At 45.1% G+C, this 139,542-nt stretch overlaps 11 protein-coding genes across 15 annotated transcripts in view; 7 read left to right on the top strand and 4 right to left on the bottom strand.

The window, feature by feature from the left end:
• Window positions 1–2,079, top strand: part of pigq (phosphatidylinositol glycan anchor biosynthesis, class Q) — a 14,456-nt gene extending 12,377 nt beyond the window's left edge. Inside the window, exon 14 of the mRNA XM_041956787.1 lies at window positions 1–2,079. This exon is cut by the window's left edge and continues 130 nt beyond it. Within this exon, the coding sequence (XP_041812721.1) occupies window positions 1–23 (23 nt within the window). The 3' untranslated portion in view covers window positions 24–2,079.
• A 1,618-nt stretch (window positions 2,080–3,697) lies between these two features.
• On the top strand, window positions 3,698–24,135 carry LOC121621115 (ras-related protein Rab-40C). Of its 2 annotated transcripts, XR_006007603.1 has the most exons (7): window positions 5,008–5,161; window positions 13,065–13,125; window positions 15,975–16,035; window positions 16,124–16,201; window positions 18,645–18,867; window positions 19,833–21,214; window positions 21,686–24,135. XR_006007603.1 is itself a non-coding variant. In XM_041957439.1 (6 exons), the coding sequence occupies exons 1-6, from the start codon at window positions 5,020–5,022 to the stop codon at window positions 20,105–20,107; spliced, it is 840 nt and encodes a 279-aa protein (XP_041813373.1). In that variant the 5' UTR covers window positions 3,698–5,019; the 3' UTR covers window positions 20,108–24,135. The 2 variants fall into 2 exon arrangements, 1 of the variants encoding a protein (XP_041813373.1); XM_041957439.1 differs by having other exon boundaries at window positions 3,698–5,161; window positions 19,833–24,135.
• Window positions 24,136–25,675: 1,540 nt separating this feature from the next.
• On the top strand, window positions 25,676–30,728 carry LOC121620964 (gastrula zinc finger protein XlCGF57.1-like). The gene is made up of 2 exons (XM_041957225.1): window positions 25,676–25,994; window positions 27,317–30,728. The coding sequence occupies exons 1-2, from the start codon at window positions 25,799–25,801 to the stop codon at window positions 28,798–28,800; spliced, it is 1,680 nt and encodes a 559-aa protein (XP_041813159.1). The 5' UTR covers window positions 25,676–25,798; the 3' UTR covers window positions 28,801–30,728.
• Window positions 30,729–37,062: 6,334 nt separating this feature from the next.
• LOC121620638 (xylosyltransferase 1-like) lies at window positions 37,063–64,161 on the top strand. Its single transcript, XM_041956767.1, has 11 exons — window positions 37,063–37,424; window positions 45,485–46,028; window positions 47,975–48,147; window positions 48,388–48,590; window positions 52,560–52,640; window positions 53,299–53,515; window positions 53,911–54,087; window positions 57,532–57,800; window positions 58,969–59,164; window positions 59,422–59,758; window positions 60,875–64,161. Exons 1-11 carry the CDS (start codon window positions 37,143–37,145, stop codon window positions 61,195–61,197), a joined length of 2,802 nt encoding a protein of 933 aa, XP_041812701.1. The 5' UTR covers window positions 37,063–37,142; the 3' UTR covers window positions 61,198–64,161.
• Window positions 64,162–67,996: 3,835 nt separating this feature from the next.
• On the bottom strand, window positions 67,997–73,299 carry kat8 (K(lysine) acetyltransferase 8). The gene is made up of 11 exons (XM_041957485.1): window positions 72,917–73,299; window positions 72,299–72,373; window positions 71,800–71,978; window positions 71,651–71,704; window positions 71,356–71,520; window positions 70,969–71,058; window positions 70,699–70,839; window positions 70,320–70,413; window positions 69,881–70,031; window positions 69,590–69,744; window positions 67,997–68,197 (listed from the first exon to the last, which is right to left on the bottom strand). The coding sequence occupies exons 1-11, from the start codon at window positions 73,233–73,235 to the stop codon at window positions 68,133–68,135; spliced, it is 1,488 nt and encodes a 495-aa protein (XP_041813419.1). The 5' UTR covers window positions 73,236–73,299; the 3' UTR covers window positions 67,997–68,132.
• Window positions 73,300–73,879: 580 nt separating this feature from the next.
• Window positions 73,880–79,120, bottom strand: rnf25 (ring finger protein 25). The gene is made up of 10 exons (XM_041957252.1): window positions 78,859–79,120; window positions 78,501–78,572; window positions 76,980–77,076; window positions 76,468–76,535; window positions 76,296–76,365; window positions 76,120–76,191; window positions 75,681–75,827; window positions 75,512–75,601; window positions 75,292–75,429; window positions 73,880–75,136 (listed from the first exon to the last, which is right to left on the bottom strand). Exons 1-10 carry the CDS (start codon window positions 78,873–78,875, stop codon window positions 74,462–74,464), a joined length of 1,446 nt encoding a protein of 481 aa, XP_041813186.1. The 5' UTR covers window positions 78,876–79,120; the 3' UTR covers window positions 73,880–74,461.
• Window positions 79,121–81,025: 1,905 nt separating this feature from the next.
• anapc2 (anaphase promoting complex subunit 2) lies at window positions 81,026–87,860 on the top strand. The gene is made up of 14 exons (XM_041957407.1): window positions 81,026–81,358; window positions 82,017–82,266; window positions 82,376–82,697; window positions 82,865–82,997; window positions 83,155–83,386; window positions 83,607–83,726; window positions 83,812–83,929; window positions 84,098–84,276; window positions 84,359–84,500; window positions 84,872–84,947; window positions 85,371–85,574; window positions 86,040–86,172; window positions 86,519–86,760; window positions 86,849–87,860. Exons 1-14 carry the CDS (start codon window positions 81,260–81,262, stop codon window positions 87,056–87,058), a joined length of 2,460 nt encoding a protein of 819 aa, XP_041813341.1. The 5' UTR covers window positions 81,026–81,259; the 3' UTR covers window positions 87,059–87,860.
• Window positions 87,861–88,290: 430 nt separating this feature from the next.
• On the bottom strand, window positions 88,291–95,870 carry si:dkey-16l2.16 (ras-related protein Rab-35). The gene is made up of 7 exons (XM_041957819.1): window positions 95,703–95,870; window positions 93,468–94,336; window positions 91,489–91,539; window positions 90,425–90,548; window positions 90,222–90,346; window positions 89,871–89,995; window positions 88,291–89,468 (listed from the first exon to the last, which is right to left on the bottom strand). Exons 2-7 carry the CDS (start codon window positions 93,520–93,522, stop codon window positions 89,319–89,321), a joined length of 630 nt encoding a protein of 209 aa, XP_041813753.1. The 5' UTR covers window positions 93,523–94,336; window positions 95,703–95,870; the 3' UTR covers window positions 88,291–89,318.
• Window positions 95,871–96,866: 996 nt separating this feature from the next.
• On the bottom strand, window positions 96,867–107,419 carry srrm2 (serine/arginine repetitive matrix 2). Of its 3 annotated transcripts, none has more exons than XM_041957428.1 (14): window positions 107,246–107,419; window positions 105,885–106,139; window positions 105,174–105,269; window positions 104,615–104,800; window positions 104,362–104,445; window positions 104,215–104,283; window positions 104,104–104,136; window positions 103,644–103,760; window positions 102,832–102,967; window positions 100,477–102,683; window positions 99,064–99,714; window positions 98,836–98,910; window positions 98,375–98,482; window positions 96,867–97,341 (listed from the first exon to the last, which is right to left on the bottom strand). In XM_041957428.1, the coding sequence occupies exons 2-14, from the start codon at window positions 106,130–106,132 to the stop codon at window positions 97,287–97,289; spliced, it is 4,065 nt and encodes a 1,354-aa protein (XP_041813362.1). In that variant the 5' UTR covers window positions 106,133–106,139; window positions 107,246–107,419; the 3' UTR covers window positions 96,867–97,286. The 3 variants fall into 3 exon arrangements, with proteins under 3 accessions (XP_041813362.1, XP_041813364.1, XP_041813363.1); XM_041957430.1 differs by having other exon boundaries at window positions 104,215–104,280; XM_041957429.1 differs by having other exon boundaries at window positions 105,885–106,136.
• A 1,299-nt stretch (window positions 107,420–108,718) lies between these two features.
• arl6ip1 (ADP-ribosylation factor-like 6 interacting protein 1) lies at window positions 108,719–115,997 on the top strand. The gene is made up of 6 exons (XM_041956978.1): window positions 108,719–108,859; window positions 109,861–109,994; window positions 110,618–110,737; window positions 112,700–112,817; window positions 113,290–113,374; window positions 114,966–115,997. Exons 1-6 carry the CDS (start codon window positions 108,824–108,826, stop codon window positions 115,082–115,084), a joined length of 612 nt encoding a protein of 203 aa, XP_041812912.1. The 5' UTR covers window positions 108,719–108,823; the 3' UTR covers window positions 115,085–115,997.
• Window positions 115,998–120,944: 4,947 nt separating this feature from the next.
• fus (FUS RNA binding protein) lies at window positions 120,945–137,466 on the top strand. 2 transcript variants are annotated; one of them, XM_041957436.1, is made up of 15 exons: window positions 120,945–121,082; window positions 122,164–122,188; window positions 122,557–122,732; window positions 122,835–123,024; window positions 123,637–123,860; window positions 124,218–124,410; window positions 128,931–128,965; window positions 131,961–131,996; window positions 132,320–132,429; window positions 132,947–133,076; window positions 133,412–133,510; window positions 133,625–133,757; window positions 133,970–134,067; window positions 134,421–134,553; window positions 135,727–137,466. In XM_041957436.1, the coding sequence occupies exons 1-15, from the start codon at window positions 121,070–121,072 to the stop codon at window positions 135,764–135,766; spliced, it is 1,635 nt and encodes a 544-aa protein (XP_041813370.1). In that variant the 5' UTR covers window positions 120,945–121,069; the 3' UTR covers window positions 135,767–137,466. The 2 variants fall into 2 exon arrangements, with proteins under 2 accessions (XP_041813370.1, XP_041813371.1); XM_041957437.1 differs by lacking the exon at window positions 134,421–134,553.
• Window positions 137,467–139,542: the final 2,076 nt, after the last annotated feature.

Raw genomic sequence — 139,542 nt, 5'->3', positions numbered from 1 at the left:
ACAAAACCACCAAAACTGACTGAGAGGCATCAGAAATGTGAGAGAGATGAGGGGACGGAGGAAAAGGAAGTGACTGAATAAATAATGAGATGGAAACACACAGATGGAGGGAAAGAGGGGGAACTCAGTACGAAGACCTTTGAGTTAAGCTTCTTTCATGTCGGATGAACGAAGAACGCCACACAGCTGCAGAGTCATCGCACTTTTTATCTGATTGGTTGTTTTCTGATCAGCCAGAAGACGAACAAAAATGAGTCGACGTTTTAGAGCACAATGAACACGGCAACGCCAGCCACAAGCCTAAAAACCAGCAAGTAGTCATGTCCCACTGTTGTTATAAGACCTGTGATCATAAAATGTACAGAACATGAACCTGATGAAAATCCTTCATTCTCAGTCATTTTATTCAGGAAAATCCTGCCAGTGTGTCGACATCAGGTGTTTTCTTTAGTTGTGGAGGAAATTAAATATAAGAACTGGAAGGTGGAGTGAACAGTACTTTACTTCTCCACGTCATGAAGGACCAAAGCCGTGTGTTTGAATGATCTCGTGAATCCAGCTGTTGTTAGCAGAAGGTGTTATATGACAGTGCAGCATGAGTGACATAAGCACTGTGAGCCAATAGAAAGGCAGCAGCATAACACAAACAAACAGTGACAAACCGGCAGCAGCTTTTCATTCTGCTTCGCTGAGCTCATTCATGTTCCCCACAGAGTAAACCCTTCCTCCTTCTACAACACACAACAACACAACTCCATGAGCTTTCCTGTAGCACCACCTGTAGGACTTCACGACAGACACCTCATAATCTGAAAGGTGTGCTGTCATGAGAAATGATGAGCACATTTATGTAAACGTATTGGTTTCAGTAACTCCACCTTCGCTCCAGCCCCACCCATCAAGACAAACTTGACATAACAAATGTTGCAGCTGTACGAATCACTACGTCACCAGTATGTCACTGGTTCCCTCCAACGCGTTGAACACTGGAGCTCCTAGAGACGTTTTAGAAGTCGTCTTAAAGCGAGACAATAACTTTTGCTGGACAGCAGCCACTGTGACCACATGGGAAAAATTATGGGATGATGCTCAATGCTAAAATATAGCATAACAGTAGCAGAAGTAGAAAAGAGACTCAGTTTTTAGTGTGGAAATTGAATTTGACCTTGAAAACAGCAGTTGGAGAAAAATCTTAAGGCCCGCTGTGTAGCCTTTAAAGCCTGCATGGGTCCACTAACACGGGGCAGAATTCCACATAGACATCAGGTATTTATGTATTAACTGCACTGACCATGTAGATTTATTAGATTTTATATTATTAGAATTAAAGCAAGAGTCTACTTCAAATGATACTAACTGGACAAACCATTTTTTATTGCTTTTAAATGCAAAGTTTTTTAATCTTAAGAGTTTAAGTTGAATGATTTAGTGTTTTACTTTAGTTTCATTGATTGTCGTATTCCCTTCATACGCTGACAGAGGGACACGAGGGTCATGCTGTACTATTATGGTACAAAGCAAATCCTTATAAGTAAGACTGATTCTGCTCAGGGTCAGTTTGTCAGCGTTGTCTTTTTTGTTTTGTTAATGTGCCTATTCATCTCATTTTTTATGAAGAAGAGTCGACCTGAACCAGCTCTCATTAACAGAAACGGTCGATACATCAGACGGCTTTGTGGCTGAAGCAGTCCACCTGCTTTCAGTCTTTGTGCTAAGCTAAGCTAAACACATTGTGGCCGGTCTGATGTTCATTCTGTCATTTGACTCTTTTTTTTTTGGTTCGGCAGCAAGCAACACATCAGCCTGTTCAGACTATTTCTTTAATGTGAATTATTTCTGTTTTATTTTACCTCATGCTTTGCACCCCTCCCCACTTTAGCATCCTCAGCACCGATTTGTCATTTCTTACAGTGAATCTGTTAAATTTGTTGACTTATTTTTAATTAACCTTTTATTTTATCATCCCCTATTTAGCTGTTGTGAATCTTCCATTGCCATTTGATAAAATTAATGCATATTTAATTTGCTGATGTCTCTTCTTTTCAGATGATCCCTTCTTATCTGTTCATAAATAGCTAATAAAAGAATTTGAATAGAAATCCTGCCAGTCTTACATGATTTAATCTAATCTAAAATGTCAGTAAGAGACAAACGCAGAGCTGCTCCATTAATAATTAATTCCAAACAGAATTTATGTGCTTAGATTTAATGAGCTTTATTTAAGCATAAACTACAATGAAAATCCTCCAGAGTGCAGCTGCAGCATGCACATATCCAGTCTTACAGTAATCCTGCGGTCGGGCTTTTATATACACAATATAATTATAAATCCACACAGATCTGTAGATCATTGGAAAAATATCTTTGTTCTTTCAAACAATCACACAAACTGAAGAAAGAAGTTCTGCAAAACTGTGATCATGAAAACACAGCACTGTCATGTTAAAGGTGGAGACATTTTGTACAGAAGCTGATATAGACCTAACAATAATTCCTCCTTCTTTAGTTATTTATGTAGCAGTAATTCCATGGACCGGCGTATTGGCTTGCAATGACTTTTAATGACTTTTTGCATTTAATTTTTAATGCTTGTGGGTTTGTGCCGCTGCTTGCTTAGAGTGTACACATATCAAATAATTCTTAATTTTTAAAGGCTTTACTGTTCTTAAAGCTTAAAGGCAGATCTGTTACTGAGGGATACTAACACTCATTCACTTTTTTTCTTATTCTGCACAGTGAGCTCTGAAGGGATTAAAGGATCTTGCACAAATAATAATAATAATGATGTAACCTGCAGCCACTCTAAATGTGCTTTACTCATCATATTATTTTTAATGATCTCATTTAAGGTGTTGCTGCCAATATGCGTCTGTATGCTTCAGTCATTATGTGTGTGCAGGTGGTCATCTTTTGTTGGAGATTGTTTCAGCAAATCTGAAGAGAGTTGACTCATGATGTTACACAAACAGATTTGACACAGATAGCATCAAACACAGATTCAACCTACTTCTGTAGCTGCATCGCATTTCATAATACCATCCAGGTTCCCTGCTGCATTAAACTACAGGGAGAAATGGCAAATAAAAGCTCATTCAAAACTGTTTCATTACAGTATTTTAAGAGAAAAGAAATCACACTAAATCTAATATTTTCAACTCCTTTCATTTCCATTAGTCATATTAGAGAGCAAATATTTGTGCCAAAACAAAATCTGAATTTGAAGGAACTGTCCAACATTTTGGTGAGTCACATGAAAGGGTTCATATAATTTCCGTCTCTTTTAGAGCTCATTGAACCCCTCATACATGATGTTTTCATTGATTTTCAGAAGGCAAACAAGATTTCTCAAGATTGTGTCTTAATTTAACTCGAGTGTCAGAATTTGACTTTGAGATAAAAAGACAGTTCAGAGCTTTGATTGAATCGAGTTCCGTCCACACGATGGGATGTCTCTGCCATTGTTCTGTTGTATTCAGTGAGAAATGAATCATCTTTGTTGTCCACATCTACGCTCCCTCGCCATCTGCGTGTTGTTGACAGCAAACTTTGATAGACGCTTCGCTTAGCCAATGTATGCCACCGCGTATGTCACAGTCGAATCAGCGTCCAATCAATGATGGCGAAGGCGGGGCTTGGTGAGAGAGGGCGGGAACAGAGAGGAGACGGCAGCGCACTGTGGCGAGCAGCCGATCTGTCAGCGGCAGATTCAGTGTTGTTGTGCGGTCCTGAGAAGCTACAGCTGTGATTATGATTGAATATAATGGAGAAAATGGAAGGATCACGGACTGCGATTACTGAGTACTTCTACAGAGATTTGGACTGGACGTAAAAATGCCACAGCGTTTTGATTTCGCTGCAGATGTCGATTTTTTCTGGATATAACGCAGTGAAGTTACAGGAATCTTTGTCATCCCGGACTGAAGAAAGACAAGGGGGCCTGAAATTACACGGACGTCCGTTGAAGTTGAGCTACGGGGTGCGCTAGCTGAGTTAGCTTTTAGCTTGCTGTGGAATACCAACATTCCTCTTTTATCCACTGCGAAGCAGGGTTATAACGAGTAATGCAGTGTTATATGTGGCAGTGTGTAGCGTGGCATAACGCATAACCAGTGACAGCGTCTTTAAATTACTAACATCTCTGATAACTGTTTTGGTAACGTTAGCAACAGTGGTAATAGCTAAGCTAGCTAGCTCTCTGGCAGGACTAGCTTGTTGTTCCCCTGCTAACTTAGCCAGCAAGCTTCTCTTGATTGGGAGCAAAAAGACAGAGTTACACCTTCCATTTTTTAATTTGTTAGCTTCGTAGAAAATACGTCCCATCAGAAATATTTGCTCCTAATATTTGCAAAGTGGTACTAGCCACCTATCTTATTATAATTACCACTCCAGACAATAAGCATGTTTTTCCTCCCTACACCCAGCCTCCAAGAGTCATCCCGTCCAGATTCAGCTTTGGTTACTCTTTAAACGTCTGGGCTCCTTCTCTTTAAAAGATGCTAATCTGTCACTAAGATAAAGAGTTGTTAGCTCAAGCAGGAATTTAAGTCTCAGATTGTGGTTTCATCTATTTATAAGCTGTCAGTCCAGAGTTTGAAAGCCAATTGTTTATGGGTAGGTAAAGTTTTCTCCTCCACTGAGCAACACTTGTGTCCAGACTATTTTTCTTATCTGTAATTTTAGCAATAAGGATGTTTTGTTTTCAGAATCACATTTTTGGCATCCAGCTATTTTTTCAAGGAAGACATTCCCCTGAGACTGTGTTGTTGGCCCAAATTTAGTCTGAAAATTTCCAACCCGACACACAGTTTGGGAGGCTGTTAAAGTTACCAGGCAAACAAGGACTTCATGCTGGTGGACCCCCATTCATCAAGTTCATGGGACAACAAACATTGCTTTTGTTTTGGCGAGTAGAATAACACACAAGGGGATTGGTTGGTCACCCATCCTTTTGTCAACGGGGGAAGTTTACAGTCACTCATCTTCAGCATCCGCTGCCCCCGGGCTCAGATGTGAGACGCGATGGGCAGCCAGGGCAGCCCAGTGAAAAGCTACGACTACCTGCTCAAGTTCCTGCTGGTCGGAGACAGCGATGTGGGCAAAGGAGAGATCCTGGACAGCCTGCAGGATGGATCGGCCGAGTCCCCGTACGCTTACAGTAGTGGTGAGTCACTCCACTCTCAGCTGATTGGGATCTGTTGGCTCAGTTTTTCCCTCTTGTGATGATGATCTTCTTGTGTTGTGTCATGCTTGCTCATCACAAAAGTCCTGAACATGCTAGCTGCTCATTTTGCTGTGTGGACTGTGGAGGATACACAATGAGCCCACTGACGCTTATAACACAGAGCATTCACATGGAAGCAAGTCAGACAGTCATGACTGTACATGCATTGTTGTTGACTTAGTGGATAATTTCACTTGCTAAACAATAGTTGTCCCGACCTCACAGTCATAATAACAAGACAATAGGTTGTAGATACTGAACACTGAATATTTTCCAGTATGATGGTGGTTCCTCCTTTTCCCTTAACAGCTCCAGTGCTTACCAATAATAATAATAATAATAATAATGAAGAAAGCTTCTAACCAGAATGGTAGCTTTATGTGCATGTATTTGAGCTGATTGGAGGCTGTGTAGGCATCTCTGCATGTGTGCTGCCCAGAGCCGTAAGAACTCTCATGTAGGTTTGATTTGAACATTACTGAGGCTAATTGGATTATAGTTTCTAAGTCTTCTGTTTTTGAAACTCAAGACTAGCTACACCCACAAACGCCAGCTCTTTTAGCCACCATACTGTGAAGGGGAAGGCTGATGGAGCCGTGCCCGGTCAGATGATCCCTCCCTGGGTGTCGGAGCTCAGATCACCTGGCTCTCTCGCTGCTGTAGCTCCGGGGCTGACAGCCACTATCTGATCGCTGCCTGCTGCTGCAGCAAGCTGGTGGCCTGTGGCTGCTGTACATGCGTACTCACACAGACTCCCACTCCCACCAGAGGGAAGCTGATGGAACAGACTAGAGCGGTACAAAAATGAAAGAAAGCTCTTAAAAGACCATACCAGTGCTTTTGTGTGCTTTGGCCATTTTTTTTTTTAGCAAATCATACTCACATTACTGTTAACCATTTTCCATGATGTTCCGTAGTGTTTAAGATCTCTTTATACTGTTTCTTCCGGTTATCTGGTGCCTCCCACAGGTTGAGAGTCCCTTTGGCTCATTGCATAGCATTGCATTCATAAACTAACTAATGATATGGTGTAGTGTCTTTTGTAAACGTTTTTTAATTAAAAGCCTCTCTTGGTTCATGGTTGTGTCTCTATAAATATCACATTGCTCCTGCTTTTTCCTTGCTTCTTCAAGTAACGCAGCATTTCCCCAGAGGAAAGAAAGGAATAGTACATAAATATACAAATAAAGCCTTGTAAGTGGGAATAAATCCAACTGAGTGGGTCGCCCAAATTAATATTACATGTGGAAAACACTTTACCACAATAAACATCCTGTTATTGTTGTTGGTTATGGGATGCTGCATTACAATGGCAACAATACGAGCAGGCATGATGTTCACTGTAATGGATTACCTCGACTCTGGTAACTCTCAGATACCTGAGATTAAACAACTGGCTGTATGGAAGGCTGGAGAAAACAATTTTCAAGGACTAAACTGTGATAGTATGCTTCGTAAGATCATAGCCTGTAATTTATGTAATGTGCAAGTTCTGTAAATTGGTTTAAACATGCTGGCTCTTGTATCACTGGAATCACTCTGATGATGCTAAAAGAGGTTGTACGAGTTTGCCAAGGAACAGTAATGAGGTGCACAGCAGAACAGAGAGGAAGAAGGTACATTCATTAAATGCATGCAGCCGAGGTAGGCTCTGCACTGTAAGCCACTGATCTGGGAATATAAGATGCTCGGTTACTAATTTCCTGAAACGTGCATGTAAACTGCATTTGTTAAGATATTTGCTCCAGCACACAGTCCTCACCGGAGATGCTGTCACCGAGGGTTCCTTTAGTATCCATTTTATTTTTCAGATGAAAAAGATTTCTCATCCCCTTAGGATGAAAGCAACTGTTCATGAAAAATACATCAGTCAGCAGAATGACCCCTTTTCACCAACGCTTATCTAATGAATTCTGCCAGAGGGTTGCTGCCTGTTGGCATTTGGCAGCAGTGTGACGACCTTCCCAGGTCATGAGTGTTTTCAGACACCCACATTCACCAAAGGCCAAACTGTTTGATTGCAGCAGGTGATGGTTATTTCCAGATGGAGGTCGTCATTACAAACAAGAGTCTTGAGCAGAAGATTTGATAAGAGTCTCTGAACCGTGGTTGAAGTATGACTCTGTTTCTATAGATCAGTGGCTCTATTTGCATGTGATGCTACAAGGATTTATACAGTTAAATTATAATGTTTTCAAATATCAGCAGGAACTTAATTAGGAAGTACTAATGAATTAAAGGTTTAACTTATTTTTCTAAATAAAAATGCCAACAATTCTCTGGTAGTAGCTTCACAAATGTGAGGATTTGCTGCTTGTAACACGTTGTTAAATGAACAGCTTTGGGTTTTTGGACTGTTGGCCGTTCAAGCAAGACATTTAAAGATGTTTACTTGGACATTGTGATGGGCATTTTCACTATTTTACACATTTTATAAACAAAATATTGAATGTATTAGTCAGTCAATGTGCTGATTAATCAATATGGAAAATAATTATTTGCAGCACTAGACTATAATTACTGGCCAGATGGGACACGATTGGACATGAAAACAACATTTACAGATGTGTCTGCATTAGTACGTTGTGACTCAAACGTGAGCTCATGGACAACCTGCCTTCCTTCTGAAGACAAACCCTTTGCCAGTATATGAGCCTGGGCAGCTTCTGACGAGTCTCTGAAAGAGGAAGACGTCCTAATTGATGTGCACGAGATCAAAAGCCTTCAGATGGCTTCATTAAATATGGAGGGCAGAGGGAACACGCTTCAGCTGGGATGTTTGTGCAGACAGAAGCTCTGCTATTGATTTCCATCCCTGTGGCAAAGAGGGGTTAGCATGGAGGGATGGGAATGATTGTGAAGAAACTAAATATTTTAAGAGGAGAAAATCAGCACAGAAGAGCAGGTTTTAATTGGATGACATTGTCCTCAGGCTGTGATTGGTACCCTTCCTGATTTGGGCCATCAGGATCGACCCTTCTGTCACATTTCCTCCCCAGTGATCAGTGATTGTGTGCTTTATTGATCAGAAATTTGGTGGCTAGAAATCAGAATAGTGACCAGTCAGTGACAAATGTTTCATACATTGTTCCCATGAAGACCTCTGTGTTGGTGAAGGATGGTTTTTTGTGACTTTGTCAAGTTGTTTTTGGCCCTCAGGTGTTCAACACCATTTGCTTCCAGATGGTTTTAAAGAGGTTTTGCAGCACTGACATGAAAGCTGAAACTGTTTGTTCATTTGTTCATCAACAGAAAATTAATTATTAACTTTTTTGATAATTAGTTAATCACTGTGGTAATTTTTTAGTCAAACAATGTCTAGTTCCAGTTTTTCAATTATGAGGATGTTCTGATTTATTTTGTCATATATGACTGAATATTGAATATGTTTGGATTTTGGACCTTTGCTTGGCAAAAAAATCAATTTGAAGACGTCACATTTGGCTTTGATTAATTAATTAATCCACGACTGTATTTACAGTTGTTTCAATACATTTTCACGCAAATCTGTTTTCAGGTTTCAGATGTTAGGTGTTGGTGCTCTTGGTCAGACTGAATGTCTTTGAGTTTTGAACTGGAAAAACGAGATGTGATCTTGGCTTCTGGCAAATTGTGAACGGCATTGCCAGAGCACAAGTTGACATGTTTAATGCATTTTTTTCTGTAAATTCCATGACTAAGATGTTGATAAAATAAGCATATGCAGCAGTATTTTGCTCAATCCAAAGAATTAAATACCGGACAAATCAAGGCTTCATCTCAAACCTCTAAATCCCAAGTTACCATGAAGCATTTCTGCGCATTAATTTCCAGTGTTTCTACAGTGGCCTGCTACATCTAGAGATACTGAAGGGATGGCTTTCTTAGTAATGATGGTCTAACAGAGTCTCTGCTGGTTGGCAAATATCTATTATCTCTATTTCTTTGTCGTCCCTCCTGTTTGAAATAACTGACACGCTGACAAGTGCTTGCTCGTGGCGGAAATGGTCAGGTCTCTGCAAATAACAGCGAGTGCGGTCCAGACCTGCTCTGTGAGAAAAGTGCCCTGAGATAACGTCTGTGATGATCTGGTGTATGAATAAAGCTGACTTGAATTGACATTTCAAGCAAATTGTTGGCTGCTGCCACACACGATGGACACCATAAACTGATGCCTGAGAAAGGCGGGGGAGGGGCCATTGGTGTGTTGGGGTTCCACATCATTTCTGACGGGATCGTAAGATTAATATTTCACATCACGATAAGGTTTTGAATTTCACAGTGGGTTGATGTTTGCCATCAGATAACACCAGCCTTGGAGGAGCGAAGCCAATTAAAATGCAAAATCAGGTTGAAAAGACACATAAACCTTTTCTTCATTCAGCACCCACCAACAATGAAATATTCCCCAGGGTTCACGCAGGCACAGCGGTCCTTTGTTCCTCTGTAGCAGTGGACGGCCTGTTTTGACAGTTCATCTCCATAGACAACAGTTATCGCTGGCTGCAGGCCAGCTCAGAGATAACCCCCTGCGCTGCCCTCCTGAAGGAGAGGGTTTAGAGTGTCGGTAGGTGAATGAAAAGCTGAACCTGGTCTAATCCTCTTGAAAGATGCACAGACTGACACACCGATTGTTCAGTATTACCACAGAGCTTAGCTGTGACTGCAGTCTCGCTGCTGTCCAATCACATTTTCCACGCTTTGCTTACTTTTCCTGCCGAATTTCATTTCTTCCTTCACAGCCTCTGCACTTTATTTACAGATGTATTGTATTTCAGATTGGCTGGTATTCCATGGTTACAGCTCACATTTGCTTTGGTCTTTGCTGTTTTGGGTTCAGTTTCAGGTTTTATATGGTCCCACATGATAGAGCTGCACGGTGCACAGTAAGGCTGCACCCTGTGTGACAGACCAGCTGTGGTAGAAAAGCCCGTCCACCTGTTCTATTAAACTCAAACAGATGTTGGTCGTTGATGTTTTTCCCAGCTACAGAATGCCTCTCAAGGTGACTTGATTGATTTCAGGATTTCTACTGTTTTTATGTGAATGTAGAGTTTTTGTTTCTGCTGCTCTGTTTGTGCCCCTTAAATTAATTCATTTTTTCATGTCTTCTTTTGGAGCCTGAACATGCATTTTGACATTTTGAGGCAGATATTTGCCTTAAAGCCATGATATCTACCCAGTGGAAGATGTGCATTTGTCACTCCTCTTTTGGTAGCAAACAATGTAAAGATATATCTTTGACAGTCCTGTACTGACATTGCTTGTTACTTATCAGTTGTCATATACACTGATGCCAATATATCTACAATAAGCCAGTACTGGCTCATATACATCCATGATCTTGAAATAATATACCATATAGTGGTACATGCATGTTTTATCCAACCAAAAACATAAAAAATTTGGTTGAATATTAATTATTAAGGTGGAAGCCTGAGGAATGAAATGTGGTCTATTTAATTACCAAGAGTCCAGTAGTTAAAGTAAGTACATGATAAATGGTGACATATGTGACATGATCTTATAAAAATTACAATACTTACATCACATTACAGTCATACTACATGTGGTCTGTATGTGTATATGTTCCCTAATTCAGGGCAATATGTGTATGTGCATAAAGTTTATGGGTGTATTTGTAATACAGTTCATACTGTTGTAGCTATCTGTTTAATATCTGTGGCTGTTAGGAAAAAACAAAGTGTTCATTCACCAGATTAACCAGCTGCAGACATAGCTGTCTGCTCAGCGTCTGCTTGAACAGCTTCTCGTTTGATTTTCTGTAAAACTTACTAATAATAGATAATTACATCTACTGTGAATGAGGATTTGATCCACCCCCCCGCTCACTATCGCGTTCTGTGCACTCACAAAAACATCATCTCAAACGTTACCATAGAGTTAAATCTGTCAGACAGTCGCAGGCGGAGCTGAGCGTTCTCAGCTTCACACAGACTCGAGTACATCAAGAGAACAAACAAACTCCACTCTGAGAATAGAAGCAGCAGCGTTCAGCTAAGACATCAGAGACATCAGAGACGCTATTGATTATCTGGGATATCTAAGTGAGCCCTGGCAGCGAGAGGAGAGGAAGCACTTGGTACGAAGCCCTGCACTCACTCCAATTCAATTAAACCAGCCTGAGCTCAGCACTTTAGCTCAGCAGCAGCTTTGTGCTGCCTGGAAAATTGGAAGATATTGGTAATGTTGTTAGCCAGCAGCTGCTACCTGCCAGAGGCTGATGCAGTCATGTGTGAGAGTCTGGGAACTGGGAGGGTTTGGTCTGCTTTTTTAAACAGCGCTGCTATGTTAATGTCTTTTCTCCCAAGAGTCTTAATGTTTAATCTTAAAGCTGATGGTTTCAAGGTAAAAGTCTTTGGAATGATGTGTGTCTTCGTTTTACAGTACATTGTGGTTTTAATACAGGGGGGTTTGGGCTATGGGCATCTGTCTTTATTTCAAAATAATTATTATTTATATTATTGTTATACATTAATGTACATTAATACATTAATTACATTAATTAATGTGTTAGTTCTTAACGTTACTCACGCAGGAGGAAATAGTGCACTTGTTGTGGACTATTTTCCACGGCGGATTAATACACAACATTATGGCTCATTGGAGTGTTTTTAGTAGTTTTTGGAGCTGGATGGTTCTTTTCATGGAATTTATTGACAGTAAGGAAAATATAGAAAATGACCAACCTTATTCTTAAAGCAACCAGTAACCACGAGGGTTTGAACAAGGATTTGCTGTTCCCTAACCAGTACAAACCTCTCTCAGTGGAAATGTTATTTACACAGCTTTTAGCTGATGAGCATGTCAGGGCAGGCACATTTTATACCACACAGTCACATAAAACTGATGAGTACAAAAGATAAACACCTTACAGGATGTGGAGACACAGATTATCCAGCGGTTCACCTGTTTGGCCTCAGGTGGTACCAGACTCAGTGAAAGCCACAGCAACCTGGCGGGCAGGCTCAGGTGAACGTGTCGGGACACGGAGCAGCAGGACGACAGGTGCAGCAGTCAGACGAACACAGAGATCTGTTAGCTGCCGGGGGGGGGTGACGGTTAAACCGGAAACCTGCTGGTCTCAAGCAAGCTTCGAAGGAGCAGTTCAGAAGCTATTTTTAGATTTGTGTCATGTTTTTAATTGGAATAATTAAAATATTAAATACTTGCCATGGACACTTGAGTGTTTTTAGCAGCGGTGTGACTCAGGGGATCACAGTGTTGATCTGTTAACGGTTTGACTGAACTACATGGATGAAATTAGCTTCAAACAGTCGAGCTCCCCTCAGGATGAATTGTAATAACTCTGGTGATTATCTGACTTTTCATCTAGCGCCATCATCAGGCCAACATTTATTTTGTCTAGTAGTTAGTTTTATGACTAAATATCTGCAGCACTAACGACAGTGTCCACGCATGGTCGCTGAGAGCATGTTAGCATGCTGATGTTAGCATTTAGCTCAAAGTACCACTGCGCCGACAGCCTGACAGAGTCGCTGATGATGCCGCGATGTTCATGTTTCTTCACAGGTTTTCCCACGATTGACTCAGTCAGTCACTTATTCTCCAGTGTATGGTTATGAAAAGCAGGAAAGGAATCTCCATTGTGATATCTTTTGTGTTGTCACCCTAAAGTACAAGGTTGTCATATCGTACAAAGCTAATGACAGTTATCTGCAGTGTGTTGTGGGTAAATTTACACTTTGATTCAGTTTAAGTGACTCAAATAGATGATGAGTCAGCTTGTCTTTGACCGCCGTACTGTAATCTTGATTGATGCTGGCCTTCCTGATGCATCCGTTTGCCTAATGCCTGCCTCTGTCTGCCCCCCTCTGTCCAGGTATTGACTATAAAACCACCACCATTCTTCTGGACGGGAGGAGAGTGAAGCTGGAGCTTTGGTAAGCACGCATCACCGCTGAACCAATAACCTGTTGTTGTCTGTACAATGGAGAGGGTGACTGCTGCTCTTTTTCTGCCATGTGCTCTTAAATCCCTCAATGCTGTACTGTTCTAGACCTCCTAGACCTTTATGTGTTTGTTCAGCCAAATTATAATCAAATATTTTCTCAAACCACGAAGAGAGTTTTGGTTTTATCTGCTCAGGTTTTGAATGTCTGTCTCTGTGATTTCTTTCTTAATCCTGATACAACGAAGGTGAATGATTTCATTTGTGGAGTCAACACAGCAGCATGTCTTTCCAGGAGCAGTGTCCTGGTTACCGTGGATACCAGCTGTTTCCACTGACCAATGATCACAGCTCTGTGGGTTATCCACAGTAACTGGAGTGTTTCTCGTGTCATTTTTTAATCTTTTTAGCACAGAGAGGAGAAATCATAGAGATTCACCCCGAACAGCCGGTGTAGCTATTGTTCAGATGTTAGCTGTAAGCTAACCTCCCGTGATGTTGTGTGTATGGGAGGCTGTGCTGTGTTTGTGACTGGAACCTTCCAGTCTCTGTTCTTTTTTGTCTCTGGACGTTCATGAAATAGATTCATTAGAGCTGCACCAGCTACAAGCTCATTGTTTCCACAAGTTGAAGCATTTTCGTCTCACACAGACGTGACTTTATAAATTGGGTGAACCGACACTTTAACCTCTTAAATCTCACTGGCCCGCTGGCGGCCGGCTGTTACAAAGTCATGCCATGTAACCAAAAATTGTTGAGACCCATAAAACTTAACTTTAAATTCTAGTGGGGAAGCGAATGTTGAATGCTGAATTTAGGAGAAATGTGTACGAAATGATGCACAATCCGTCTTGAATATTTCAGTTTGATGGAACGTTGCAGCCATAAAAATGTGAAGTCTCTCTGAGTGTTTGGCTCAGTATAAACATCACAGAGCTTCACTGAAGAAGTGGAACAGCATGATACAGAATACATCTGGTACTGCCAGACAGTGAACGCTGCATAAGGAAAAACAGGACTAGCATTTGTCGAGGGGTTGCATTTAAATAATACACATCACGAAACACATCCTGCTAACAGTGCACTGCGTCGATGTTTTTAAATCACTGCACTGAAACCCAGCTGTGGTGTGTGCTTATTGTTCCATACCTCACAAGTAATCTTGAATCAGTAGAAGTGCGTGTAATTGCCAGTTAAGACACGCTGCAGTGCTAGGCGAGGCCTGTTTGGTGGAAGTAGGCCAAGGAATGCAACAACTCAAGGGAGAAGCAACGCCTCGTCTTCCCAGTGGAGAGAAAAGCTTAAAGGCAGCCCTGTGACGCAGAGTCTTCTTGATTTCGCTGCATCAGTCTTTCCCCCTCGCTGTCTCACGGCTGTTTGACCGTCTAAATGTTGTCCCTCTTCTCGCCTCCTCCTCTGCTTCCTCTCCATCTCTGCTGCCATCTGTGTCATGTTTTTACGTCTTCAGTAGGAAGCAGTGGGCTCGGAGCTGAGAGCCGCAGGCACTTTGTGACCTCTCCGCCCTGATACGTTGTTGTTTTTATCTTCGAACTGTGGGTACAATCATCATCATTAAATACTAAGCAGCTGTGCTTCTCAGAGGGTTGACAGTGAGATAAAGGATGTGAGAGAGAGGTCGGTGATGAAATGCAACAAAGCTCGACTCAAACTGGGGACATTGTGATTGATGGTCGGTGCATTCATTCCTAGGCCGCCTGGACGACCCCTCTTACTACTCTCACTACACTGTGCCTGCTCACCTTTGACCTTTGACGGCATAGAAATGATTGCTATCAATTCATTGAACCATCATCAGGCTCAAAGGAGAATGTATGGGTTATTACTGGCTGCAGATTGGTTTGCTGATTTATGCCGTTTTAAAATATCACCTTTAAAAAGCCGAGATCAGTTTTATTCAACATTAATACGACAGGTGAGCATGATTCGACTCTAACTGTCATTCATAAAGCCTGTGCTGCACCTGAAGAAGAGTCAACATGTCATTAGAAGGCCGTCATCCCATCTGACTGGATGAACATGCAGCTGGCTGAGCTGTAGTTAGTCTTAGCGGCTGGTCTGAAGTCAGATTTCTTCAAACTCTCCATTAAAAAAACTGTCTAAACCTGAGATGCAAAACAAGCTGCAAGAGGTTGTAAAATGACGCTTTCTTTTGTATTTGTAATACCTGTTCACAAGGTTTGGGAGTGTAAACAGGCACCGGATCACAACGTTATCACCTGAACGCCCCCCCCCCCCTTCAATCGCTGATTTGTCGGCTCAGTTAATCCTCACTTATTCTCTTTGTAAGAACTGAAATCAGAAGATGTTGGCTGCCTCTTCAAGGCTGCGAGTGTGTGCAAGCTTAACTGAATACTAAATGAATAAATTAGGATTTTAGAAGTAGGCCACAAAACCACGTGAGAGAGATTAAATTTGTGGGGGGGGGGGGGGATGTCAACTTGCTGTTACATTAAGAGAACATAACTACAAACACTGCATGTTTTGACTGCTGTCTCACCGTGTCCAGAGCTCAAAAATCAACCCTCATAGTTTTGTTTATGAGACTTTCCCATAGGAATGTATATATATAGTATATAGGTGATGAATGTGAATTTATTCCAGGGGGGGCAGCTGATCCTCTGAGCCAACATGTGAAGGTTTGATCGCTGCTGCGTCGTCTCAAACTGAAGATAAAAGCTTTAAACCAGAGTTTTGTCCTCAGTGCCAAAGCTTTTTTAAACTCTTGAGTCCTAAAAAAAGGTTTTACCTCTGACGTCTGTCAGCTGAACAGATCTGAGCTGACGGTGAATCTCTGTGTCCACCTTCTCTGTTTGTCCTCAGGGACACATCCGGACAGGGCAGGTTCTGCACCATCTTCCGCTCTTACTCCCGCGGGGCTCAGGTGAGGAACCACCCACCTGATTAAAAACACAGGTGAAACCAGCTCCACTCTGCACGAGATCAACCTGTGTGTGTGTGTGTGTCCTCAGGGGATCCTGCTGGTGTATGACATCACTAACCGGTGGTCCTTTGATGGGATCGACAGGTGGATCAGAGAGATTGACGAGGTGAGTGATGAAGATGATGGATAGATGAATTGATGATGAGCTGAGGAAGAAGGTGAGAACATGCGACTTTACTGAAGTCCTCTTAGAAAACCGTAGCCTTTAACAGTGAATAGATGTTACATTTGAAAATGTTCGCGAGAGGGCAGGACTGGCGGCGGCGGACAGATCTCACCAGATGTGAGAGTGCGACAGTCCAGCAGGATCTTCTAATGGCGCTGCATCGTGGGCGTCAGCAATCTGCAAAACGTTCCAGTTTATAAGACGGGACAAAGGGTCAATAGACAGAGTGAAGTGAATCACTTAAGACAGCCTCTGTGTGTGTGTGTGTGTGTGTGTGTGTGTGTGTGTGTGTGTGTGTGTGTGTGTGTGTGTGTGTGCGCGCGCGCGCGCGCGCATGCGTGTGGCTGTGGGTGTGTGGGCTACTCTCATCATGTCCTTCCTGCTGACTGAAACAAAAAGGATGTCCGTCTGTGTGTGTGTGTGTGTGTGTGTGTGTGTCTGTGTGTCTGTGTCTGTGTCTGTGTGTCTGTGTGTGTCTGTGTGTGTGTGTGTGTCTCTGTGTGTGTCTGTGTGTCTGTGTGTCTGTGTGTCTGTGTGTGTGTGTCTGTGTGTCTGTGTGTGTGTGTGTGTGTGTGTGCGTGTCTGTGTGTCTGTGTCTGTGTGTCTGTGTGTGTGTGTGTGTCTGTGTCTGTGTGTGTGTCTGTGTGTGTGTCTGTGTGTGTGTGTGTGTCTCTGTGTGTGTCTGTGTGTCTGTGTGTCTGTGTGTGTGTGTGTGTGTGTCTGTGTGTCTGTGTGTGTGTGTGTGTGTGTGTGCGTGTCTGTGTGTGTGTGTCTGTGTCTGTGTGTGTGTGTGTGTGTGGATATTTTTGGCCTGTGGAATGTATGTTTCAGTTTGGCCTTTCCTGCTCCACCTCCACAGATGTGGTGTGTTCGGCCACTTGTAAGGACAGACGTGACGTAGAGGTGAAAATGTCCAACAGTGTGTAGAGAAGATGAAGACAGCCCAAAGTCCAAACCATTTAGGATCAGTCACTGCGGATGTGCTGTATTTTTATTTCCTTATTATTTTCAGGGTTTTTTTAGATTAATGAATTCTAATCTATGTTTGATTTTTTTGATCAGTTCATTTAGAACTCAGTGTTTGAAATATCTGAAAACAGTAAAATGCCCCTCTCCTTTTTCACAGCCTCAAGGTGACTTTTGTTTGTTTTTACCCAAAGATCTTCAATATACAATAATATCAAACAGAGAAAAGACAGAAAAACTCATTTCTGAAAATCTGGGAACAAAATATTTGCCATGTTTGCTCTAAAAGATGAATGAAATGACGATTGATTATCAAAATAGTTGATGATTAATTTTGTGTCAATCATTTCAGCGTTATCTCAGTGATGTGGGATCAACAGAGTACAGCTATATAGTATTTCCAGAGCATTTAGTTGTACAGTCGATGTGATAGCGTTACATAACGTATGTAATCAACAGTAAATTTAGAAAATCTTAGTCTAATTTTTGTCAGTCGCCTCATTCTGCAGGATGATTGCAGCTTAAAGAAGAAGCTGGTTTGTGTTGCATTCGTGGCTCTGAAGTCTGAGAAAACAGAGTTGATCGCTGTGTTGCTGTGTGACTCGTGCTGTAGAGACAGAGAACGTGTCAGCCTGGTAGACCTTCAGTCGTCGTCCACACAGAGACATGAGACGTCTCTCTGGAGTCTTTCACGTTTCTCTGTTGTGGAAAATGTGAGGCAGGTCGGGCAGTTTAACGCTGCTCTGTGGAAAAGTAAAAATCCTGACGCCTGTAGGAACCTCCAGTATTTGCACCACCACCATCACCACCACCGCCGCTGCTGCAGCTGTTACTGTTCCCTCTGTGACGGTCGCTGCTGCCGGCACAGACCGACCTCCGTGGAGAGACTCGGAGCATGAAAAGGCAGCAGGGAGGACGCTGCTGAGAGCCTGAGGAGCGGTGACAGTCAGGAGGAGAGAGGTCGGCCTCTCGCCGCCGTCATGTTTCACTCGGTTTGTCAGAACAGATGGAGACGAATTAGAGAGACCTGAGCCTGAGTGGCAGGACAAGATACAGGCTGCTTCCTCGAGCCTGTTGAATTAATAACAAGCGTCCGCTGGTCACTTCCTGTGAATGTAACGTCTGAAGCGTTTGATCAGCTGGAGACAGTGTGCACAGCTGAGAGGTCATGAACGTGTGACAGCTTTAAATCATTTGAGGGTGTAAAAAACAAAGAGAAGCTGGAACACCTCCAGATCTTTGTAGACTGGGACCTCTTCTGTGTTTCTCTCATATATTGAGCTGATGTTGTCCTTGAAGTCGTGGCTCAGCACTGAGGAGGTGTTTGTTTGATGTATTTATTGAAGCATGGATGCAGCGTGGACCAGGCATGTAGCAGCCTTAATTCTGTCCTCTGTGTGATTTTTTCCCTTCCCAGCATGCTCCAGGCGTGCCCCGAATCCTCGTCGGTAACCGTCTGCATCTGGCCTTCAAACGGCAAGTTCCCACCGAGCAGGCGAGGGCGTACGCCGAGAAGAACGGCATGACCTTCTTCGAGGTGAGCCCGCTGTGCAACTTCAACGTCATCGAGTCCTTCACAGAGCTGTCGCGCATCGTCCTGATGAGGCACGGCATGGAGAAGTTCTGGAGGCCCAACAGAGGTGAGTGGACGAGGGAGTCGAAGCGGGCGAGCCGAAGAATTCCATTTTTTATTTCACCAGAAAGCGTCCGTTACATACAACATCTCCTCTGCGGGGGAGTCCTGGTCGAGATGACATCCAGCTGATGATAATAAGACACAACAACAACAGCCTTCCAATGAAGGAAGGCTTTTATTGTGTAAGATCATCTTGAGGGAGGGATGGGAGACTTTTAATGTGACAAATATGCAGGAAGTGTTGAGTTTAATTAACGCAAGCTTAACAACAATAAAGAAAAATGGCAGAGTGGAATGATGGGACTGATGTTGTGAATGAAAACAGTATTTGTGTTGAAAAGAAAAACTGTGCATTACTCTGAATGTATCAATAGTCAGATATTGATCAGGGATCAGGGCAGATTAGGAATAAAACCCAGACTCTAATAGAAACCTGTTCCAAATCATGGCCATTGAAGAAAGTACAGGCCCTGACCATTACTGCAGAGCTCGCTGCTGTTTGCCACATTAATGACACGTACAGTATTTATGGATTTGAATGAAAAACGTCTGTTTGGATTAGTTTCAGTTGGATAAACTGTAATTCGTTGGGTTTTCAGTCGTCCAGAGAACACAGCAACGAGTCTGTGCTGCAGGCAGCATTCAGTATGTTCTGTGCTAACGACTAACGCAGTCATCAGATGCATGACACACGCCCTCATAGACCAACCGATGAATTCTTCCTCATTCCTGTCAGCCTTTGTCTGCCTCATCAGTAATTACAGAGGAAAGCAGGTGCAGTGACGTCCTGCAAACCCTCAGAGAATTAACGATGCAGTGACTCAGGCGCTGTGTGTCTGAACGTTATCTGTGTCTTCAGGGCTCGTCCTGTTCACGCTGAGGTCGTTGAACGCATCAGATTGATAATCAGAAAGTTCCTGCAGTTCAGACTCTGTGCTGAATGTCGTCCTCTGTCCTCCCTCTCTGCAGTGTTCAGCCTGCAGGACCTGTGCTGCAGAGCCATCGTGTCGTGCACGCCGGTCCACCTCATCGACAAGCTCCCGCTGCCCGTCGCCATCAAGTCCCACCTCAAGTCCTTCTCCATGGCTAACGGCATGAACGCCGTCATGATGCACGGACGCTCGTACTCGCTGGCCAACCCGGCCGGCGGCTCCAAGGGCAACAGCTTGAAGCGCTCCAAGTCCATCCGTCCGCCGCAGAGTCCGCCGCAGAACTGCACCCGCAACAACTGTAAAATCTCCTAATTAACGGCCTCCTCGGGGGGGTCCGTAAGAGACGGAGGACGAGCGGCAGCGTGGATCAGGAGACAGATGTACAGGATGTTGTTAGCTGGAGGAGAGCAGCTCATCCCTGAACCTGAAGAGCTGAAGAGCAGGAATGATGGATAAAGGGATGAATGAGTGCTCCCTCTCACCTGCATGAGATCATGTCAAAGAGCATGAAGTACTTTCCAGGTGAGGGGGGGGGCTCGAGCGGGGCCTCCAGCTACCGCAGGAGAACGACTACAAACATTTCGGTCCCACAGACCTGATTGTCACTACGACCAACGGCTGAAGGAGAGAAAGAGACTCCAGCCTCCCTCCTGTCTGCTGGAGTGTTAATGACATGTACAGGAATCTCTCACCACCTCCACCATATTTAGTTCCTCTACGTGATGCACGCCACTCATCGTGACTGTTCGTCACAGAAATCACCTCAAGATCAATTCTTCACTTTTATGTCTCACGTTTCTTTCTTTCCTCGGTCTGTCCGGTTATGATTCCACCTCTTTCTGTGCACACGTCGGTTTATTTGCTGTTTTAATGACCAATAAGCTAATGATCGAGACACTAGAAACCAGTCAGTCCTCCACTGGCCATCGTTTATCAGCCGTCTGAACACTCACAGGTTAGATGGCTGATCTACACATGCTGAGGGGAAATCTTTTGATGACATGAGTGAAGGTTCCCTTCCATTGACCCCCCCCCCCCGAAATCCTGAAAGCCCAACCTGAAGCAGATCTCAGGTCCAGACTTGCTAGTGTGCCTTGAGTCTGATATAAACGAAGTGTGAGCATCGACAAACACACGCTGCGTTTTTAATGAGCCGCTTCACCTGCACAAAACACGACCACGAGTATTAAGTCCAACCCCCCAGTAACCACACATCACAGCTTTAGGTTTTATTTATAGGGATCCTGTGATGATTGTTGCCATGGATACCACCCAAAGCTGTAAAAAGTAAAGAATGTGAGGTCTCTCCTCACTTCATTTTTAACTTGATGCCAGTTGATGAAGTTTATTCAACAAGGTGAAACCAAGCTGGAACAAAACGAGAGCAGTGAAGTGGAGCAGAGCAACTGGACGAGGCTGGTGAGAGTCTGTCGCTTTCATACAGACTATCAAAGCTTCTGGGAGTTGTAGTCTTGGGATGCCGCCTTTTAATTTTCCCGACACTTCCTCCAAAAAACAAACAGAATATTTGAGGTTTCCGATTGTTGTTTGGAAAAAAACAAGTTATTTGAAGACGTCTGCTTGAGCTCTGGGACAGTTTTCACTCTTTTCTGACAGTTTATAGACAAAACGTTCAGTTGTAAAAATAATTGAGATGCTGCTTGATAGTTAATTAATAATGCAGCCTGATCCTGGAGTTTCAGTGGATATATGAGTTTAACACTGAAAGGATTTTGGCTGGAATATCACTTTAACTGTCCTGTGTCAAATATGAAAACCAGTAAGTGTGATACACACGTTAGCTCACCCAGTTCCTGTTTCTCAGTGGTATGTGGCCCATCCCTCCCGGTCATAGTGTGCACTAATGTGTTTTCCATACATTCGTTTCAGTGTTAGACGTGGAGGGAGCCTGCAGGAGGAGGAGGAGGCTCAGGTTTCTGTAGCTCCTGGTGTTTGGCCGTCCTTAGACGATGAGATGATGATGGCGAGGGCGCCGGTGAGAGACCCGCTCAGTGTAAACAGAAACCGGTCAGAGTAGCTGTGCTGTGTTGTTGTGTTGACAGTAAACAGCAGTTTCCTCTGAATCGCACTCACTCACATTATGAGCAGCTGCTGTTTTCCCTCAGTTTTACCTGAAAGGACCAAACCGGTGGATCGATAGAACTGTTCAAACTTTCAATCAGTTCATTTATCAGGCAAAAATACTCAACATCTGCTGTTTTCAACATTAATAACTGTGATCATTTGCAGTTTAATGGAATATCTTGGGTTTTTGGACTGTTCAGGCATCAGTCTGATGGGTACAGTATCGGGCCGTGGATGGTTGTGTTTGTTAGTTTTGGGCTTTTCGTTGCATTTGTTGACAGTCGGAACATTTTGGAGTCTCACCTGCCTTTTCTTTGACGTATGAGCACGATTTGACACGTGTAAATAACAATATAATGAAGTCGTGGTTATGAGAGAACAGTTAACGGCTTTAAGATATCAGCAGAAACGCGTTTCCCTTGTTGTTCTCACTCCGTGCTGCATTTGAGTCCAGTGGGAAGAACAGCAGCTTCGGCCGGACGAGCTGTAAATAAACGTGTTGCTGTCTAACGAACGTGTGCGTCGGCCTCCTGCTTCACGCGTGAGGAGGCGATCGGGCCGAATCGACAGTCGTGTCCCAGCATGTGAACTCTTCTGCTTTTTAAACGCCAAACCTCTCCGACTGGATGTCCCGCAGGAGTGAATGCAGCATGTCTTCTTCTCTCTCTCCCTCTGATCTGCACCGCCGCCTCCGCATGCCGTCCCATGATTCATAGCTGCTGAATAATAGATGCTCTCTTCATAGATCTCTGGAGGGCTTCGTCAGAACGCCCCGGCTCCGTCTCTCCTCGCTGCTCTTTCATCCTTCGCTCCTCCATAGGAAGCTCAGCGTGGTTTGCTTCTTCATCTTCACCCGTCGTCCTCGTCAGCTCCCGCGTCTTTTCCCGCTCCCTTTCTCTGTAATATAAAGACGTAGCTGCTGCTTGTTTTTGCACCAGCTGTTCTCCTCAGGTGGTTGGTGGGTTTTTCCTCGTGACCCCGTGCAGTCCCGCGTTAACTGGGTGTGTGGTTTAATGTGAGCGCTGGTGGACTCCCCCCGTCTCTCGGGGCTGATCTCAGGGAGCTGTCTTTGCCTACAGACTTTAACTTCCACTTAAAGGAAGTGAAATCTCACTGATTATGTTTTCTCTCCCTCTCCCCTCACTGCTGTCCTGTCAAAGTCAGCAGGTGGAGCTCAAGCTGACAAACATCCTGGTGGATCTTCACGTCAGCCTGTAGATGCCCTCAGATCTGTTTCACTGGGCAGCTCATTGGGAATGAGGTTTTTCAGATTTTGAGGACGTTCCCCTCAGGATGAATCGAACATCGAACAGAGCTGTTATACAAGCTGGAGTTAAATAACTGGAGACGAGCAGCTGTGAGAGACAGAACGAACACATTTGCAGATGAAGAACGATGTGATTGGTTGTAAATCTGTAGAAACACCGGTTTGGTCCTTTACGGTGCAGCTGACTGACCTGAAGACCGTTTATTCATCTGAACAGTTGATCGAAACATGAATGAATTATGATCGTGACATCTGTCAGAATTATATTTATTTTTTAATGCATCCTGGTCTCCATGTGTCCCGGGTTTAAGGGTTAGACAGAGATTTAGAAACAGCTGACGCACATAAGACAGCTTTTATCGTGCGTCAGCGTCTGTTTTGTCATCATCAGTGTTTTAAGGAAGACGGGAGCCGAAAAGGAATTTGACTCGAGCTTGTTGCCAGCAGGTTTCCTCTCTGTGATGAACAGGAAAAGGCTTTTACTGCTGCTGCTGCTGCTGCTGCTGGCCCACAGAGCAGAATAACCCTCACCGGGTCCAATTGTGATAACACAACTGTTTTCTTCCACGTCTGTGTGTGTCTGGATGGTCTTCCTCAGTGTTCCTTAAAATTATGTTTCTCCTGAACTGAGTTTCCATTTTGGATTTTCATGGACTTTTTTTTTTAAATATAGAAATGTTTGGAGGACGGTGGGAGATTCAGGGATGCCCTCTGATGTTGCCTGTTGTGGAGGTCTTGTATAAAGGAGCAGGCTGTTGTGATGATGATGATGATGATGAAGACTTAGACAAAAGAAAAAAACATCTGTAAAACACTATTCTGGTTTTTGGCTAAAGCTGCTGAGTGATCTGAAGAGAGTGTGTGAGTGTGTGTGAGAATGTTCTTCAAACACAAAGCTGAACATTTTTCTTTTTTTAAATTATTGATTGTACAGTTTGGAGGCAAGGTTATGAAGAGAAAGAATTTTTCACAATAAAACTCTTGAATGTTGGAGTCAAGATGTCGCAGTCGATGGTTTTGACTTGATTTCTGTTGCATCGCTGTTTGGTGGAAGGCCGCCATCTACTGGAAACAAACCCCCACATCACGTCCCCTACAGACAGAAACACACCAGAGAACTGTCCACACCCTGTTTGTCCACATTACAGCCGACAACTGGTTTGTCCAGGTGTCAGACGTGTTTGTTAATGAGTCAGAAATATCAAGAACAGTCTCAGTACCGTTTTGACATATGTACAGTTTTTAAGACCAGCTTTATTGTAATTTTACAATAAATTAGAATAGAAACGGTAGTTTTAGAAAAAAAATGGTAATAGCAGCACTGAAGGTAGAAAGAAAAACTAATTACAGAGAAAAATAGACAGGTACATACACATGTGTGTATAGTATATATACAATATGTACAATATCACAGTAAATCAGTGCGAATATCAAGGTGATATTTACTAGAACTTTCCACATAAAACACTGGAAAGTTTCAAAAAAGGTCGACAAATACACAAAAAAAAATGAACATACAAACAAATTATAACGAGCAAACAAGAATATCCACAGCAAGGACAGTCAATACATCAAAATAACAGAAGGAAAGTTAATATATAGCTGCATTTAAATATATATATATGTAGCCGGTCTGGCCTACCACTCTTGTCTCACTGGGATAAATCTCTGCATTGTGTTGTGCAAATGGATGAGACAGGGACCATAACTGTTTTACCACTGGACCAGGATTTATTTCAGGCCAGCTGTGCAAAATGAAATCAAATCAGTACAGCAACTCTTCTGGGTTTCTACATACACACCTCTCTCCTCAGCGGAATCTCACGCCGTCTGAGCTAATGCATGTTTTTATAAATTCATATAATTCATTCAACCTAACATTTGGAAACACAAATACATTTTTACACTCAACAGTGGCAATTTTTGTGTTTTATCATGAACATTATATCATCAATGACAAACCATGAGCTCACATACCTGTGCAAAATGAAATAAAAATCAGTACAGCAACTCTTCTGGGTTTCAACATGCACACCTCTAAAAGAAAGAGGCGAAACACGGCAGACTGCATGAGAGATATAATATAGAGATATTGATGCATGTGAGCCCAACAACACAATTTTGAACAACTTCTCAGTGTTTTTAACCGTGCTTGAGCTCTGAGAACAAGAGCGACTGTAAGAACTAACCTCTCCTCAGCGGAATCTCACGCCGTCTGAGAGTACCGCGAAATTACAGGAAGTGCCGTCCTTACAGGAAGTCACCAAAATAAAATAAATTTCAAAATAAAATACCAATATACGTAAAATAAATAATCCAACATGAAAACGATATGACAAAATGAAAATAAATACTAAGGATGGACTTACATACATATATACATATATATTTACATTTAATAAATTCGAGGTGACAGCTCTATATTTTTTTCTTGTCTAAAATCTTCATAATCTCATTTTGGTTTTATGCAAAAGGGGCATTATTTTGAAAAGGAAACGGAAACATGTCATGCCAGCCGAACACGCGCGGTAGCTTGACAGCGGTGAAACGTTACATGTGGAGCTGCAGTTTTCACAACACAAACAGCGTGTTTTACCTGTGAAGGTGTGTCAGCCTCGGCCCGGGAGCACAGCCGACAGTCCGCCCGCATCATGTCCCGCGTCGAGCTGCTCAGAGTGCTCGTCAACGAGCGGCTGTCCGCGGCCGCGGAGGAGATCTTCGAGGCGGTCAAAAAAACCATCGCGGGCTACGAGGAGGAGATCCTGCTGTCCAAACGGGAGATCCACCGGCAGCGCAGGGTGCTGCAGACCGTTTTAAAGCCTGACATAAAGACAAACAAACACTCAGGTTTGTGAATTAACGGTTTGAATTCATTGTTTGACCGCGACTGGTCACGTGGTCTGACTGTGCCGCCTCGGGGGAGGGGGGTCAGGTTAGCTAGCCTGGCTGTGTCTGCTTTCCTCTAATGAGACGAATCATTAATGAATTAGTGGATAAATGTGATGAATGCAGCAGCAGATTCATTAGCAGGCTGACATGTCTCCCATCACCGGCTTCTTCCGGGTAAGACGACGGAACGAGCGTCAACGCACCAAACCTCATTGAACAAACCTGAAACGCAAAATTTGCTTGAGTATCTGCACATGAACGTAACTGATACACCTCTATTTAAGATTTGCTGTTGATTTCAGAGGTATAGTCCTACATTCGGCACACAAACGACCCACCAAGCAGCTCTAGTTTTAGATAAAAATAAACTTTTATTGTACCTGATCAATGAAAGTCTAATTTAGGTGGAAGGCTGTATTGGTGTGTGTTGACTGGCTCGTTGTAGCTGTGCCGAATGATAGACTTCATCCAAAAGAAAATGTTCATGACTCAGCCTGATGGTGTTCTGCTCTGTTAAATCATCAGTTTGTCTCACTGAACAGCGTCACTTCATAGTCGCTCCTGCAGAATCCAGTGTTCCTGCAGGCAGAGCTGCTGTCAGACACAAAACATCCAGTTTTCTTTGAGCCTGTCAGAAAACATGAGACATTCCCCTGATCCACTTTTATAGTTTATTTTCAGAGTTTTTGTCATAAGTCTGTTTAAGCTTTGTTTAGTGCGAAGTGATGGAGGCCAGGATTGATTTTTCACATGAAATCGTAGCAAACATGTGACTCTTACCTGACACGACTGAGAGGTGGTTAATTTGAGGTGGAAACGTGTTGCGATCGGATCTGTCTGACCACATCTGGAGGTGGTCTGGCTCACGCTGCGTTCAGGTCTGAGGCATAAACACAACCTGTACACCATGCTGCCATCAGCGCACATAACACTGATTCGGATATTTGTTTTTACCACACATAAAAGAGAGGTTGTTCAAATTTAGTGAGCGAGTGAGAAGAGTGAAAGAGACAGGCCTCTATTTACTGATACACCATCAGTGTGAGCAGTTAAAGGTTTTCTGACATCTTGTACACAAATTGGTTGATTAATTGACAAAGTAATAGATGAGTCAATAATGATAACAACTGATAGTTCTGGCCCTGGATGGAGGGGATCAATAATTCCTCCTCACTGTAATTAGTTTATATGTTACATCTCTTAAAAACACCCTGTTTGTTATATTCTGGTTGATATTCTGCTTTCTAAAAGTTTCTTCTTCTGGGTTTTTTTTCCTGCAGACCAAGACCAACCACAGCTGACTCTCTCAGTCTGGGATGAGGACTTCCCCTCAGACCAGCAGCAGGAACACTGCAATCAGGAGTGGAGCTCCGGTCAGGACCAGGAGCCTCCACAGCCTGAGAAGAACCTCCCCGGCTGCCAGGAGGAGGAGCAGCTTCGGGAGCTGGAGCAGGATAACGCCATCATCATCTTCACTCCTCCGTATGTGAAGAACGAGCTGGACCAGCTTCAGCCCGGCGATCGGAGCACCAGAGGAGAAGGGGATCCTCTGCCGGGCACCTCGGCCGAGCGGGACCAGACGAAGGCGGAGGGGGACAGCGGGGCCTCCTCCAGCTGCTCTGCGGACGAACGCGACGACAGCGATGAGGAGTGGAGGGCAAGCGCGGGGTCCCAGAGCGACGACAGCGACGACAACCTCAAGTGGAAGCAGCCGAAGGGCCCTCGTCTACCGAAAGCCCCGACGCTGCACCCGAGCAAAAAAAACAAATCGCGAATCTGCTGTAAAATCTGCGGGAAAGCCTTTCACGCTAACGTCTCTTTGGTGAATCACATGGAAGTTCACCCAAAGGACGTCTGCGGCGTGTGCGGCGAACGCTTCGAGAGCGAGGAGGGCTTCCGGGTTCACCTGAAAACGCACGTGAAAGCGGAAATCTGCAGCGTGTGCGGGAAATGCTTCGGCGCCTCGAGCTCTCTGGAGACGCACATGAGGATCCACACGGGGGAGAAGCCGTTCAACTGCAGCCAGTGCGGGAAGTCCTTCAACTGCCGCCACAACATGATGCGACACATCAGGATACACACGGGCGAAAAGCCGTACCCCTGCACGGTGTGTGGCAGATGCTTCAACGACTACTCCACGCTGAAACGCCACCTGCTGGTTCACGCGCACAAGCAGAACCTCAACGCAAATAATACGTCTGCCAAAGAAAATGAAAATGGCAACGACGCCGAGACGAAGATGAAGACGCCGTCGCCAAAGAAGCAGCAGCCTCGAACCATATGTGAGGTGTGCGGGAAGATGTTCCACTCCATGGTTTCTCTGGTCAATCACGCCAAAAGTCACGCCACGGACCTCTGCGGCGTCTGCGGGACGCGCTTCGACTCCGAGGAAAACTTAAAACGTCACCTGAAAACTCACAAAAACGGGAAAATTTGCGAAGTGTGCGGGAAGTGTTTCGACAGTCAGGGAAGTCTGGAGATGCACATGAGGATCCACACGGGGGAGAAGCCGTTCCTCTGCAGCGAGTGCGGGAAGTCCTTCAACTGCCGCCACAACATGATGCGACACATCAGGACCCACACAGGTGAGAAGCCCTACCTGTGCAACATCTGCGGCCGGAGTTTCAGCGACCACTCCACCCTGAAGCAGCACAGCAACATGCACACCGGAGCGAAGCCGCACCGCTGCGAGATCTGCGGGAAAGGCTTCCAGCGGAAGACGTACGTGAGGCTTCACATGAAGAGCCACGCGACCGAGAAGTGAGCGCCGTTACGTACGGCGGCTGTGAATAAACACTGAAGTTTAAAGTCTAAAGTCTTCATGCATCATTGGCCCCCGTGAGGTTGTGATCATACAGGATCTGTGTTTCAAACAGATCTGAGTCACGTATGAGCAGAAAAATGTGATTTGGTGCCTGCAGTCTGATCTCACATATCTTTTCTCAGCCACACTCGCTGTAAACACTGTGTGTGTGGAGCGAGAGCGCCCCCCGTGGCCACAGCAGGAATAGACTGCATTGTGTTTATTAGACACAAATTGCTGTTTGTGAATAAACACACACATTGACGAGTGCTTTATTTTTGCCTGTAAAACTCAAACCGTGACCTGGAGAAGCTGCAGAGTTTCTGCTGGTTTGTCTCTGCGAGCGTCCTCGTTTACAGATAGAATTTGATCCGTGTTTAAGATGAAAGCGTTGATTAGCGCAGCTTGAAATGGCTTCGACTCTTCGTCGCGTCCTCGGCGGTTTGGTTGTTGCAGGTTAGCTCACAGTGCAGAGCAGCGTTTTGAAGGTGAGGCATTTTGCCGCTCTCTCTGTAATTTGGATTTACAGGCAGCTTTTCGGTCGTCGCCGTCCCTGCAGCTCGCTTGCCTCTGCTGTGACCGACAGGAATCAACCGGCAACTCCTTGTTCTGCAGGTCAGTTGCTCACTTGGCTGGCTTCGCCTCACAAATACACGGTTTCACGTTAAAAAAGCTTCAGTCATTTCCTCAAACAGCTGCTCGTTGTAGTTTCTATCAAACACACATGAGGAAATAGTGCATTTGTCAGGGACTAGTTTCAGCGGCGGATTAATCCACAGTTGTTGCCATAGTGAGGAACAGTACCGAACAGCAGCCTCCGCTACGATCGCAGCCTCATACGATGCCTCGTTGCATTTTCTACAAAGTTTTGTCGTTCAGTCGTCTCAGTAGCTGCGTTTCCATTACAGTTGTTCGCAAAATAAAAGCGATATTTCTGAAATTCAAGTTCAAATGCTACTTGTAGCTGTTTCCATTGAACGGTGTTTTTCAAACCAGCCAAAATTCTCGTAAATTCTCAGACGTCCTGCGAGATTTAATTTTGAGGAAGACGGCTGAAAGTGTTATGCGTCCGCCGACCTCGGTGACGTGTAAATGCGTGTTCCCATTACACTTTCGCAATACACTTTTATATCGACACGTCTAAAAAACCACCTCATGAGAGCATAAAAATGTTTTCGCTATATTTGTGAGGATTTTTTGAAATATAGGTGTTTCCATTACCAGTTTTTTTATTGCGATATTTAGGATTTGCGCATTTCTAGGGGCAAAGAAAACACAGCTAGTGACATTCATAAAATCACTCACAAACAACAAGGTTTCATTTGCCCTCATGGCTGAACGGTCCAAGATCTGATCTGGAGACAGTTCAGAGCTCACAATCACCTTCTTCTGATCAGAGATGCAGCAAAGTTTTCTAATCTGCAGGTTTTTCTGTTTCCATGACCTCAGATGTTTTACTGCATACTGTCATCTCATAAATATTTTACTTTCTACTTTCTTTTGCTTTCATGGTGACATAATTTAGTTTCCAGACACGTAGTATTAAAAACGTGGGTTTTATAATGTTTAATGTGTTCTTGATCACTACAGAATGTAACACTGCACGGCTCACAGAGGCACCAGACATCCTTCTGTTTGTAGTTTTCTGTATTCTGAACGCAGCGTAGTCACAATGTGCCTGTGACCGACGCGAAGGATTGAAGCGTAAACAGACTGTTGATGGCAGTTTGATCTCACGACACCGGATATCGAAGCCACGCCTTTAAAACAGCCGCTCTGCTCATGTGGAGTTTATCTGAGGTCACGTATTCAACCAAAGACGTCTGCGGAGCTGCGAGACTGAAACTCAGTGATTTGTTCCAGGTTGTTTGAATAAAACTTCCACTTTATGACTGAGTCTTAAGTCCACTTTGGGTTTTTCCCACAGAGAGAAGAAAAGACCCAAAAGCTGCAGAGCGGCGAGTCAGAGGGGAATTCACACAGAAGTAAATTTAGAGGAGAAAATGGTGGAAAAAACAGTTTTGTTTCACTTCAAAATCATAGGATCAGACAGAGGTGTCAGGAGAGTGTGTGTGTGTGTGTGTGTGTGTGTGTAGGCAGGGCAGTCTTACAGGTGAGATGTTTTTGGGCGGGCCTTGCTCACCTGCCCTGGTTCAGCCACACATGTGATTTGTCTTATTTCTGCTGATCAGACCGACAGACTTCCCTCTCGCTGCAGGTAGCTTAGTGACACAAATGAAAGCTTTACTGAAGGAATCATGTGACCTCATTAATCCAGGTGTAATCAGCTGAAAACACCTGTGGTGATGTGCAGCCACACTAGCAGCCCTGTGAGCTAGATGCTAACATCAGCATGCTAACATGCTCAGAAGGACTGATGTTCGGCAGGTGTTATGTTTTTCATGTTCATCTTAATTTAATGTGTTAGCATGCTAACGTTTGCTAAAGGCTGCTGAACACCTGGAGCAGCTGGGGCTGATGGGAATGTCTTTAGTTTTGCAGGTTTACGATCACAAACCAACATATTGGAGTCAGGCGATCATCAAAGTGATCGCAGTTCATCGTATCGATCCATCCAATAGTTGTGGAGACGTTTCAGTCTGGATCAAAGTGAAGGGACGACAGATATTAGCTCACACGACATCCACAGAGCTAACGGTGCTAATGTCAGCATGGCCACGTTACAGAGTAACTGAGGTCACACACGGGCTTTTCTAAAAGCTTCAAAGCACCTGTGTATTTAGCCCTGTTAGCATCATCAGGTGTTATTCCCCTACTTTGAATATTCATGACCAAAACGGTCAAAATCAAAGCGACAGTTTGGTGAAAATCAGTTCCTTCATCAGGACCGTGTGGGCGAAATAACCCAAACATGAGCAGAAAATGTTGCGTTCAGGAGCCCTTAACTCACTGTAAAAAGCTGAGAGAGGAAATATGATTTCAGGAGGAAAGAAGATGACGTTTGCTGTTTGATGTAATAAAGACTTCAGCTACAGTCCAGTCTGAGGAAGGAGCGATGCAACATTAAGCAGTAACAAGAAAGCAGCGGTGACAGAAAACAGTCATGAACTATCGACCTGAAGGAAGCGAGAAAGGAGGGAAGAGAAACGGTGTCGCTGGTGACTCATGATGGGCCACATTTTACCGTTTTTCCAGCAGAGAAACTGAGCAGAAACTGGTTTATCATCAGTTAATGCCCTGGAGTCCACAGAGAGAAAACCGTGTGCGATCAGCCGTTTCTGCTTACGATTCTGTTTCCACTGACGTCAGTTTCACGTGTTCATTCATCCTTGAATTAAAAGTGTAAGTGTGTGTGTGTGTGTGTGGGGGGGGGGTACCTTAACGAGTAGCTCACAGGTGTGACTGACGACACTGTCTGTGTGGCTGCTGGAATTAATGTGACATCATGAACTTCCTTCACTGAGCCAATCACATCAGAGAACCAACATCACTGTCACCACAGACAAACAAATCAAGAGCTCTGATTGGGGGTCGGAGCAAACACGCTTTCTGATGACTGTGAATGAATCAGTTCGACTTTCATGTGCATTCAAAAAGTTCAGATATCGTGAAGACGCTTTCACACAGAGAGACGTGATGACCCACATGAAGCACGAGCAGAGCTGAAAATGTGATGAGGAGGCTGTAACCTTCCTCGCATTAACACATGAAACACACGAGCGTCTGGAATTAATGTTTTTTGGGGGTTTTTTGCATGCAGAGGAAAAAGCAGACATCTGTGCTGGGTGGGGGAACCCTGAAAAGTCCCATAACTCCCATAATTCCCATTACTCCATTCTCACATCTTCCTGCGCGGGTCGGTGATCGCGGTGGGTCAGGTTCTGGCCGGCTGGACACCACCACCACTGCTGGGCTGACACACCCAAACAAATAAATCCCGTCTGACTGTAAATGAAAGTCATAAAACGGCGCAACAAGTGAAACGAAAGTGAAAGACGAAGGCACTTTATGGAACCGCCTCCTGAAGTTTCATATAAAAAGCGGAGCGGCCTCACAGCCCTCAATGCTGGGGGAACCTTCACAGGTACGTGAACACACACTTTGTTTTACGAGGAGGACGTGTTAGTCAGGTGGAAGCTGTGCCTTCAGTGAATGCTTCTGACTGGACTGATAAAAGATGTTTTCCTAACTAACGTCTGAACTGTGTTTAATCCCAGTGAGAAGTGTCATTTCCTCACAACACATCGTGGACCAGCAGAAACCCGGCTCAGGTTTTCCAGCCAGACGCGTGAACGGACACGCTCCAGGTAGAAAACTTTATACTGTTCAGCTATTGTCTCGACAAAAACTCGAAACCTCTGTTTGATCTCTGTTTTACTTGTAATGATCTTTAGTTTCTTTGAATGGGACCTTAATACCTCTGAACCTCATTCCTGCAGTGACCCCGAAACCAACATGTACCAGTGCAAGTGGGCTGAAGATGACTTCGACGTGCCCGACGGCGTCAGCCGGCTGGGCCTCTCTGCACCCGTTAATGGTAGAAAGTACGTCATGTACCATGGCACCACCAGGCAGAGTGCTCAGACCATACTGGCCACAGGTTTCCAGCAGTCTGAAGACGGGATGCTCGGCCGTGGCGTCTACCTCAGCAGAGACCTGGCCAAAGCCAGCCGCTATCCCATCAATCACCCTGAGCATGACAGGGTCGTCATTAAGGTCGTGGTCAACGTGGGAAGAGTGATCGCCATCAATTATCAACACCACCCTCGCCAGAAGACCTGGCATGACCCCAGGTACGGCGAGGTGTACGACACCGCCTGGGTGCCGCCCGGGTGTGGAATGGTGAAGAGCGGTTTGGAGGAGGACTGCGTCTGGGATCCCAACCGCATCAAGATCACCAAAATCATCAACCCACAGCCAGTCCAATCCTACGGCAGCGCATGGGGCTACATGTGAGCTCTGACAGTCTTTACCAAATTTATTTTGTCTGTTCAAATGTATTTTTTTATATTTGGATAAAAAGTAAATGACATTATATTTTGCTACTCTGTCAGTGCAACCTGGAAAATAAAAGACTCGAGTCTGATGTGAGTCCGGAGTATCTTTATTCTGACGTGTCTGAAACATCACATTGAGGCATAACATAGAAAAAGAGCGCAGTGATCTTCATCAGCTGCTGCTGGGACAGCTAGTGGTTAGCATAGCATGAGATTTGGATTGGTGTTTATTTAGTTTCTGTAGTTTTGTCATATTTATGAACCTCATCCTGTTTTTTTTTAAGCCTGTTGTTGACTCAAAGTTTGGTCATTTTAATCTCATCATCAAAGAAACCTGAAACCTTTTTAGTCCAGATTGAGTCAATGAAAACTGTTGACATTTTAGTCTTTCTGTAGTCGTCAGATTATATTGAATATTTCAGTCAATGCAGTCGAGCAAAAGCGAATAATAAGACGTTATTTCATTTCTCCTCATCGGATGGGAGACGCAGGCTGGATGATTAAGATTGCAGCTCTGCAGGAAGTTTCTGGTCTGGTGGTCTGAGTTAAGAACAACAACAGGAAGACAGAAGCAGGACAGGACACGAAAGCGCTGCACTGAAGAACGAGTCTGTGTTCGAGTCTCAGCAATCATGTTGCACGTTGATAAAAGTCGCAGTTAGAGTTTAATGGCGTCGCCGCAGCGGCTCCATGGTTAACACATGGTTAGTTCATGGTCCTCATTATATAAATGTCTTCTTTTACCTGTTAAACGTCCAAAGCATGAAGATATGTACGTTTTCTGATTATTCTTCTCTTGACCCTTTTGTCTTTATTAGCTAGGACAGCTGAAGATAGACGGGGGGGGGGCAACACACAGCAAAAGGGTCCCGGGTCAGAATCATCACATTCCAGAAGCTGAAACCATCAAGTGTTTGCATTGTTACTGGAAAAATGACTAAATGATATCAAAACAGTTGCCGATTACTGTGCTAAAACACATGCGTGTCCTCAGAAGGTGACACATTCATCTACAGTATATAGATGTGGTTTTAGTAGGAGAGAGCCAAAACTGATCTGACTTCCTTTCTGATGACTCATAATGTAGCTACGACACATGCACTGTTTCCTGCAGACACTGAGGGTGGCACGAAGGATGCGATTGACTGAGAACACAGAAAACAATACAAGCGAATGAATGACGGATCCGTTAACTGGCTGGATCCTCTCAGTGTGGGCACAACCTTTGTTTCACTCTTCACTTAATTAAACATGTGACTTGAGGCGAACGCTATCTGACTTAACCTAAAACTTCAGTATCCACACATCTGTAGCTGAGTGTCACATATAAGTCTTAAACTGATTTGATGCCAGTTCGTGGAAACCAGTGACTGTCTGGAAAGACTCAAACACGTCTGCAGTAACCTAAGCTTTAAAGTGAGTGAGCTCAAACATGCACAATTTGGAAAAGGAGTTTGAATTTGAATTTATAAGATGACCTACTGTTCCTTTTCTTTTTGGCACAACCTCGCTGGGTCAAAGTTCAAGTTTCTGGTGAGAAGACGTGACTTTACAGCGAGTTCAAGGCCTTTCAAACCCTGAGAAATGCAGAAGAAGTCACAAATCATAACTTTGCAACTACGTGGTCTCTTCGCCGTGGAGACCAGGAAGAGGCCGGACTACACCTTCACACAAGAGGCAGAACACGAAGGAAGAGTCTCTCCAAAGATCCAGATCCCGGACTTCTGGAAGAAGATGGAGACAGAAGAAAAAGAGAAATAAAGAGAGGGTGAAGAGAGGGAGGGGAAGAAATCGTGTCTATTTTTAGATGTTCATTCAATTAGATTTCTGGCACTTCTCTGCAGTATGCATGAAATCAGACTAATCTGGTGGAAAGTGTGTTAGGAGGCGAGCAGAGATGGCGCAGAGCAAGATCATAGAACTGCTGGAGCATGCTGTGTGTGTGTGTGTGTGTGTGTGTTTGTGTGTGATCACTGTGCATGCTTAATGCGTGTTTACATCGCTGAAGACATATAATGTGTGAAGATGTAATCATTTAATTAGATCATATAAAAGAGGCTTCGTTTATATATGCACACATAATCTGTGTGTGTGTGTGTGTGTGTGTGTGTGTATGAGGAGGAAAGGTGGAAAGTGAGTTTATCATTCTAACAACCACAATTCCTGAACAGCTGTGAAAAAAATGAATCAAACAGGATGTGATCACCTGCTGATCCTCTCTGACATAAACTCACCTGAAAAAAGTCAATATATTTACTGTTTGACCTCATCACCTTCATTGATTTCTGTAAATATCTGCTGATCCTGAATCTGATGCAGCAACACGTTTTAAACCAGTCGGGACAGGAGCAACTAAAGACTGGGAAAGATGTGGAACGCTCCAAAAACACCTGTTTGGATCATTCCACAGGTAAACAGGTTGATTGGTAACAGGTGAGAGTATCATGATTGAAAGGCTCAGTGGTTCACAGCGAGGATCGAGCGAGGGTTAACACTTTGTGAACACGTGATTGGATAAAGGAGATTAATACCTGGACTCATTCAGGAAACACAGTTTGATTATTGATGATTGATTCTGGTTTGATTCATGTGAAGACTGGACTTAATTATTCATGAGACAATTATCAATTGATTTGATTTATTTGATGTTCCAGAAAAAAATTCAGTTACCTACATCAAAACAAAACACTCATTTTTCCTAAGGGACAAAATCTGATATTTTAAACAAGATAAGATATACTTTTATTATTATTATTATTACTTTTAATATATCTTATATTTTAAATGTTATTATTATTATTATTATTATTATTATTATTATTGTTATTATTATTATTATTATTATTATTATATGATTCTATGTAAAGTGAGATGAAGCTTAATTAAGACAGATGCTACTCAATTTACATGATTATGCTAATGATGATGATGATGATTACTACCACTAATAATAATAATAGTATGATTTTAGGTAAGGTAATGACGTGCCGCCCGCGGCCGTAGAAGTACTGGTTCCGGTCCTGGCAGGGACCCTGATGCGTTTCTTCTTCTGTGGTTCACAAACTGCAGCGACGTCATTTGCTCTAAATGAAAAAATAAATGTTTTCGCTGAACTGTTGACTCGTTCGTGTCCACATGGGGGCCTCTGTGTCCTCCCCCCCTCCAAACCTCCAAACCTCTCTCCTCATTTCAAGCCTTTGCCAAGTTCCCTCCTCCCTCCTCCTCCTCCTCCTCTCTGCCTGCCAGTAGCCCCTCTCAGGCCGTGTAGGGGAGCATTCATACCCCGCTGTCGGCGTTTAGCGGATGGGGCTCTCAGGCTGAGCCGGAGGGAGGAGGAGGAGAGAGATGAACGGTAACCCGTGTGCCCGCAGGCTGGCCCGGCGCTCCAAGTCCGCCCTGCTGGTCGCCGCTCTGGCGGTCCTGCTGGTCCAGACTCTCATCGCGTGGAACTTCAGCAGCCTGGACTCTGCCGGCGGGGACGGAGGCGCCAGGAGCCGGGAGAAGAGAGAGGACCGAGCCGGGGGTCTCAACAAAGCCGACGGGGAGCACCCGCGGAGGGGGCTGCAGAAGAAGGGCGACCCGCCGCTGTCGCTCGGAAAGGCGGCCGTTCGGCACAAGCTCCAGGCGGTAGGTTTGAATGATCTGTGCTCAGTGTTCGCGGTGAACATGGCTGTGTGACTGTAAAGACGTTTTTCCACCTGTGTTTCCTCCACCGCCTGAAGCCGAGCGTTTGTCCCTGAGGGGAACCGCATGGCAGCGGCAGAGGATGCTGCCGAGCGGCCGCAGCTGCTCGCCTGTTGTTCTGGCGTTTGCATCAACACAGTTGGCCGCTTTCGTCCCTTGTGTGGAAAACTGGGTCGGTGGGCCAAACTTCATATTAAAAGTGGCCAATTTAAGGTGTCGATTAACGGCCAGTATACGAAACTCGCTCGCCTTTTCGGGTAATTGTAGCTACTGTTCAGCTGACTGTTCACCCAGCTATACAAGCAGCATGTGATCAATTTTACAACTTAAAGTGTTGTTTGTTTCACAATTTTCCTAAATGCTCCGTAGTGATAGCTACCAAACAGCTGAACAACAGTTTGCGGAAGTAAGCACCGATTTATTGTCAATATATATGCCGAATTATAGAATGACGAAGATAATGTCCTAAAATATCTTCATTCTTGTTCTTGCCTATATGTCGCCGTGGTAAAAATGAAGATCATGTATAATTGCGTGTTTTGCAAACGTAGTTTGGTGAGACGTTTCTCCACTCAGTTGGCAACAGAGCTTCTCGCTTGCAGAACGTCATTTTCGTAACTTTGAATATAAAAGCTCGACATATTGTTATGAATCCCTTAATTCTAAACCTTAACAGCAGTTTCAGCTTTTCTTATTAAGCTGCATAAATTAGTGTAAGGGATAAGACTCTGTTCCTAGATTTGTGATTTAAGAGTTTAATTAAAACCCCTCTCTTGATGAGATCAAGGGATCCTACGAACACATCAGGAAACTGGGAAAGGATTGTGGGTTTTTTATGGAAATTGTTCCCCTCTGATCTTAGCTTGTAAAAAGACAGTGCTAGTTAATATTTACAGGGAAAGCCATCATGTCGCTTGCCGAGTCAAAGCTGAAGCTCCTCTTCTCCTCCTGTCCCACTTCAGCCCTCGCTGAGCAGCCTCACCTGTCACCTGTCCGGCTTCCACAGTCGGTCTGTGTTTGTGTTCAGATCAGTGGAATCGCTGAACAGCACGTGTGTGTGTGTGTGTGTGTGTGTGTGTGTGTGTGTGATCTGGAGGAGATTCCCCAGTGTTGTTTTGCTCCTTTACCTGGTGGGATCCAGGTGTTCTCTCATGTTGTAAAGAACGTACTGTATGTGCTACTCTGTATGTGTGTGTGTGTGTGAGAGAGAGACGTGGTCTGTATTGCAGGCATCCATTTTTACGTCCTTTCATTACAGTTAACCGGATACTCTGTGATCTTCCCTCTGTCTGTGTGTGTGTGTGTGTGTGTGTGTGTGTGTGTGTGTGTGTGTGTGTGTGTGTGTGTCAGAGCGGTGATACGTCCTAACAGTTATTGGCTTTTAAAACAGTGCAGATACATGCCAGCACTTTTTATAGAGATGGGAGTTTGGGAGGTGAAGGGAGACAAAAGGAGGGAGATAAAAAAAGGAAAGAGGATCAAACTGAACAAAGGCAGCGGTGCAGAAGGTCGATGTGAGAGACAAATGAGTAATCAGAGAGATCTGAGGACGCGGCCGAGTCTCGGAACGACTACAGTGTGTTAATTAGTCAGTGAGGGTGTGTGAGGATTGTCGAAGACCAGATCTGAACCAGTATTTAGCAGCTGAGTTCACCAGGAGCTCCGTCGTGTTTTCCTCCACTTTCTCTCCTTTTTCCTGTCCACCTCGTTCAGGATAATAACATTTGAATCCCAGAGCGTGGACTCATGAAGATGGTTTAGCGGTTCTTCGTACCAGTGATAAAGCTGAGCATGCAGGGCTGCAACTGACAGTTATTTTCATTCTAAAATATCCTGCTGATCGTTTTCTCAATGAAACATCACATAATGAAGACAATCAGAGTCCAAGAAGTCACCCTGCTGCAACCCGAATCCCCAAAATATTCAATATATATTGATGATAGACAATAAAAGAAAACAGTAGATCAGCACCGTTAAACTAGAACTAGCTGATTTTCTTAGTTTTTGCTTCAAATTGTTTGTTGTTGGATCATTTTCAGCTCTTTGCTTCATTCAGTGTTACAGCCGATGGTTTGCTCAGTGATGAAGTGCTGAAACAGGACCAGAACCGACAGACGCTTTCATTATGGTTCAGCTGTAAATACAAATAAACTACGTTTATTAGAACATTAAGAAAAAAAGCTTGAAATATGACTGAAACCATTGATTGATTATCAGAACCATCACATTAATTTTCTATTGATCGTCTTATCCAGATGTGCTGGTTATTTAACAGTTCGTAAAGCTTTGCCAGTGGTGGAGCTAAAAATGTAACCTTCGTCCTGTGGGTGGCGCTAGACGAAGGGCGGCTGGATCAGTAGTTGTGATCGATCAGTCACACTCACCTGTCATCAACAGGTGAGGCGCCTCGAGAGTTCAGCTGATTGAAATGATTCGTTAATGAATCGGCTGCAAAGATCTGAGGATTCGCTGCTTCTCTGTGTTCATCTGATCACGTGATTAATCCAAAAAAACTGGTGAAAATAATCTCGAGGTGCAGCCTGTTGCATGTCAGTGAAGTTTGAACATGTGTCGAGGTGATAAACTCAGTGTGTGTGTGTGAGTGTGTGTGTGTGTGAGAGTGTAGGGGGCGGGGTGTTTATAGACAGGAAGAAGCATCCTATTGCCAATAAAAGAGTGGACGTCATTGGAAGGAGGCTCGGTAAAACTGCAACAGCTTTACAACAACACAGTTAGCAAGAAAGCTGTGTGTGTAAGTGTGTGTGTGTGTGTGTGTGTGTGCGCATGAGTGCACGTGTGTGTTTAACTTTCACTGCAGCAGCTTCCACAGTGCTCACATTCACATTACAGATACATTAGAATACCAGTAGTGTTCATGTTTCCAGCGTCCAAACTGCAGGAAGGGAGTGTTTACAGGTGTGTGTGTGTGTGTGTGTGTGTGCGTGTGTGTGTGTGTGTGTGCGTGTGTGTGTGTGCGTGTGTGTGTGTGCGTGCGTGTGTGTGCGTGCGTGTGTGTGCGTGTGTGTGTGATGCTGTAGCAGCATATGTACTGTACAGTTGTGGATGGCGCCACGGTTCTCTCATGCTCACATTCATCACACCTTTGAAGGGATGAACACACACACACACACACACACACACACACACACACACACACACACAGAGTGCTGACCACATGTGTATCAGCTCTGATTCACATCCTAACAGCCAGGTCAGATCAGATTAGGGGATTGGTTTGGATCAGGTTTCTCTGATGGGATTTATGCTTTCTAATCTAGTTTAGATTGTTCAATAATCCCTAAATGCTGTGTGTGCGTGTGTGTGTGTGCTTCTGTATCAGGACTCATGTCAGACTGATGGTGAGAATATTTTTGGGAAGTGAGAGTACGGGTTGGAGGATGGTTGTAAAGGTTTTAGAGCTCAAAGCAAGAAAAAATAACTTCTGATCAATTTTAAGATTATCACAAGTTACATGACACAGGTGAAGACCCTGCAACGTGGCAGCTGCTGCTTTTACTAATTTAACAACAACAGTTATTATTATTGTTGTTAGATTATTGTTTGTAGAAAAGTTTTGTAGGAAAAATATGTTTCTGCACCTCACCGCAGTCGTGATTCTTGTCCTCGTTTAGTGAAAAATACTTATAAGAACAAATGTGATTAATGATGATATTCATAATGAGTTGTTCTTCTGCCTGCGGTCAATAAATGCAGCATCAAAGTGCCTTCAGTCCGAGCGCAGGGCATAATGTCTCCTGATTCGCTGCCATGTTGCTGTTTCTATTGGCGATTAAGCACAACACACTTATGTTAAAACCAGAAAGCTGCTTTATGTTTTTTTTCTCTATTTTCTTTGAGATAATTCTCACTAAATCTGGCACAGAGAGACTTAAATCCCTGCTGTAATCCCGGGTCGCCCCGCGGGTCCCGGGTCCCGCTACGACCAGGTTTCACAGCAGCATCCCGTCCCTCTTATAGTCCTTTTAGCTTACTTTCTGTCCATCTGGCTGGTTTTTCTTTGTCTCACCAGCTCTATTTTCAGCATGTTGTTTGGACGTATAACTTCCATTCATGTCCTCTGGGAGACGACTGTTTGTTCTCAGGTTTGGTTTTCTCTCTTCAGCTCTGGATGAAGACAGATAAAGCTGATGATGATGATGATGATGATGATGATGATCACATACATTTATGGGTTTGATGGTGTGAAGAAAAATTGCTCAAAAGAAATCTCACAGCTGTTCACTCATGTTTGTTTGCAGCATCATTTATCTGAACCTGCTGTATGAGTGACGGGTAACAGACAGCCTGAGGTGATGAAGTCATGATGAAGAGTTGGAGGAAACACATGGTGGTCTTCTTCACGTCGGCCTTTTGTCTCTTATTTTTGCTTGCAGGACACCTTGTTGTGTGTCTGGTGGACAGTTTTCCATGAGTATAAACTGAGCATATTCACAGTCCAGAGAGGATGAACCCTTTATATTTCAACCTGTAGCGCCACCTTCAGGACAAGTGAAGGAATATGATGATGGAGCGCCAATTTTAACCAGATATCCAGAGAATCAGCAGAAAACCCAGATGCATGCTTGTTTCCATCCACTGAATATTTTCATCCTGGATTCTTTAAAGCCTGTCAGAGGTGAACGGAGGAGGCGCCACAGTGACAGCGACTGTGTAGTTACTCTCACTGCCACAAGGGGGAGATAAACGTTCCGCACTGCAGGTTTACTGTATTAATGGATAGATAGAAGTAGTTTTAAGAGACCTGTGAACATCATCAAGGCCAAAGCTTAATGAAATAAGATAAATGCAAAGAAATATGTTTAATCGCATCACTTCATGCCCACAAATAGAAATGTGTGTGTTTTCTCCGTACTTTCTGACTACTGAAGGTGTAAATCTTTAAAAACACCTCACACATCTGTGGTAACATTTTTAAAAAAGCTCACTTATTTCCTCAAACAACTGGACACTGTAGTTTTTATCAAACGTTACTTAAACAGGAGGAAAGGGTGCATTCGTCTGGGACTACTTTCAGCGGCGGATTAAGCCACAGTTGATACTGTCAGGACGGCACGTTTACTGTCACCTGTATTTTGTGGGAAATGTTGCCGTTGTCCGAGATGACGCTCATTCATTCCGGTAAAAGCTTAAACACAGTTTTATATATTATGTGTTATATGTTATCTAATATAACAGTACAAAACCTCCGTATTTTATCATTCACAACTAAACTTCCCTGGCATTGGATCGAAGTCATCAGACATACACCTAATATGATGAATGGATGACATCACTGTGCTAGCTACTACGACCCACAAGCTAATGGTCAGCTGTGGTTTGATATGATCGGCAGGGTTAGCTTTTGGCCGCAGGTCCCACTTGATTTGATGAATTTATGTATTACGGTAGACGGTGTCACCAATCAGTGAGCAGCACTGGTTTTACTGGAGTTTTGCAGGATTGTGGCATCAATATGATGAAAACCTTAATTTGTCAGGTATTCACTGATCATAATCAGACGTTTGCCTCTTACTGCTGTATAAATAAGCTGTCCTCAGAGATCTCAGTGCATCACAAAGTGAAATCACGTATACTGTGATGGGTTTTATCCACATCACACCCTCCTAACCAGCATTTTCAGATTCTCCTCATCAGTGTGAACGTGGCCTCTAATCAACAGATGTCAGAACAACAGGTCTCCTTCCTCCACCCTCCCTCTCCCTCTCTCTCCCCCCACTCTTTTAATGTCTCTCGCCCCGGGCGGCGAGGAGAACAGGCTCTCTTGTCTCTTTTCTGTCGCCTTCATCATGAAGCAGGAGGAGGCAAACACGACTTCAATAAAGAAGCTGCCGAGGAGGAGAGAGGCTGAACCGACTCACACAACAACACCGTTAGCAAGAGAGCAGTGTGTGTGTGTGTGTGTGTGGGAAGAATGATGTCTTTGTAGGTGAGCGGTGGTATTTCAGCTGTGGCCGGTCTCCATGGAATGCACAGGCTTCTGGGAAAAAACGCAGCAGAGGAGACAGAAACATCAGTTTGGAAATCGCTGATTTCAGCCTCTAGAATCTCGAGATTCGTTGGTTTTATTCGTGTTCGATGACAGTAAAATGCATCTTGGCTTTGGATAAATGTTCTCACTCTTTTCCGACATCTTATAGACTAAATGATTTATTGATTAATGGAGAAAATAGGCTGCAGGTTTTTAAACTTTGGTCAAGAGCAGTAAATCACTGCAGCTGTTTCCTCCAGAAAAGAGTGTGTGTGTGTGTGTGTGTGTGTGTGTGTGTGTGTGTGTGTGTGTGTGTGTGTGTGTGTGTGTGTGTGTGTGTGTGCAAGACAGAACGTTTGTAACTCTCACAATGACAGCAGGAGAGCTGGAAATATTCACTTTGACTCCACACGCGCACACACACACACACACACACATTCCTCTAAGCTGATATTACAGATGAGATAATGAAAGGTTGTCGGAGGAGCAGGTGGCAAGAGCTGATATTACTGCCTTCCCACAGGCTCTCTGATAACGTGTGTGTGTGTGCGCGCGCGTGCATGTGTGTGGGTGTGTACAAACACACACACACACACAGAAACACACTCTTTATCCCTGGAAAAGACAGATATAGTCTCATCTGTGAGATTAAAATATCCATTGTGGTCGTGTGGCTTGGCGACTGAAACACACACACACACACACACACACACACACACACACACACACACACACACATATGTCACCACCTGATGCAGAGAGGTCATGGCCAAGGCCACAGCTGCCTGAGTCTCAGGGGTTAAAGGTCACCTGAGCTCTGGAAATCATTCCCTTTCACAGCTCTTGACTTTTTTTCCCTCTCGTTTGTCTTCACCTGTTTTTTTTTTTTTTCCTGGAAAGACAAAGTGAGTTTGAAACTTACCTGCATGAGGACGTCCAGGACTGTCTGTCATCTTGCAGATGGGGTGCTTTCAGGACTCGAGTAAATATACTGTAGATTAGAAATCTGCAGAAGATTTTTTTTATTGGAGATGTGACTGTAAGTCCTGGTGGAAGAGATTCTTCATGCTGGTGCTTTTTGAGGTCTAGCTGCACGTCCTGTTTTGTGGTCTTCATTTCCTGCCTTCAGGGGAAAGAACGACATAAAATGAAAAATGTTCGTTTCATCGTAACGAGCAAACATTTTGTCGCTGTTTAAACCTGCATGTACTGGTTTTCAAAACCAGAACAGTCCTGCAGAGGAGATAATTCTCAGCAGAGTCGTCACGATGAACGATCCCCATCCGTTGTTAATGTCAAAGTGCTGATTCGATTCTGGTCCGGTCCGGAGCTTCATTCCAGCCCTGAGCTGCTGTTGTGAAGGGGAGGGACAGAACCATCACTCAGTCCTGAAGAACGTAGAAGAGCTCACATTCATGCACGGACATCATGCATGTACTCGCATGTTGGACGGTTTTTCTTTTTCACTTTCTCTGAGAAAAGCATCAACATGAAAACGTGTCTGTGTAATGCTAACACCAACAATGCTAAAATTCTGATTTTTAGTGCGTTCAACATTTGTCATGTTCACCACCTTGTTTAGGGTGTCAGCATGCTAACATTTGATAATTAGCATTAAAACCAAAGAGCAGCTAAGGCTGATGGGAAAATCATTAGTTTTTACGTAAACCAAAGTAAAGGACAAATTTAAATTTTGACCTCATGATGGCGACGTAGGACGAAGTCAGGATCATCAAAGTCAGTAGGATGCATCCTCTGGGGAACACGAATGTTTCATGTCGATTCATCCAGTCGTTGTTATGATAGTTCAGTCTGGACCAAAGTGGTGGAACGACCGACTGGCCAAGAATTGGGATCATGCTAAATCATAATTTTGAAAATAGCATTGTTTTAATTTTGGCACTTTCTGGAGGTCTAATATGTGACCACGTGTTTGGCAGATTTGTGTGTGTGTTCGTCTTCTCTGTCCAGGATTACAGGATGTCATGGTCTAACTGTGTCTCCTCCCCCACAGGACGTCTACCATTCCCACCGTCCGAAAGAGAAACTTCGTCTGGACAGCAACAACAACGAGAACTCGGTCCCTAAAGACTTTGACACCATCGACAGCAACAGCAACCTGGGAGCTCGATCTCAACGCCAACGAGTGCCGGTCGCAAACGCCAAGCGCAAGCTGGATAAGGCCCAAGCGCAGAGCATGCTGGGAAAATCTGCCAACGACGTCCTCAAGTACCCTCCCGTCCCACCCAGGGGGGTGGGCCTCAGTCACAACCGCACATACGTCCGAAAACCCCACCCGCCGGTTCCGACCGTCTCTGCACCGGTCCAGGGGTCCAATCCGCCGTTCTACCAGGCGAAGAAGTCGGCCACGCGGCCGCCGCCCGGTCTGGAGGCGAGGAAGGAGCAGCCGCAGTGCGAGGTCAGCGGGAAGGAAGCCATTTCTGCTCTGTCCAGAGCCAAGAGCCGCGAGTGTCGGCAGCAGATAGTGGAGGTTTACTGCAAACACAAGGAGAGGGCGCTGATGCCCGAGAGGGTTCCTCGATACTGTCCTGTGGAAGGTGAGTCCAGCACAGGCAGGGAACCGCTCATTGATTAACAATCAGCTGCTCATCATGAGGGATTCTGTATCGTGAGATACTAAAATATGAGTTTACGATGTGTCTCCAAGTGCAAGTATTGATCGTTTTATACTTTATGTAACTACAGACAAAACCAATGTTCTTCATGTCCAACGTGCATTTAGTGATGGTTTACCGATTAACACGTTTAGATTAAGATGAAACCGAAAGATTAAACCCTTTTCCACCCTTGTCAGCTTGTGCTTTAGGAATTTTTTTTTTGTTGTTCAGACGAAATGAATAATTGATTAATCAGGAAAATATCAGTTTAATCAACGATAAAAATGATCTGTTAGTTGAGGCCCTAAAAACACAAACGTTTAAACGTAGATCAGACTTTAGCTTTATTCAAGTTAAGCGTCCCATTTTGTAGCCGCCTGATGCTAACTTGCTAATTGAACAGCCGTAGATTTCTTCCAGGAAAATGAAGTCTACAATCTGCTTTATCTTGCGTGGCCTCAGCTGCTGTGGTGGTGCGATCCAGCACTGTTAGCCTGCAGCGCACCGTTAGCATTCATGCGCTCTGTCTAACGAGGAAGATGAAAGATGTACGTTAGGTCAGACGAGGATTGATGTCGTATATTTCCAAGTTAAAGTAACCTGCATTTATGGGTGCAATCCAGAGCTCGAGCGCAGAATTATTGCACGTAGTTAGCTTCGATGTATTAACCTATGATTTAAAGGCTGATTTATCCCTTCATGTTAACACAGGCTGTGATTGAGCCCGTCAACAAATGAAAGGGTGACGGGCTGAACGGCAGAAAGCGAAGGGATCGTACGAACAAGCGGCGGCTTTGAAGTGGCAGTTTGAAAAAAGTCAAATTCACCCTTTCAGAGACATTTTTAACCCGGCACGTGCCAGAGCCACGAACAGGCATCCAGTGCCGTGCCAGGTCTATTTTCAGGGCCTTGAAGCATGAATGGACACGGCGAGGCTGCTCGCCACCAGGATGATACTCATCCAGCGTAATTACACCCTAATTAAACAAGCAGTTTGTAGTCTTATTTTTGGAACGGCTGACTAATGATTTACTTGTAGTCGTGCTCTCGGAACCACCCCGGGCCGTTTGAGGTTTCATTTATATGATTATAGGTTGCTTTTTTATGACACACCAGTCATTATATCTGCAGGCTGAAGCCGGGCTGCAGCAGCAGTGACGGATGATTCGGTCGGAGTTGACGTCCGTGTTTGACTGACATGTGCTCGGTCTTCTGAAGAGGCTTGTGGAAACAGTTTGGTGTTTCTGGGCTCACGAGGGCAAAAGCGTACGTCCCTGAATGTGCACGACATCACTCCCCCTGCCTCCTCCTGTCTGCGCAGCAGTGCGCGACCGAGCCGCCTGATTACAGTCATTTCTGCTCAAACTCCAATCCCAGCATGCTCCACAGCCCAGGAGGTCACTAATTAGGCCAAGCAGGCCTCAACCCGCGCCATCTTTAGAGTGAGTGTGATGATGGGGAAGCTTTAGGCTGTCAGAGGGTTTGTATACAGAGGAGGCAGATTTAGCTCAGCCAGCCGCAGACCGAGTATTTCCAGGAAAGATGGACGTGATGCTGGGGGGCCGGAGTGGAGAGCCGGGTTCACAGTGACAGTGACGTGGTCTTACAGCTCGCTCTTTAGACCAGGAAACATGAATCCAGCATGTGGGGGCTGTCTTGCCGTTCTCTTCTCAGATAAGTGATCACACAGGGACGAACAATGGTTATTGTCTCGATTAATCAATTAAACGTTTGTTTTTTTTAAATGCATTTTGTTGAAAAGCTTTTAAACGGTTGCCAATGACCAGTATTTCCAACTGGACTTGAAAGCATCTTTAAAGTTAAGCTATGTTCGCTGGCCTTTGAAAATTCTGTGTGTTTCATGAGCTGAAGTTTCCTCTGTGCAGGTAAGGCTGCTGTGAACGTACAGTGGGATGAGGACCCTTCGGACGGCGCCCAGCTCGTGCCCGTACGGATCGCCTTCGTCCTGGTCGTCCACGGCCGAGCCTCGCGTCAGTTCCAGCGTCTCTTCAAAGCCATCTACCACACCTCGCACTACTACTACATCCACGTGGACCAGGTGAGACCGTCTTTTCAGAAAAATGGCGACAAACGTGAATGAGATCGTGCTCGTCACTTACAGACATAACTCTTTAGCCGACGTATTCCTTCAGCTGATATGACGATTGTTGAGTTTGCTCGTAGAGGTGTTGATACCCGACCCGAGCCTGTCGGACCAGGTCCAGATCAGGTCGGTCGGCTGGGCTAGGAGGCATTTCAGTTGAAAATGAACTTCCTTCTTGTTGTCTTTGCTTCTCAGAGGTCCAACTACCTCCACAGAGAGGTCCTGTCTCTGGCCAGCCAGTATCCCAACGTCCGGGTGACTCCCTGGCGGATGTCCACCATCTGGGGCGGGGCCAGCCTGCTGACTATGTACCTACGCAGCATGGAGGACCTTCTCAAAATGACCGACTGGTCCTGGGACTTCTTCATCAACCTCAGCGCTGCAGACTACCCCATCAGGTCTGTTTCAGTGTTGTTACACCAGGCCCAGAAATGATCTCTTCTTCTTATCAGGGTTTCCATTTTTATTTAAACCAAAAAGCCAAAAGACAGGAAGCAAACAGATTCTTGATTCATAAATGTTTGGAAATCCCTCCACAGCTCACCGTCCTGTTTCTCCGTAGAAGACAGGAGGAGATTTACTCATCATGTGAAGTTCCTGCCAAACACACAGCTCATTGATTTATTAAAGCACCGTGTCAGCTAACCGCTAACCAGCGGCCTCGCAGCCCTGCGGGCCTTGTTTGGTTTGTGTAAGGTCTTATGGATCAGGTTACGTGGCCAGTAGACCTCAGCTGCATCGACTCTGAACGGACTGGGAGTCTTTAGGTTTGAGGCAGAGCCCTGTAATGGCGGCCTTGCTGCTTGGGGATTTGGGGGATCTGTGATCTCTGAAGATACTGTGTGGAGATTTACTCTCTGTCGCTGCAGCAGTGAAGGAAAACGGTACCGTGAGGAGATTTCTGGAGACCGTAGTGGCTCTTTGTTTGGCTCATCGCTGTGTTTGAAGGTGGTGGAGACTGCATCTGTGTGATTTGTGCTGTTTGGTTTGGGCCCATGAAACTGAAACTGATGCAGTTCCATTGGCTCATTTATAGCCTGCTTGTGCCAATTCACCGGTCTGATCAGCCAGCACTCCTGGATTTTCACCATTGTTGAGCCAAAATCATATCGGCTAGCTGGGTTGGTATTTCAAGGAAAAGCCTTTTTTGTTTGGATTGTGAGTCATTTGATCTGCAGATTATTATAAATTTACTGTGATTTTAGGAGAAAAGCAGCAAATCGTCACATTGGAGAAACTAAAACCGTTGATTTTTTCTTAAAGAATAAGTTAAACAGCATCAGTTTCTGTCTTTATGTTAATTGACTCATCGTTAACATCGGTCGTAATGAAATTCCTTAAAGCAAATTATTTGGAAGTCAAAGTAAGCTTCAACCAAACCCTCCATTAAATTTTGCAGAGCGTCTTCATGCTTGAACTTTGACCTTTCAGACTTGATGTTTGTACTTACTGTATGTAAAGCGTGCAGGTTAATTATGGACATCGTAGCTTTGGTTTTGCTTCCAGTTAAGCAGATCAGATAAAGTAACTGGGTTAAACTGGGGTTTGTTATTATGATCCTCTGGCAGCTCCACTCTTGACCCCCCTGCTCAAATTCAGCTCCTAAAGGACCTCTTTTCCCAAAGTACAATAAGACACACACACACACACTCTGTCACAGAGGCAAACACACATTGTTCCATTGACTCACTCTCCATGTGCCTAAATGACGTCCAGGCTATCGACGGCTGTGCTGATACCGCGGCTGTGCTATGGATTTTAGCTGGAAGGGTGTTCAAACCGTCACTTTGATGGGAGGACAGATTAGAATGGATCTGTGTGTGTGTGTGTGTGTGTGTGTGTGTGTGTAGCTGTCAACAGAAGGTCACATAAACTTTTTAAATGTTAAACAGAACATCTGGCAAAATTCATTCTTTGACCTGAAAGCAAACGCAGTCGTGTCTGTAGATCTGGAGCTACAGGCAGGAACTGGTTAGCTTAGCGTAGCTTAGCTTAGCTTAGCACAAAGCCTAGCCTGCCTCTGTCTAAATGTGACAAAGTGCACCTTCTATTACCTCCAAAGGTCACCGATGAACACGCTGTGTCTTGTTTTTGTCGCCGTGTTGAGGTTGTCCAGGGTTTCTGTAGCTGGACACAGTCACTATGACGACAGGACTCCAGGAAGTTATGCCAGAAAGAAATGATCCAGCACATAACATCGCACTTCAGTTTATGCACAGATTACACGAGTGAGATGTTTTAGTGTGTTAATTAGAGAGCGTTAGAGGTGGTAGGTGGATTTTTACTCTTCGCACAGAGCCAGGCTGGTAGTTTCCTCCTGGTTCAGGTCTAGGCCAAGCTAACCGGCTGCCAGCTGTAGCTTCAGAGACACGAGAGTCGCGTCGATCCTCTCATCTAACGCCCAGCGAGGAAGAAGTATTCCTTCAAGAATCCAATGTCTAAATGCAGCTGTGACGACCTGAAAGTCTGCAAAAACAAAGTGTAGATGAGAAGCTTCTGTTGTGATCTGCGAGCAGCCTGAAAGCAGCGCAGCCTCAGTCAGTGAACACAAACATGCCCACAAACACACACGTGCACGTCTGCGGCTCGTCTGAACGACTGTAATCAAACGTAATCAAGGCGGCGTGTCTGCCCGCTGTCCCGCCGACTCGTCAGGACGACACCGGGGAGCGGCGGCGTGGGCGTGCTGCCTCCTCGCTGCAGGAGGAAGCTGCATGAAACGCTCCAGCTGCCCCAGACGCAGCCCCGTGCAGCCGCTTTAGCCGCCGTAAATGGAAGATTGTTTGGCATCATTCAAGTATTTAATTGTATCCTGCTTACACGTGAATCCATTACACGCTGTTTAAAGACAACACAGCTACGGGGAATGTGCATCGCGTGAGTCAGTTTCACGGGCTGTTTCTTCCTCTCGTGATTCTTCCAGAGGAATTTAAAAGCTCAAAATTTTTCAAACTATGAGAGGAAACGAGGACAAAATGTCAAGTTCTTAAACTTCTCAATGTGGGAACATTAACATTAACAGCTGCCCAGATGTTTCACTACAAATCGTAGCGGCAGCAGAGAGAAACAAAAGGCTGGGGGGGTCATTAAAGGATAACTTTCGTTTTTTTACAACCTGGACCTTATTTGTAGCATTAAATACGCCCATTTACTCACCCAGACAACTCTGGTGGCATTTGGAGTCGTTTTGAAGAAATTAGCCCCAGAGGAGCGGCGCGTATATCCGTATAATGCGAGTACTCGGGGCATCCATGCGCAGCCTCTATATAACGCATAATCTGCAGAAACTCGTTCATATTCCAATATTTAGTTATGATATGCTGGTGCTATTCCCCTCTGAGCCGGCGGTCGGTTTAGCTGTAGTTTGGCACAGCTGTGGTTCGTTATTGCGTATTTCCAAATTGTCCGAACAACATGACATTTTATTTTGAAAGAGAGTTGATTAGAATAAAGTAAATTCAGAGGAGGGAGAAAAGTTTGCACTCATGAAGTCAGGCTTACGCATAAAGCAAACAAAACCAAAGCAAATAAACAATCTATACATGTGTGTAAGCTACTTACTCAATCGAAAGTTGCCCATTTGGTCCTGCAGGCTTTGGCTGGGTCTTCCAGTTCACTTTAGGGACACGAAAAAACGTCTCCACCACAGCCCGGTTTATCATTGCGCGGAAATCCTCCAGTGATACAGACATTTATTGACACATCCAGACGCGTATCTCCTGGCCGCAAGTCCCACTCTGAGCAACAGAGGCATTCCTCCTCTGTTGTCATCGATGAACATTGTCCACAAGAACACCACCAGTTACCGTCTACTCGTGGACGCGCAGCTGTTTGTTGTTGTTTGGTCAGCTGTTCCTCTCTCTGCCTCCGCGTCCTCCTTTCAACGAGCTCCTCGTCCGTGCACTCTGACCCAAAACGGTGAGGACGTCCATCGTAAACAAAGTCATCGTCCACCACCTCAGAGTCGGAAAAATATTCACCCATTTTGTGTAAAATAACAGTCGCAAACTACAGCTAAACTAGCCGACCGCCGCAGAGTTAGCCGTGTTGTGGCTGGCTGCTCGCAGCGCGCGGCGTTCAGTAATGACATCATCCGTGTCACTCGCATACTCGCATTATACGGATATACGCGCTGCTCCTCTGGGGCTAATTTCTTCAAAACGGCTCCAAATGCCACCAGAGTTGTCTGGGTGAGTAAATGGTCGTATTTAATGCTACAAATAAGGTCCAGGTTGTAAAAAACTAAAGTTATCCTTTGAAGTCGTCATCCTCTGGGAACCCTGAACCATTCAGCAGGTGTGATGCTGGAGGTGTGTCTGTGATTGACTGACTGTCTCAGATGATTGACAGCTGACGTCTCCCCTCAGGACCAACGAGCAGCTGGTGGCTTTCCTGTCCAAGTACCGCAACATGAACTTCATCAAGTCTCACGGCCGAGACAACGCACGGTAAGAGAGCGAGTCCTCACTGTCGCTCATCAGATTTACCTGCAGTTCTCAGGTGTTGCAGTAAACTGAGCCTCTGAATGTCAGATGGACGTTGAGTTTTTCAGAAAATAAAATTATACTAACGGCTTTTTTTGCTTGCTTTTGTTTTTCAGTGTAGCAATTAGAAAAGGATTACTTGATTAATTAATCAGTGGATATCTCTTATGATAAGAGAAATGGTAAACGTAGATTACAGATTAGATCGTTGAGGTTAGTCTAGTTTAAACTTCTGTTTCGTCATTTTTTGGTTTGTCCTCCACTTTTAAACGCAGGTTTATTCTCATGTTAAAACTTTTTTCTCACAGCTTTAAAAATGTGTGATATGTTTTATTTATACTGTTTTCATTCTGATTTATTTGGTCTTATCTTACTTTCGTCTTTACTTCCTTGTGTTCATGTCTTTGAGCTGTTCATCATTTTATCTGCCTCATCTGACTTTATTTTTCTTCTATTTTGCAAAACATTTTCTAACATTGTTCAGAAAAGTGCCATTTATTCAGTTTATTGTCATTATTATTATTATTATAGTCAGTGAAGTCTGCAGGGTCAGCCGGTTCAATATCTGATCTGTGGCCGAGCTCAGTCACAACTAAACCCTGGATGCTGCGTGTCCTCTCAGATTTATCCGGAAGCAGGGTCTGGACCGCCTCTTCTACGAGTGCGACACCCACATGTGGCGCCTCGGGGACCGCAAGATCCCGGAGGGCATCGCGGTGGACGGAGGCTCCGATTGGTTCCTGGTGAACCGGCCCTTTGTGGACTACGTGGTGAACTCCAGAGACGAGCTGGTCGGCAGCATGAAGCGCTTCTACGCCTACACGCTGCTGCCTGCCGAGGTAACCCTGCAGACGGCGTGCAGAGACAGAGGACGTGTCTGCTGGGGACACACAGAGGGGGACATGAGAGCGTGTTTCAGGATAATCCGCCTCTGTTCTCTGACATTAAACATCTCTTTAAATCAGAATTAGATAGAAATGTGAGTTTAAAATCATGAATAAAATCTCTAAAAACACGATAGAAACAACTTTAAAACAATCCAGGAAGTGCCGAAAACTATAAGAATTTCAAAACAAAAGCATAAGGAAACATCAGGATCCTTCATCAGTCAAACAAATAAATCATTATTAGATTCATCAGCTTTGAAAACAATCAGAATTTGCAGCTTTAACGTTTTTTGAGGTATTTTATGAGATTTCATGTGAGTGACCTCGTCCGTCTGTCTGCCCGGCAGTCGTTCTTCCACACTGTGCTGGAGAACAGCGCGTTCTGTGAGACCATGGTGGACAACAACCTGAGGCTCACCAACTGGAACCGCAAACTGGGATGCAAATGCCAGTACAAGCATATCGTGGACTGGTGTGGCTGCTCGCCCAACGACTTCAAGCCCTCAGATCTGCCGCGCTTCCAGGTGAGTCGTCTCTCTTCTTGGCCTGATTGACAGCTTTGTGCATCAGCAGACAGCAGCCATCACGTCGGTAGCTGTGAGCTTTCGCTCTCTCCGTTCCGTCCACCCGTCCTCCTCGGGGCCTCGGCGGCCGGGGACCAGAATAGCTTCGCATTCACAAATTAGCAGTGCTGCTTTTACTCACAACGGGCCGTCCTTGGCTCCGTGTAACGACAGACCTGAACACAGCGCCTGTGGTTGAGCTGCTGATGGTTTCTATAAGAAGAGCTGATCCTGGAAACAGCTGTACAGTTGAGGCGGTTGGTATTTCTGGAGCTTTGTAGCTCGTCGCCGCTGGTTTCTAAGGTTGTCATTATTATAATGCCGGGGTTTGCCAGCTTTAAAGGCTGCTGCAGTCTCCAATGGAGGGGTCAGGAACACAGATGTACAGCATGTACAGTACAGCGCACACATCTGGCTGCTGTGCACCAGCAGTACACAAACTACTGCTGTATCAGTACACAGACTACTGCTGTAGTACACAAAATACTGCTGTGACAGTACACAGACTACTGCAGTGACAGTACACAGACTACTGCTGTATCAGTACACAAACTACTGCTGTGACAGTACACAGACTACTGCAGTGACAGTACACAGACTACTGCTGTATCAGTACACAAACTACTGCTGTGACAATACACAAACTACTGCTGTATCAGTACACAAACTACTGCTGTGACAATACACAAACTACTGCTGTATCAGTACACAAACTACTGCTGTGACAGTACACAGACTACTGCTGTATCAGTACACAAACTACTGCAGTGACAGTACACAGACTACTGCTGTATCAGTACACAAACTACTGCTGTGACAGTACACAGACTACTGCTGTATCAGTACACAAACTACTGCTGTATCAGTACACAAACTACTGCTGTATCAGTACACAGACTACTGCTGTGACAGTACACAGACTACTGCAGTGACAGTACACAGACTACTGCTGTATCAGTACACAAACTACTGCTGTATCAGTACACAAACTACTGCTGTATCAGTACACAAACTACTGCTGTGACAGTACACAGACTACTGCTGTATCAGTACACAAACTACTGCAGTGACAGTACACAGACTACTGCTGTGACAGTACACAGTATACTGCTGTATCAGTACACAGACTACTGCTGTGACAGTACACAAACTACTGCTGTATCAGTACACAAACTACTGCTCTAACAGTACACAGACTACTGCTGTGACAGTACACAGACTACTGCTGTGACAGTACACAGACTACTGCAGTGACAGTACACAGACTACTGCAGTGACAGTACACAGTATACTGTGGGGCTCACAAAGCTGGTAGACTCTAATGTTCTAATGTTGGTTAGCAAACATAAAGAGTTAAAATAAATAACTTTCTGATGAAGAACTCCTGATTTCCAGCAGTTTGCCATCGTGGTCATCGTTCTGTGTTTGTGCCTAATATCCCTTTAACGGGGGCCACGTTGTAGTCGATGGGTTCACGACTCATTGTCGCTGTAGATGAAGGTTGTGGTGTTATCACCTAATCACAGAGCTTTGTCCGACTTTATGCACATTTGATTTGATCAACGTTAGCTGTTTATAGCCGTTAGCCTGCTTGCTGTCATGTAGCAAAATGTTCACAGACGATTGGACAGCAGAGACAACGTGGTAATAAAACAGCTTTCAGATTGGTGCTCTTCACTGAACAGGAAGTGAAAACGTCACAGAGCTTCACTGTCAAGCTAGCGAGTTTCAGCGGCTCGTTCGTACCTGCAGCTGCTCCAGATGTGGGAGAGCGTGATGCATCGGACATTTTTTAGACCAAATGTAAAATCTTTTAATCAAAATCATAAGAGATGAATCATGATGAAAATAAGTTAAAACTTGAATGTAAAGCAAACTTAAAGTAAAACAACCTGAAAGAGAAGTTTTTAAAAAGCAGCACGTTCTCAAGATTAAAGTGCGAGTTCGTTCTGGACTAAATGGAGAAGATGAAGATCACATGTAGCTGCCCACCGTCAGGCCGAGCGGGGAGAACACACAGCAGCTTACCTCGATGTGACGATGAAGGAAACATGTAACTAGCGGTCTGCGCTGTTGTCTTTAGCTGTGAGGACACAGACTGTCGGGTAACAGACCCAGAATAACCACACAGATGCAGCTGGGCCAGGCCCCGCGGTTCTCATCATGTCGGGGTTTCTCGGTCCGCCGGTGCTGCCGGAGCCCACCGAGAGCTCGAGGTCACACCCGCCCGATGACATCATAAACCACACCCATCTGAGGCGTGTGTGTGTGTGTGTGTGTGTGTGTGTGTGTGTGTGTGATTTGACTAATCCTTTCCACAGGAAGCAGGACTGAAGGTTCTCAGATATATTTTGTCCTTTTGGAGAGTTTTGTGATGTACGTGATGTGTGATATAGAGACAAAGAGTATTGACGATGCAGAGTTTGACAAAAACATGCAACACTTTCAAGATTCTTTGGTTCGAGCTCCTCAAAGATGAAATTTGGGCTGTTTTTCATCGTTTTTCGAAGGCGTTTGACCCCAGACTGCAGCAGTGGACCGGCCCGGGGGCCACAGGAGCAGACTGGCTCTGAATCTCTGATGCATCAGGCTGCTGTATTTAGTGTTTCCTTCAGTACAGACTGACACAGGTGGTCCTGCAGGTATGTTGCCGGTAAACAGAGGCGAGTGAACGGGCCTGTCCTGATTCATAAACTCTGTGGGAGTTAAGATTCAGCGAGCACAGTGACTCTCAGCGTCGGCCATGTTTATGCAGGAGGTCTGATTCTCACTCTGAGGACTGATTTTAACCCGTTAATCTGGTTTTTCTGCAGCGTTTTCTTGTCATTTTTGCCAGTTAAACATTAGAAGAGGACCAGTAAACCACTGGTCAGTTCTACATTAACATAGACATCAAATGCACCACAGTAAGAGAAGAGATGATGGTGCTGTGGTTGCACTAATACACGTCCTCCTGTCGAGATGCTGTGCGTCTTGTGGTGATTTTGGTCATTATTCTCAGTCACAGTTGGGATTTTGTCGTCCTGCTACAAAACAAACTAACTAAATGAAGCTTTTAAACTGGCGTAACTGGAAGCTGCAGATTTATTTGTTTGCTGTGCGTAAACTCGAGGTCGGTGGTTTCACGTGGACAAACAGAAGTGAGCGCTGCTGCAGCCTGGATCAGTGCTGCTACTGTTCCGCTCATGTTAATGTGCTGCAGAGCCGATTTTCCCTCTTCAGACTTCAACAAACTTTAACAAACGTGGACGATTTGAACCTGTTAATCTTATTTTCTGACTTTTCCTCTTATTAATCCTTGTCTTAAATGTTGTCTTCTCTGTGTCTTACTGAGTTTTTCTTGAAGGTCACAGTTGGTCTCATGGTGTCATCGCTCCACGTCTCCTCTGTCTTTTCTGACCACAGCAAGCGTCCAGACCCACCTTCTTCGCCAGGAAGTTTGAGGCCAGCGTCAGTCAGGAGATCATCAACCAGCTGGACTCCTACCTGTTCGGAGCGTACGCCGCGGGCACCCCGAGCCTGCAGGCCTACTGGGAAAACATCTACGAGCAGGAGACGGACGGCCCCGCCGGCCTGTCAGACTCGGCGCTCAGCCACTACCACGCCTTCGCTCGGATGGGGCTGTCCCGCGCCGCCAGCTCGCTGCAGGGCCATCCCAGTGACAACAGCTGCAGGTACGGACGTGCGGGTTTGTGACCAAGAGGTTTGTGAAGTCGAAAAGGTTCCTGAGGAGCTCTGGAAGATCTTGAAGGAGCCTTAAAGGTCTGAGATCAGTTCCTGGGTCGAGTGGTTTACTTTAACGCTGAACCTGTTTGGTTCACGTCAGACGAACATTAGCGTCTTTGCTCGTTTACTTTTGATTGTTTTGGTTGGTTTAAAAGCTGTCAATCAAACTCGATGTGGACCAAAACGGGCTGTGAGAACACAAGTCTGTGCAGGAAATGTCGTTGGCCTCATATCCGGGTATCGGCCCTCACCCGTCGTGAGAGTTTGGGCCTCGTGCTGAGACAGAAACTGCTCAGTCGCTGTGGGGGGGGGGGACTGGCAGATGAAATGCGTCTTTCCACTAAACTCACCACCACCGCTGTTTGTGAGTCCAAATTAAATATAAAGATAACGTTAGCTTGTCCTGGAGCACAATCGGGCTACAGTGTCTGCACAGGCGGGATTTTTCCAGCTGTGTGTGTGTGTGTGTGTGTGTGTGTGTGTGTGTGTGTGTGTGGGGTGGAGACCCACAGTAGGTACAAGGAGGTACTTGTTGGAGTTCGGGTGGGGATTGGTGGCTAGAATGGGTGGGAGCAGCATTATGGGAAGAGTGTGTGTGTGTGTGTGTGTGTGTGTGTGTGTGTTAAGGGGGGGTGAGGGGGGAGTTAAAACAGGACTAGTCTGTTCCCTTCAACCTGTGATTTGAGTAACATCTCAGACTCCTGTGGATGAAAACGCCCACATGTCAGACGTTAGTGCCAGCAGCTCTGCGAGGCTGCACAGAACAGCGTTGAGCTAAATGCTAACATCAGCACGCTAACATGCTCATAATAACAACGCTAACATGCTGATGTTAATCAGGTGTGTTTACCCTGTTAGCAGTAATTAGCAGCTGAGGCTGTCAGAGGATCACCATGACAATCCATCCCACTGTTGTTGGGACATTTCACTCAAAAGCACAGATGTCAACCTCATGGTGGCGCTAGAGGAAAAGTCAGTGGGATTCTTCCTCTGTGCACCATGAACGTGTCATTTAACAGTCAGCAGCGGGGCGTGCTGTCAGAGCTGAATAGCTGAACTGTTCCTGCTTACAGGCTGACGCAGACACGTCCTCACTTCAGTGTTTGTGTCTCTCAGGTACGTGGCTATGAGCCACCCAGTGTCCGTCCACCTCTACTTCCTGTCAGACCAGTTCCAGGGCTACCTGGTGCGTCACGTGGCCACTAACCGAGCCTCCACCCAGCTGGAGAACCTGGAGACCTGGGTGACGCCCAGAGACCACTTCGCCCCGGCCAGCCCCCCACACCCCACCAACAGACTGCAGCACATCCAGGTCAGACACTAAATGATCAGAAATGTCTATTAAAGTTTTTAGTAGAAACTGAAATGAAGTTCAGTCAGAGTGAGGTCTGAGGTCTGGTCCACAGTTTGGAGCCTTTAGTTTTAGGTCCAGACCAGGACTGCTGAGTTTAGTTTGCAGGATCTGAAGGGGAGTGCAGGTCTGTCGTGTCTGACGTCAGCTGACCGATGGACTGTGCACCCCTGAGTCTCAGAGTCTGAACGGCGCGATCCTCTCTCCCTGCTCTTCAGGTCGGGACGGACTGGGATCCAAAGGAGCGTCTCTTCAGGAACTGGGGGGGTCTCGTGGGGCCGGAGGACGAGCCGGTGGCCGTGCAGCGCTGGAGCCGAGGCCAGACCAACCTGACGGCCACCGTGGTGTGGATCGACCCCACCAACGTCATCGCCGCCACCTACGACATTCTGGTGGACGCCTCCGCCGAGGTCACCCACTACCGGCCGCCGCTCACCCCGCCGCTGAGGCCCGGCGTGTGGACGCTGAGGGTCCTGCACCACTGGAACCCTCTGGGTCAAACCAGCTTCATCGTGGCCCCGCTGGACTTCCACCACCAGCAGCCGTTACAGCGAGGTGAGCGGTCAGAGAGTCAGAGAGGGGAAGTAGCTCTGATGGAAACACCTGTTGCTGTAGAGGGGTCACTGTAGTTTGTATGTCAATAGCATATCTAATACTTAAATTACACACACACACACACACACACACACACACACACAGAGCAGAGCCCCCCCGTCACAGCTGTCGGCACCATGCATACATATATTTATAGTCTTGGTATCCAGGCCCTCACTCACGCACACACAGGGTCACCTCTGTCTGAATTAGCCCCCCCGGATCACTGTTTGATTTGTTTGACCTCCCCGGACCTGTGTGTGTGTGTGTGTGTGTGTGCGTGCGTGCGTGCGTGCGTGCGTGCGTGTCCAGGGGATAACTGCAGGACTCTAAGTAAAGCCTGGTGCACGAATAGATGGGGAGGTTTTATTGGCTGGTGTGACGTGGTGGGATGTGTTGCTGTCATGGCGACAGACCTGCCTCCTCCTGGCCGTTTAAGACAACAACTTAAAACTCATATTTGTATTTTATTTTTTCATCAGATGGACAAAAGATTATTTGAGGATTTTCAGATCAGCACTAAGTTTAAGTTAAGATTAAGGATTAATTGTAGGATCTGTAGTTTCCCTCAGCGCTGCGTTTCTCCTCGACTCGTCACTTTTCTCACCCCAAACCTTAAATACAAACACTTTTTCACCTGTTATCCAGCAGCTTTTTGCATCTTCCAAACCTTATTTGACATCTTTAAAGTTCCAGTCCAGCATTTCCTCAGACGGGCTGACAGACATGGCCCCGCCGCTCTCCTCCTCCTCTTCTTCACTGGAAATGCTGGATTTGAACTGTTTTCGCTCCAGGTGAACTTGTTCCCCACCTGGTCGGACAGCAAACACCTGTGAGATCAGGACAATCAAACAACTGGCAGATGATTGGCTGAGAAAGTACGATTTGTATTTCCCTGTAAGGTTTGTGCCGTGACGTTCTGGAGCAGCGTCGGCGTGCTGAGGTCACAAATGAGGCTTTGATGCTGAACATGAAACCTGATTTTTTTTAGACTCAGTCTGGTGTGTCCATCTTTAAATCTGACCTTCTCCCTTTCTCTCCCCCCCCGCCCCCTCCTCACCCTGGTCCTGGATCCAGAGGACGCCCTGCGGTTGCACGGCGGCCCGGCCAGAAACTCCTACATGGAGCAGAGTTTCCACGGCCTGAACCCGGTGCTGCGGCTGCCGGTGAGCCTTGGCGCCGTGGAGGAGGCCGAGGCCAACGCCGGCCTGACGGGGGCGCCGCTGCGTCGCTGGCTGGACCGGCTGCTGGAGGGCCACTGGTCGGCCGCGGACGTCTGCTCGATGGGGCCCAGCGCCTGTCCCGTCATGCAGCGCTGTCGTCTCACGGTCTGGAGCGCCGCCGGCCCCGACCCCAAGTCTGAACTGAACCCGCCCAGAGAGGACGGACGGATCAGGTAGCGGACGGACGGACCGCGGGAGGACGGGAACCAATGAAGGAAGACACGGGGCGGATGTCCCGCTGCTGTCTGATATTTATTTATTTTAATTTGTGCGAAGAAGAGAAACAGACTCAAACACTGAGGACAAACCTTCAGACCTCCGTCTGCTGCCCCCGCTGTGAGCTGGGAACAAAGCTGTGTGTGTGTGTGTGTGTGTGTGTGTGTGTGTGTGTGTGTGCGTGTGTGTGCGTGCGTGCGTGTGCGTGTGTGTGTGAACTCTATACCTCTTGTTTCCTGGTTACGTGTTCAGGCGCTGAAGACGGACGCGGTTGCTCTTTTCATATTTGGTGATCAAAGACGAGTTCGGACTCAGTTTCTTGAGATAAATTATGTTTTTTAAATTAAATTTAGGTTTGAAATTATCATATTTATTTTATTTCAGATTGTTATTCCAAGATTACAGATGAATTGGAGGCTCTCGGTGATCCGGTGACTGAATGAAACTTTTCTTTTTTAGTTTCCTGGGAGACGTTTTTAAAGAAGAGTCGAGTTTTTATTCTTAAAATTCAGACGAGAAGTCAAAGCTTTGTCTTATTTGCAGGGTTTTTTCATCCAGAAGCGCCGCTTCTTTTACTTTTACTGAAGTAAATGTGGTCACAACAGTAAAAATAAAAATACAAAAACTCATTGAGTAGAACCCCCGCTTTAATGTGTTTTTGATATTAAAGATGTCGTGAGAGGTGCTGTGAAGTGAGTCACACTTCAGGAGAGTACTCAAGTAAAAGTACTCAGTAACTTTCCAGCTCTGCTGATTGGACCTCGTTGAGCCCCCCCCAGACGACCCGGCTCTGCGTCCCGATGTGTGTTTTCTCTCTGTGCCATGTCTGAACCCTTCAGACCACCTGAGACTTGAAGCTCGCCTCGTCTGTTCTTCATCGGTTTTTGTCCGAGCTCTGCTGTCGACGCTGATGCGACTGCGTCAAAACGTGCAGCCGCTGCGCGAGTAATTTATTCTGAAGTTTAGAGAAACGTGTTTTTTAGTCAGTGACTAATATTTGATTTGCTGATATTTGACAGAAACGTCCGCCTTTGTTTCTAAAGGCCTTCGAGTGTTTGTCGGACGGATGCTGGTGTTGTTTCGGCGTTAAAGGACCTCCTCTCCTCTCTGCTCTCATTTCAAACCACTTCAGACAAGTCTAATAGAGTCCAGCTACACGGGTTCAACCGAGACGGATGTTTGTGTTTTCTGCTCGTTTTGATTGGACGTTTTTGGCGTCCAATCAAACGGTGAATTCTCGTTTTGGTCTCAGAACAACTTTTCTCACTTAAAGTAATTAAATATCCAGATTTGAAGCAGACTGAACGTGTGGATGAAACACTGATCTGACCTGTGAGCTGAGTTTGGGTGTAGCAGGTGAGGAGGGGACAGGTGAAGACCCCCTGAGACCACCTGGACCGGTTTCGGGTCGGTTCTCCTGGATGGAGACGGAACAGGTTCATGTCTGAAGTCAGTGAAGAACATGAAGAACGATCTCGCTGTTCTAACTGATGCAGGTTCAGCTCTGCTGGCTCATAATAATCTGTCCGTCCATCTGAAAGCAGCAGTTTGAGAAACCTGTTTGTTAGCTTAGCTTAGCATGAAGGCCGGAAACAGAGGCACAAAGCTGGCCTGGCTGTCCAGAGGTAACAGAACAGCTCTGAACATCACTGACATGTGACAGCTGGACTCCAGGAGGTCACTGTGCAGCACAAAACCACCTCCAGACCACAGCTGTCATCTTCAAACGGCTTTTTGGCTTTTTGTAGAGATGAACTGAACCAGCTGCAGCGTGTTTACAGACACGAGGGGTCCCGTCCTGCTGTCCAACGCTCAGAAAGAAAGCAAAGAAGTGTAATTCTCAAAAAAATATTACTTTAAAGTAACTGCAGGCGAGCCCACCTCCACCCTGCTCCACCCGACTCAGCTGCTCGTGATGCTGATCATGGATCTGTGACATGTCAAACAAATTCTGACGGTTAATTCTACTGTTCATGTAAAAGCTATATTTAATAACTGTTAGATAAGTTATTCCGGTGTGTGTGTGTGTGTGTGTGTGTGTGTGTGTGACCAAAGCTGTAGAGCAGTGAGCTGTTAGCACTTAACGGCACGTCGTCATATTTATTGTAGAAAGGATCGGGACTATTATGTAATTTCTGATTTGAAATGATGGACGTGCGCTGCAGGTGTTACCAGATGTTACCAGATGTTCAGCACAGTTTATGGCGTCGGTGGGTTTGGCCTGAAAGCTGCCTGAACGATGCTGCAGAGCTCGGAGCTGTCGTCTGCTTTGTGACTGAGGAGAGTTTGGCTCATTTTAACGCTGAACGGTTAATCTCTCCACTTTTTTTATTTAATTAACATCTTTTCAGTCAGTCGGTCGTTTGGTTTGAAGTTTGCATCGTTAAATTTTACACCAGCACCGTGATTTTAAATCAACTTTCAGACGAATGTCGGTCAGAATGGCTCATCATAAAGTTTCAAAGTGATCATTCTTCTGAATATTTCAGCATCACGTCAGCATCAGTTTCCACTCCGTGTTGTTTTATTGAGTCGATGTGAATCAGTATTGAGTGAAGTGAGATGATTCAGTTTCTGGGTCGAGAGGTCGAGCTGCTGCTTTGATGTGACTGTTTTTTTCGATTTCGATGGTGTGAAAATGTTCAGATGTTGGTAAAGTTTTCAGATTGTGGAGGAAACTCCCAGCTGAGAGGTTTGTTCTTTTCATGCTTTACTTTTGCCACCAACCTGTCTCTGTTCTGTTGGTTTTTTCCGGTGCCATTTCCGTCTCACTGACGGTTTGTTCTCTGATTTTCTTGCTGTTCTTTCTTCTCTCTCTGGGAGTAGTGCTGTGCCTTAGCTGTACTCCTGTTGTAGGAAACCCTCCCTGAAAGCATCAAAAACTGTCTCAAATGTCCAAAAACCAAAAAGGAAAGAGTTGTTGTGAATGCCTTATAAATAACCTTAGTGGTTTTGAAGTACAACTTTTCAAAATAAAACAGAATCTCCCTTTATTTTGTGCCTGTGTGATTTCTGTGACTCGGGTTTTAGTGTTGTTGAGGGGTCAGGGGGGTCATTGGCTTCCTGCATCGCTGTAGTTTAACTAGCTAAACAGCTAAAATATGATGCAGGTAAAATAGAATAAATTATTAAACACTATATAAAGTAGTTCAATTTAGTTCCACCTCAGCCAACTACAACAGAAAACTTCTTACACATGAAGGCAGAAATAATTATGATCCAATAATGTGGTGAAGTGACGCTCACAGGGGCTTTTTCCTGCCTAACAACTACTTTTACTTTTTATACTTTTACTTAAAGGCAGAATTTAAAGAACAAACATAGTAAAATAATCCCTGTCAATCATTGCTGATGACCCGCTCTGTGTTGTGGTTTGGGGAATTTCTGGGCATCAACCTTTGGTCAGTGGGTGGGTGTGTGCCCCTCCAGCCAATGAGAGCGTGCAGAGTGTGAGGCTGCAGCTGATAGGCTGGGCTGTGTTCTGGCAGCTATGATTGGTGGTTCCGGTGTCTCAGATTTTAATGCTGCCTGTAAAAACCACAATGCAAGACTTTCATTTATATAATTGAGCAGTTTTACATTGATGTGTTGCCACTTTTGCTCTAAAGACAAACTGATTTTGTACTGGTTTGTGATGCAGGCTGGTATTTGGATCATAACGTGTAAAATAATCCGGCCGCAGTGTTTGTGAAATCGTCAGAGGTTATTTTTAAAGGGCCATTTTCACCACTGAGCCAGAAAATCCCAAATCATGTGAAATGGAGCAGAAAGTGGGTGGAGCGGAGGAGCGGCCTGCTCATCGTCCATTAACATGTTTTTAACAGGCGTCATATACTGGAAATAGATCCGGCGCCGTGTAGTGGCCATTAGAGGAACTGCACCTTAAATTCAGACCTGTTCAGGATCAGTCTGGTGACTTTCCTTCATTTCTCTAAAAGACTAAAACCAACAATGAATGAATGTATCTGCTAATAATCACTGTGTGAATCACAGCCTGATGGATCCTCTTCCTCTGAGTCACAGAGCTCCATTAAAACACATCAGTGAGCCTCAATGTTGCTCTGACTGACACACACACACACACACACACACACACACACACACACACACACACACACACACTGTAGTTTATTCTGACTCAGTCACACACACACACACACACTGTCCTGCTGCCACAAACACACACTACAGCACCAACTGTGGATTAATCCGCTGCTGAAAATAGTCCCAGACAAATATGCTATTTATATTTTTAGTCTGAACCAATGAGCTGGGAGCAAAGAGCCACAGGCAGGAGGTCAGCAAGGATCCAGAGGCAGACTAACACACAGGAACTAAAATACAGAACAACCTTTAAGTATCTTTCATGCACATATGTTTTATTACATTCTCCGCCTCAGGCCTTGTTAGAACAGAAAAGTTCAGAGAGTCTTACTTACTGAAGCGCTTCATGTGTGCAGTGAAGGGCAGCCACAGCCAGCGCTGATGGAATCATCAATACAGCTGATCGATGGCGTGCGGCTGAAAGGACAGAGCTGATTAGTGTCGGCGTGGCAGCAGAGTTAGCTGGTGGACCGTATCCAGGGTCGCAGCCGGGACTCCAGCACCAAACCTCAAAAGAAGTCAAATCAAATGATTTGTTGTTGTCAGATTTATTCAGTTTTATTTATATTCTCTGTAAATATTTCAGCAACATTTAGACCTGACATGGTAAATGGTGGCTCAGATCCTCCTTCAGCCCTGCCTGTCTGCCTGTCTGTCTGCCTGTCTGTCTGTCTGCTCTTTCCTTCAGACATGACTGATTCCTCGGTCCAGCTGCAGCCTTAAGTCAAGCATTAATCCGTTCTGTTCCGATGGTGAAGCTTCACACGACTTCCTGTTTACAGCCCAGAACATAAATAAAATGTTCCAGAGAAAAGAAGCGCCCATGTGCCGCTGAGCTGTGTTTACATGTGTCTGACTGTGTTTACAGCCGACAGCGGCGTTCCTGACTGGAAAAACATTCTGATGGACTCCTTCCAGTCCTCCTCAATGCTGTCAGTGTTATCTTTAGTGGTGCGTTACAGAGGGCTGATTGAAGAGCTCCTACCTCTGCATGAATATATATTAGATGGTTATTTAATGCTTTTACTCACTGCCAGTCACACTGGGAGCTTTCTATTCAATGAGTTAATGAATATGACGATGAATGATAAATATTCTAATTAAATTTGCTGTTTCTGCCAAACATTAGTGACTGTTGTGCTGAAGTGGTTAACTGTGTGAACATGAAGGTTAGGGATTAAGAATTTTATTAACATCGATTTATGTGGACGTCTACAGGGAGTTTATCAGTGTGGTAAAATAATCCGTCATGTGGTGACACAAGTGTGCGTCTAGTGGAGGAATGACATCTTCACACTCGAACTACAAGGAGATATTTACACTGTATGAATGAATTAATGAATAATACTTCTCAGTGAAGTGTTGTAACATCACATGTTCACAGCTAACAGGCTGCATCTCTGTGTGTGATTGTTTACAGAAATAATAATTGAACTTCCTCATCAGCAGATATATCAGTGGTGTATTTATTTTAACTCACAGATACCAGTAAGCCAAACTCAACGTCCTGTACCTGTGTACCTCTACTGGGACAGGCAGGTATTTAGTGGAGCCTCGTTCACCTCAGTTAAAGTGCACCGTCAGTTAAGGCCCCGATGATAAAACATACTTTACATAATATTATACATCACTGCCTCACAGTGAACATGCTGAAGGTCTTTTAAGAAGAAATTTGCTGTTGTTAAACTATAATGTTTCCACCGGACGCTTCTTTTAAGCATCAGTGGTGAGTTGGAGCACTGCTGCCCCCTTGTGTTTATCATGATATTACATCAGGCCATAGACAAACTGCACTGAGTGACCCAGTGAGCTGATTGATTAATTGATTGTAGCCTTCTGTTGACGTTAAGTCTGCATTAAACTTGGAGTTTTATTTCCCAGCAGTTACATTTTCTGTGTTTGGGAACTAAATAAATCAGAAATAATATATCAGACCAGGCTGTGGACCCGAACACGTGTACACAAACCGCAAACATTTTAGACCTGAATCATTTCAGACTCTTCCGTGATGCCACAAACTGTCCAAAGCTGCTGAAGAACATAAAAAAAATCTACATCTACCATCACTGCACTGTTTTGTTGAACTCACCTGTGTGTGAACTCCAGCAGTGAGGACGCTGAAAATAAACTTTTTTCATCGTTTACTTGGAATAAACTTTGAATTTCTGTGGAGAAACATCCAACATGAGGTGTCCCACTAATCCGCTTCCTCGCAGCAGACATGTGGACTCGTCCCTGCAGGAGAGGGCTCAGGTGCAGGCGATCTCATCCAATCAGCTCCAGCAGGGAGCGAGCATGCTCAGCATCAGAGCCTGGAACTGAAACAGCTGAGCGGGCCTGTGAGACGAGCTCCAAGTCTGCAGTCCAGTAGTTCAGATCTACAGAGGTCGGCAAGTCACGTGACTCTACTACACCTTTAGACTGATGACATCATCATCATCATCATCATCATTCTGTCACCTTGAAATCAGCTGATCATTATCATCCATATATAAAAGCTCTTTACCATGAATTGATCTGAACTCTAAATTCTTCAATAACAGCCCAAATTATTTTTGTTGGTATAAATACACAATCTATGAAAAACGTATCTTGTTGATAGAAGGAAAGAACCAGGAGACAAGAGACAGGAGTCTGGGAGTTGTTTTTTTTTTTACATATATATTTAAGAAAATACTGACAGGTGCTAATAACGGCTATTTACACTGAGTTTTCCTAACAGGTGAGGAACAGGTGAGCTCTGCAGACGACGTGCACCGGCTGACTGACGGACAGATGCGGCGTCACTCCTCTCACTTCTTGGACAACTTTGCTTGTTTGTTTTTGGGGGGCGCCCACTTCAAGCACATCGTGTCCACTGCAAAGGACACAAGACACACACTGTGATGTTTGGAGGACAGTGAAGTGAAGAAGAAACACCACGACGTGACGTCTGTGTGCGATGACACAGTCGGTGCTGCGTTCATGAGCAACATTCAGCCTGCTGGTCGTTATTCTGAGAGCCTGATGTGATCATTTCTAACATATCACCCAACAACAGCAGAATTTTAATAAACCAGCAGCAGAATGACTGCAAAAACTGCCAATTATGTCTAAAAAAAATGGAAAATTAAAGCTAATACAGTAAATTTAACTAATTTAAAATGACAAATATGAAGTATATCTGTATCTGGTTTCACTGGTTAATGAACAGCTACAAATACCACAACAACACAGCAAACAGATGTAGACTGTGACACTTTAGTGCAGGGGTCACCAACCTTTTTGAAACTAAGAGCTACTTCAAGGGCACTGAGTAATGCAAAGTGTTACCACTTTGACGATACACTTCTGAAATAACAAAGTTACACAGTGTACCTTTAATTTGATATTATTATTAATGATATTCTATGTGAAGACACTGATCGCTGATGATCCATCACAATAGTTATTCAGAATGATTAAACAAGGCAGGAAACAGATAAATTTCAATATGCAATATCCAATTGTTTCATTTTCAAATGATCACTTCCACAACATTTTGCAGGAAATCTTTTTCAATTTTTACTAGCCACCAACAGTTTTTATCAAATCATAAACTCTGAACCATGTTTGTAAAAAATGATCAATTATGTAAGATTTAACAAAAATCGACTCCTTTTAAAATAAATCTTATCACATTTGTACTAATCACCACATTTGCAGCCATTAAAACAAATCATCACGTCTGTTACACTTAGTAACACATCTGTCGCCGTCGCCACAGTCGCACCGCAAATGAGACACAGTTTTCTTTCAAGTTAGTAAAAAAGAACTCTTCCTCCCATTCACTGTGAAAATGTTGTTTTCTTCCTTTTTTCTGCTGTTTTTGTGGGTAGAAAACACTTCGTCTCCTCATCTTTGCATCTCAGCAAAGCCGGTTTGTCATGCGCACTAGACTGACCTCCGACCCAGACTACGTCAGAGTTCCTATATTAAACTTTTTTTATGATATACATTTTTTTTACGTTTTTATGTATTCGTTTTTAAATTTACATCAGTGTAAATGTAATTCAAAAAGAATAGCAACACAATTAAAATAACATTTTAGAGAGCTAATTCGTGATTAGTGCTATTTTTAGAACTGGCTTACGGGCGACTGATGTGGATGCTGTGGGCGACCTGGTGCCCGCGGGCACCGGGTTGGTGACCCCTGCTTTAGTGTGTGCGTGCGTGTGTTGTTTTGACTAGCGCTTCAGCTTACTGACATTTTGCCGACTCATCGGTTTACCTGTGATCGGGGGTTTCTTGTACTGGGCGCTCTTCAGGTGCTCCTCCACCAGTTTGGGCGTCACACAGATGACGTGCTGACCTTTCCAGTACTTGACCATGTTGAGCGACTGTAGCGTGCTGATGATGTCACTCTGCGTGATGCTGGTCATCTGGCTGAGAGGAAGAGGGGGATGAAGGTCTGATGTGAGCATCAGCTGTCAGTGGCAACACTCTGAACTGAAAAGATCAGCCGTCTGATGATGATGACTCTAACGTCTCTGGCTATCGGACAGCGGGTTTGTGTGTCTACCTGAGGTCTTTGATTGACAGCGTTCCCCGGAAGTCCCTCAGGATCTCCAGCAGGACCCAAGACCAGTAACTTCTGTAGCTGAGCTTCCCCAGATCAGACAGGGGCTTCTCTGGAGAACCGACTGCACTCTCCAGCTTGGACAGCTCGTAACCTGCACACACACAGCAGATAAGGACGCTTTATTACAAAAGTGATGATTGATGTGTGTGTCCCACCATCTGTAACACTCAAATACACATTCCAGTGGAGTTCTGCATGCAGACATTGTCAATAATGAAGGCTGCAGGCTTTGGTAAGCTGCCATGATTATGGTTCAGGCAGTTTATAGGCTGATCTACGACTAACAGACTCAGCTAATATAAAAACACTTGAATATATTTAATACTTAGTGAACAGTAATCATTCACACACACAGCTACTGTCATGGCGCCTCACTTACTAAAAGCTATGAGGAACTTTCCGTAGCCTCTGCGTTGGTACGGCGGCAGCGTGAGAATACACGCCACATTATTCCCGTCTGGAGACTCTTTCTCCTGAAAAACAAAACCAGACAGGAAGTTTACACCAACGTTTGTCGATGGCTCCGATCTGAGGTTCTCCTCACATACTGTGTGGCTCCATTTCAAGGTTTAGAGATGATACAACAGCATCTGTGAACTGCTTACAAACATAAAGCGTGATGATTTATGCAGCAGGAACCTGCATTTAACACATTCATACATACAGAGCGACACTGAAACGTCAAAGACAGACTGAACATCAGAGAGTCCCAGACTGAGGTGACAGATGTTACCGAAAGGAAACAGAAACAGCCTTACTTTGGAGAAGTAGCCGACGATGTGCGCTCCCTGTTTGTTCACTTCAGTGAGGATGTAGAAGATAAAGGGCTCCACGTCAAAATAAAGCGTCTTGTGGTCGAGAAACAGTTTCGCTAGTAGACAAAGATTCTGACAGTAGATCTGCAAACAGAAGAATCACAGCCGTGAACTCAAACTGGTTTATTTCCAGTAGAAACACAGATGACAGGGAGGCAGATGCCAGAACTACATGAATCCATATCGTTTATTTATTTTTCCAGGTGTACTCACCTTGTGGTCTCGCCCATCCACTTCATACACCGATATGTTGCTCCTCCTGTAGATTTCTTTGCCTGGAGGCTGCTTCCACTGACAGTGGGACTGAGGAGACGAAGGGCAAAAGGTCGAATGAACGTCACCTAATCACTGTTAATTCTTCTTCTTGGTACTAAACTTTGCAGGATTTGGGAATAAAAGCACTGATGGTCACATGTGAGTCAGAGAAAAGCAACAGTTTTCTCCCAAATACATGCAAGAAAAGACTAAAAATATTCTGCACGTTTAATTTCACGTCTCCGTTCTTAGACTCAAACAAAGATGGAAATGTTATGAACGAGCAGCTGTTATTCCTGAGGATGGTCACAAACGTCTCTAAACTGAAGCGAGCGCCGCACTGACCAGGTGATGTCTGAAGGTCTTCTCGTACTTCATGTACTTCAGGCAGTACTCGCAGATCCACAGCTTGGGCTGCTTGCCGTAGTCCTCCGGAAACGGCGAGAAGTACCAGGCGTCGATCTCAAAGTTTCCTATCTGGATCTTATCCACATATTTCACTTTGGTGATCTGAGGGGGGGACGTGCAAGGCGGCGCAAAGAGGGAAAAGATTTACAAAGAGTGCAAAAACATTTAGGAAGTTACACCAATAACACAAAAGACAGTTTAACCAAATGATGCATGAATTACTCCACCTTACCGCCTCATGTTCCTTCTCCAGGGCAGCTGTTGTTGGGTCCATCTCTGCATATGTCTGCAAAGGAAAAACAGATAAATATCAACCGTTTATTACACAGGAGTGCCACCACAAACTGCATGAAATAACTAAGTACCACACAACTTCTCTACCTTCTGCACATGGTTGATCTCATCATGCTTCCGCTTCTGGTTGCGAGTGATTTTCCTTTCAGGCTGTTCGCCCAAATCACCAACGCCGCCGATCTCCGTGCTCTTCCTCACTGCATCCTTCACCGTCTTGGTTAGTGCCAGACGAGCCTTTCCCACCCACTCATCCAGGCGTCTGTTGACTGCGTGTCAAAGGAAATGAGATGAAGATCGCAGTGAAGCAGCGGGTGAGGGGACGGGCAAAATAAGGATGTATAAAGGAAGCAAATGAGGGCGGAGCAGGGATGATGTAGATGTAAGGTTTAATTATGTGATTATTGCATTCATGAGCACAAGCCCGTCGACGGGGGGGTGGGGGCAACCGGGTATGTTGTCCCGGGGGACAAGAAGCCAGAGAATTAGGGCTAGAGTTGGGGGCCCTATGATGGTCTCTTGTCCCCGGGCCCCAGCAAGTCTGTTGACAGCACTGCATGAGCACATCAGGAAGCAGTGATTTACTCACATCCTACATAGTGGACATAGAACTCCTCTCTGCCCTCCTGTTCATTCAGTCGGGACTGAATCACCTCTGCTGTATCTGAAAGAGAGCAAGAACCATCAGTTAATGAGACTTTTATCCAACAAAGCCGTATTTATTTTATTTTTTTTGTCCTGTACAAGTGCAAGCTTGTACCGGATGGGACGCCTCGCCAAACTCCATTCAAACTTCTACGACCTGAACGCCTCTTTGTTTATTAGCAAACATACTTGGAGTCATTTCGTCTGAGAAAACTTGGCTAGATGTGTTCTGACCCATTACTCAATACGGTAATCACATAATCCTCCAAACTGCAACGCTGGCCTATTTACTACACCGATATATCAACTTTTAGAAGCGGCTCCGCTGTTCTTTGCGCTGTTTTTGACTTTATCATCTCTGCCGAATTTTCCAGAAGGCACCAATATAAAGCAAAAATCGCTGAATTACATCTTACCACCACGCAGATATTCAAGATAATCAATCTATTTTTAAAAAACTTAAAATATGTAATGAATGAATATGTGAATTTCTCATCACACTAACGTTAACCTGCTAGCTTCACTGAGATCCGACGCGGAACAGAGCAGAAGCATCACTCACGCCATGTCTTGTCGGCTCGTTGACATAAATACGTTTCTCCAATCTCGACCGACACCTCTTGCTCCCTGCCGCCGCAGAGCACTCCGCCTCCGTCCGGCGTGTGCTGACTACCAGAGCCCCCGGCTTCTCTCGCACGTCCAACGGCCTCCGCCTCGTCCTCTTCCCCGCCGCTGCCGTTTGAAGAACACGCAGCCGGGATACTACTGTCCAATTCACCCCGCTCACTTTCCATGTGGCCGGAATCCATGTCTACGTCCATTCTAGATTCAGGGTCCTTGTTGCTATTATACCTTTTGTGAAACTCGGTCCCGCCAGTCATAACCTCCGCCGTTTTGAAAACAACAACACGCCTCTGCGACCCTGCGCAGACTTGTGGGGGGGCTGGTCTTCCAACAAAAAACTGCCAAGATGGCGTCGGTGAAACGTAGTTCCGCCTCTCTTCCTCCCAGAATGCGCCTGTTCGACGTTCAACTACAACTCCCATGAGCCTTTGCACTGCACTGTTTAGAGCTCTGGCTTCTACCACTTCCTGTCCAGTGTGTCTGTTGGTTACAAATGTTAAAAATATGTTGCTTTTTTTTATTTAACACACATTTAGGAATATGTACCACATAAACACAATATATAAATCTATAAAATAGATTTCAAAATATTAACATGGGGCCTCAATTCTATGTAATAATGCTGGTGTCAGGTGAAGCACCCTGTAACTACTGTTTCTCTTGTGTTTGATGTGGTGCACTCAGTATGAGTTACGATGTGGAAAGAAAAGCACTATTTTAGTGTGCCAGCCTTACAAAGCTCAGGGCAAAATGGTCCATTTCAGAGCAAGAACCAAATTCTTATGAGGCTGAGAGGTTTGGCCGATTCAGCCCCCCTGAAGACTGAAGGCCAGTCTCTGTTGGCTCCATTAACTCCTATTAGGTTGAGGGAGAATGACTCAATACCACAGTGTGAAATGAGACAAGCCTGTATTCAATAATAGATGAATAAACATATCCTAACATTTACAAGTAAAAGTACTGCAGTAAAATTATCATTATCATCAAATCTACTTAAATAACATCATGAAAGTAAAAATGATTATTATAGTTAACAAGTGAGCTGCGTTTTTGTGGCTGGCCACGGTGGAGCTGATGGCCTGTTTTATTCCCTGCAGGGTGGTGGCCTCTGTCTGGTGTGTTGCTCTGCTGAAATCAGCATCATAGTTCAAAAATCTCAACAAATAATTAAAAGTAGATCAATTAAAGCTGCAACAATCAGTGGAACAAATCACAAAAGTACAGGAAAACGAGACTCGCTGGCATCCAGAGGAAATTTAATTTGTAGTTCTTTCGAGTCATATTGCACCACAACACAAAGCAACAACCATCTGGATCTGATATTAGTGTGCATGACAGTGCATACCAGAGAGCAGGGTCCGGGCGATGTCGGGGGGGGGGGGGAACTACAGTGAATGTCATTTCTGGTGCAGGGCTTTAATCTATGCAAACTGATGATGGAGGCAAACACACGTTTGTTCATTGGCCCTCCTGTTGCCCTTTGTCATAGCACCTCCTCTCTTCCCCTCTCTCTCTCCACTACCTTGTGTTGGAAGCCCCTGCCGTGACCCCTGCGGGGCCCCCCTCCTCTGCTGTACGGGTTGTTGGGGCCCCCCCTGCTTCTCGAGGCTCTCCCGTCCCAGTGATAGTGCGCTGGCCCAGGGGCCCCGGAGTGCGGGGCAGGTCGGTGAGGACCTCTTCTCCTTCCACGAGGCACACGGCCCCCCGCCGAGTCCGCAGCATCTTCTGGGCACTCGGTTTCGAAGGCCGCCTGGCACGCCGGCGGACCCCCCGGAGACACCGCGGTCTCTTGCTGCTCCGCACAGACGTCCCTGCCTGACTTAGACTCACACGATGCTGCGTTCACTGGCACCTGCTGGCCGTGGTTACCCTGAGCTTTGGCCTTCATTGGTCCTTCAGCGCAGTCTGAGGACAGAGAGAGTTTGTCCAGGTGCTCTGCGACGGGGGCGGCTCTCCTGTGATGTGGTCTGGACCTGCCCCCTCTCCTCTGCCCCCTCGCCTGGTTCTGACGCCTCTGGCCTGGACCACCTCTGCAGTGGGACAGTCCAGGAACAAACTGGTCCCCTCTGATGCCAGCTTCATCAGAGGAAACAGAGGGCACCGTGGGGCCAGGACAGACATCTACGTCCAGGTTTCCGTTTTCAGCAACAGAAGGAGTCTGTGGGAAAAACGTTCGTGATTAAAATAAAATAAAAATAACAAATTTACAATAATTTCGGGTTGGTTTTAACTATAAATTCTAAACATGTCTGAGACCTTATTAAACGTCTCAACCACTGACCGCTACGAGCTAAATGTGGCCGTTTGTCTTACCTCGTTGATGTGGATGAGAAACCGATTGGACTCCACCTCCGGATCAATGATCCCACCTTTAGACCTCTGTCTTTCCCAGAGCTTCTGGAGCTCACACCACTTTTGCTGAAACGTTGAAGCGACGGCTGCTTCGTCCAGCTGAGTGAAAAACACAAAGCACAAACGTGTTGGAAACAGCTGAGCCGCCTCACGTCTAGTCTACGTCAGAAGGCGGTCTCACCTCAGGCAGCTGGGGCGCGGGGGAGGACAGAAGCTGATCCACGTCGTACGTTAGAGGCTCTCTGCACACCGGACACACCACGGTCAGCTCCTACGAGAGGAGTCAGGGATTAAACCGCTGCAGAGACAGAAGACCGGAACACTCCTGTGACCAGAACTCCCTGACCAACCTGATCGTCCGTCCGGTCTCTGGTCTTGTCCTCCTCTAACTCCTTCTCCCTCCGGCGGAGCTCGCTCTCAGAGTGGCGGACGTAGCGGCCGAGGCAGTGGCAGTGGAAGTAGTGGTAGCAGCTCGTCTTGGTGAACGTCTCTCCCTCCTGACGACGTACACAAAACATTGAAGCATGAAAGCAGATTTTAGGAACGTTTCTGGAAAAATCTGCAGATGAGACGCAGTCGAATCCTGCGTTGAATATTTTTCTGGCCACCGGGGGGCAGCAGAACGAACTGGAAAACACACCACTGACATATCATCAATGTTTTTGTTGCTGTGTCACGACTTCATCCACAACACACCACAGATTTAGATAAACCCGATCCAGTGAATATTTAACAATACTACAAAACACAAGGCTGCTCCTTATTATGCTCATTGTTGATACTGCGTACCTTAAAGCCATACAGGCAGATGACACAGTTTCCATGAGGAATATTACTTTCAGTCAGGATTTCTTTCGCTTTCTGGAGGAGAAAAAACAGGAGAAGAGTTAGAGGCTTGACGATAAGCAGCAGGACAGCAGATCATGACCTCATGTTCTGTTAAATTATTTATCAAAAGAAAACACCTCAATGAGCTGATACAACACAGGTGAGCCCAGACAGGACTGAGCCTCCAACTGAAGACACTTTTGGACACTAAGAGAGAAAGGTTGCACACGATTAAAGGGTTTTACACTCAGCATGACGTCCTGAGCAGAAAGTAGTAATAGTGGTAAGTCCACGGCGTCGGCTCGTTACCTGCTGAGCTTGTCATCAGAGAGGCCTCGTGGGTTATGAATGGAGATGACCGGAGAAGACGACGGATACTAAAGACAGACAACAGGTGGAGTCATGTTCATCAGTGTTTCTTCATCATGAGAGCTGAGCTGATAACTCTGGTGATATTCTACATTTTTCTGTCAGTCGACAAATCTCAGTGAATGTTTGTGCTAACAGTTCAGAGAGCGTTTCACAGCCTGATAGATTCACTGTGAGTCACAGAGCTCCATTAAACACACACACAGGAAATTGCTGAAACCAGATATTTATGAGGTGCTGTTAAAGATTTATATCTTCAGGAGGAACCAATGAGCAGAGAGCCACAGACAGGAAGTCAGACGGGATTCGTTATCAATAATAAAAATGTAGCTTTATCTTGACGATTGTGAGTGTTTGTCTCTGTTCCTGTCCTGTTTTCTGCATGCAGACTCTCAAACAGATGAAATACTGAAACCATGTGTGGGAGCAATGTAAGATCGTGGAGCTCATACCTGCTGATCGAGGGTCAAAGTCAGGGTGAGCCGGACAAACTGGGAGACAGAGTCCTCGGCTGTGGACGGGTACAGGACCAGGCTCACCTCCCAGCCCCTGGGGGACCCAACAGACCAGCAGCTTTAACAACAGTCGTTACAAAGGAGACTAGTGGAGTCACGTGTCATCAGACATCAACCAGGCTGATGCGACAAAGCAGCACCACAAGGCCCGACAGGCCACACAAACCACACGCTCTGTGCAAAACTCCAGTCAAAAATATGTGGATTTAATGTTTCAGGACAAGCTTTCAAGATCTTTAATTGATTGAAAAGATTTGTCCATGGCCAAAATATAACTGATCTGATGAAATATGATGATCACTCTCTCATTATTTACTATGCTGGACTGTCTGAGGTCTCTGACTGACCCATCGAAAAGCTTCAGTCGTGTTCTAACATATCTGATCGCCTTGTTACAGTGACAAATTCTTTACTGGAGATCTCCCCCCAGATAACAGAGCGCCGCTGAAGTTTTTAATGAGAGCGAAGGACAGTCTGTCCTCCAGCTCTGCTCGTCGTGACAGAACTGAACACAGGTCAGTTTTCTGTGTCATTTCCATTTCATCTGACAGCTGTTAGCTGTTAGGAGCGAGCTGTGAGCCGCAGAAAGCTAAACTGCAGCTGTATAACCACGGCAAATGTTTCCGCCATACTGTCACAACAATGTACATGAACCACAGTATTTAAACAGGATCACACATTTCACCAGCTTCAATTTCAGTGCAGCAAAATCTGGGATTCTTTGACACAACAGGATCAACTAAGTTTAACTAAGTGTGGATCGGGTGGTGTTAGTGCGCTACAGGCAGCGGTTGGAGAAGTCCTCCAAGCCTTCGCTTCAGTAACTGCAGAGATACCACAGAGTAGAAATATTCTGTTACATATAGAAGTCCAGAAGTATTAACATCAAACCATACTTATGGTACAAAGAATAAAAGTACTCGCTATGCAGAATGGCCCATTTCAGAATAACGTGCATCATATTATTTCAACATTACTAGTGACACATTAATGAGTTGATCACTTTAACGTTGCAGCAGGTAAAGGTGGAGCTCATTTCAACTACATCACATACAGTATCTGTTGGGTATCTTGCCCCCCCAGGATCAATAAAGCCTCAGTGTTAATCAGAATATATTGATTGATTGCACTTTGCATTATCAGTCTGCAACTGCAACTTAAACTAATACAAAAAGTAGGAAGAGCTTATTTCCCTCTGAGTCAAAGTAAGAAGTATCAGAGAAGGCAAATACTCCAGTAAAGTACAAGTGCCTGAGAATAGTACTAGTGATTACTTTCTACCACAGGGTGTGGTTTCCTCTGCAGGGTGGGGGGCATAATAATGTGTGGCATCGCTGTTGGACACTGTGACACCGGTTTAGTCTGAATCCTCACACCAGCCCTGCTCTGCCAACCGCTGAGGAAGCACCAGTCACAGCCGAAGCTAATAAAGCGAAGTGATGCTAACTGTGGTCTCACCCGTCCTCCCTCCTGCTGACCAGCAGTTCATCCAGATAGATCGACTGCAGCACCTCGATTTCAGACAGCACACTGCGGACAAGAGCAGACAACTCAGTGGGCAACACGCACAGCTGCCTTTCTGTGCTATTTTCTAACTTTAACTGGTTAACGTTCACCCAAATTAAGCTAGCGTTAGCCTGTTAGCTCACACACTGTGTTGCTAAACAACGTTGGCTTTATCAGACGTTTCGTCAGATTTTACTCGGAACACTATGAGGACCACTGAATAAAACAGCTTCAGACTAAATACAATGAATGTCAGCAAATATTTTTGAAGTTTAAGGGGGGAAATGAGACCAGCTGTCAATAAACTCACTCGCATTCCGCTGCCATGATGATGTTTCTGACGAGCTGCCGCAGCTAACGTTAGCTGCTGCTGAAGACTGAGCTCAGACCTTTCAAAACACAAGTGTGGGGCTGAGAAGTATCGGTAACTCGAGTCAACACGCGAAAAATCACGCAGCTACATCACAAATTGAACATCGTTACGTCTGCTAGCAGCGTAGCATACATATTAATGTAGTTGAGTGGCGTATCCGTGCTGCTGCCTAATTTGAATGATTTATTTAGAATTTCTTTAGCGGAAGTCGCTTCATGATATATCTGACTTGACACTTGTGGAAATGACGAGTATCGTGAGTGAACAATCATGAGTGTTCACTGCCCTCCAGTGGTCACAGTGTGTAACTGCATCTCTTCTTTGGCAGTATTATTTTGAAAGGGGTGTATTTGATATACACTATACTATTTTGTTTATTTCGATGACCTGTCCAGGGTGTTCCCTCGCCTCTTGGCCTTTGTCAGCTGGGATGAACCCAACAAGATCCTCTAAGGATGAGCAGTTATACATTTTAAGCAGTTGTAGACAATATTCTTACTATTACATAATAGCAGTAGTTATTTTATTCCTAATACTATCATTATTTTGTACATATACACATCAATGCCAGCAAGACTAAAGAGATGTTGATAGACTTCCACAGGAAAGCACCACAGACTACATCTGTGTGCATCCAGGGTTTTTTACATTGAGATCGTGGAGGAGTACAAATACCTGGGTGTACACCTCAACAATAAACTGGACTGGTCCACGAGCATTGGTGCCCTGTATAGAAAGGGCCAAAGTCGTCTCCATCTCCTGAGAAGACTGAGGTCCTTTGGAGTCTGAAGGACATTACTGAGGACTTTCTATGACTCTGTGGTTGTATCTGCAGTCTTTTACGCAGTGGTCTGCTGCGGCTGCGGAAGCTCTGAGAGGGACAGAAAGAGACTCAATAAACTGGTCAGGAGAGCTGGTTCTGTCCTGGACTGCACTCGACACCACTGAGGATGTAGGTGAGAGGAGGATGTTAGCCAAGATGACATTAATCATTGACAACCCCTCCACCCCCTGCATTAGTACCTAATTGTCAGCTGCATTTTAATACATACATTTTAGTATGTTCAGCTGCATCTTAGTATATTTTATTGCATTTATGAATGTTTATTGAATGTTTATTTTATTCTATTATCTTTATTTTATTTCATTATCTCTCTTATTATCTTTCTAACACGGGGGTTGCAATGCAAATTTCTTTGAAATGTCCATGCTCATGACAATAAAGGCAGTCTTGAATCTTGAAACAGTGGGGGCCCTCAGCAACTCCTTTGGTAACAGACTGCTGCATCCACCCTGTAGGAAGCAACGCCACCGCAGGTCCTTCATTCCAACAGCTGTCAGGGTTCAACTCCAGCATCACTTAACATAAGACTGTGTTGATGTTGTCTCCCATATAATGTGTTGTTTGTTTGTCATTTATGCCAACATACGCTCAGATCCTTTACATATTGTGCAGTATTACATATTTTTTTTACTGTTTTGTATTTTCTTTTTTTTTTTACAATAGTATTAACACTATTTTTATTATTAATCTGAAGTCAGCATACATTTTGTACTCTTGTGGCTGCAGTATTCTCATACTCTTTGTACATAATGTACATATACATAGCTGATTGTCTATTCTATTATTATTCTATTATTCTGTATACTTTTTTCATTGACTCTTTTGGTCCTCTTATGTCTATCTTTTATTGTTTGTTGCATGCAACAATTTAATTTCCCTGGCGTAGGATTAATGAAGTTTTTTACCTTGTCTATTTTATCTTATCTTGTCATGTTTTGTACATACTGTACATCTTGTTTTTGGTTTTGTTTTTCGTCTTATTTTCTGTGTCCAGAGAAGCTCTAAATAACCTCCTTTGGGTAAAAATCCTAACTCCATTTAAATGTTTTAACCAGAAGTAATTGTATGCGAAATGTGTACAAAAAAATCGTTGATAATGCAATTATTAAAAATATTGACGCTACCATCGCTGTTTGTAATAATCACCCCTAATGACAACAGGAATTATCTGTGCGTGGTGTTAACAGTAGAGGGCAACATTGAGCGTCTTGGAAAACTGTTTACCGGAAACTCGTTGGAAGAAGAAGAAAACGGCGAAGAAGAAGAAGTAAACCCGCGATACGCAAGTCAAGGACCATGATAAGAAATTTCTAATTTATAACAGAAGGTTTTTCCTGATATATATAAATTATTTTTGCATGAATAAAACATATCTACGACACAATGTGTACTTATACAAAAACGCGCGAGGCGTTATAACACGACAAACAACCCGAAGTTTAAATGTTTTACTCTCGTTAGCTAGTTCGTTGTTTGAGAACAAAGTCTACGAAAATGGAGGAAATCGTTATGGAATCGGAATCGGACGAGATTTCGGGATCCGCAGCTCAACTGGGTGTTGCTGATGCTTGGGAAACTGTCACTGCAGCTTTGGTGAGTGAGCTTTATCACTGGACTTGTAGGCAAATGACAGTATCCAACATGGAGTGAACCGATGGTGACGAATTCCGTTCATTTACCTTATGATTTAATGTTTTTCTGCGTGTAGCGATGGTTCACACCCGACAGGACGTGACTTAGGACAGTTTAATGATTAGTCATGGTCATCGGTAAAATTCGGCATACATGGGACGCTGTCTTCGCCTTTTTCTTTATTTGTCTTTCTTTGTCTTCCTGTTGCACTTTTTGTGTCTCTCTGTGCGACCATCTGCTAGCTGGCAGTTTCCCTGCGTCTCTATGCATAACCAATGAACCAATGTACACTGTCATCAGTCTCCTCATGATGAGACGACACTGTTCAACGCTGTAGTCAAGACCAGTAGACTTTAACAAGAGTCCAGGGCCGAGGACAGTTTACTCTGATCACATCCAGGTGTGGAGTTAAAGTCAACCCCTCTGAGGTGCCTTCGTCCCTGCAAACATACCTTGACAAGTGTCCAGTGTGTGAAATGTCTTTGGTCGGGTATGGCAGCATGGCCAGGTTAACAGCCGACCACCCACCCCCACAGGCCTGAGACCAGTTGAAATATATTGGAAACTGCAGCCCTGCAGCATCCGTCAGAACATTTATCATTTATAATTTTTTTTTTAGATGTTCCCTGGCTGCTCGGTGACGGAGCAGAGCCTATCTGACTCGTTGGATCTCCTCTGTCGTCGGGGTCTGGGCCGGCTGCTCGGCGGCTGGCTGCTGGAGACTTTGCAGATGCGTCTCTCCTCCTCGGTGGTTCCGGAATTCTGGTCCGGACTCAAACAGCCAGAGAACGAGCTGGAGGAGCGAGGCAGGTCCTGGGTTCTCCTCACCGCCTTTCGGACTCTGATGGGCAGACTGGAACCTTTTCTGGGCAAGTCGAAAAATAAAATAAGTGGAGGGGTTCAGGGCTGAATCCTGGTTTTCTTTGTTTATATCTGCAACAATATTCAAACATCTCCTCCTCCTCCTCCTCTTCGCAGGTGGTTTGGAGAGGCTGGGCACGTGGCAGGACGAGGGCCATGGGAGTCTCTGTGGCCCGGGGCCCAGGGGCCTCCAGGAGCGGGCCTTCACCATCATCAGGGCCCTCCTCCTCTTCTCCCCCTCCCCTGTTCTCCAGGAGCGAGTGCTGGAGTTTTACAGCAGGACCTTCTCTGTGTATATGAACCAGGAGGGGCAGGCCGAGGACGGGGCCGAGGTTCCAGACGGCCCAGAGGGAGGGGTCTGTCGGGGCTGCGGGGTCCCGACGCTGCAGTGCTGGTGTCAGGAGGCCCTGGAGCAGCTGCAGGAGCTCAGCCACGTACTGTGAGTGGACCCAGGAACGAGAATAGAAGTATAAATGTTCTGTATTATTTGTTGAAGTGGCTCCGCGTTGTCAGGTTTCAGGAGTTGAATGAAGATCTGATCACATGTTAGATCACATTTCATGTGTTGTTATCTTATTTTCCCTGTTTTTTATCGTGTGCCTGTAGTTCCAAACTGCAGCTGCTGGAGTGGGTCAGCTCCGAGGCCGTCACCTCCATCCTGCACAAGCTCATCGAGCAGCGGATGGAGCAGCACTGCAGGGGAGAATATGAACGTTCTTTCCTGCTGGAGTTCCAGGAGGTAAAACGTCTCTGTCTGTCTCTCTGTCTGTCTCTCTGTCTGTCTCTCTGTCTGTCTGTCTGTCCTGATCAGTGAACGTTCAGTCATGTGATCTCTGGTCCGGATTAGCCCTTCATTAGCAGTTGGCTCGTGTCTTATATGTGTTCTGTGTGTGCAGTGGCTGGAGCTGGTGCTGGGCTGGCTGAGCAAAGTGTTCGCAAGTGAGGCAGATGGAGACGGTCCCAGCGCTCCCAGTGCTCCCAGTGCTCCCAGTGCTCCCAGCGCTCCCAGCATCCAGACCGGCCAGCCTGCCAGCTCCGTCCTGAAGCAGTGGAGGTGCCACATGCACCAGTTCTTCTGCAGGATCTACGTCAACATGAGGATCGAGGAGCTCTTCAGTATTATCAGAGGTAGGAGAGAAAACTGCGTATTCAGCGTATTGAAGTGGAATCATCTTGTAAAAACTCAGTTTTGGAAAGTGTGTATTTCCACCTTTGACAGTGCTAAGCTAGGGTAGCAGTTTCCCTTTACTGCCAGGCTTTGTGCTAAGCTAGGCTAAATACGTGACTTCTCTGCACTGATGGGTCCGGGTGGGCGACCTCGCTTTGTTTCATGTTTCACATCTCTCAGATTTCCCAGAATCCAAAGCTGCCATTGAAGATCTGAAGTTTTGTCTGGAAAGAACCAACCAGAGACAGCAGCTCCTCACGTCACTCAAATCTGCCTTCGAGAGCCGTCTGCTGCACCCAGGTCAGTGGTCCGCTGGGGGCCAGTGTTGGTTTAGTGGTTAGACATCTACAGAAGCTTTCTAAACTGAGTCTTTGTCCACCATCAGGAGTTCACACATCTGACATCCTCACGGTTTACATCTCGGCCATCAAGGCCCTCAGAGAGCTGGACCCATCCATGGTCATCCTGCAGGTCGCCTGCCAACCAATCCGCAAGTACCTCAGGTGAGTCAGTTTCTTACATATATATGATGATGTGGTCACTTCTCTAACCCTGCTTGAAGCTGAACTGTTTCGGGCTGATGTGTTTGATCCCTCCCTGATCTTTGTGGAAACGGGTCAAACACCGAAGCTGCTCCTTCTAGAATCGTCCCTCGCTGTGTTGTGTTTCAGGACTCGGGAGGACACCGTGAGGCAGATCGTAGCCGGTCTGACCGGAGACGCTGAGGGCTGCACGGACCTGGCCTCCGAGCTGTCCAGAGGAGACCCGGTGACTCTGGAGATGCAGGACAGCGACGAAGAAGGAAACGACCCGGAGGACTGGACCCCAGACCCGACCGACGCCGTCCCCGGTCAGCGAACGCACGTTTGTTCTTCCTCCTGCTCGTCTTCACCATCCGCTGACTTTACTGAGAGTCTAATGCCTCTTTTCAGATAAGATGGGCTCGAAACGCCGTTCGTCAGACATCATCAGCCTGCTGGTCAGCATCTACGGCAGCAAGGACATCTTCATCGATGAGTACAGAGCCGTGTTGGCCGACAGACTGCTGCACCAGCTCAACTACAACACGGCCAGGTAGCTGAACACACACGCAAACGAGCACGCATTGGAAACCCAGCTCATGTGCTAAAAAATAAGATACACGAGTCTGTCTATAACAGCCGATACAGACTCCCAGCAGGCATTGCTGCGAGGAACGTCCGATCAGAGAGCTTTAACGAGCTGTAACGAGCTCTGCAGCCGTGTGACTGCACAGCTGGTTGGTTCAGTTTCACCTCGGCTGACATCACACATACGTGTTTGCTTCCATGTTGTTAGTTGTTGGTTGTGACTACAGCCGCTCTGATACGTCAGGAAGACGGTATGACGGCCGGCTGAGCTTGAAGATCCTGACATGATCCTCTCGTGTTCTTCATGTAGTTTTGGCCTCTGCTGTTTGTCCGCAGGGAAATCCGGAACGTGGAGCTGCTGAAGCTCAGGTTCGGGGAGTCTCACATGCATTACTGCGAGGTCATGCTGAAGGTAAACACTGCCTGACTCCATGTTTTAGCCGCCGTGGTCCCCATTAAACCGACAGCGTGCTTTATTATCCTGACCGCAATGACCCGCTCGGACATGATGCTGTGGACATGTGGGCAGATTTTCCTTTGTTTCTTTGATCACCTTCTGAGTTTCTGTGCAGAAGTTCACACTTTAGTGTTCCTTAAACGTCTCGTTTGAGCGTCTGGATGACGTGTTTATAAATCACAAATGCAGCATAATGACTGAATTAGATCAACTCTGTAAACAAATGGCTGAAATGATTTTTGGATCACCGTAAAAACGCTCGCCGCCTGGTCCCAGCTGTCTCTTCTTTTTGTTATATCAGGCTCCAACGTTTAATATAAATCCAGCGATTTATTCATTTATGATGTATTTATGTTCCTCTCCTGCGTCATCGTCCAGGACATGGCGGACTCTCGCAGGATCAACAGCAACATTCGCGAGGAGGAATCGAGGCTGAGCGAGGAGGAGCAGCCGCCGCTCTCCCTGTCCTCCATCATCCTGTCCTCTGAGTTCTGGCCTCAGCTGAAGGAGGAGAAGCTGGAGCTCCCTCCGCTCGTCTGTCAGGCCATGGAGGCCTACACACACCGCTACGAGAAACTCAAGGTGGGCTTCAAGAGCCGGTTGTTCTGTCGGGGGAAACTGGAGGTTTTGCATGTTTAGATTTTTTTTTAATCACTTTTTAGTTAATTTCTTGCTTTTGTTTGGACAAACTGCAGCTAATTAATCAGTCAACATGTCACCATCTTTATTTTTTTGTCTCTTCTATAATAATCACATGGAAATTCTGTAGAAAAATCCCTGGTGATGCATTCAATGACACTATGACAGCTGTTTCGGTTTCGAGACAACCACACAGCAACTCATGAATGCAACACTTTCTTCAACATTAAACACTGTCCGTGAACACACCACGACATAAAACTTGACTGTTTTTCCTTTTTTTTGTTGTTACATTTCTAAAATCATGTCTTCATGGTTGCAGTTATTTCCTCTCATGAGCGTTTTTGAGGACTTTAGACCCCAGAGAATCCCCACCGCAGCTTTGTGTGTTTGTCTTCTGTGTTTCAGGCCATGAGGACGCTGAGCTGGAAGCCTCACCTGGGCTCGGTCACTCTGGACGTGGAGCTGGAGGACCGCACCCTCACCAACCTCACCGTCTCCCCCATCCACGCTGCCATCATCCTGCACTTCCAGGAAAAAAGTACCGTCTTTCATTTCATGTCTTGACTTGTTTTCCTCTGAACAGATTGGACTTCTGACGGGTAGTGGGAGTTTAATTCTTGTTGTCAGCCTGTGAAGTGTTTTTTCAGTCTAATCTAATCTGGGCCTGATTCGTGCTCATGTGCACCCTGCTGTGGCTATGTTTTTGCTCCATAATAAATACTGTGGCTATTACGTGATCTTCAGACACGTTTTCTGTCTGATTTCACCACATCCTGCTGGTTTGATTTTGGTCCCTATCAACAAACAACAGTCAGAATCATGGAGTTGATTTTAGGTGAAGTGAGCGCGGTCGGCTGACCTGTTGCCTGTTTGTCATCCATCAGATTCTTGGACTCTGGAGGAGCTGAGCGTGAAGCTGGGCGCCCCGAAGGAGCTGGTGCACAGGAAGCTGGCTCTGTGGCAGCAGCACGGCGTGCTTAGGGAGGAGGCGGGAGGGCGCTACTACGTGGTGGAGACGGGCTCGTCCAAAGAGAAGATGGAGAGAGGTGTGATGCTGATCGACAGCGATGAGGAGAGAGACTCCAACACCACCACCCAGTCTGAGCAGAGGGAGGAGAAGCTGCAGGTGCCCGCCCCGCACGCACGCACACACACACACACACACACACACATACAGCACAGCATCTCGTCACACCTGTTCTCCATCTCTGCAGTTGTTCTGGGCCTACATCCAGGCCATGCTGACCAACCTGGACAGCATGACGCTGGACCGCATCCACTCTATGCTCCGCATGTTTGTTGCCACGGGACCCGTTGTCACGGAGATGGACGTCAACGAGCTGGAGGCCTTCTTGCAGAGGAAGGTCCGTGAGCATCAGCTGATGGTCTCTGCAGGCGTCTACAGACTCCCCAAATCCAACTGATGAAGGAGGCGCAGGAGAGCAAAACAAGGACGAACGACTCAGGTGTGACGCTGCATTCAAGCGCTGTGGGAAATTTGTAAAATGCTGTTCTCCTCAGCATTTTGGAAGGACTACTGCAATTGCTAACTTCAGCTCAGAGTAAATCACAGCTTGTTCTGCAGACAGACCCTGTTTTTCAAATTAATTCTGACGTCACCCAGAAGCTGAAAGCAGAAAGGAAAGCACCCCCGCCCTCTAAACAGCAGCACCATGCTGATGCTGCAGGTGTTGTGAAGGTCTCTGGTGTCAAACACTGATGTATTATAATTATAAAAGCGCTTTAATGTCTCGTGTGTTTGTCTGAACTGAGTTGCTGACAACTGAAACGTGTTGAGTTTCCTGTAAAAGCTCCATCATTGTTGGGGGCGGGGGGCACAAACCTAAAAGTCATGGTTTGTAAGTCAACGTGTAAGAGTTGAGTCTTGACTTGTGTCCCAGGTTCTGAGTCCAAACCAAGAACTTGTCTAGTTTCTAAACTGAGCTGACAGGTTTTGACTCAGTGCTGGAATATATCTACATTTACTCACATACTGGACTTGAGGTACTTTATTTAAGTGTTTAAATTTTACTCTAACTTTTACTTCACAATTCAGAGGGAGATATATTTTCTGACATCTGGAGACACTTTTATGCTTAAAATAACAGTAAAATGCTGTAATTAAATATTTCTTCACGGAGATTTTGTTGCTGTTACTTAAAGCATCTAAAAGCTTCCAGCAGCTGGAAGAAACGTGGGATTTTGGGCACAATAAATTCAGGATTTTGCATTTTTAACTGCACATTAATCTGCATTTAATTATCATTTAACCGTCTCTATAAAGCAAAAAAAAAAAAAAAACTTTAATGAAAGACGAGTCGTCGAGATGATTTTTTTTTAGTTAACCTGTTAAAACTCTGCTAACCTAAACCAACAGCTGTTCAAACCAGAAGAGGTTTGTTTCCAGTGAAAAGCTTCGTTTGATGGTGCAGCAGACTGCAGGATGTTGGAATAAAAACACTTCAGTCAGTTTAAACGCAGCTTCAGCTGCAGCTGCAGCTTCAGCTGCTTCACGGAGCTCATTTCTTCTCATGTTGTGAAGAGTTTGCTCCTCTTCTTCATTCGACCTGTGACTTTCACACCGACCTGTGAGGGGAAACACTGACACAGACAATAACTCTGTTTATTGCTTTATTTGGATTTGGACACGTTGCTAGGCGACAGATTTACATTAAAAAAAAAACAACAAACCGAGGACTCGAGCGTTTCGGGCTGCTCTGCGTCGAGGTCGCACGGCGGCGTCTCGGATTACTGGCCTCGTCTGAACTGAAATAAGGCGCGCAGGCGTTGGACTGCACTCAGCACACCTGTTAGTGTGTCCAGGTTAGTTTAGTTCCCTCTCAGTGGTAAAACTTTATTAAGACAAAACAAAAACATGAAAACAGCGGTTCACTAGTCGGAAGTTAAAGGACCACACCGGCGTTTCTTTCTCGCGTTCACCACAATCACAGTTTAAGTCTGACAGGTGCAGGTGATTCTCAGAGCTGACGATGACGACGGAACTGAAGAAGCCTGATAAATGTGACCCGACATCAGCGGTTAACGAGCGGCCGGAGGTCGCCACGACTCCCGAGGTCTGCGTGAACGTTCAGCTGAAACGTCACGACCCGAAAGATTTCAGGTCAAAACAGAACAGCTGATCAGTTGTGCTTCTTTCACTGCGATTGATTAATCAGGAAAAGTCATCAGTTCTCTAACAAACACGAATAATTTAGACACTAAGCAGTTCGCGATGGTCGCTGGACTGAAGGCTCATGAACAAATGAAATCACAGGATCTGTGATTGTGCTTCTTCTGTTTCAGTGGACGTTTTAACCTCCTGTTGGCACTAATGAAAGGGTCAAAAACGTTAGCTTTCATCCTCTGGGGAGCATGAATGTCTGCAGCGGCGTCTCGGGAGGAGCGAGCAGCCTCTCGGGCCTCACCTCGGCATGCTGGGACTGTGATTCGTGGTAAACGGGCTGTGAAACACCAGAATGATCCTTTAACTCCTGTAACGTGGAGGCTGCTACGTGCAGTCAGCGCTGACGGACTGTCAATCCCTCTGCCTCCGTTACATTCACGACCAGCAGCTGCGACTGATGCAGGAGCTCGTCTCTGAAGGCACAGTTTCCCCTTCTTGTCTGAACGCCGTTTGTGAAGCGACGGGCGGCGGCGGCGGCGGCTTCGCCGTGAGTCTGCGTCTCAGCAGCACTTCTTCCCTCTCTTCCTGCGGTCTCGGTCTCTCTGGGCGTTGATGTTCACGGTGTCTCTCTCCCGCTCTCGCTCCCTCTCGGCTCTGTTCTGGCTCTGCTTCTTGGCCCGGAGCACCATGTGGGTGAAGGCCATGAACATCTGAAGGAGACAACACAACAGCGACGCTGAGTCGTCAGAGCTGCTGGGCAACGATCTGCAGTCCCAACGACTGGAGGATTCATTGATCAGTCGAAGGACAGAACGATCTGCAACCACTGATTCATCATTTTAAGATGAAACACCAAAAGTTCACCAACTGTTCCACCTCAAATGTGAATATTTGTTGTTTCCATTAATGTAAACTGGAGTTTTCTTGCAGGTGTGAACTGTTGGCTGCTCAGAACAAATCATCTAAATACTTTCTTTGTTTACTAAATGCTCTAAAATAATCAGCAGATTAATCAGCAATAAGAATAATCACATTTTACAAAAGGAAATAATGAATCTACAAATCCAAACACATCAGATCAACATGAATTTTACACTTAATATTACAGATACCTCTTCGACATTTATGTTCTCTTTGGCGCTGGTCTCGAACACCCGGACCCCCATCGACTCCCCGAAACGCACAGCATCCTGGGTATCCACCTGTTTCCGGGCGGGGTCGTCGTTTTTGTTTCCCACTGAGAGCGAACAGGAAGGTTAGATTCATTCAGACTGGCACAAACTACACGAAAAGACTGAAATCTGTCTGGACTACAGAAGCCTCGTTCTGGTTCTGGTCCCTGTGTCCTGGGTCCCACAGCGTCCGTCCTCTGATGCAGCCACTAGAGAGCAATGAGCCCATCCCATAATTAACTAAAAACACTCAACGTGCAGAAAACATGAAGTGAGGATTGTTGGACTCACCCAGGATCTTGCAGACGCTGTCACAGTTCTGGGAGATTTCATTTAACCACCTCTTAACGTTTACAAACGATTCCGGATTCGTCACGTCGTAAACGATGATGACGCCGTGGGTGTTTCTGTAGTACCTGCAGAGACACAGAGCAAACAGAGTGACGCACCGCCGGGCTCCGGCCGACGCTCCTGAACACAGAACGGGTTCTTACGTCGACGTGATGGTCCTGAATCTCTCCTGTCCCGCCGTGTCCCAGATCTGCAGCTTCACCCGCTCTCCGTCGATGTCCACCGTCCGGATCTTAAAGTCGACGCCGATGGTGGTGATGTAGCTGCCTGCAGGAGACCGGCGAGCCGTCACAACTCAGAACGACAGACACACAGTGCCGCCGGCAGGACGGCGGCAGATTCAAGCCTCAACGTTTCTGTGATTCCTGACATGAGCGACCAGATGACCCCTCAGACCGCTAACAGGCCCCAGTTTTAGTGGATAAAACAACGCTAACATTAACATGCTAAAACAGACCTGCAGTCTCTCTGTGGCTGAGCATCAAACTGAGCATCAACATTAAATCAGCTGCAACAGATTCGCCACCGTTTGATGAGCACGTGACGATAACGCATAGCTGTGCTGTCATGGTAACGGCGTTCGGAGGCGATCTGTACGCTGCTCTCTTTTTGGCTGCTACGGGTCAAACTGTTCTCAGGTGTGTTTTCAGTGTCTCATGTGATGTTTGTTAGCGCCGCTTCAGCATCGTGACCTGACTGACTGAACGCCGCACACCAACAGTCGACGTGAGCGGAGAGCAGAATCTGCCTCTGACCACAGGCCGCCTGCGATCTGCGATGTGTCGGATCTCACTGAAGCGTTTATAGACTCCGACCACACTGATGCTTTTACTGTTTGAGTGCGCACAGATCGACCGACTGACTGACATCTACTTCACCTCACCTGTTTGCAGCTCCACTAAAACAACAGACTCTGTGAGATATGAAGGCTTTTAAATGGAGTCACGTCTTTGTGGATATTTAATATTTTTATGAGATTTCTGTCGTTGTAAATCAAAGGTGTCACATTCTACATTCTTCTCCCTGTGGAGCGTCTGACAGGTCAGGACAGCTCTGCTCTCAGAAGATCTTCACTCGATTAAATGCTTTCACTTCCCCGCCTGAAGCAGAAACTCGTGTGCGTCACTCTGAGGATTTCTGTCCAGTCAGGACCGACGCGCCGAGGCGTTCGCTGTCGTTTCACTTCCGGAAAACTGCATTCACTCACCCGAGAAGGAGTTGTCTGCGAAGCGGAGCAGGAGGCTGCTTTTCCCCACATCTGAGAGAGAAACAGATCAGAGGGACGAGATTAGCAAATTAACTCGCTTTGAGGAAATGAATGTGACCAATCAGGAACAGACAAGCTACGTTTACTCTGAGGAAGGCGAGACCATCCCATCCTGAGTGACAGCCTCCTTCCAGTAATGAGGGGCAATAACCAAACATGAGGCGAGGCAAGAAACGAGGGCAAAGGTTTAACTCGAACAGGAAATGAACGAGCCTGAACCAGAGAACCGGCGGCAGCTCGTTCTAAAGGAGACGTGAAAAACCTGAACGAAGCAGCAACGTGCTGAGAAACAACAAAATAACACACAACATCACAATATTTTACCAACACAAGATACTGATACTGTAATCTGGAGCCATAAACTGGTAAAAGTCTGAATGTCTGCAGGAAGACGTACAAACACCTGAGTGTCAGAGTCCTGCTGCAGGTAAACACCAGCTGTAGGAGCCTAAATGCAGTTTATTTAGTAAGAATAATTTTTATTTTAAAATATGCAAATTAATAAGTAAGATAACTAATAAAGATCAATAATTTCATGATTGAGAAAGATTTAAATATTACTACATATGTACATTTCATTTATAGTGTATGAGTAAGATAGGACTTACTCCAAAAACCAATCAGTTAACCTGGTTGCCATGGGAACGGGGTCAGCTCCGGGGTCAGCAGGAACAAAAAGGAGACTGGAGCGATATAGTTTTTTGACCTCGCTCTCTCTCTTCACAGACTTTCTTTACGGTGTGGAAGGTTGTATTTGTGTACGTTTCTAGCATTTTTGTAATGTTGCTCTAAGTTTGCAAGTAAACAGTTAAAATCAAGAAGTGGACTCGTGGATTTATTTTTGAAGTGTTTTGGATACGAGGGAGTCTGACGAGTGTCAAGCTAAAGCTTCAGTGAGGACAGTAAGAACCTACACCAGCGTTCATCCTAACATCGATCACAAGGCTGGAATAAGACAGAAAGTTAAACAAGACAAGACACGTCCAGTTAAACCAGAACCACATCCTTCAGGTGGATCCGTGATCACAAACTGAACCCTGCTGACGAACAAAACAACCCCTCCCTCCACGAAACCAGAGAAACATTGCAGGAAACTAAAGGAAGCTGAAGGTGTGACGCCGACATCAACAGGAAGTCACCTGCACAGACACAAATCCTCTCGAGCCAACAGTCAGACAGCCGGAAAAGAACGATTTCAAAATGTATGAGAACCGTAAATCCAGAAAAAAGAGCAAAGCTTCCGTCCACACAGCTGCTGGTTCCTGCAGAGCTCAGAGGAGAACCCAGCAGCGATGCACTGAAACCCAATCACTGCGCTGCGGCGAGGACGCCGATCTACACCGACTCAGCGCGTTCTGCAGCACGTCTGCACACTGGAACATCAACTCACATCAGGACGAGTGGAAAACAGACACACGCACGCACACACGCACACGCACACACACACACACACACCTGATGGAGAACATTCAGGCGTGTTTGTTTTACTACCAGAATATTAGAAACCCTCAGAAAGCTTCAACAGGTCTGATCACATCTGCATGTTTCTATCAGCGACTAACAGACAAATAAGCAGGATCAAATGGAAATATCTCTGAAACATACAGATACTGTGACATATAGTGAGTTAAAGCAGTGAAGCCTGCACGGGGGGGGGGGGGGCTTTGAATGAAACTGAAGTTCAACAGAGCTGATATTCTGAAGAAGCTTGTTTTTCTCTCTGCTCTAACTCGTGTTTGTCATTCGGCAGCAGACTAACGAGACCTGCCAACCAATGAGGAACAGCAGCTCGTGTTCTCGACCACTTTGTGTCTTACTGGGTTTCCAAAGCGCGACAGAAAAGCTTTAAAAGCTGCCGGTTTGTCACCACAGACGAGCTTTGACTTCAGATGAACCTTAAAGAATCAGAATGTACTAACTGGAGTCTCCAATGATGAGCAGTTTGAAGAGATGATTGTAGTCCTTCCCCGCCATGTGGACGGCCTCTTAATGATTCCCAAGTAAAGTCAGTTTCATAGGAGGAGGCGATATCCTTAATCTCCCCGGTGCTACGAGCTCAGAGCAGCGCAGCAGTTTGTCCGGACATCACGGTTGTTCCCATGGCAACAGGAGGACATTCCCAGTTCAATTCCTGCGCTTTTCAGTTTGGGTTTGTTTTTTTTTCCTCGAGTTCCAGTTCAAATGTTCACAACATCGTCTTCGGTTTCAAAGTGAAACCACAGCAGCCAGCAGAGAACGACGCGCTCCCGCTCTGGATTTATGATTCATGCCTGACGGCTGATGGTTCCACCTTAGTTCCAGTTCAACCCAGTGACGCTCCTGCAGGGGATTTCCAGCTCCTGGCCACTCAGACGTTTACATTCAGTGATTTTTGCAGTGCGCTCACTCCCTCCGTTCTCCTTTGGACGCAGAGAGGACGTCTTGATGGGGGTCTAAGCACTGAAAGTCACACATCTAAGGCTGCACGACCGGGGGGATTTTGGCATTTTGTGGTTGCTGCTCTGACAGACAAATGGACGGGTGAGATGACGAGTGATCAATCCAGTCACTGCTCTGAACTCCTCCACCGCTCACTCATTAACTCCATCCCTTTGAAAGAAGAAGCGAGAAACTGGGTCGTTCCTCTTTCTCGCTGCAGTTCAGTAGTGGTCACATCTGCCGAGGTTCCTTAAAGCTCATCCCTTAATTTCACTTCAGCTCCTCCGGCGGTTGGGCAAGAAGTCAACCGTTCCCTGGGTCTTTACATGGGGAGGGCTGTCGCTCTCTGCTCCTTCAGGTTTAAACGGTGCTAAACAAAGAAAGAGGGAGAAAAGTTAATCAGGGTGACTGTCATTTCATTCTGAACTGCTGTAAGCAGTGTGTGCCCCTCCTTACCTCCTCCCTGCTCCTCAAACAACAGCTGAGTCACTAAATATAACTTCCTCATCCTGTTTTATCCACCCCCCCATCCTAAAACTTAGCTCGCTAGGTAGCTACAGCAAAGGCTCCCTGACAGTGGCACCGTGTAGCTGCCATGGCCTTTTCCTGACTGGCACGAAGATAAATAGGGAAGTAAGACAGGGGAGACTGGCTCGCTAACGTTGGGACAGTTTTCCATGAAAACAGGAAAGGCGGCCGTAGCCTTTGAAAGTCATTAATGGTACCTCGCTAACTCGAGCTAATCTAGCCGGCAATATTATTATATTATGCGTTTTAAGACGGGAACACGAATCTCCATTTGCAAAACTTGAAATTTAAAGATTCTTTGAATATCAGCACAGGTAAAACACCCCAAATGGTTAAATTCAGGATCTTGTTGTGACTATCACGAGTCATCATTCAGTTCGGCTTTGTTTGAGTCCCCCAAACTTGGTTTGTTTTAATAAAAATATTAAAATTGACAGTCACTTTTGGCCGTTTGCGTCAGACTTCGGCTCTGCCTTTAATGGAGGACAGCTGTGAGTCTTGATGTGTGTGATATGTAGCAGATTTCTTTTTTTTTTCTTTCAAAGATTATGAACGTAGTTTGGTGTGGAATTCATCGGGACGTGTGACGGCATCATTAGCAGCTACAGGTCAACCAGACACGGGACGTCCACGGTGCTGAACGCTGGTCCGGCGGGAGGTCGGGAGTCCTGACGCTGAACAGCCGCAATGACGCCAGCTGGTTTCTGTGAGACACCGACCAGCAACTCACCTTGTCCGACACCGTCTACGTTAGAGGACGTCGCGCCAGCCTTCCCCCAGAAATCTCTCAATTTACCGAATCCAATCTATAGATGCCACGCTTGACCTTTACGTTACTTTTACGGATATGTGAATAACGACTTAAAATCTGTTCTGCAATTCGGCACACAAACGCGGCGTATCTGAGGGTGGAACGGCGGTTTATTTCAGTTTTGTACGTAACAAACGTCGTTGGCGCGGACGTTACCGCACGAGCTGTACGAAACCAAAAACAAACTAAAAGGACTTCTTCGACCGGAGCAGCAGGGAGACATCACACCTCTAAAACTGATGATTCGTGTTTGATACGGTGAGTAAAAACTTCCAGATTCTGGATCCAGTCTGGACCGACGCTCTCCGGGCCTGACCCTGGCCTGCCGCTGACTCGCGTCAGAAAAACTTGTCACTCCTTGGAAAAACTTCGAAGCAGCCATTTCTAAGACACTTACGTCGGTCATGTCGGTGTAGTTGGTGATCTGTCGGTGGGTCATGTTTACAGGTCCGCCGCAGACGTTGATTTGTCCTGGTGGAACCCACTAGATCCCCGCTCCGGTCGGAATGTCTCCCCGCCGACCACACCTGACTGTCTGCAGCTGATGACCCACTCTCATCATCTGATGCCGCGTTCACGTCATGTGGGAAAAACCAAACCGTGCAACCGCTGGCCTGCCTGCTGCTAGTTCTTTAAACTCAGATTAGTTCACGTAAGGAAAGAAAACATAGAGCACAAAACAAGATACACAATTTATAAGAATCAAAAACTGTTCGTCAAGGAATTCTTCAATTTTAATGTGCTTTGTTTTGTCTCTTTAAAATTGCCTCATCTCAGGCTTGAACTACAAGTGTCAGCATTTCTAGACCAGGATAAGTCATAGAGGGCAGATTAAGACTGTCCTGTGTTAAACACACACAATATAAAAATCAGCGGCCCAGCTTCAACCAGAAATGCTAAAAAGAAAAGAAACAAACTGGTTTTGTGTGAGATCTGCACGTCATGAAACTAACACAGACACACCTAACACTGATGTCGCCATCCCAATCTCAACATTGCAACAGCAGCCAAAACCAGAGTCCGGTTAACACTGAGTAATGCTTCTGTCAGCCTGTTTCACCCCCACACAAAAAGCCTGGACTAGCTATAAAACAGGTGTGATTCTGTCACAGTTTGTGACAGCGGCTGAATAAACGCCCGTCTTAGAATGAACCTAAAAGAAAACTATAATTATCTACAAGATTTAAAAATATCATAATCATACATCACAGTTCTGTAAAAGTAGTCGTATTTAATCAAACAGGACTCTCTGCAGAGGATTCATCCACATTTGGTGCTCTGGTGAGTATTTCTGGCAGCAGGACAGTATCTGTGGGATCCAGATGAATAAATGAGTTTATTGTTCGTGGAAATGAAGGAACATATCAAGGACCATTCCTCTGTGGCTCCACAGAGGAAGGAGATGTATGAGGCTGTGGATACACACAAAAACCTTTTATTAAATATATTCACTGTTGGTTTGAGTCTGTGTGTGATTTGTTGACAGGATGAAAAGTATAAAACATCACACCCATCCTTCAAATGTCCCACAGGAACCAAACGGACAAATTCCACACAAATAAAATGTACAATTGCCTTTTATTATCATTAACCATTTTCAACAAAGAAATTATCCACGTTTCAGTTTCTGTTCACATTAAATGGAAACCGGATATCTGTTACATCATAATAACCAAAATACAGACAGCTCATATCTACAAGTAGAACGCAACAAACAGTACGGGTACAGAGGGACGCTGTTAAAGTTACTGTGACTGTGAGTGTGTGTGTTTCTTATTCAACTCATAAAAAGAGATGTACGAGCCAGCCTCTGCTCATTGTTTCTTAAAAAACACGTTGTTGATAGCTGTGTGGTTGCTCAGAACCAAAATGAGTCCCCTGACATTCACCGACGTGTTTCTACTGGCTGTGGAGTCGCATCGCAGCCGAAGTCAAACCAGCCGGAGCCGAACAGAGAAAACACACGTCTCGAGTTGTCACCTCATTTCCTTCGTCTGCTGCTCGACGAGCGGCTCGGTGACTGTCTGCTGCCACTCCTACCAGGAAAGAAGAGAAAGAAGTCATTTCTAAAGGCTGCACCAGGTAGAGAGGATATTTAGTCCTGAACTAAGTGTGGATTTCTGTAGCGCAGCTCAACAACCAGCACTGGTTCTTTTCATGATGAGCTGAATGGAAACAAAAATACATTTGAATGGGTCATCCAACATCTGGAGATGTAAAAGGCTGAGTCACTTCTCACAAACTTTGTAATGATGGAATATTAAATGTGCCGAGTATCTCGCTGAAAAGCTATGAATTATTTGATAGAAGCACGGCTTTGGCTTTCAACGTATTTTGTTTTTTGTTTTGAAATATTTGACAAGAATTCAATCTCCATAGTTACTGTTTGTACTCTTATATATACTGTGTACAGTGTAATTCTGTGGATAAACCCCAACAAAACTATGATCAGCACACTACTAATAACAAAGGTTCATGAAGACAGGCTGACAGCCTGCGGTCAGGGCAGAGAACCCAGCCCCCCCTTTAAATGCTGTCTGTGGATAAGTCATTGTCAAAATAAAAAAAGAAAAAACTAATGGTACATATGGTGGTGTTTGCTGACAAGACCAGATCATTCTCAAAGGCAATCAGTACCAACCGAGAACTGCCCAAAGCCAAATACTCTGTACAAATACTTAGCAAGTCTAGCAGCTAGTAGTTCAACTGCTTAATGAGAAACTCTTCTCATTGGATGAGAAAATTATGGCTAAATAACTCAGGCCGCATGGCACCTGATAAAATGTAGGTCACAGTCAACAACGATCTCCTGGTGATGTTGGAGGCTGTGGCCTCGGTGCACTCTGGACGGGCTTTGATGGCTGAAAACAGACGAGCTGATGTCAAACAGTCATGAAGAACAGATTATTTTCTGCTTGTTGTGCCTTCTGCTCACTGGATCTGGCTACATGCTGTTCTACATACTGTTCTACATATATGAGGTCAAATGGTTGATTGACACGCCATCACTTCAATATCTGAACCATTCATTTACACAGGCAGGTTTCTGGTTACTGCGGCGCTACGGACCTGTGGCTCAGCGGGGGCGGCGCCGCTCTCATGTGTCTTGGAGGAGAATAACTGAGCGAGCGAGAGTCTCTCAGCGAATCAGCGGGCACCCTCCCGGACCTGGCGGGGCTGTGAGGAAAAACACAACCGTCAAAGTTCAGAAACACGCCGCCGTGCAACTCGAGTTTCATAAATCACAACAGAACAACGGTACATGATGACAGAACATACGAAACGCAAAGCCTTACAACCATGTTGATGTGAAAATCGTATATATTAGTCTGATGGTCTGCAGACGAAGCATTTCTTCAAACTGAGGTTATCAGTTTAAGACATTTCTAATCTAAAATCTATCTCTAAAAGTTAAATGTTGGACAAACTGAGCACTGTTTGCAGGTTCAGCAGCCTGTAATAAACCAGAAATGAAGCTCTGATGCGACGCCTCATTACTGATTTCCAGTATTCGGTTCCTCTCTTCTTACCTCTTTTTCTTAGTTTCCTTTTCATTCTCTGACGAGGAGGAGGAGGAAGGAGAGCTCTGAGCTCTGTCTGTCTTCCTGTTAAAACAATAACAAGAGTAATAATCAACACAGTCAGTAATTGATGATTAATCAGTAATTGATGATTAATCAGTCGAACAGTTTTTTTTGCTGCTGGTCTGGACTGTTTAGGATCTGACTCGGTTCGGGTGTCCTCTGCCTCCTGCTTACCCTTTCCCTTGCTCCGCTTCCGAGTCCGAGCTGTCAGAAGAAGAGGATGACGAGGAGGAGGAAGAGGAGGATGACGATGAGGAAGAGGAGCTGGAGCTGCTGCTCCTGTTGGCTTTCTTGTTGGCGTTTGCCTGCTTCCCGTTCACGGCGCTCTCGCTTGTGACAGTCTGGTCTGACGGTTGGGGGGCCGTCACCGGGGACCGCTTCCTCGGACCCTGCGACGGCTGTTTGGTTTCTGCAGACCTCCTGGAGGTCACGTCGGGGCGCCTGGACTCTGACTGGGGGCCTCTTCGGCCTGAGGGCGGAGCCTGTGAAGAGGAGGACCGACTCTTCTGCTCTCCGTCCTCTCTCTTCTCGTCCTCTCGCTCCGTCTTTCTGTCTCTCTCCGTTGGTGCTTTTGTGTCTTTCCTCTCTCGCTGCGGTGAAGGTGAGGAGGAAGAGGAAGAGGAGGAGCTGGAGGAAGACGATGAGGAGGAAGAGGATCTGCGGGGTTGGGGAACAGCTTTCGGTGGCAGATGCTCCTTTTCTCTCTGTCTCTCTTGTTCCGCCTCCCTCTGCCGGATCCTCTCCTGCTCCCTTTCTCTTGCTCTGTCTCTGGAGAGGGAGCGGCTGCTCCTCCTTCGCCGCGGTGGAGAAGGAGAGCGTCGGGACCTGGAAGAGCAAAACATGAAAGACAAACTGTATTTTCAGTTCAGCCATTAAAATCTGCTCCATAATGCTGTCAGAGAAAATCATATGGTTGATGTGAGATCGAGGAATTCTTCCATCATCTACAATTTTTAAAATCATCATCAAAAATCAAAGCTGAAATCGTTCTGTGAGAGTTTCATTACATCATCAACATATTCAAAAAGAAGATTATTACTTATATCCTTTATTGTCTGACTAAGTGCACAGAATATGCATCACTAGATAGTTCTCTGTATTAACTCATCCAGACTCAAAACATCCCAAAGTTTGTTTGATGTGCTGAATTTACTTCTGCTCAAACTAAAAACACAACGCTGATCATTTCCCTGAAGAACCATTCGCACTGGAACAGACAGAGAAATCGATCTGTATGGACTTAAATTTGATTTGGTCTTCTGGTGTAAAGAATTAGAAGAGTTAATGACATTTCTGGATATCTGTGCTGTTTGCTGATCTCTGTGTACTGAAGGACTCACAGTTACTGGTCCTTTGTGGTATTTGGTACTCAACATGTACGACTTGTGCAGTAAACTTGAACTGGACATAAAATCCAAACATGAATCCTCGTAACGACTCGCTGGGTTTCCTGAGGCTGAATTCTGTGCAACAGGTTATAAAAAAGTCTTCATCATTAACTGCACACTGAGCCCATTGATCTGCTGAACTCCTGAAGGGCAGCCAGGTGTTAAAACAGCAAAGATCCAGCAAAGGTTCTCTTCTTACCTGCTGGGGGGGCTTCGCCTCCTCGGGCTGTTAGACCTGGATCTACTGCGCCTTCTTGGGCTTCTGGACCTGCTCCTCCTGACAATGCGCTCGTGTCCCCTGTCCTTCTCTCTCTCCCTGTCCCTCTGCCTCTCTCTGTCCCGGTCCGACCAGGCGGGGGGAGGAGAGGCTCTCCTGAATCGGCTCGGGGCTTCCTGATACTGCCTCGGTGGAGTGCGGCGGGCTGGGGAGGCGGTGGAGGTTTTCTTGGGTGGAGAGCGGGACCTCCTACTTGAAGGGCTCGACCTCGGAGGCCTCCTGGCTGCGTCCCTCTCCCTCCCTCGCTCCCTTTCCCTGACTTTTCCCTCTGACCTTGTTTTCTCTGCTTCGGCCTGAGGGGGGGAGAACCTGCTGCTGCCTCTGCTAGCGTCCACTCTGTTGGACGGGGAGGGAGGCGGACTGGGGCTGTCCATCTGTGTGGGGCTGTATCGCTCCTGACCTTTTGTCCGGGACGGGTGACTCTCTGCGGGAGCTCGGTGGGAAGGTCCTTCCCTCTCGGGCTTGTCTCCTCTGGAGTCTCTGTCCCTCTGGTCTCGTCTCGGTCCCTCTGGTCTCGGTCCGTCCCCTTCAGAGGCGGACGCAGAGCTTTCCTTTCTACCGTTAGCTAAATATCTTTGAACTGCAGCACCAATGGCTGATGCTGTACTTTTCGAGGGACTGCTTTTATCCCTCCCAACTGTCCCAGCCGTCTTGGTTTTGCCCTCATCTTCAGAGGATGAGGATGAAGAGGAAGATGAAGAGGAGGAGGAGGAAGAGGAGCTATCACTGTCACTGTCACTGCTACCGCTGCTGCTGCTGCTGCTGCTACCGCTGCTGCTACTGCTACTGCTGCTGCGCTCCTTCTTCTTCTCAGACTGCTTGGATTTGTCCTCACATTTCTCCTTTCTGGGGGGGCTGCTCGTCTTCTCCTGGTTCTCCTTCACCTCTGGTCTCCTGCTCCTCTCTGCGGGCCTCGATCCATCCCGCCTACTTTCTGCGGACGCTGGGAGACCCTCCTCTCTCTTCCTGCTGCCTTCTTGAACTCTATCTCTGTCTTCCTCCCTCTTCTTGCTCAGATGCCGGTCCCTCTCCTTCGCGCTCTCCTTGTCTTTTTCTCTTCTCCTCCCCTCCTCCCTTTCTCTTTGACGCCCATTGGTGACGGGTGAGCGAGAGGTGGGGGACAGGGAATCACGGGACGGGTGTCCGTCCCTTCTCCTGTCATTTTTCTGAAGGCCAGGAGACGCCTCTCTCTCCTGTCTCTTCCCAGCGTCTCTCCTGTTCTCGTTTGACGCCCTTGAGGGCACATCTCTCTCGGCCCGGCTCTGCCTTTCTCCACTCCTCTCCCTCCTTGCCCTGCCCTTCTCAGGGGGGGGCGAGGGGGATGAGGAGTCGTGTCTCGTCGTTTTGTCATGTTTATTTCTGTCTTTTTCCCATTCAGTGTCTCTGCTCCTTTCCTTCCTAGGAGGAGAAGGAGAAGGGGATAAGGAGGAGTCACGTCTGGTCCTCTGAGGAGCGCTCTCCTTTCCTTTATACCTCTTTTCTCTGCTCTTGGAACGCCTCCCTTTCTCCATCTCTCTGCTTCTGGAGCGCCTCCCTCTCTCCCTATCATTTTCTCTGCTCCTTGAACGCCTCCCTTTCTCCACCTCCCTGCTCCTTGAAGGCCTCCTTTTCTCCACCTCTCTGCTTCTGGAGCGCCTCCCTCTCTCCCTATCATTTTCTCTGCTCCTTGAACGTTTTGCTTTCTCCACCTCCCTGCTCCTCGAACGCCTCGCTCTCTCCCTATCGTTTTCTCGGCTCCTTGATCGCCTCCCTTTCTCCACCTCCCTGCTCCTTGAACACCTCCCTCTATCCCTATCGTTTTCTCGGCTCCTTGAACGCCTCCCCCTCTCCCTCTCATTTTCTCTGCTCCTCGATCGTCTTCCTTTCTCCACCTCCCTGCTTCTGGAGCTCATTCCTCTCTCCTTTTCTGTGCTCCTGGAACGCCTCCTTTTCTCCATCTCTCTGCTTCTGGAGTGCCTCCCTTTCTCACTCTCCTTCTGTTTGCTCCTGGATCTTCTCCCTCTCTCCGTGTCCCGGCTTTTTTCTGTCTGTGGAGGTGGAGAAGGGGATGAGGAGTCGTGTCTCCTCTTGGCGGAGGTCCTCTCCGTCTCACTCGGTCGCTCTTTTTCTCTCTCAGCATTGGGCCTCTTCTAGAAGACAGGAAACATTTGTTGCTGTAAACTTTGCTGTTCATGTTAGAGTGAAGGTAAATGGTAAGTAAATTTAATTTTAGGATACTATGAGGTACAGAAACACATTCAAAGTGTTATCAGTCCAGTGAAACTGCCTCGGCCTTACTCCTTCGCCTCTCTGATGGGGGCTGTGCTCCTCGTAGCCCCGTCTCCTCCTGTCTGGTGATCTCCCCTTTCTTCCTTCATCCGCTTTTCTTGCACTTTGGTCCTGTTGGCGTGATCTCAGTGGAGCTGGAGATTGGCTGTTGATATCATAAATACCAATAAATGCCTACACCAGGACAGACTCGAGGGTGAGGCAAACAGCCTGTTTTCACAGCTGGAGTTTGGTCGCTCACAATAGTTTCTTTGTTGGTGAATCAAGTATTAATAGAGTACCTCCCCTTTGTTTGTTTTGTTTCTCAAAGCTAGTTATCCACTTACTAAATCTAAAATGCACCCAAACGCACAAAAATCATGGAATCTGTGTATCAGTTCAGAGACTTTTTGACACTTTCAGGCGTCGTCACTCATCAGGTTCAAGTTAACATTCTGGTCAAAATGTGCAAATAAAAATGGGATCTTTTCCAGTTTCTTGGCAAAATATAACTGTTTTCTGGACGATCTTGTTGTACTAAAACATTTAAACTACACTCTACTTGTCAAATTAAAGACAAATTTTATTCTTTGTCTGGAAGCTACAGAACTTCTGGACCCCTCTGAAAGCCACAGACTTCTGTCCATGAGCAAAGAGAATCCCCACACATTATTCCAGCAAACATATTTTAGGGACAAGTAGTTAATGAATCCAAATCTTGACTGATCTGATACTGCAGATACTGACACGTTCACCTGTAAGTCGTCCGGCTATTAGACTGACGTACAGTTCAACAGGACATGAAAACAGATTTCTATTATTGTGATGATATCATCTCATACCTGTGAGCAGAGCTGGAGGAGACACTCCTGTGTCGCACAGCCTTTGCTTTTGGAGGACTTGAACTTTCGCTCTTCTTTCTTCTCTTCTTTGACACCTTCTGCTTCTCATCTGAGGAACTTTGAGTGGGTGGGGGTCAAGAAGGACAGACACTTAAACATGACGCTGTGCATAGCAGCGTGCATTCAGTTCCCCCCCGACAACTAAAGATTCTGCCTGATTTGTTAAACTGTAACTGTATAACATGTTATATAGTTTGTTAATGCCCAACAAACTCAATGTTGAAGAAAAGAACTGGAGCTACAGGCGTCAGACCAAGAATGAAATCTCAAATCTCTTTTCAAAAAAAATGTTCTAGTTAAAGCACAAACTGTGCAAAGACAAGAACAGAGCAACAACACTCTGCCTATGGTTTATGAGACATGACAGTTATGATGGACAGTCTGATTTAAAAATATCTACCTGTCTTCTTCTTCCTCGTCTTCTGACGCCTCACTGAAACACAAACATTTCAATCAGTGATGGTCAATGTGAAACAATTCCACGAAACATAAGAATCCAGAGCTGGCATACCGCTTCTTTTTCTTCTTTTTTGATTTCTTCTTCTCTCGTCGGGGAGACGAGGAGGGACTCTCCGAGCTGCTGACAGAGGGAACAGAAAGCTGTCAGGCCTCCTGTTCATCGTCAGGACCTTTCCTGCTCTTATGTTGATTTTCTCACCTGTCTCTGTTCTTGTTTTTCTTTTTCTTCTTCCGACTGCGCTTCTTGGGAGGAGAATCTGAATTGTCTGAATCTTCCACCAACCTGAGAAAGCAAAGGCAACAAACCTCGTGTCAGGGACTAAACTAATGCTGAGTGTGAATATTACACAGCAGTAAGTGACCATACTGGTGCTGTTTTAGCACAAATGTGCAATAACTAATTAATACACCAACTGCTGTTTATGTACGCCTTTGGCCTTTGTCCTACTCACGTATATTTCTGCTGCTGCAGCCTCTCCCTCTCCAGGCGCTCCTGCTCTCGCTTCTCCTTTTCTCTCTCCTTGCGGTCAGCGTGGAAGGACGAGCCGTCCACGTAGTCGCTGGCGATGCCAAAAGCGGCGCGAAGTCGGTCATTCTTCTGCTGGTTGGCTGCAGCCAGAGCATGAGTCTCTGTCACCCTGAGAGAAAACAATCCGGACAGCTTTATATTACTGACGCAGTGCAATATGAAACAGTGAGATGCAGCGCCGCTCTTCAAACTGTTCATGTACAGAGTCTGATAATCCAAAACATTTCAGGCATGTATCCAAACAGGCTGGGACAGTGTACTATAAAAGAGCAATGCAAAATAAAATAGTAATATGTGTCTTTATTTGAATTTCTAAGATATAGCTGTTAACATCCTGGAATGTTTGCACCACATGACTAACGTAGCATTACAATGCAGCCAAGGTGGTTTTGCTTTTTTAACATCATTTCCACTTAGAGTAGTCACAATAGCTTTTCCTGGATCAAAACCTTGTGGATTCTTGTTGTCTGTATTGTTCTTACGTTGGTCTTTCATTAGTGGTGGCAGCCGGCTCCTGCTTCTCCTGGAGCATCATACGGAAACTGTTCACCTTCTCCTCGATTTCCTCAGCTGAATACCTGGACATCCAGAAACAGAAGAGTATTTAACACTGAACAGAGTGAAAACAACAACCATGCCACTATTCTTATTTGTCTCTGTGTATTAAGCTACCATCTACTGTATTTCTCTGTCATACAGTAGACTACAACATTTATGTATGACCAGTATTGGTTAATTACCATTTGATCTAGATTAAAAGAAACCTGTCATAAGAGTTAGAAAAAAAGGTAAAATCAATTTCAGTCAGGCTGAAACAACAACTTGATGCTTTAACAAGCCAAATTAATAACAATTGAGAACCGATTTAAGACAACAACTAGAAAACACAATCCAAAAACTAGTTACTAGTCAGAGCTTTGAGATAAATATGCAGCTTTGCAATGTTTTACACATAATTTGATTCCCATTACATTTGTTACTGATGGTAATAACACAACACACGATCAAAAGAAATTACTTTCGGTTATAGTTCTTGTGGTGGGCATTTGTCTTTTTCTTTCTTTCTTTTTTACTTGAACTCCAGCTCAGACTCTACACAAACTCTGGGTGGCAGCAATGGTTTAATTTATTAAGTGTGATTCAAACTCCATTCAGGTCAGCGAAAGCCTGTGCAGTCACAGCATTAATCTTACCCTTGCTCCTCCATCATGTCCTGCAGCTCAGCACACTTGACCTCCAGCTGCCTCTTGCGTTGGTGCTCCAGGATGTCAGCGTTGGGTTGCCTGTTGAGCTGACTCTCCAGCCTCTCCCGGTCCTTCTCGTCCCGCTCGCCGCCGCGCTCGTCCCGCGGCCGTTTGACCCGCAGGCTGGACAGGTTGCGCTGCACGTAGCCATTGGTGCCGCTGCCCCGCGGAGTCGTCAGGCCAATCCCATTGTACATGGCTCTGCTAATAAAAAGAGAGACAGGTGTCGTAAGTGGTTGGACTGACAGAAATTGGGTATCCTCACTACATGACAGTGAAGACAAAAAACAGAAATAAAAGATAGAAACAACACGACTCTGTGTCTGTTTCCTGTCAGGAACAACGCTTCGACATATTCACTCTTGTCTCACTGAAGCTGACGGGTGGAAATAATCTTTAACATGAAGCTCAGTTAAATGTTGACAGCGTATCTGATCTGAGGCCAGAACGTGATTATCTTTTTTTTTTGTACTTACAGTCATAAAGATGGCCAGATTTTCACATTTAACACAAATCTTTACAATGGCAGACACAAAGGGGACAACAGATCACCAACACTAAAACCCAATACTCTTGACATGAAACGTAAAATACGTTTTCAAGCTTCTTTAAAAAGCTATCAGCAGAAGCTTCTGAAGGTTAAACTTTGCAGTTTATCACTTTTCCATTTTCAGCATTATAAATATTGAGGAGTTAGCTTTCTAAAATGGCCGACATAAATAAACTAGTAGAGACTGAACATCGCCGACCTGATTCAGTCCTGAACTGTTGAAGGGTGCATGACAAAAGAACAAACAGGTCCAGTCTCATGAAATCACTGAAACATCAACAGAAGCCTCAATTCAGGCGGCATTTTGTTGACACAGTTTTGTGTGAAGTGTGGCCCGGCTTTCTCACAACGTATCGTGGTTAATGAAAGGTTTATGAAACGTTAATTGAATCCACGTGTTTCTTGTCAGATCTAAACATACATTTTTGTTCATATCGCGCTAATTTATTCACGATAAATTAAATTTTGTCGCTCATTAGCACGTGCGCCAGATGGGCCTGTTGCTACGTCTGACTGTAAGACACCGAATTTATGATGACTAAGGCCAAGACAAACCATCGGATGCTAACTTATATTAGGACTCACTGAATAAAGATAAAAGGGCTGAAACTCACTGGTCTAATATTTCGTTTAATAAACCGCCGGGTAAAATTGATGCTATACATTTCTAAAGGCCTAACGACACTTGTGCGTAGCGAGCAATTCCTAACTAACGTTAAGCTAAGTTAGCTAGCTAACAGTTAACGTATTAGTAATGTACCAGTAATTCCTCCGGGAGCGGAGGGAAAACGATGTCGGAAGGGTCTTGGCGATCAATAATGTCCTGTAGAACCAGACGCCGAAACAGACCCCACAACAACCGCGTCTTTAGAACTTGTAGAAATGTGGCTAGTTAGCTCAGCTAACTGGTCTGATACCCAACTAAAGAACGAACGAGACGAGAACCCAATGACGTCAGAAGCAAGGGACGCATGTCTGAACTGCGATGCGTTCAAGTGTTGGGCGCAAGATTGTACAAAAGAACTGCAAAGCGCCAGAAGATACACCTATTTACATTTCATGATAAGGACCTCTTTCAACATCGTTTGCAAATCCGAGTATATGTAAGTATCATAGAGCCAGAATCACATGTTAAAGATGAGACAGAAAAAATAGGCTTAATTGATAATGTTGTACAAGGCTATATTATCAACCGAGAAAAGCGGGCAACTTTGATGCGCGCCCGTTTTACATTGTTGTGTCACTCACTAAAAGTTGATAAGATGACCGGAACCTTTATTTTAAAAGGTTGGTAAAGCATCAGTTATGCTATGGCTTGTGTCACCGTCTTGTAGTGTTTTTCAAGGTTCCCTTTATGTTTTTAAAGACTGCCCCCTTGTGGCAAAAACAAATAAATCCAGTTTCATCTTCTTAAAAAAAGGTGAGGGGTGGAAGTATCAAGGATGGTAAACACTGTTCAGTAGTTTAGAATGGACAAATGTCCAGGGGGATTCATCAAAATAAGCACCAGCTGAAAAACAGGCCAATTAGAAGGAATGCAAGCAATCTAATGTACAGCAGACCAGACTATTTTCAAAACCAAATTTACTTATTTACTTATTTTTATGTGATTTTACTTTACTTTAGTTTAAGGCAGATCAGAGAATTTGTTCAGCACGACAGAAAGCAACCTGCAGTTCTAGTCATAAACAAAGAGCACAATTGGTGGAGTATAACTTAGAAATGCAACTCACTAGACCATTGTAATTCTTTATAAATCAAGGAGACAAGTATCAGATTTTGTTTCAATGTAATAATAGTTAACAGCGCTTGCCAAAGGACAATTTAAGTCTTCTAAGACAAACTGACGAGGTCCAGTTGCGAACGATTGAATGCCCTAAAGCTTACAATGACCTGGATGAATGAGAATATTCACAGGCAAGACAATTTAAATCATTATGTTTAATCACAAAAATGTACAATGTCCAATTATGTTACAGATAGAGTCAACACGTCTATTCCGGCAGTCAAAAACAACATACAAAATCAAATCAGAGGACAAAACAACATAGTTAATTAAAAAGCGGATAAATATAATAATAAAATACTTTAATTAGCTAGTGACCCTTCCCATGTGACTCTTATTTGACATAACGAATACGAAACTACGTTTCCCATAATGCCATCGGCTGATTTTGACGCAAATTTGGAGATAAAAGACGTCCTGTCAGAATTCGACCGTTAGTGACGCTGAAGCCAGGGAAGGAGGCGTGAGTGCAGCCGCTCTGCGGGCTCGGTTTCCTACAAATATACCACGAAATTATACTTTATAAACCCAACCGACGCTGGATCAGTAACAATGGCTGAAGGTGACAACAAAAGCGCAAATATACTAGTGAGTATTAACCAGGTTTCCTTGACTACCGAATGTAAAGGTTTTTGTCTGTCGTGGATGTGTTTGACGTTTGCATGAACTGCTGTTGCTAACCTGGTGGCGTTCACGCAGACGAGGATGGACCTTATTTGTACATTTGTTCAATTAGCGTGAACTTTGTACGGCCGAACAGGGAGCAGCCTAACATTAACTAGCGAGTTGTGACGCTAACGGCAGCTAACGTCTGCTAGCTGGCTAGCTAGCTTAGTAGCGTTACGCCACTCGGTTAGCTTCAGCAGAGACCTTTCCGTTTGTAATGTTGCTAGCGGGCACGACAGCTAACTGTCACCCGTTCTACCTGCCCTTAAAAGCCTGAAATCGAGTGCTGACATTTTCATACGACGAAGACATGTATGGTTAGCACTGGTTAGTTCCTTATTCCTGCACGGCGGCGTATACTGCACAGTCATATCAATAATGAACAACACAGTCATCGTTTCTTAGTTCATCGCTAAAGGCGCACACACCCTAGACTTGAGACTTAGCTAAATAAATTCTTTAATTTCACAATACATCGCACTGTTCCAGATGTAACCAGCTAACGAGTTTCCACAGCCACCTCCGACCTAAAAAACGCCCCTCTCAGGTCGAACAATGAAACCATTGTCAAGGTGGAGAATTTAATTAAATCGGGAGACTTAAGTGTGCCGACTGTATTTGTAACACCGGACTGTCCCGACAAATTTTAAATATAGTGCTATGAAGTACAAATATGTTTGCAACAAGGCAAACGGACATTAAATTCTAATTTTTTTTTAAAAGGGTTTAACGTGAATGCACGTGTCGAGTATAATGCGGGTTATCTTAAAAAGCATACTTTAACAGTCACGCCCAAGTTCACGCCTTTTCCTTGACTTCTGAAGAGATGCTTATCCCTGTTCACTCCCACATTGTGCTGATGTTATTAACACTGGTCAGTAATGTGGTTGTCAGTTTAATAATGAATATATTTTTGTGTTCAGGCTCAGGAAACGGCCCAGCTGGAGGAGCAGCTGCAGGGCTGGGGTGAGGTGATCCTGGCCGGGGATCGCGTGGTGCGCTGGGAGAAGCCGTGGTTCCCTGGAGCCCTGATGGGTGCCACCACTGTGCTCTTCCTGTGAGTCTGTTTTACTGCGCTGCAACACACAGCTGGGCACATAGTTGGCATAGCGCACATTTCCTTCCTCTCAGCATTGAAACATATCTGTAGCAAGACAAGGACAAGAAGTATCTGCGTTCAATACGCTGTTCTGCACTGGTTCAGGTTGAAATGTTAAGCTTTCTCACATTTTTGAACAGTCGGAAGAAGGGAATAATGTGGATTATACTGGATTAGATTTTGTAAAGGGAGCTCTAGTTGTAATGTTCTTTTGTCAGAGGAGTTCTTGCATAATAAGTCGAACACTAAGTCTGTTTTCTGTTGGGCTCCTGAATTTTTTTTTTTTGTTAACACAATCCTTTTATTACTCCACCAATATGAACCTCTTATTCTTTGGTTCACAGCCACTCAATCACAGGGCCTTTTGCACTGTCTTTGCAGGTGCTTTTTTTTTGTTAAACATTAAAGCTCCAGCATACAAATGCAGGGATCTCTTACTGGCAACAAGGAGCTATTTGGAAACCACAATAAGATAAGAGACTTAGTTCATGTACGGAGCATACAAAATGCCCTTCACTCATGAGCACCTGATATGAAACTGGCTCATAAACATGACTGACTGCATTGTCTTTTTCCTCCAGGCTGATTTACTACTTGGACCCGTCTGTGCTGACTGGGCTCTCCTGCTCCGTCATGCTGCTCTGCCTGGCTGACTACCTGGTTCCCACCCTCGCGCCCAGAGTCTTCGGCTCCAATAAGTGGTGAGAGCCTGAGGATGAAAGCCAAATGAGGTTTTCCATTAGACCATAAAGTCGTGTTTATTGTCTACCTATGAAAATGTCCTCTTCTGGTGTGGCTTTCAGAGTCATCTTCCTCTTTTGTGTAAGGCTTTTCTGCTAGTCAACCCTTCCTACACCTGATTGGACAAACGCGCCGCTCACTGTGATGTCATCATTCCTTGGGTCTGATTTTAAAAATGAAAAAACATGGCAGCTGTTCTCAAAATTGTGTCAAGTTTCTCAAAAGACATCCACCAAAATTATCCACTGAATATCTGAGTAAAAGGCCATAAATCACGGCTGTGCGAGAGGCATATCGTCATTTATGTAAGATATTTTTTGTATTGTAGCAGCTGCATCCAGTCAAATCTGTCAAACGCTGACATTTAGAGATGTCTGTTCCTGAAGACTCTCTGAAATTAGTTTTCTGAATGTGTTGTGATGAGAAAATTTACCTGCTTTGTCCCTTTGAGAGTAAATGATGCATCATATTTTTCCATTAGGACACATTCTCTAAACAAGAACAAACCACAAAGAGATCATCTAAAGTTAAAAGTCGTGTAGCAGCGTGGCAGACTTCTTTTTGTGTTTCCTAACTTGACAGTCTGCGTGTTGTCTCCTGAAACCTGTCCTGTACGGTGTTTAACAACTTCACGGAGCTTTGACAGTACACAGTGCTCACCTAAAAGCCCCTCGACTCAGCTGTGTGTGTTTGATGGTGAGAATAAGACACCCAGGACAGGATAGAGTAACAGCCTGCAGTTGGCACAGTGTTGTGGACGTCCGCCCCCCCATGAGACGCCTTCAGCCCCTCAATATATAACCCTGCATCAGCAAATTATGACCTGCACCCGTTTGCTCTGCTGCACATTCCACAGGCCGAAGCAGACACACAGAATCTGTCCAGCAAGCAGCAGTTTAGTGAATTTAGATTTAAAAACAAATAGGTGAAGAGTTTTCAGAGCTTTTCACTTTCACTGGAGTTCGAGCAGCCTTGTGTCAGGGTTTAGTTACAGAGAACATTAATTCGTACTAACTCATCTGCCTGGGAAGAGACAGTGTTGTACGTTATGCTGCTGCTTATTCCCTGAGCCTGCAGAGTCAACCAGATGGCAGGAGTGTCTCCGTGAGGGCTGCTTAAATGGAGCTATTAAAGTCTGGTCATGGTCCCCGTTTGGCTCCCTGACAACAGGGACAGAAATACGGAATGATGGCTAAGCAGAAAATGAAGGCCACTTTTCCCAGCTGCCCTCCTTCCCTCCTCCAGTCAGGCCCTTTAGACCTTGCCAGGATTGTATCTCTTAGTCCTCCAGCTCTGTAACACACAAACAGGAAGTTGTCTGTCCCTTTTATACATGACAAGTGGTTAAAGGGAAATAACAAATGGCCACTGCTCAATCAGCTTTGTCTGTTGTGACATCTCTAAATAGCCTGTTTTATCCGATCAATCAGCCAAAACTAATCAGCTTACTGTAATAAACCTACAAATATTCATATTTGAGGACTTGGAACTCATGGGATTTTGGTCCTATTGCTTAAAAACTTTACTTAAAACAGAAATTAATTAACAACAATAATTTTCTGTCAATCCACAAATCTATTAATCCACTAATCATTGAATCTCTAATGGATAATGAGCAGTCTGATGATGGTAGATCTTTTCTTTGCTTCATGTTCTAATAACATTGCAGAACAACACGATCTCTGCAGTCATCATGAAAGAGGGAGCTTAGTAGTTGCAGATATCTACCACGTGTACTGCTGTTTGGTATGAAAGTGAGAATCGCTGCCTTGATCTGACAAACCGCACTGAACTTATCGGTTTCCTCTTGATGACAAGGTTATTTCAGAACACCCTTTTTGCCTCTGCTTTAAACGAACAGAACTCTTTTGACGCGTTATCGTTACGTTTGTTTTAATCACACCGTCTGTCCTCGTGCACAGGACCACCGAGCAGCAGCAGCGGTTCCATGAGATCTGCGGTAACCTGGTGAAGACCCAGCGTCGGGTTGTGGGCTGGTGGAAGCGTCTCTGTGCCCTCAAAGAGGAGAAGCCTAAAATGGTAAATGAAAAGTTGAAACTGTGATCTAACTCGCCTGCACAAAGGAACTGAATCTGTCACTCAAAGTTAGCTGTTACATGCTGAACATAAACCACAGAGCTGTCTGCAGCAGTGCAGTGAATGGAGCCTTCCTATCTGTTTATCACAATGGTGAGCTTTCTCTGTGCTCCAGATAAAAATATCCTCAGCTGATTTGGCTTTGCTGCTCTACTTAACAGACCTCCAACTGGGTTACATGCTGTGATAACCACGTTTTTCACTGTATGCACTGTTGAGACTGTTAGACATACTCTGTCAAGTCATTCTTGAATTCAATTATGGCTTTGTTGGTTTCTTCGAAATGTCAGCGTATCTTCTGCTTATGAAAATCTATTACGTTGCAGTACATCTAAGGAATGATGTTCTGCATGCAGTCAGGATGCACTTTGTCTCTGAGCTGCTGAATGTAATGTGACCTCCCTGCTCTCCACAGTACTTCGCCTCAGTGATCAGCAGCTTGCTGGCAGTGGCCTGGATCGGACAGCAGGTGCACAACCTGTTCCTGACCTACCTGATCGGTGAGTCTATTCCAATATACAGTAACTTATATACTAATATGTAGGATGACATGATCTCATTTCACACAGACCATTAAAACACAGTGAAGTGTTTGGCTCTTGTATCGTGCCGGCTGAGAGGAGACGTGTGAGGCCTGAACTTACATCTAGATAAATTCCAACATAGCTGCCATTTGAGAAGGAAACCGGGATCAGGGATTATGTTTTATTCAGGAAAAAAATGTTGTGGTCTTATACTTTTCTGTTTCAAGTCCATGAATTATGGAGCTAAACACCCTCAGTGTTAGGATTGAATTTGAGAAATCAGAGCTGGAAGATGAAGCTTTAGTCATCGTCTTATTTCGCTGCTGTGGTGAACTCCAGGTTGGAAAGTATTCACACATGACGTGGCAGAAACGGGAAGTGGTAGTTGTTGTGTTTGTCAGCAGTTGCTGGCGTCGCTGCTCGTCATGAGTTTTCTGCCTGTGCTGGGTTCGACATGATGCAGTTGTGAAAGCACGCTGTAACTCCTGAGCTCACAAACTGCAGTCTTCTGCTCATCATTACGAGGCTTCCTGGTACTGTGACTCAGAAGTGCAGCAGTGATGCAGATCAATATCTGCATCCCTGAGACAACAGCAGACACTCACAGTGTTAGATGAGAACAGTTATTCTCTTCATTGTTGATGACCTTCGCTCGGGAAGCTGTTTATCTTGTCACATCATACTACAGTTGAGACCAGAATGCAGTAGCGTTGAAATGGGCTCTCGGCTCGACTGTTAAATTTAGCAGAGGACAAACCTGTCAGCCTCACAGCTGCACAGCGGTGCCTCGGGAAACGTGACAGTTGGTGAATCAGTAGGTCTGCCGGCTCTATGGAAGCCAGTTGCATAAGCTGAGACATGTCAAGTGTTCATGTGTTGGGAAAACCATCGAGTAGTGCATGACTCTGACACAACAAAGGATTCTTTGTTTTAACCTTACATCCAGTGCTCTTGAGGCTCACTAGGTTTAGTAGCTGCTTTCATGATTCAAGGACCGAATCCCTCAATCCTTGGAACACAGTCTGTATTAAAACATGTTGTCTGCTCACCATCTGACCTGTGCTGAACTCAATCAGCTGATCGTAAACAGGCACTAGGCTCTGAGGTGCCTTCAGGTGAGCTCAGTTGAACCAGTCACTGCTCAGTTAATTAGATGGAAAGCTTTATGATAGTTAGACATAACATGCTGACTCTCTTCTCGGCAGCAATCCTGGGCTCCCATTGGTCATAACACTTCTGGAACTACTACAACTGAAGATTCAAGTGTAGAATACACACCAGAAGCATCTGCTGAAGCTTCTGGTGTGTATTTAAAGAGAGCTGAGCTTTTGGCATATTTGATCGAAAGTTTGAGACAAGAATTAATGAAAGCGCGCTGTCAACATTATTAATATTTAGCAGCATTTCACACAAACTTAATTACCGAAAACGGCATTAATGTTGCAAATAAAACAGTGTTGTGTGCGTGATTAACACCTGCTACCTGCTAATAAAAAAAGGGAGGCCGCATGGTTCGACGACATGATTTAAAGCTCCTTCACTCTAAGCTGTTCTGTCTGCTCTGCAGTGAGCTTCCTGCTGCTGCTGCCCGGCCTGAACCAGCACGGCGTTATCACCAAGTACGCATCCATGGCCAAGAGGGAGATCAACAAACTGCTCAAACAGAAGGAGAAGAAGAACGAGTAGGCGGACGTGTGGAGGGAGCCTCAGAAAGACGAACCACGACACGGATTGGAACGTGGAAGGAAGTCGTATGAAGAAAAGCGAGAGGAGAGCAGAAAATTAAAGAGCAGCCTCCTGCTTCCTCGGTCTCAGCCGCAGAGGAAGACACGTGTTTATTTTATGTTCACACATTGGATAAGTTTCACTTCTCCCTCCCACCCTGTGACATTTCCACCTCATCACCCACTTAATTTTTTTTTCTTTTGAAGTCATCTGTCGTGCATGCACCGACCACAAGTTCATCTGATTGTCACACGTTCAAACACAGTACTGACATCAACAACACACACACACACACACACACAAAGTTGAATCTTCCTTCTGTTTCCTAGTTTCAGTGTGCTTCATTTTAAGATGTCAGTAATGCTTTTAAGCCATTCCCTGTACTTGGACAAAGTGACTACTGAGCAGTTTTTGTAGCATTACTGCAGCATTTTAACCTCCTCATAGTAACGACTTATTTTCTCCACGTAGGAACAGGTCGTGTGAATCGTACCGACCTTAAACTTTTGCTTATTCTGCTTTGGTTGTATTTAAAAATTGTGCTGAAAACAAAACTGGATTTAACGCAGAGCTCATCAGGAGTGAAACTGTGTCTAGATACAAGCCTACTGCTGTACTGCTGCTAGCCGGCCTCTGTGGTCTATTAGCTCTTCTGTAAAGCCCCGCAGTGTTACCGGTGTGGGGTGTCTCTGTGTACATAGACCTGTCCCCCACTCTGTCCCTGTTACTCATCCTTTTCTCTGTTCTTGTTATTTATGTGTTCTTTCCTCCTCCGTCTCATTGTTTGTGGTCTGATCACTGTCTCTCAGCTCATTTCATTATTTGTCTTTACTGGAGATCTTTACAAACATGAATAAAGTTTGATTTCAATGAATTTAATTTGTTTCTTGGTTTGATTCCTTCATGGCTTTCATGAAGCTGACAAAGGTCTAAAAATGTAGATAGTCTTGAGGAAAGGCCCGAGCTCATTAAACATTCAGCCAGTTCACCATTAAAGAGTGAAAACTCACACTACCTGCAGCAAACGAGACACCGAGACCAGCTGGTGAACACAGTGGAGCATTTAGCACCAGATATTTCCTGTGGCTGGTAGAGACCAAACTGGAGCTCAAAGAGTGAACATTGGATTTGTGTTCACTCCAGTAGGAGTCATCAGCTTTATAAGGTGAAAATATTTCAGTGTTGCATTTTGTTTTGCTCGCGCTCTTAAACTGAAGGACAGGTGGCAGAAAATGGCGGAAATGCACAAATTTAAATTTCATGTGAGTCTTTGGCACAAAGGTTCCTCTGGACACGCTGTAAAACACGAGATTATTGCTTTTTCTTTGCATCATAAATTCCACTTGCTTGTTCAAAATGTGCCGATACTGAAGAACCAAACGGACACTCTGGGCCAAAAGTGAGGAATGAAGCAATTTCCTTCATACTCTTTTCACCTTTTAGTAAAAGCAACGAAACAGCTAATAGACAAAAACATCTTCATAGTCTGTCATTCCAAGCAAGAAGAAGAAAAGTCCATCCATACAGACGCTGCTCGGCTGCTCAGCTGCGACCTTTCACTCTTTGATTTGACATTTGTATTGATCTATAACACACCAGTCAAACGACAACATGTTAAAGTTACACCTATTTTCAACAGTGTTTTTGGTCCCAAGATGCAAAAAGACAGAACATTTCATATAAAATGAAACAATCTTAAAACCAACCACAAAAAAAAACTACCAGTCCAGGTTCAACCTGTCACGTTACTCCGTAAATAATGATTGATGTTGTAAAGAATGTACGACACAAATACTACATACATACTACTAATCCACAGACCAGATCCAGTCATGCACACCAGTTGAAGCAGTCCTGTGGCGTCTCTGTCCCGCCCTCAGACTGACTTTAAAACAGCTTTATAACTTCTGTTGCAGCTGCGTATGTTTCATGACTGAGACTCCACATTGTTCCCTTCAGGGCCGTTCCCACTTTTCAGAACGACTTCTTTGAGGAAGACGTTTTCTGAATCTTTACTGTGATCTCCTGCAGGCCTGTCACACACACTGCAGGTAAACTCTGAATTATCAAACACTGTCAAACAATCAAGGAATTTTACTAATGAGCCACTTTGCAGTAATTCCCCCACTTTATTCTTAAAACATCATCAAACCTGACAGGAGTCACGGCAGGGCCGGGTTCATATATGTCATTAATATCTCGGTGTTGTGCAGTCAGTTCATGTCAGTCAGTGCACTGTATGATTCCTGCAATGTGTGTCGGTAGAGTGTGAGTGCTGAGCCGTCTGTCTCCCAGCGCCTCTCCGCCCTCAGCAGCGGGTCTCTGGACCGTCCGCTGGGCTTCCCTGGACCAGCCATCTGTGTCTGTTCACCTGCAGAGGTGCACATGATTAACATGCACAGTAACATTTCACCATGACTTTGAACAGACAGAGGATTACCATTAATTATACATATTCTAATCAAATCCACAAGACCAACAACCCAGCACCATGTCAGACCAGCAGTTCAGTGATGTGTAATCCTCTGTCACAGCATGTGTGATTTAAGAGTGACACAGCACATTTTGTGGAAATGAAATGATAAACTGTGAATGAAATCAAAAGGAAATATCCTCATGAGCTCTGCTCTCTGCTCATTTATTTGGAGCATCCAGTTATTATCCTGATACAAATTTAAACGGCGTCTTGCAGTTCCGCACTGTGGCCACTGGAGGCAGTGCGCACTCATGATTCTACATACATTCAGGTCAACTGTCAACCCCCCCAATGTCATACATGCACTTCCTGCAAATTCTACTAAAATAAACCGCTCAAAAGTGACAGCAGTGTTTTAAATGTTGTCCCCACTGACAAGAATGTAAATTATATTCATTGCTGTTTAGGCTGTTTGCTGGAATGGGTCATATTGTTTTCGTCATATATCATTACCATAAATATATGTCTTATTACATGTGAAGAGTGTGGGAGATGTACTGATTATAACATGATCATGTTCATTGTAACACATCAGTCTCATGTTTGAGAAGTTTAGGTGAAATTTGACCCCTTCAGAGTGACGTTCACAGCAGTGTCAGGTGTAACTGTGACCTCACTCTTCAGCCTGGGTGTCGTGCAAGCAGAACAACTGTCCCAACGCAAGTCAGTCATAGCCTCTGCATTGTTGTGGACGAAAATATGAATAATGTGGCTAAACCTCTGATAAGACTAGCCGAGGCTGACACAAGCTACGAGTCAAAAACAACTGAACTTGTATTTTGATATGCAAATCTATGCAGTGTTCACACTACCTGTCAGTATGTTGTGTTGGTGCCACTGTGTTGGTCTGCCACTAGCCAGCTGTGGCGAGCTGCCAGTTACTGGGAGTGTATGCTCTGTTCTGTAGGTGGTCCGATACTCAGATGAATGCTGCGTGTTGGTGAACTCTCTGACAGCCTGGCCGCTGCGATACAGAGCCCAGTTTTCCACCTTCAGGTCGGTTCTCTGGAGCGAGACAGAGGTACAGAAGGGTGTGAGGGACAAAGGCACAACAAGTCTGTTTCTTTAAAAAGGGATTTTATTTACGAAACAAACCAACTGTGATGAATGAAGCGAAGGACAGAACTGAATGGTGTTAATACATAAACAAAAGATAACATCCCAGATAACTCTGACAACGACATCCAATCAACAGAGAGAGTGATGCAGGAGGCTGATCTCATTCTACATGACATCATCTCAGAGTAATTAAAGGTGCTTTGACGAGATTCCTTGTAAACAGACAGAAGTTGTGTTTACATTCAGTCTTACTCACCAAAACACACTGTGTGCAAACTTGCATCAGATCAGTAGCATAGTGCCACACCACTGGCATCAGCGGTGTGCGCACACACAGTCTGTGTGTCCTCGTGCACCAGATATAGATATAGAAAAACCTTGAATAGTTGTAACATACCAGGTTACGCACAGAGCCTGTCTGCAGAAGCTGGTTGCAGCACTGAGCATTAAAGCAATTATTTAACATTTATACTACAAATGAATCTCTTTTCCAGGCTCCTGGCTCAGATGGGCACCAATAACAATACGTTACATATGCAGAAAACAAGCACCGCAGAATCAGAAATAATCAGAAATGTGATTTCAAAATCTTGAAGACAATCATAAAAAGAGATTGGTTTTGTATTTAGAGCTCTGCAAACACTGATGTGTTCGGGTCCATGCACCTCTTCAGCGTGTGACTGCAGCCGACTCTGCAGCGGTGAGGTGTTGTTACCGAGGTCCAGCCGGGTCTGGTGCTGGGAGGGGAAGCTGGGGTCTCTCAGATGGAAGATGAGAGGACGTCCGTCAGCTGATCTTCCAGAATAACTCTGACAAACAAGAAGAAACAAAGTGAAGATGCCACTGCAGACTGAGTCCAATCCTCAAAGTGATTCTTCTGAATCAGTTATTGACAGTGGGCCGACCTGGTTGTGGGTGGTGGTGTAGCAGGGTGCAGCGTCTCCCAGCTTTAGGGTGCTCTGATGCAGATGTCTCGGCCTGGATTTCTTTGCTTTACTCTGACAATGCCCGCCACAGTGGGCCAACGTCTGTTCACCGTCCATCAGACTGCTCATGTCAACTGTAGAAGAACCAGAAAATACAGAGAATGGTTGCACAGCTCCTGCTTGAAGCTCAAAGAGAGACAGAAATGTGTGCATAAACTGCTTAGACGAATATTTTACAAGTGGAGAGCTCAACAGTCAAGTTACAGATCGCTAATATTCTGCTAGACTTCATTACTGGTCCAAACTGTCCATCTGTTTTTTTGTCTGACAGATTGTTGAAACTTGTATTGCTCAGTCTATTGTTATTGTTACTGCTCTTGAAAATGAACACAGTATGTGTCATTATTCTCATTATATTTCTAGTTTTTGTACTTTTGAAAGAAAGTATACTGTTTGTCTTTTGGTCATTTTTGACAATAACACTGTAAGCTGTGACAGAAAGTCTAAATCTGACGTTAACCACAAAGGTGCAGATCTCTTTAACCTCATCAGATTAAATGTAGTCTATAATCAGTAGAAATCACAGGGATTAGTTTAAACCCACGTGAAGAAATGAGGTAAATCAATGACAATACTTTCATCATCCGCTCTGTTGTTACTTACCTTAGATAAGCCAGGCTGCTTCTGTGGACACTTTGTTGTCATGGTTACAAGAAAACAAGAGTGTTGCTGTGTATATTTTAAACATGAAAATCATAAACGGGTACAAGTTTACTTCTGAAGTGTTTGAAGTGTTCTGTGCTTAAACGGAAAAGAGAAAACTCACGTCAACCTTGGATGGGAGGCAAAATGCTTTCAGGTATCTACAACCAACTTCGTCTACCACAGATTCACCGTATTCAGAGGAAAATATTGTATTTTAGGTTTACTATGTCACTTTCACATTAAGATTTTTCATAAAAGTCATATCTTCAGATTATAAAATAAGAATGAATGATGAATGATAAAACATCGTATAAAGCATTCAAAATTAGTTCCAAAAACAGAAAAAGTAAAGCCAAATGTTGTTTATCTCTTTTATTTTGTTTTTAATTTGATCTTAATATCAAGAATCTTTAGAGTTAAAAAAAACACTTTGAACCTGGCTTGTGTCTGAACTGTGCCATATAAATACATTTGCCTTGCCAAGTTGTAGTAGTTGAAAATTTAATTAAATTAATAAGGGTATACAAATACAACAACAACAACAACAACAACAACAATAATAATAATAATAATAATAATAATAATAATAATAATAATAATTTTGAGTACACCCCCCTGCGGTCGCACGAGGAACTGCAGGAGTGGACTGAGACCGACACCGGTGTTGTGCATTCATCTTCATCTTGGTCACCCTCCTCCTCCTCGGTTCGCTCAGTCTATAATCAGCACGCTGTTTGATAGATTTTATTAGAGGGTAAAGGCTGTTTGTCGGTCGTCGAAATGGCGTCTAACGGTAAGAAAAGCAGCGAACTTCCCCTCAGTGCTTGAATTACAGTGAAGGTTATCAGGCTAGCTAGCTAATATTAGGAAGCATCTCATCAACATGTAGCGTTACCGGCGACAAGCGAGTGACAAGACGCTAACAGCTAACAGCAGTAGACGTTGAGGTTGATTAATGGTAGTTAGTAACTAGCTGCTTATCATATCTGTTAAAATTAACATTGCAGCTTCAAGGTGGGACGTTCTGCTCCTTTTAAATTTGCGACTTGGTTGACAAAATGTTCCAGAAGGACCTCATTGCGACCCTTGTCCGACCGGAGGAAAGGCTGCCGGTTAGCTTGTGTGCTGTTACCATCGCGCTTGATAGCGGTGCACTCAGTTAGCATGTAGCTTAACGGGCTCCGTGCCATCACTTAGCTAGGTCGCTCGTGCTTCTGACCCAGTTTCAGGTGGCGGCCCCGCCTCTCAGTGCGCAGACTGCGGGTGGAGCACAGTTTGGTTTCGATGATGGGGACATGATGAGGACTGTGTCAGCAGGGGCGGCCCCAGATAGATACCAGAGTGAGGCCCCTGTCCATTCTGCTTAAGGCAGTCCAGGCTACCTGGAGGCATGTACAAAGGACAGACCCAACCCAGAACCCTAACTGTAGATCTTCAGATGACCTTCAGTCCTGAACAGCTGGTGGATGTCAGCTGTTTTCTCTGACTGTCACTGTGTGCAGTGGTATTGTCTAGTTTGTTGTACTGGGTGTACTGTGCTGATCTGGTGATACACCTGTTAACTTAAAGTGTACACCTGATTATAAATTATAAATATACAACAATCTTCTTCAGTATAGCCCCACTAGAATTAACTAGAAAAGAGTCAAAACTCAGACAATTAAACAAATTAGCAGCTGTACTGAATAAGCCTTTAATGAAAGCCCCGTAATGTGTTTTATGGGTGCAGGATACTTTTTGGCAAACAGAAACCCACATCCCACTGATTCAGTTTCTTTTTACTATTATTAAAATGTGCTTATATTTTGTGGGTGATTCCAGTGTAAATTATATTATAGATGTACTTTTAACACTCCATTTTGTTTATTCCCTAGATTATTCTCAAGCATCTTCCCAGGGGTAAGTAATGTAAGACTCAAACTATCAGATACAGTTTCCTAACCCAGGGCTCAGGACTTTGCATGGGGGTCTCTGGATTAGCAGATTGGCTGGTTGGTTTTCATACAAACACCTAGAATACAAACCTACAGCATCTCACTGACAAATTCACATGAGAACTTGTCATTTCTCATATTTGAGGACATGAGAAGCAGGTCCTAAATATGGGGGGCCTGTCTCTCATATGAAAGGTTAAGGCGAGAAAAGTATGAAAAAGTGCTTATTCTCAAGCATAGCATTTGTAAGTTGTGTGTTCATGTTTGGTGTGTGTGTGTGTGTGTGTGTGTGTGTGTGTGTGTGTGTGTGTGTGTTTTTGAAACTTCTTACAGTTATGGGTCCTATGGTGGAGGTGGAGGTGGAGGTGGCGGGGCTCACCAGGGCTATGGTCAGTCTTCTGGCCAGAGTTACAGCCAGCAGGGCTACGGAGGCTACAACCAGAGCTCCGACAGCAGCCCCGGCTCCTACAACCAGGGAGGATATGGCAGCTATGGTCAGCCCCAGTCAGGTAGAGGAAGACACAGTGACTGTACAAAACCACAGTTTTCCAGTCACACACTGGTGTATAATTAGAGTCTTATAATATGTCCGACCTGCTCTCTCCTCCCAGGAGGATACGGTTCTGCATCTTCTAACCAGGGTGGTGGTGGTGGTGGTGGTGGTGGTTATAATCATTCCAGTCAGTCTTATAGCTCTGGAGGCTACAACAACAGCAACCAGCCCCCCAACATGAGCTACAGCCAGCAGTCATCCTTCTCTGGGTACAGCCAGCACCAGCCTCCTTCTTCATCGTCTTCAGGGTGAGACACCATCAGCTTCTGCTTCTGTTTTTAATTAACTGAGACCTCATGTGGACAGGAGCAGAGATTCAGGGGGGAGTATGGGTGATGAAATACTGATAATACTGATTAAATATACCTGGTTTTAGTAGAGCCCTGATTATTAGAGAGAGGAGTTTTATTTATGTTGACAGATCGTTGTTCTTAAACACACAGTCTGTTTACATGCATCTGTTTTTTTCACCTGCTTGTATGTACATGTTAGTTACCTGCTCATGTTTTTGGTTATGTTTGTGTCTCTACTACGATTTGTTGTCCTTACTTTGTCTTCAGAAGGCAGTGAGCTCAATAAAGACAAGCCAGAGGTCCCACAAAGTGTTCATATTTGACAAGTTTTCACCACATAAATACTAGAAGACCTTTACATTGACTGCATTTATAATGTGTGCGTTGTGAGCGTCTCCTGTGAGATGTGCCGTGATGTTTTACTGGTTGTTGTAGCGACTCTATGAACCGTCATTGTTGATGGAGTCACAAAAGTTTGGGAACTTCTGGTTTAGGTTTGTCCTCCAGAAAGGTGTGATAGCCTTAGTGGAGTGATTTTTAATACGTCTCTCTTTCCACCTTTAACAGCTACGAAGGCAGCTCACAGGTTTCTGGCTACAACCAACCACAGAGCGGCGGACAGGGTGGAGGTGGTTACGGCAGCGGTGGAGGTCAGAGTGGCGGCTATGGGGGCAGCGGGAACCACCAGCAACCATCCCAACACGGTGGAGGCCACTACAACCAGCCTCCGAGCTACAACTCCCCCCCTCCACAGAGCTATAGCCAGCAGGGCCAGTATGGTCAAACTGGAGGTACCTGTGGTGTTTCTGTTAGCTTTTTATGTAAAGGTTGTGTGTGAAGTGAAAAGAAGTTTAACATTGAACAGGGGACAGAGTTAAAAAGGCCATAAGGCAAGTTTTACAGCTCAGGATGATCCACAGACCCCCCCTGACAGCTTTGATGGGGACCGTATCTTTGGTAGAAGAATTGTTCCAAAGAAAACTGCTCACAGTGACGTCTGTGGTTTACGGTTTCACAGCCACGCAGTTTTCTAGAGTGAGTTAAAGGAAATAAATCCGACAAAGCAGGAACATGGTTTTTGTTTTTATAATTCAGTGCTGCCTTTCAGAGTGTTTGTCAGTGACGGCCAATCTCTGACTCTCTCTCAGGATACGGAGACGAAAGCCCACCGATGAGCGGAGGAGGGGGCGGAGGGTACGGCGGTCCCGACGGAGGTTACGGTCAGGACGGCCGTGGCGGCAGAGGCCGGGGCGGTGGATTTGGAGGTCGCGGCGGTGGCGGATACGATCGCGGTTTTGACAGAGGTGGCCGAGGTGGACCAAGAGGAAGAGGAGGCATGGGGTGAGTGTTTAAGAATCATCCAGTGTCCATGTCGTCGAACGCACTGAATCTGACTACAGTGATGCATGTAAGTGTTTCCTCACCTTTGGTTACATGTGGAACTGTGAGAAGAGCGAGAGCGCTGTTCCACATTTAGCTACAAGCTAAAGTACCTGAGAGGTGCGTCATGATGTGCTAGAATATCCCCTCCCTCTTTCTTCTGTGGAAAATGAATCTTAGTGATTCTTAAATTGCCAAAAGCAGTTGATAAGTTTTCTGTCTGCATTAATCTCCTTCGTTTTTAGTGCTGTATGCCAAACACACACCTTTCTTAGGTGAACACATACAAACAAATTAAAAGTTCATCTGTGTTTTCAATGACCTCCTCAAATTGAACTGAGGACATACAGAGTTTAAGTCCCGTGCCACATCTCTGGGCATGTGCGAGTGGGCAACAACATAAAATTAGGTGTGATCCATTACCAAATAATACCAGAGTCAGAATCACTTATGTTGATCCAGATATTTCTTCTTGTTAAAAGCTGCTACTGTCATCAATAAGCTGCTTCTAAATGTGTTTTTATTATGGATTATTAAGGATTTCTGCTATGTTAGTTATTTAATTACCATATTTTCCGCACTATAAGGCGCACCTAAAAGCCTTTAATTTTCTCAAAAACCAACAGTGCGCCTTATAATCCGATGCGCCTTTTATATGGATCAATATTGGTTAATTATGGCTATCGTAGTCAGGGGGCGTGGCCGAAGTAACAGCGGTATTCCACTCTCTGCGTGCCGTCATCCTTTTACTGGCGCGTGCAGTCAGCTGTCAATATGAATAATAAAAGGACTATTTCACTGAACAATGAACAAATATGAATATATGCTAAATAATAGGCAAATAAAATATTAATCAAACGTGGTTATTGTGATTTTCTGCTCCTGAACCTAGTTTTTTTCTATGCGCCTTATAATGCGGTGCGCCCAATATATGAAAAAAGTTTTAAAATAGGCCATTCATTGAAGGTGCACCTTATAATCCGGTGCACCTTATAGTGCGGAAAATACGGTACATGCTTATTGAAACACAAAGTGTTTAATGATAAATCCGTTAGTGCACCTTTAGTGTTGACACAAATCCATCACTGCCTGGATGCTGTGGCTGGGCGATATGTTAGAAATCAAGATCACAATATTAATATTTTTCCTATCAGATATAAACAGTGTAATGATATGATGCAGAAAACTTAAATTGATGTTCGTGCACTGAACTGGGCCCCCCTGTTATGCATTTATCACTGAAAGTGATGCATTTAAATCATTGCCCAGCCAACTGGATGCAACACTTGATAAAAACACCTTGAAGTTTTCATCTCTGATGTTTGATCAGAAAGCTTAAAAAGCTCATAAGAGGAAACTGCATATGTTTAAACATGGTTGCCTGGGTCCAAGCACCACATGAGGGTAGAGTTCAGATGACGAATAGGGCTTGTAAACTGGGTAAAGGTCAGCGTTGACATCATGTCACAGAGGGGTTTGGAGTCTGCTGCGTTGGGCTCGTTAAGTTAAGGTCCTCGTGTCAGAAACCATCTCCTCCAACACTGTTATCATCACCACCAAAAGCAGGAGGGCACTAATATGAGGGGTTAAAAATAGACCCTTGAATGAAAGTGCTCCAACATAAACCAGCATAAATCACTGCGTCGAGTCCAGCAGTCGTTCTGTTCAGTTCTGGCCTTTTAGCGCTGAACTGGCTGATCCAGTTCACTTCCATCTGCTCCTGTTTCGTTCATCCTTTACAAACAAACCTGCTTCTAAAAAGGTTGGGACACTCTGTAAAACATGAGACAAAGAAACAGAACGCATTTATTTGGAAATCTTTTTTGGATTTATTCAATTGAATACTGTACAAAGAAAAGATATTTATTGTACAAACTGTTTTTGTGAATAAACACTCATTCTGAATTAGACACCGTATGAACCTGTATGGACCTCACAGACCAGATGAGCACTAGCACACCTCTATCACAGATGCTGACTGTTGAACTTTGTTCTGAAACCATCTGGATGGTCCTTTTCCTCTTTATCCTGGAGGACACGATGTCCATGATTTCCACAAACAGTCTGAAACGTGGACTCGTCAGACCACAGCTCACTCTTTCACTTTGCATCAGTCGACCTCAGACGAGCTCAGGTCCAGTGAAGTCGTTTCTGGATGTTGTTGATATCATATGTTGAGTCTTAACCTTCATTTGTAGATGCAGACATGAGCTGTATTTACTGACAAAGGTTTTCTGAAGCGTTCCTGAATCCATGTAGAAATATCCTTCATACACTCCTATCATTTTTAACTTAATGCTGCCTGAGGGGTCGAAGGTCACAGGCACTCAGTGAGGTTTTCAGCCCCTCTCATGCAGAGTTTTTTTGTACTGTATTCAGTTGAATGTGCCGTCTGTCGAGAAGGATTTGCAAACCACTGCGCTCTGTTTTCATTCATGTTTTGCAAAACGTCCCAACTTTAGTGGAATGGAGGTTGTACAACAGAAAGCCAAAATGTATAAAACACATGTGGTAAACCTGTTTATGGTGAAACATTAACAGCACAAACATGAAGCTTTTAATAGCAAACATCTGCAACAGATCAGACTCATTGTAAAACTCTTACAAAAAGAGACAACTGACAAATCCTACTTGAACTTAAATGCATCGTACAACCGTACGATGGTGGTATTTCATGGTGCTTTGTGGTGCTGCTGCAGTTACTGTGCCTCTGTAGTAAGTCTGTGTTACAGTTCATCATATAAACTCTTTGTCCTGTTAGCGTTCCTCCTGCCTTTTTTTATAAAAAAAACCTTGTGCGCAGCAGACCAAAGCAGCTGAACTGAGCTCGGTGTTCTTGTGCTCGAACAAATTGATTTTAAAAGGACAAAGTTTCTGGTCCCAAACTTTTTTCCATCATTATTACAGAAATGATGATATGACCGCACTCAAACTCAGCACTGCGTGAAGTCCAGGTTATAAACAGCAGCGATGCTGCAATACTACATCGATCTATTTTCCAAATCTGCACCTTTTAGCTAAGAGAGAGCTCGTTGAAAGCTGATCACGTAGCATCAAACGCAGGTTGCAGATGAATTTGTGGTGGCTGTTTGTGTTCAGCTCAGAAATGCAACACCCGAGGCTTGATTGTAACACAGTGGATTAATTTGACCAGAACGATCAAACCTAAACAGACTGACTTCAACGAACTTTAGAGCGAAAATAAATCGTTCAGGAAACAAGATTTTACATCGAGATAACCGTCACTGAACGAGCAGAGCTATGAACCGGTAAGTAATATCTCATGCACTGTGTTGTCGGCTCGTGATGTTGGTGCTGAAGCCACAGACAAAGTTTGTCATTTCATCGTATGTTCTTTCATCCATTATGGACTATATTTGAATCTCCGCCCCCCCCCCCCCCCATTACGATATTTGGAACTCAGTCCTCAATGCATCATCACGGTGTCCTTAAAGACGACACCGATATCCTCCCGCGTTGTTCAACAAACGCTTTGTTAAATGATGATACAGTTTCATCTTAAGTATTAAAGACTTCAGTGGTTTTTGAGCGATCTTGGTTTAAGATTTGAGAACGGAGGAACATAAGTGTGATTTAAACAAGCGACTGGTGCTACTGTCCTGCCACGCCTCCGTTTTTTAATACTAAGGCACAAATGAAACTGTTTGAAGAGTAAACTGAAGGCAGAGGTTGAACTCTGAAGTAGACGTTGTGTAAAACATTCAGCTAGCCTCTAAAATTAAAGCCAACATGGTGGTTTTTCCTCCTCACAAGTCTGCAAATACTGGCAAGCAAGGTGACGTGGACTCTGCCCGCACACTAACACGCCACAGTACATCACCATCACCTGCCTTTCTCACCTGTTACCACCACCCCCCCAACCAGCCCTTACAGGATCACTGTGTCATACTCTGCTTTAATCAATCTTTGAATCTTCTCCTAGGCTTTTACCTTCTCTCCAGGCTGCCTTTCTGCTCTTAAGCCATCATTTGGGCTATTGCACAATCGGGGGAGTCTACAGACAGTTCATAAAGGAAAGAATGATTGAAAATACTTGTTTATGGATTCGCTGCAATTTGTGTAAAGAGTAGAGGTTGTCTGAGACCTGAAAATACCCAACATCCATCAAAGACACCAGTGTTTGGGTTGGTTAATTGACACAAAATCAAGTTATGTGAGGAAATAAAATGGGTGCATACAAGTCACTTAAAGACTTGATAGAACTTAAAGGTAAAAACATCAAATTTCAGCTGCTTGTGAACATTTACTGACAAGGTCTTTAAACCGGCCTCTTGTCCTCAAGGTATATTCAAGAGACTCTGAACAAGATTGAGTCGAGGTTCAGTAGGACAAGTGCCAAAGGACGAGGGGTGGGTTTAACTGAGAGACTGTGAGAGTGAAGGTTACCCACAGCCCATTGAGAGAAATCGCTGTCAGCACCAGCCTTCAATGCGTGTCGTTTCTCTCCTCCTCCTCATCAGAATGGGCGATCGTGGAGGATTCAATAAGTTTGGTGGTAAGTGAAAAACACTTGAGCAAAAAGGTTTTGGTTTTATGAGTCAAAGCTAAAAGGATTCAGGCTTCAGTAAACGTACAGCATGAAGTGGCTAAAGAGTTTCTGAAATAACCAAGTAAAAATCTGTTTCTGCTACTGACTGACTGTTACAGAGGAGTTTAAACAGGAAAAAACAAGAAAAACATGATTACGTGTTGCGTATTGTTGGAAAAACATGAACATTACAGGGAAGGTCAAACTTATTCCTAAGACTGTCGCGTTATTTCAACATTACAGTCTGCGACACAAATGTAGACCAATAAGGTTTTCCATAATGTGGCCATACAGGTAAGAACCCCCGTGTGCTCAGGTGTTAACTGAGTGGATGATCATTTCAGGTACTGCAAGTGTTCTCTCATGCAGTGATTGAAAATGTCCGCAGGGGGAGTCAAACGGTACATTATGGTGTTCCATGTCGTTCTTCCGCTGCTCAATCTTCCATCTTTGGAATTTGACGGCGTTGGGCTTTGAGGAGTGGGTGTTCAAAGATTTAGTCTGGTCTTTACGAGTCGTAAACTTGCAGTGATTGATGGGTTAGCGTGTCAAAATCACCAAAAGAAATGAGATATGAAAAGTATGGTATGACATCATGTTCAAGACGTTCGCAAACATGATGGAGGGTGTGTGTCACACAGGAATGGATGATTTCATATTTATCTTTTTAAAGTGTAAAAAGTGGCAACGTTGCTCCCCAACAGCACGGCTGTGAAACCTGTGGAAAGATGTTCAGAGATGAGTTGAATCTTAAAAACTGGTTTGATTGCACAACTGTTGACTTTTATCAAGCACCAGTAACTTGATCCTGTACTGTGAACGGACAGTGAGCGGTTTCTCAACCATGTGGGAGTCCCAGCTGGTATCGAGGTGTGATCACAGCCGTCCCTCTATTGCCAAGGATGTTGGCCACTAATTGATCCACACATTTGGTTTAATTAGTATTATTGTATGTTAAAGGTCTCCTGTCAGAAGGTTTGTGTTTGGACTGAAGGTTTGTGCTGCTTTGTTAGTTCGTTTGTTTTAATGATAATCCAGCAGAGCTGATTGAGGTGCATCAGTGACTCAACAATACTTCATGTGTTTCACCATCAAAAGCACAATTTCTGCCAAAAGCAGTGTATTTTGTATGTTCTACTTATGTTTATGTAATATCTATATGATTTACTGTGTTAGTTATTCATAAATAATATATATATAATTATGTAGTAGTTATAATTACTGCTATAAATATTTAATGATATGTTACCAGACTTTAGGAGCTGCAGAGAGACTCGTTATTTGAGGTGAACTTACCTGAAATAATAACATAAACATCCAAAAACACCCAAAAACACCCAACCATAAAAAGCTACAACAGAACACAGAAATAAGGACGTGACGCAGGTGAGAGTGAAACACCTGAACGTTAGCGGTGGGCCGGGGGCCAACAGCAAACACCTCCTGTACTGTTAAGACGTCTAATAGTTCCACCACTGACTTCCTGCCCGCTGTGCTCAGATTGTGATGGACATATATGAAGAGCATATTTAACCTCACAAAGCATAAAAAGAACCGACAGCGATTTATTTCATGTTTATTTTTTTAGTTCTTTGAGCAGGTCGATGCAAAGCCGTAGTTCAGATTCTGGGAGAAGATGCCATAATAATGAAAAATACTTTAAATACTGTTGACAGAAAAAAATACAATAATACAATTTCTGACATTGTAAAAATTAATTTATATTTCTAAGAAAATATTTAGGGTATCTTTATCTCTATATTAACGTCAGGTACGGTTGTTGTACATGAAATTAATTTGCCGGTTACTCCGTCTGAAGTGACAGACTTGAAATCTGAGGACGTTCAGCTAAGTCACCTGTCGTCAGCGTACAGATCACAGATCAGCCGTGGAAACATGGCCGTGATGTAGAAAAGGTGACACACCCTCACAGCAGTGATGAGTCATGTTCCTGCGGGCTGTCTGACCAGTTCACTGAGGGAAATTCTCCAGTGGAAAGAGGAATCATCAGTTTGGAATCTCTGTGTCCGTGAAAAACGGTTCACCTGGTCTCACGGTCACATCTCGCCAGATTTATGAGCCAAGTGGTTCAAATGCCGCGTTGATGAGTTTGGCTTTGGCTTCTGATGACAATGACAAGTTTGTTTTTATCCAGTCAAGAAACTTTGGGAACTCGAGCTGCAAACGACACAGAATTCAGTCCAAAAGGTGAAGTCAGAGGTGTCTGAGCCCCCCTCTGAAAACGTAAAGCGTGCGTGACTCTTATTTCCAAATGTACGTTGGCCAGTTTCCAACAATCCTTTGTTGAACGGCGTGGAAACGAAAGTAGACAAAGGAATGAACCAATGACACGAGCTGCTCTGTCAGGTGAAGGAGCGCCTTCTCTCAAAGGGATTGTGTTGCACCGAGTCGGACTCGGTGAAGAGTCGGTAATGTTGGCGTGTCAAGAATGCATCAACACAAATGCATTGACCTGTGGACGGTTTGAACGTCAGATTCAAGAGTCCCACCTGCTCTGCATGAAGTGTCATAGAACGGTACACGCCTGCGTTCACTGGTTGGATCAATAAACAACCAAATCAATGAAACGGTGCTCCGTGACAAGGCGGACGATGTTATTCTGGTGCCAAAACCTGCTGAAAGGCAGCTTCTCAACAATGTGGGCAGTCTGGTTTCGTACACTCGTTTGTGGGACTTGAAGAGTTTGCGGTTGCTGACTGTCCTCTGCCTGCAAATGCTGCGATGAAAGAATGACGAGGTTAAAGGACAGGGCGAGACGTGCACGCTGGTGTGCAGGCGGTTTATGTCCTGGTAAACACCGTAGATCACATCTGCACATAACGAGCGGCTAGAAGCTCCAAACGGAGAGAAAATGAAGAACTTACAGCACGTGTGAGGTGTTCATGTGTTGTTATGAAATGTTCGTTTCCACAAACTCATTTCTGTTGTTTGTCCTCTGAAGGACCAAGAGAGCCGGGACATGGAGGCCCCAGCTTCAGTGAGTATTCCCAGCACTCTGTGTGCACCAGCCGGTCATGTGATGTCAGATGGGCTTTGATGGGTTTGATTTAAAAATCTGCTGGTGAAGAAAGTGGAGCATTTAGCTTTTGTTTCAGTAAATATGCAAGTAAATGTTAGACTTTCGTTCATCAGGTGTTACACTGCCCCCAAAGACGAATTAATTCTGCTTCAATAGCAAATGAATGAGAAGGATTAATATGCCCCGCCTCCGTTTTATCCCAGGAAGTTATTGTAGGTCACATGTCCAGTGTTAGCCTCTTGTTGCTTTCTTAACACCTCTTCCTGTTACCCCCCCGACAGTGCAGGACCAGGATAACTCTGACAATAACACCATCTTCGTGCAAGGCCTGGGGGACGACTACACCGTGGAGTCAGTGGCCGACTTCTTCAAGCAGATCGGGATCATTAAGGTAGCTCACAGGTGCCGCACGTACGTGTCGTCAGTCTCCTCCTGTATTCAAGTCGTTTGTGTTACGTTATTATTGGATGTATTGTGATCACAGGGCTTGTAGCAGACTGCAGGAGGGGATCTGTGGCCTTTCAGGGGCATCAATGATGAAGGAGCCTTCATCCTGCCATCAGTTCGCTCTGAGTTTACATTTCAAATCAGAATTTTCTGATTTAATGTTGATGCTGATGTTGAACTGATTACTCATTCAGGTGGGGGGAGAAGCTAACAAGCTCAGGTGTAACCATCACTGATAAGGAGTCTAATTAATCAGTGGAATTGATCATGTTTGCTTTGTGCTTTGAATCTGATCGAATTCAGATTTTCACCTCAGTCCCTCCTGACACAAACTTCTGCCCACATGTGACACGTTTTTGCAGCTGGATGTTTATTTAATGTGTCTCTAAATCACGTGTCTCCATCACGTGACCCGCTTCGCTCACTGCATTGTCCCCGTCTCCTCCCGTCCGTCCCCTCAGGTCAACAAGAAGACCGGCCTGCCCATGATCAACCTGTACACGGACAGAGAGACGGGGAAGCTGAAAGGGGAGGCCACGGTCTCCTTTGACGACCCCCCCTCAGCTAAGGCTGCCATCGACTGGTTTGACGGTGAGCTGCTCGTCTTCGTCGAGCTTCGGCGAACTCATAGCTCTTGAATGTCAGACGTGGACCGTCCTGACTTGTGTCTGAGCAGGTTGTCACCATGGAGACGAGCAGGTGGATTATAACTTTGATTAGACCTCTGGTGTTTGATAACGTAATAACACTGTGTTTAGTTTTTCCTCCGCCGCTCGCCGCTCCCTGCTCGCCGCTCGCTGTGGGACTCTGTTGTGACTGGTCACGTGTTAAACTCGGTGCTCGTTCTTATGTCTGACCTTCATCCGGTTTATTTCCTGCCTCGGCTTCACTTCGTGTGACCTTTCACCCCCGTCTTCCCTCAACAGGAAAGGACTTCAATGGAAACCCCATCAAGGTGTCCTTTGCCACCCGCAGAGCTGACTTTGGAGGCCGAGGTGGCATGAGGGGGGGTCGGGGACGAGGAGGTGAGAGAGAACTTTAATCCTGTTTGAATCTTTCGTATCATCACAAAGATTATTTTCCAGCCGAACTCGACGCTGACGCAGAAGATGTGAGCGCTTCGGTTCTTCGCTCTGCAGGGCCGATGGGTCGAGGTGGATTCGGAGGGGGTCGAGGTGGAGGTTTCTCAGGAGGCAACGGAGGCGGTGGAGGAGGAGGCGGAGGAGGAGGAGGAGGCCAACAGAGAGCCGGAGACTGGAAGTGTTCAAACCCGTGAGTCCGGACTCATCACTCCTGGATAGAAACGTGTTTTATAGGATGACATGATTTTATTTTTTAAGTCTTTTTTGTTCAAGGATTTTAATGAAATTTGACCTTTTTTAAATGTTTGTTCATCTGATCACTGCACTGAGTTTATCATCCATAATACAACTGAACACAAGTACTGGAGATGGATATGAATCATCATAGAAATTTCTCTTTAGCAACTGTGGAAACCTGAACTTCTCGTGGCGTAATGAGTGTAACCAGTGCAAAGCCCCGAAACCCGATGATGCTGGTGGGATGCCCCCAATGGAAAGAGGTGAGACCTGAGGCTCCGTATTATATAACACTCATCATGGTCCAAAATGTCACATGTCAATTATTAATAATTATTAGTTAATTTATATATGTGATTTTTTACATTTGTCCAGGTTTTGAGGGTTTTCGTTGCTGCTTTCTACCCTCTTATCTCCATGTTTACTTCTTCACAGAGGTCATTAAAGGTTTCTTATGACTCACTGCTCTAACAGCAGCTCATAACTTGTAATAACACATTAGAGCGTGTTTAACTGCTGTCAGTCAGCGATTAGCGGCGAGCTGCTGCACAGCAGCGTCGTCTGCAGCGTCTCTTCACGGTTTACAAATGATCACAGTGCTGCTTGTCGCCGTCAGGAGGTTACGGAGGAGAGCGCAGAGGGGGCTTTGAGCGGGGCGGCTTCAGGGGCCGAGGCGGCGACCGCGGGGGCTTCAGAGGCGGCCGAGGAGGCGACCGGGGAGGATACGGCCTCGGAAAGATGGACGCGAGGTCAGATACGCTCCAACAGTCAGCACTCTTTGGCACCTGAGCTCGAAACTCAGGCTGCACGCGTTAACGAAGCGCACGTGTCATCTGTAGAATGAAACAGTTTGTGTTGTTTGTCCTGTTCCTGCTGCTCACACACAGATCTGATCCTAACCTGAGCTTAGTTTAAACTTCAGGCCGCTCACACCAGCATTTAAAGTGTCCAAAATCTGCTGCCAAATCAGTTTATTTCAATGGAATCGCTTTGCACACAGCCAGGAGACCAGAGACGATGCTACAAATACGTCTTTTAATCAACTGGAATTGTGCTACAAGTTAGAGGATCAGTGGAGATAATCCTTTGTTGATCTCACAGAGGAGAAATTCACATGTTACAGCAGCACAACGACACAAATAAAAACAGATAAATAAACTCAAATAACTCAAAAATACAGGCAGCAGCAGTCCACGTGCAGCTGTAGCATTTACCCACAGCTGCTGTCCAACTGGAGCTAATAGAAGAAGAAGAAGAGGAGGAAGAAGAAGAATGTTGGTGAGAGTCGCAGCAGCACAGTCAGCAAAGTGCAGTTTATGTAGGAGTAACGTGATGCTGTCAGGACTCACAGTGGACGCCAGGATATCATGTGATGTCATTATGTACGTACACTCAGAGGCACCTGTACTCATATCGAGGTGTGGAGAGAGACAGACAGAGAGACACAGAGACAGACAGACAGAGAGAGACAGACAGACAGAGACACAGACAGACAGACAGAGAGACACAGAGACAGACAGACAGAGACAGACAGAGGCAGAGACAGACAGACAGACACAAACAGACAGACAGAGAGACAGACAGAGAGACAGAGACAGACAGACAGAGACACAGACAGAGAGACAGACAGACAGACAGAGACACAGACAGAGACAGACAGACAGACAGACAGAGACACAGACAGACAGACAGATCACTAAAATGAGTATTTTTGAAGGCTTCTTCCATGGCGGGGGGGGCTGTGACCTGAGTGTCTCTGGAAGGTCTCGTCTCACTCTGGACATCAGTGTATTATATGTGTACAACCTTACTGTTTACACACACACACACACACACACACACACACACACGCACCTGTTCATCTGTGGACGTTGCTCATTGGTCAGATGCTGATGATGTAATCTGTGTGTCATTATTTGCAGGGGTGACCGCAGACAGGAGCGGCGGGGCCGTCCCTACTAAATCGTCCTCCGAAGACAAACTGCCCCCCTCCCGGCTCGGCACAAAGACCAGTGCGTGCGCCCGCCCTCGCTGGGCGCGGCCCTCACCTTTCACCTTTTATATAACTCATTAACTGTGATCCTCACGCTGTGGAAAAATGTGGCTGTCCCTGTTCTCTGTGTTTGTCTGTCAGTTCGTCCTTGTCCTTTCTTCTGCTCAGCGAGGCCTCATTTAGAAAAGCGGAATCGTGACGTGGCAAATTCATAGACGTTATTTTCTGATGAACTTGCACGAATGAGACAAATGTGTCTCCGTCTGTCCACATTCAAACGAAAACGTGTCGTTGAAACGATCAGATGTTCTGTGGCCGCTGGCAGAGGAAGTGAAAACATGGATGAGCAGTAACTTTGGCTGTCAGCGTCGGAGCCGCTTCAGGTTTCCCCTCAGACCTGCAGACTGACAGCGGCGATGACGGATGACTCGACACTTTGAGCCCTTTTCTTTGTTTTCAACTGGAGGTTTAGCAGGTTTGACCGTTCCACTCCCGCGTAGCTTCATGCTCAGGTGTCAAGTTAGTGTGAGATAAGACGCAGTTTTTTAAAGAATCCGTGTGAATTAAATCTCAGACTCCAGCAGTTCGAACAGGTAGATCACATCAAGGTGCTTTGATGGGAAAGTATTCTTTATCTTTAATCAAAGTAGACATGAAGTTCTGCCGTCGACTCAGCAGCTCGTCACGTGTCAAAGCGATTTACGTTCCAGCATTTTGTCTTCGTGATTTTATTGACCTGTTTTGGCAGCTCGCACAGATGCTGTGATTATAATTACTGGAAGCCTCGTATGAAAACAGCCCGAGGGCCTTTCAGCCGCCGCGGTGCAGGCGGACGTCCTCCGAGTGTGAACGAGTAACGTGTCAGGCGACAGCTAACGATTATTTTCATCGTCAACAAACCTGCAGATTATTTTCTTCATTAGCCGATCGATCGTTCAGTCAATAAGCATCAGGAGGATGTGATAAAAGACCCATCACAGTTTCCTAAAACCCAAAGTGACGTCATTAAATGTCAGTTCAAGTTCAAAACGTGTGAGCAAAATCAGCTAATTCTTAGATTTGAGATCCTGGAAGCAGCAGTGTTGCTTTAAATAATAATAATAATAATCTTAATAATAATAATAATGGTATCATAATGATGATAATAATGATGATAATAATGGATTCCTTCATTCTGACAGTCAGTGCTTCAGACTGGCTAACCTGTGATCTTTGATGACCACAGCAACATTCATTTTTCTCCGTTAATCAGCTAAATGTTGCATCTTCACCGACGTGACTTCCCTTCGTGGCTTTTGACGTCACGTCGTCGCCTCCCGCTGACGTTCTGAACCGCTTTGCTTTACTTGAATCTCGGCTCACTGAAATTCTTCTTTTTAACCTTCAGTAACATTTTGATGAACGAGCTGAACCAGTTTCATCTGCCCACATCACTCAGATTAGCATCTTCAGATTAGGATCTTCAGATTAGCATCTTCAGATTAGGATCTTCAGATTAGCATCTTCAGATTAGCATCTTCTTATTAGGATCTTCAGATTAGGATGCACTTTTGTAAATGAGGCCTCGTGTGTGTGCAGATGTATTTAAGATGTTTTGTTGAGACAGAAGTCTGCTGTGTATTTATTATGTATGAGTTTTTTTGTATTGTGCCTGTGCTGGTTTTAATAAAAGCGGTTCTTGTTGACTTTTTGTGGTTCTCGTTAACTTTTTGTGGTTCTCGTTGACTTTTTGTGGTTCTCGTTGACTTTAGCTGTATCTGCTGCACAGAAGGTTTCTGCTGAGTTTCAGATGAGCAGCATTCAAACACACATCTTCCTCACAGATCACAGGTCTGTGTTTGAAAGGCTGTTTGTTGTGATAACTGGATGAACTAATCGATCAAGTTTAGTTTCTCATAATTGTCAGAAATGTTGCTCTGGAGCTTTTATTGACAGGCGAACACTTTCCATTCGTCCGTGTGATCAGTGATACGTTTTCCTTCCTGGATGAACCTGTTTGTCTGACTGCCACTCCTGTTGGCACACATGAACGCTCACAGATAATAATTACTATAACATTCGGACCGTGACACTTTCACTATACAGAAGGAAGAAGGAATTACTGCTGCTCACTCCCCTTTTAAAATAATTCGAGTTTTACATTCTTGAGAAGCGTGTTGACAGTTTCTCAGCAAGAAAAATGCAGCTGCCTTTTCAGCACAACTGCATTTCTGTCACACGTCAAAGCGCGTTCTTTGGTTTCGTTCCCGTCAGGAGGATGAGTGACCGCAGCGCTGATGAAGAATGTGTCATTAATCCACTTTGAAGTGGTCAGACCGCATTCTAGAGTTTGGTCGGTATTTGAATATTCAGCTCTGGAAAAAAAGAAGAAACCACTGCGAATGTTTCTGAAATCAGCATCTCTACGTGTGTGCTGAATTCCTACACGTGCACACCTCATTCTTCTTCTGATCAGGTGATCGCCTGAACCAAATCTTATTTAACAAGGAAAATTATAAAAACCACCGCTGTGGTCATCAGTATCCTCTTCCAGTAGGACCAGCTGAAGAAGAGCCTCAAACGTAATTGGACTCATAAAATAACGATTGATCATAAGCCAAAAGAGATGAAAAGAAATGTTCTGAGTGAGAAAAGGAGAGTTAAATTCTGGCTTCACTGGCAGAGGGACACAGTGAGCGTCAGGCTGCTTCCATCCTGATGATTTCTAAGACTTCGCTTCATAAGAACAAGGTCAAGAGGCAGACATTTGGGACCACAAGATGCAGACCGGCAGAGGGCGAAGACGACTCTCCACTGACCGGGACGACCGTCAGCTCATTCAAATGTCACTCAGCAGCCGTAGGATGACATCAGGTGACCTACAAAAAGATTGGCCAATGGCAGGTGGGGTTAGGAGCACGGAGAGAACGGTTCAAAACAGGCTCCATGGGGCAGGACTCAAGTCATGTAAAGCTAGAGAAAAGCCCTTCATCAATGAGAAGCGAAGAAGACCGTCAGGATTGGACCACAGAGGACTGGAGTCGGGTCATCTTTGAGGAGGAGCCCAGTTTTCTGGTCGTCTGATGGTTAGCAGAGACCTGGACAGGCCTCAAAGCCACGGTGTCTCACACCCACTGAGAAATCTGGTGGAGGATCGGTGATGATCTGCTTCAGCAAGGCTGGAATCAGGCAGATTCGTCTTTGCGAGGGACGCATGAATCAAGCCACGTACGAGGTTTTCCTGGAAGAAAACTTGCTTCCCTCTGTTCTGACAACGTTCCCCAACTCTGAGGATCGGTTGTTCCAGCAGGATGGTGCTCCATGTGGCTCCATGCCACACAGCCACGTCAATCAAGGTGTGGATAAGGGACCACCAGATCAAGACCCTGTCATGGCCAGCCCAATCCCCCAGACCTGAACCCCGCTGAAAACCTCTGGAGTGTGACCAAGAGGAAGATGGATGGTCACAAGCCATGAAACAAAGCTGAGCTGCTTGAGTCTTTGCAGCAGGAGGGGCATGAAGTCACCCAACAGCAACGTGAAAGACTGGAGAGCCCGCCAAGACAGCTGAGACTGAAAACCAGCGTTATTCCACCAAATACTGAGTCCTGAATCTTCAGAAGTTTAAACATTTGTGTTGTTTTGTTTAAAAGTGACCATGAACTCGTTTTCTTTGCAGTATTTGAGGTCTGAAAACGCTGCATCTTCTTTGTTATTTTGACCTTTTGTCATTTTCTGCAAATAAATGATCTAAATGACAACATTT

The sequence above is a fragment of the Chelmon rostratus genome, chromosome 17, assembly GCF_017976325.1.
Source record: "Chelmon rostratus isolate fCheRos1 chromosome 17, fCheRos1.pri, whole genome shotgun sequence".
Taxonomy (NCBI): domain Eukaryota; kingdom Metazoa; phylum Chordata; class Actinopteri; order Chaetodontiformes; family Chaetodontidae; genus Chelmon; species Chelmon rostratus.
This window is presented reverse-complemented; position numbering and strand designations above follow the sequence as displayed.

Coding starts and splice junctions, on each gene's coding strand:
- LOC121620638 (XM_041956767.1), top strand. CDS start 37,143: ATGAACGGTAACCCGTGTGCCCGCAGGCTGGCCCGGCGCTCCAAGTCC. Junction 46,029..47,974: donor TCGATACTGTCCTGTGGAAG/GTGAGTCCAGCA, acceptor TCCTCTGTGCAG/GTAAGGCTGCTGTGAACGTA. Junction 54,088..57,531: donor CAGATCTGCCGCGCTTCCAG/GTGAGTCGTCTC, acceptor TTCTGACCACAG/CAAGCGTCCAGACCCACCTT.
- arl6ip1 (XM_041956978.1), top strand. CDS start 108,824: ATGGCTGAAGGTGACAACAAAAGCGCAAATATACTA. Junction 110,738..112,699: donor GTCTTCGGCTCCAATAAGTG/GTGAGAGCCTGA, acceptor CCTCGTGCACAG/GACCACCGAGCAGCAGCAGC. Junction 113,375..114,965: donor GTTCCTGACCTACCTGATCG/GTGAGTCTATTC, acceptor TCTGCTCTGCAG/TGAGCTTCCTGCTGCTGCTG.
- si:dkey-16l2.16 (XM_041957819.1), bottom strand. CDS start 93,522: ATGGCGGGGAAGGACTACAATCATCTCTTCAAACTGCTCATCATTGGA. Junction 90,549..91,488: donor CGCAGACAACTCCTTCTCGG/GTGAGTGAATGC, acceptor GGTCTCCTGCAG/GCAGCTACATCACCACCATC. Junction 90,347..90,424: donor TTCAGGACCATCACGTCGAC/GTAAGAACCCGT, acceptor GTGTCTCTGCAG/GTACTACAGAAACACCCACG.
- LOC121621115 (XM_041957439.1), top strand. CDS start 5,020: ATGGGCAGCCAGGGCAGCCCAGTGAAAAGCTACGACTACCTGCTCAAG. Junction 5,162..13,064: donor CCCGTACGCTTACAGTAGTG/GTGAGTCACTCC, acceptor CCCTCTGTCCAG/GTATTGACTATAAAACCACC. Junction 16,202..18,644: donor GGATCAGAGAGATTGACGAG/GTGAGTGATGAA, acceptor TTCCCTTCCCAG/CATGCTCCAGGCGTGCCCCG.
- rnf25 (XM_041957252.1), bottom strand. Junction 76,366..76,467: donor TCTGATGACAAGCTCAGCAG/GTAACGAGCCGA, acceptor TTTCTCTCTTAG/TGTCCAAAAGTGTCTTCAGT. Junction 76,192..76,295: donor TGTTGTATCAGCTCATTGAG/GTGTTTTCTTTT, acceptor TTTCTCCTCCAG/AAAGCGAAAGAAATCCTGAC.
- kat8 (XM_041957485.1), bottom strand. CDS start 73,235: ATGACTGGCGGGACCGAGTTTCACAAAAGGTATAATAGCAACAAGGAC. Junction 71,521..71,650: donor TGGAGAAGGAACATGAGGCG/GTAAGGTGGAGT, acceptor TCCCCCCCTCAG/ATCACCAAAGTGAAATATGT. Junction 70,840..70,968: donor TGGATGGGCGAGACCACAAG/GTGAGTACACCT, acceptor TTCTGTTTGCAG/ATCTACTGTCAGAATCTTTG.
- anapc2 (XM_041957407.1), top strand. CDS start 81,260: ATGGAGGAAATCGTTATGGAATCGGAATCGGACGAGATTTCGGGATCC. Junction 82,267..82,375: donor CAGACTGGAACCTTTTCTGG/GCAAGTCGAAAA, acceptor TCCTCTTCGCAG/GTGGTTTGGAGAGGCTGGGC. Junction 84,277..84,358: donor CCCGACCGACGCCGTCCCCG/GTCAGCGAACGC, acceptor GCCTCTTTTCAG/ATAAGATGGGCTCGAAACGC.
- LOC121620964 (XM_041957225.1), top strand. CDS start 25,799: ATGTCCCGCGTCGAGCTGCTCAGAGTGCTCGTCAACGAGCGGCTGTCC. Junction 25,995..27,316: donor AAAGACAAACAAACACTCAG/GTTTGTGAATTA, acceptor TTTTTCCTGCAG/ACCAAGACCAACCACAGCTG.
- fus (XM_041957436.1), top strand. Junction 123,861..124,217: donor CCAGTATGGTCAAACTGGAG/GTACCTGTGGTG, acceptor ACTCTCTCTCAG/GATACGGAGACGAAAGCCCA. Junction 133,758..133,969: donor GACTGGAAGTGTTCAAACCC/GTGAGTCCGGAC, acceptor ATTTCTCTTTAG/CAACTGTGGAAACCTGAACT.
- srrm2 (XM_041957428.1), bottom strand. CDS start 106,132: ATGTACAATGGGATTGGCCTGACGACTCCGCGGGGCAGCGGCACCAAT. Junction 104,446..104,614: donor CTGCAGCAGCAGAAATATAC/GTGAGTAGGACA, acceptor TTGCTTTCTCAG/GTTGGTGGAAGATTCAGACA. Junction 97,342..98,374: donor CCGCCCCCGCTGAGCCACAG/GTCCGTAGCGCC, acceptor CTTTCCTGGTAG/GAGTGGCAGCAGACAGTCAC.